General features: G+C 39.7%; 4 protein-coding genes across 10 annotated transcripts in view; 1 reads left to right on the top strand and 3 right to left on the bottom strand.

The window, feature by feature from the left end:
• oprd1a (opioid receptor, delta 1a) overlaps positions 1-1167 on the top strand; it is a 15460-nt gene extending 14293 nt beyond the window's left edge. For all 4 annotated transcript variants that reach the window (XM_034125043.1, XM_034125041.1, XM_034125042.1 and 1 more), the window contains one exon: positions 568-1167. In XM_034125043.1, the coding sequence (XP_033980934.1) occupies positions 568-1097 (530 nt within the window). In that variant the 3' untranslated portion in view covers positions 1098-1167. The remainder of the gene's footprint in view (positions 1-567) is intronic.
• Positions 1168-38916: 37749 nt separating this feature from the next.
• On the bottom strand, positions 38917-85434 carry phactr4a (phosphatase and actin regulator 4a). Of its 4 annotated transcripts, XM_034124643.1 has the most exons (16): positions 85106-85434; positions 78435-78524; positions 75060-75103; positions 61872-62042; positions 61531-61611; positions 60189-61274; positions 57491-57847; positions 52900-53010; positions 51293-51842; positions 49896-50128; positions 48176-48338; positions 47222-47277; positions 43093-43154; positions 42825-42962; positions 40700-40776; positions 38917-40571 (listed from the first exon to the last, which is right to left on the bottom strand). In XM_034124643.1, exons 3-16 carry the CDS (start codon positions 75070-75072, stop codon positions 40556-40558), a joined length of 3114 nt encoding a protein of 1037 aa, XP_033980534.1. In that variant the 5' UTR covers positions 75073-75103; positions 78435-78524; positions 85106-85434; the 3' UTR covers positions 38917-40555. The 4 variants fall into 4 exon arrangements, with proteins under 4 accessions (XP_033980534.1, XP_033980533.1, XP_033980532.1 ...); XM_034124642.1 differs by lacking the exons at positions 75060-75103; positions 78435-78524; positions 85106-85434 and adding an exon at positions 74228-74331; XM_034124641.1 differs by lacking the exons at positions 75060-75103; positions 78435-78524; positions 85106-85434 and adding an exon at positions 71909-72369.
• A 23284-nt stretch (positions 85435-108718) lies between these two features.
• edn2 (endothelin 2) lies at positions 108719-114241 on the bottom strand. Its single transcript, XM_034125416.1, is given in 6 exon segments — positions 108719-110315; positions 110949-111032; positions 112125-112141; positions 112143-112239; positions 112934-113054; positions 114041-114241. Coding segments are annotated over 6 exon segments (456 nt in total). The 5' UTR covers positions 114102-114241; the 3' UTR covers positions 108719-110239.
• A 6465-nt stretch (positions 114242-120706) lies between these two features.
• Positions 120707-142751, bottom strand: hivep3a (HIVEP zinc finger 3a). Its single transcript, XM_034124282.1, has 8 exons — positions 142707-142751; positions 131858-135958; positions 130796-130938; positions 127954-128102; positions 127448-127522; positions 125780-126198; positions 121168-121621; positions 120707-120817 (listed from the first exon to the last, which is right to left on the bottom strand). Exons 2-7 carry the CDS (start codon positions 135605-135607, stop codon positions 121214-121216), a joined length of 4944 nt encoding a protein of 1647 aa, XP_033980173.1. The 5' UTR covers positions 135608-135958; positions 142707-142751; the 3' UTR covers positions 120707-120817; positions 121168-121213.
• Positions 142752-144179: the final 1428 nt, after the last annotated feature.

Below are 144179 nucleotides of genomic sequence, written 5' to 3'. Positions count from 1 at the left end.
AAAAAGTAGTCCTTGAATTGGGAAAATGTAATTGTAAGTCCTCTTGGTAGGGCAAACAATGGTCTGATTATCAGACTGACTCAAAAATAGCATATTAAACATTTTTCATTTACAGCAAATCCCCAAATGAATAATTTCAATCAACTGTCAATGTTAAGTACCAATGCAGAAATGTTTGCCCTTTATCTGTTAAACACAAAAGGAGCCCCAATCTACACTGGATTGAAACACTAGAAGTGCACAAGGTTTCATTCTTGTGAAAGGTACAACTAAATAACATTATGCCGCTGCCCATCGTGATTTAAGAGGTTTGTCCAAATATGATATTATAGTTATTTTCCGTTTTAATGGTTGTCCGAAGCAATTGCAGAAACACCCGCAGAAATATATTCCTGATTTCTTTCAGCAGCCACAAACACAGTATTTTGGAGGTGTGGCATATATACAGCATATGAAGCGACGTTTCTTTGTTATCTTTTTAAATGCACAAACCAGTATCTATCAAAACCTGTGAGATACCATAACCTTACGTCAACACATTTATAATTATACCTGCACTTTTCCCAGGTAAAACCGTGTGCACGCTGAAGTTTCCTGACCCCACCTGGTACTGGGACACGGTGACAAAGATCTGCGTCTTCATCTTCGCCTTCGTTGTTCCCGTGCTGGTCATCACCATCTGTTACGGCCTCATGATCCTGCGTCTGAAGAGCGTCCGGCTGCTCTCCGGCTCCAAGGAAAAGGACCGGAACATGCGGCGAATCACCCGAATGGTCCTGGTGGTGGTTGCCGCCTTCATCATCTGCTGGACGCCCATCCACATCTTCATCATCGTGAAGACTATGGTGAAGATCGACAACAGGAACCCCTTCGTGATTGCCACCTGGCACCTTTGCATCGCCTTGGGATACACCAACAGCAGCCTCAACCCGGTCCTCTACGCCTTTCTGGATGAGAATTTCAAGCGGTGTTTCAGGGATTTCTGCCTCCCTTGTCGAACCCACGTGGAGCAGCACAGTCAGACCCGAGGACGCAACACTGCCAGGGAGCCGGTGTCCGTGTGCGCTCCGTCGAACACTGGGAAGAAGCCGGCATGACTAGGCATGGAGTGGGTCCCTCACAGCTCTCGCTCCAGGAGGATCCAGCAAGATCTGCAATCAGAAGTCACCCAGATCTCCACAACAGAGTTTTGAAAAGATCTTAAAGAGGAAGAAGTCTCAAAGAACTGAGTCGTGACGCTTGTTCTCCCCAATTTGGAAATTCAGCTCAAGAGAAAGAAAAAACAATTCGCTCTGATGTTACTGTTCCATTAAAGTTCTAAGAGAATATCCAAATGTAAAAAGGGAAGATTTTGAAACAGAACATCCCCAGCTCACGATTTGTCTGCCCAATGGACCGGAGAAATGACTTTTTTGATGATGGAAATATGACAAAGAACGCTGGTTTCTATCTCGGCGAGCAGAGAATGCATTTGTTAAATTGCATTGTTATAAACCAGACGGACTGTCAGGGTAAATAGAGCGCGACAAAAGAAAGGTGTGTGAAAACTTGGCTGTTCAGTTCAAACTTCATCATTTCTCCCGAAGGAACACTTACCTTCACGTTCACCGAACAAAAGACAGGTTGGTGATAAAGGAGTTTTGACGTTTTTCCGTTTGTTTCTTCGACATAAACCCGAAGCAAATGAGCCTTACAGAGCAACACGACTCCACTGACACCCACCGACAGCTGGATGATGAATTGCAGCACAGTTTGTGCACAACGATGCCGACCAATCTGTACATGGTAGAAGTAGGGGAGTCTTATTTGGTATTCTGTTTCTTTCTTTTTATTTATTTATGTTTTACAGCAAGACATGTGTGTTTCCCGTTAGACTATGCCACCATCAGCTGTGTTTAAAGATACATGCGGGGCACAATGTTCCATGGACTTGAAATGGATCTAATTCAATCTTAATGTTACACCACAATGCTTTTGACAAGAAAATATCAAAGAAAAAGGAAAGACAACGATCCAATGCTTGGAAATGGCTTTCTGCTCCGCTTACAGATGGAAGACAGACGATAAATATTCACTACTCTGTGCCGTGATACATTCCTGAATATTTTCTTACAACGCCAGTGATCGTTAAAGTGTACTGTATATACTCGCTTTGCTTTAACCAATTGCTCCAGGATATCTCTCCCCTGTCGTTATTTTTGCTAAGGGCGCAATGACAGAACTGTATATAGTTAGTTTTCCAACAACGTATGGTAAAATGACAGGAACTTGTGGGTTTCTTGGGGTCAAATGGGAAAAATCCACAACGGCCAAAACCAGTGAAGCTTGGATTTCTTCTGCTCACCCCTACTTTACTTTCATGAGCGTTGTCAAGCCTGCCGACAGCGTCTCAGTGGATCAGTAAAAGAATAGAGATGCTGCCTCTGAAAAACCTTGTTTGCAGTATTTCCTTCACCTCCTTGATTCACTGTTTGAAATGTGAAGCCGATGGACAGTTCGAAACACATACGGAGAGCCTCTTCATCACAGTGTACACGAAGAGGCCTAATCTCAAAGCTTCAAGGAGATTATTGATCGTGTTTTTAATTAGCATAAGACTATGTGTCACATGGAATATATGTGGCGCGTTAAGGACTTGTTGAAGGGGGATTTGTTCTCTGTGATTTATGTACTCCGATAGATCCTGACACCAATCAAACTGCAGGCATCGATCAATGGATGCCGTTGATGATGATTTCAGCGTTGCACATACCAGATGATGTGTGTCAGATGTGATAATGCAGAGATCATTCAAATGTTCTCTCATGTGGATATATTTCAAAAGCTGAATCTGTAATGACGAGTAAACATGTCAAAAAAATATGACAGAATTATGATTAATGTGGAAGAGATAAAACACCAAATTGAACATGAATAGAAGATGATGAGGGGGAAAGAAGCCCACTTATATATAAATAAAATGGACTGACGGATCGAAGGGGAAAAAAGTAAATAATTGTGAATTTGTAGATAATATAAGCTTTTTGGCTTCAGTCCCAGTTAAAATGAGGTGCGTCTGTGATTCTCTACACTTTTTCAATCTTGAGAAAATGCTTTGAAATGGCTTTCTGTTCCATTGCTACCAAATTCAGCAATTTATCTGTGAGTTGATCCGCAGAGACGGAGAGAAATATATTCTGTGGGAAGTAGAAGATTGCATTTGTTGTGCAGGATGCATATTTTCTAACAATTACAGTGGTGATTTAAAGTGAAATGTATAGTATTGCTTTGCTTTGTACCAATGCTGCAGTATATCTCTCAGCTTACATTGTTTTGCAAATTCAAGGGCACAAGGACACAAGAAATGTAAATAATTACAATAAAGAATAATGACGGTGTACAGGCTACTATATGTAATCAAATAAACACAAGCAAATTACTTTGAGTACATTTATGGAAGGAAAGGGATGTGCATTCAGGGTATGATCACATTTAGAAGAGTGAGTGCATTTTTTCTTTTATCATCCCATGAGAATTGCCAATTTACTAAATGTTTCCTGGTGTCATGTTTTCATCTCAATGTAATGTATGTGCAGAATTATCCTCGTTAAATATACCTTGTCATTCTCTGAGATTACAATTCTAAGTCACAGTTGAATTAAACATGTTTTTAATTGTATTTTTCTCTCTGTAGTTGTGTCGAAAATAAACAATCAGTAATATTTCACCACCTCGTAGCATTGAAACACATTAAGGTAGCAGAGGCATCGAGGCGTTACTAACCAATACAGGTCAATACATTTTGCATTCATGGTAACCGAGAATACTTAACCATGACCCCCGAACACCACTTGCCTTTTTACATCTGCTTACGGCAGGGGTGTCCAAACTTTTTTCACTGAGGGCCACACACAGAAAAATATATACAAAGGGCTGGGCCGTATTTTGACTCATAAGTTCGGTTAAGCTCTCCATAGGGTTTCATTTATTGTGTTACAGAAAGTGTTGGCAGCTCATTCCTTAAAACAAAAGCCTCAGATTGCTTATAATAAGTGGAAATATGAAGGGTATATATCAAGCTTGTTATGCAAATAAGTTATTGGGCTTTTTTTGTATCAACTAAGACTCGTTGGAAAATGTTTTCAACTTGAATTAACTGAATGTATTTGAAAATTGGGTTTCACATGATACTGTGTAAAATATTTCTAGATATATTTAAGAAGTACAATATAAGACAAGCACAAGTTTCACGTGTGGGCCATATTCAATTATACTTTTAGAATTCGCTGCGGGCCAATTAGAAATGGACCACGGGCCGCATTTGGCCCCCGGGCCGTAGTTTGGACACCCCTGGTTTACTGTAAAAACGAAAGGACAAACAGTAACAAGCTTAGCCAATTTACCAAATTATCCCATGACACCCCAAACACATGTTCTTGGTTAGATTGGTCCCCATGCGGAGGAACCCGTTTTGAATCCAACCAGGAACACTTGCTGTGTGTCATCGCCTCCGTCTGCCCCTTTCAACACTGTCAGTTCACTAAAGGCACTGGTAGACCAAAACAAATCTAAAAATCCATAAAAAAAAGAAAACTCATGGTCTTGGTGGCAGCTTTTCACCAACGTAATGAGCCTTAATTCAGTTTATTTTTACACTGTAGACAACTCTTTTGCTTATGTATTTTTTCAACATTACGCCACCAAGGGTTTAGCCCATCTATAGAAAATATTAGAGACAAAACAATACTGAAAGAAGGCTAAGAAAAAGTCGAAACTACAGATCTGTCGGTACTTGCCAGTGTTCGCTCCTAACAGAGATAGATTGGAGAAAATATACACCAACATTTTTCTTGTAAAAACTCCAATCTAGCCCTAAAACAGAAGTTATAAACATCACCCAATGTTATGAGTCACAGGCTTTTACATTTTTTGTTACAAGTTAATTTCCATTTGTATAGTCTATTTATTTTTTCAACTATCAATGGGATTTCTAGCAGAGGCAAATTGCAATCATTAACTGTTAAGGCAGGTTTTTCTGTTCAATTATAGATACAAGACACGAGTGAAAAATGGGTTGGAAAAAGTCGCCATTACAAATGTGTTTTCACCATTCATCTATACACGTCTCAGTAAGGCTATATTTCAGATCAATAGTGCCACAGATTTGTACAAACCTGGGTCAGATAAAGGATCGATGTGACGGGCAGAGTAGACTTACAAATTGAGCAAAACAATCCCTCTGCTGTTGGGGAATGTGGAGAGAGCAGGTTAACAAGGGAAAAGCATCATTTTGGTCAACGTGTAAACAAGAGGGATTGCAAACCCCCTCTCAAAATTGCGTTTTGTTCCTTCAGCAAAATCGCCCAAGACACAGAAACCCTCGTCAGAGATGTTCTGTTAGCAGGGTATAACTGAAGCTTGAACTATATTAAGGAATATTCACAGGTGAGGAAAAACTGTCTGTCTTACTCTGTTGATGTATCTGTCTCTGATCTTCTTTCCTTCTCTTTTTCTTTTCTTCACTTGGGATTATCAAAAAGTATTCAGTGTTGTGTTTTCTGATGGATGAAAACAAATGTTTGTTGTCTACAGCGGATGTTAAATCCACCAGATTTATTTCTGCTTTCTCTATAAACCTCCTGAGCAACAGTCTGTTCTCCTTAGCAACGGTCTGTTCTCCTTAGCAACGGTCTGTTAGCGAAAATTAACAACCTCTGGAATGTCCAAGCTGTTCAATAAACATACTTATTTTAACCCGAAACATGCCCTTATTTCTAAACTTAACCAAGTACGTTGTTGCCTTAACATTACCAAGTATTTCCTTTACACAACTCTAGAAAAAGTCAGGTATTTAATACTGCCACAGGGCGCTAGTTTAGCATTGTTAATAATATAAACATATAATGTTGTTTTTGGGAGTCATTGGAACACCTCCTATTGTAATGTTTAAGTATAAGGATGTTCCAAAATGCCAAGGTAGAAGTCAACAAAACAGAAAAAGACAACAGAGATGCTTCAGGTGAATGTGAGTGAATGTGCTAGCTTGTGAGCGGTTAGCTTACTAGTTGGCACATTTAACCCAAAATGTCACCAAGACACTAAAACCAAACAAATGAATTGCACTGCAGTTGCCAGGGCACTCCTACTAGAGATATTTTACGGCTTTTAATGTGAATTTACACCTAAAAGTGTCTTGTAAAAAACAAAAAGAAAACACTTAAATGGAGATTTCAGTTTTCTAGACGACCCAAGTTTCAATATTTACTGTAAATGTTGGTCACGAGTACATTTTGGGGCGCTCGTGTACTGTCAATTTAAATCACATTTAAATAATTGGTTTAAACGGCATAATAATAATGACGACCGTCCGTTCTGTGATTCTCCAGAACACACAGATGGCCAGTCCGCCCCTGTGTAGCATATTATTTTCGATGAGAGATGAGCAGATCGCCACTGGGCTTTCAACTAAAGACACAGTCACACTCCTTATGGGTACTGCAATTTGTGAAGTGCGGGCGCGCTCCGGCAGCACTTCACCCCTGATCGTTTCACCATGGAGGAAAGCAGCAGAAAGTCGACTGGAGTTAAAGAGAGCGGGGCTGCGTTGCGTGCATGGCTTCCTTCTGCAGGTAACGGGGAGATGCGCTCTGGCGGCGGTCTCGTTCAGGATCCAAAAATAAAATTGTAATATTTTGCACACTTATTCCACTTATTCCTAGTGTGCCACTGGTTACGGTGCCGCGTGCCAATGGTGGCACGCGTGCCAGGGTTTGCCGACCCCTGCTATATGACACAAGTCAACTTAACAGTGTAAAAGGATTACTGAGGTGCCTGTGTAAATATAAATAACTGAACATGTGTGTAAGATGCCAATTGCAGTACAGTCTTTACAGTATTTTCACTCTAAAATGTTTTCTTTTGCAGTTTTCATATGTTCTGGTGGATCTGTTGAATATTTCCAATGCAGCAGCTGTGTTTCAGACTAACTCCAAATGATCAAAATAAAATGAAGCTGGGAGAAAAATGCTCGAGTAGGATCTGATTTTGTTTACTGGAAACGAGGGAAATTGGATGGCATAATATTTATAATTATTGGGCACTTAATGGAATAATCCATCTTGCATGACCATGATTCAATTTGAATTGTGGAGAGTGCTTCAAAAAATCATCCTTCGTGACACCGGACTGCAAAGTGCATTTCCCTAACGGCTCTCAGATAAACAAACGAGAGATGAGTCTGCAGCGAGTCTCAGAGTGTGATATCCACCGCTATCAGAAAATTAAACACCCGACTGCATTGTGAATTTAGAACTGCATCTCGCAGTCTCCATGGAAACCTGCAGCAGCCGCACAGTGAAAGAGACGGCAAGTTTCAATTTAATTACAGAGCGTTCCTTCAATGGCGGCCACTTATCAATTATCCTGATTGCTCTCTGCACAACAACAAGAGAATCCTCCCTGCAGATTAACCAAGAGCCGGCCACTTGGAGAACCATGGGGCAAAGGCTTGTATCTGTGATATGATTAAATAAAAAGCAGTTTAGTAAATGCAAATGCTTTTCCTGCTGCTGTTGCAACTCCTGAAATCCTATCGAAAATCATGCCTTTTAGAAATGATGTATAATTGACAACAGCAATATGAGAAAATACATATCTAAGAGAAATCCACCCGTGCATTCATGCCATCATTAAAGTGTTCTATGGTTAAGGTCTGCAGCATTACTAGTCAGTGATGAGCAAATCATATATTCTCACAGTATCTATTCCATTTCCAGATAGTCAACACCTCCCTCAGCTCAGGACAGTTCCCAAAAGCACTAAAAACAGCAGCAATCAAGCCTCTTTTAAAAAAAACCTAGACAACTCAATCATGCAGAATTATAGGCCAGTGTCTTGCCCAGGGACACAATGACATGCTGACTGCAGCGGGGTTTGAACCTGTGCTTCCTTGATCCAAACACCAACGCTCTATCCACTGTGCCACACGCCTCCTTTCCTTTCCTTTCCTTACTTTATCTTTCCTTTCCTTTCCTTTCCTTTCCTTTCCTTTCCTTTCCTTTCCTTTCCTTTCCTTTCCTTTCCTTTCCTTTCCTTTCCTTTCCTTTCCTTTCCGTTCCGTTCCTTTCCTTTCCTTTCCTTTGATTTGATAAACGTTAAAGAAAACAATCCATCAAACTTTTGGAGTTGAATACTAAAGCAAGTGGAGAGAAAGCACACAGGGTTATAATGTTTTCCCTAAGATATATTTGGAAAACAAATCAATATACAGTATTTCAGTCAGACAACTGTTCTGTGATGTTTATTAGAAGCATTTCGTGTATTTTCCATTAAATCCTCATTTTGGCTACAAATGTGTTTTTATTTGCAAATATCTTTTTTTTCTCTTGGGTAAATTGGGATTTTCTCCAGGCAGACTCTACCAAAGAACAAAACACACAAGTCTTGTAAAAATACATTTTAAACAATAAATAAGACATTCTACAAAAGTTCATTGGTTATTGAGTGTCTTTAAACTATAAAGACTTCGAGCTGAGAAAAATACAAGAGCACACAGACGTGTTATGTTTTCATAAACATTTGTTCTCTTGAGTTAATTGGGCTTTCTCCAGGCCAACTCCATTAAAAAACACAAAAGTCTTCCATTTTTCAACTCATTGTTGAATTTTAAATAAGAAATTCTCCAATTACAATTGGGTATTGAATGTTTTCCACCCGTATGGACCTCTAGCTGAGTCCAATCACTCTGAGACAGCACACAGACGTGCTCCTTTAAAAACTAATTTGGCAAACCAAACAATGCAGCAAGTATCATTTCCATGATTTCCAAATGAGTCATTTAATGTGTTTTCTCTTGATTAATGAAATATTTTAACTTACCCGTGGGTTAATGATGCTACTCTCCAGGCAGACTTTCCTAAACACAAGTCTGTCTTTGGCTCTGACAAAATTCAATGTTGAATGTGAAATAACAAATTCACCAAATAATTATTAGATATTGAGTGTTTTTCGCCTGTAAGGACCTCCATACTTGTAAAACAGCACACCAACGTGATTTGATGTTTTCTGTAAATAAATATTCTCTTGGGTTAACTGGGCTGATCTCCAGGCAGGCCGCACTAAACAACAAAACACACAAGGCTCGTTCAACTCAATGCAGCATTTGAAATAACCAATTCTCCAAATAATAATTGGGTATTGAGTGTTTTTCACCTGTAAGGACCTCGAGCTGAGACATATTTTTGTAAAACATCATTACATGTCATTTGTTAGACGCTTTTATCCAAAGCGACTTACATACATTCGGTACTGTGGACAATCCCCACAGGAGCAATTTGGGGTGAAGTGACTTGCCCAGGGACACAACGACGACACTCGAACTTGCTACCCCCTGATTCGAAGTCCAGCACACTATCCACTGAGCCACAGCCTCCCACATCACACAGACATTGTTTTTCTGAAATCAGGCTGATGGGAAATAGGATGCAGCGAGGGTCTTTGAGTCTAAATGCCTTTCAGAGACGTTCATTAGCAACAGTACACACTTGTGTAAACAAGCGATCGATAACGTTCAGTATGGATGACATTACTCTATTCACTGAAGAGATTGTAAAGAATAGTGTTGTAGATGAAGGAGCAGAATGAGGAAAAAGTAATTGTGTTATAATGATAATAGAAGTAGAGGTGATGAATAATGTATGTGGAGAAAAGGAATACACTGATCACACACAAAGAGTTCTCTATATGGTACTTTACTATATGTAACAGCTACTTACAGGCCTGGAAATAGACATACGAAACATTTCAGTGCTTGTGGTGTTACTATTCATATCGGTTTATTTAGTAAAACTAACATTTTGATATTAGTCTGTTCACTTTTGACTACATTTCTCCTACATTTTAAATACAAATATTGTCATTTAAAGATTTTATTTGCAGAAAATGGCCAATATGTATTCCTCATCTCATCCTACAGTACGTTAAATCGTTTAAAAATGAATATATATATATAAAGCGCCTTTGTGCATTATTTGAGGTCTTGAACCACTGCATCTTTTTGGTTTTGTTAGACATCTTCATTTGACTATATTTCTCCCAAATTTGAAAAGAAAATATTTTTATTTAGAGATATTATTTACAAAAAGTGGCAAATATTGAGTCATAGTCTAATCCTAAATAAGACATGCCTAAAAACTGTAAAAACAGATTATCTTGCAGTGTTTGCATTTTAATGATGATTTAATGATGATTCAGGGAAACATGAACAGACAGAAAAGAACGATATGTAAAAAAAAGGATATACATTATTATCCCTGTTTGAAATTAGTTAGTTATTTACAGTTCTACAAAAGATAATAATCAAACATACAAAGTAGTAAAAGACATTCGCAGCAGGCACGTGCAAAAGGATTTTATATTTACAAATCATTGAAATTGTCTAACATAAAGCAAAAAGCAAACCAAACCCGTGTCTATACACATTATCTGAAGCATAGGTGTTGTATTTACAATTGTGTACCTTATTATGAAATGATATGTTAATTATATTGAGGTAATTTGTGGCCACATCTTCTTATTGCCCGTTATTTCTGAGGCATAATCTGAAAGCCTTTGCTGAGAAGGTGGTACACTCAATTTCTTTGCATGTAGCATTAATGAACTGTCGTGTAGCAGTGTTTGAATCATCATCGACCATAAAGGTCACCTATTATGCAAAATCCACTTGTTCACGTCTTTTATACATCAACATGTGTCCTGTAAGAAATTAAAATCAATGTTTAATGACGTAATTTAGTTTAAAGGACAGGTGTCATGCTTTTCCGGTTATTACCCGTCCCCTTGTGTGTTATGAAGGTTTTTATGCATGTAAACGGTCTGCAGAGTCAAAACCCTCAAAGTACACCCTGTAGCGAGTAAAACTCTAACACAGAAAATACCTCCCCAAAACGCCTCGTTGGAGATACGTCATTGTCCATTGTTTACTTTCTGGGTATCGCTACGTAGGGCTACCCAGTAGCCACGCCCAGAGCTATGACGCGATACGATCATGCGGTACCCGGAACCAAATGGACCAATCCGTGGAGCCATTACGTTACGTCTGCGGAGCCGTTACGTTAAGCCCCCGCTGATTGGTCCAAATTGACCAATCCACGGACTTCCTCACACACAGGCAGCTCTGCTGATTTCTCCTCCCTGGCTGCAGGCTGATAACAGACAGTTGGGATCGCGGCAAAATTCTCTCTGCAGACCCATTCTCACAGCGTTTATCAACCTTTTTATTACTCAATATCAAGCCACACTTATTGTTTTTACTTTGGCTGTGAGTTTGTGTGTGCTCAGGAGCTTAAAACTGTTTTATTGTGAAAACATTTCCGGTTAGCATTCGTCTGTGGCTAACGTTGATGCTAAAGTTTATTTTGAAAAGCTTTACCGGAAGAAGTCTCCGGATATCAACAGTGAGCTTAACTTCCGGTTTTGTGTTAACAACGATTGCAGCCGTTAAAATGCATTAAATAAAAAGTCATGAAAGAGAGTATGAGGAGAAGAGGCGTGTGGAGTTATACAATGAAGACACTACGTCTAAATCCTCTGTTTCACGCGATATCGGACATAGAAGATAGCGGAGGGAGGACCCCTGCACCAGCGGGAGCCATGAGAGGAGGAGCCAATGGAGGAGATATAGAGAGCGAGCGAGCGATGTGTTCGCTCTCTCTTGACCCCTGCACCGACAGGACACACAGCTGTTTTGTCCCACCACCTTCTGTTTGTTCCATTACCGCACTACTTAATTAAAGTAACCCATTTGAACCTTTTGAGAGACTCCATTAGTCTCCTTATTTAAAGCTTCTCTCCTGGACGCGAGAACAACAAACAGAAATCAACAGTCCCCTCTGTGTAAAGAGACTCTGAACGTTTCAGGAAAAAAGATTCTCTCTCTTTTTGTCCTGATCCATTTATATAAAAACCTGTCTGAAAATGAGCTGATCAGATTTTGGCCACTTTATGATGTCATAACGATGTTTCAGCTTGTGTAACCATTAGCCAATCAGCAACTAAGGTAACCCCCCCCCCACCTTATCACCTGAATCTCCTCCTAGAGCACCATTGTGTTCTTTTTAACCAAATATCTCTCAGAGGGGCGTGGGGAGGGGCTCCTTATTTTCATCTAAAGTAACAGACAGAGAATCAGCACTTTTGAAACAGGGCTGAAACAGAGGGGATTATGGGATGCTGCAATGATCTGTTTGGTGTTTGGAGCCAAACACTTCAGAGACATGTTTTGTATATATCTGAGACCTATAATATATTGATGAAAAACAGTATAATAGGGGACCTTTAAATACATCCATATCTCAACATCATCCAAATGTACAAACACATTTCATTACAAATCTTCCTGCATCTGATCTAGCTATCTAACTTTATGATAAATACACTGTTATCTAACTTGTATTCCATGTAACCTCCATTTAAGGCAACCGAGTGCACAGAGTTAATTAAACACTTGAAACCTCCAGTGAGCCACAAGCACAATCAGTTCTTGTCAACACTGTGTAATTGCAACCAAATAAATCTATAGTTATTAATCCTGGAACATTTGTTGTGTACACGTCCGGGTTTTGTGGAGTAGGGAGGAATTTGTGCCAGAGGAAAATAATAGAAGATGTAAACGGTACATGTGCTCCATTGTTTCCTCTGTTTTGATTAGAAAGTGATTATAGCTAGGGGTATGAAGTTTACTGATGACATGTGTCTCAATAACTAATAAAGCAGAAAGAAAAGAAGGAAATACAGAGTATACAAAGGAAAGGTTAAAGCTTTTAACTTAAGGGTTGATAGAAAAGCGTCAGGAATGCTCCTCAAGCCTTTAGCATAGCTTTGGCTATTTGGTGGCCCTGTATGACATGACTGCAGTATATTTGAATCATGGGTTGAATACTTTTATTTTCAATAGCCTAGATTAAGTGCACTACTGTGTCAAACTGCTTTATGAACAGGCATATTTCGGGTGAGAATAAACATGTAGAAAGCTACCAGTTGCATAAGTGTGGCAGGAATGCTTATCAATGCTAGTGCTGTTAGCCATTTTGGTGCTCAACTCAACAGTTTAGTGAATACGTGAAATGTTAGCATTTTTCCTGTGAGGCCCCTTAAATGCTAGCTGCTTTGCTTAGTTAGCACACAGTCATCAACACTATGACAACACCTGCCCTAAAGTCTGTTGTGCTACTAAATATCGTAACTGCTAACTGTAGCTAACACGCTGACAGAGGTGTTTTTCTACCTGTTGCCTTTAGCAAAAAAAGTATTACAACATTGACAATTTAGGGGTGTTTTAAGGAGTGCATACGCTATGTAGCTTGTAAACTGATGTGAGCAGTGAATGTATGGTTTTGCCACAAGATATATTCTAAGAAGGTATTTGCTAAGATGCTGATTTAAGGTGTTGTTGTGTAAGGTTCGACTAAAAGCATATTTCTCCATTCAAACATATTGGACACACCCTTGGTTATAGGTAATTTGTTTAGAAGAAATCAAGTATAAAATGCAGTTATTTTAGTTTAAATTCTGCTCAATTGATGCCAATTTCGAGAATAAAATATCTTCAAAGTTATTACAGTGTTAGGCCAAAAAGGTGCAAAAACAATCCAGAATTGCAGAAAAGAACCCATGCAATGCCATGTGTGTTGGACATTAACACACGTGGATTATGCAAATATATCTGACTAAAGAGACTGAATGTATGTAAATCTAAACTGGATTCAGATCCCATGCAGGCTGAGGCAAATTGCCGCCAAGTGCTGCAACAAAACCGTATCTAAACTTCAGATTTACTGCTCGAGTCTTCATCATGGCCAGAAATGCCTTGACTACCGGGCACTTTAATCCACGGAGCTAGCATCTGTGAGGGATTGAAATTTAAAAAAAAGGGCCTGATCGTTTACAGCAGACTGCCGGTGGACATCATGACGGGGCTTACCCTGCAGCTTACATTCAGGCGCCGCCTTATCAGCCTCACACAGGGTGATTCTGCGGAGTGTGTGTGGCTGCTGATGCTGATAGAGGAGGCTCACACACACACACACACACACACACACACACACTCTGCATGAGAGGCTGTGAGGACGCTGAGACAAAGAGAAGCTCAGCAGAGGAACGCCTGCCAGTTTTAACCATCTATTGCCTGTCCATCTCTGCATTGTTAGTGCAAACCTCAACACTTTAGTTTCATCCCAAAATCCCTCCTCTCTCCTCCTTCTCTTGGACTTCAAATCTCACTGCATATTTTACATTTATATATTCAGTTTAATATTTAATAGTTCATCTGTCACATATAGGGTTGCATATCGTTGACTTTTTTACGATACCGATACCACGGAACGATACCGATACTCAACCGATACATAACGTGATACTTTCATGTTGCATAAGGGAAACATGTAATCATCCTGCAATTACTCCCATGAAGCGCTTTATGATTACATTACATTACATTACATTTCACTTGTTAGACGCTTTTATCCAAAGCGACTTACATACTCAATACTGTGGGCAATCCCCACAGGAGCACTTTGGGGTGAAGTGTCTTGCCCAGGGACACAACGACATGCTGACTGCAGTGGGGTTTGAACCTGTGATCCACTGATCCCCCTGATCCGACCACCAACGCACTAACCAACTGCGCCACACGCCTCCTTAACTTATAACTTATGATATAGTTAACATGTCAAATGAATATTAAATTCAATTTTGACCTTTTAGTACAGAACAAACAACAAAAAACACGTTATCTATGAAGAAAACAGATTCTGCAATATCATTTATATCAACCATCAGGCGTGAATAGCACATCTTGTCAATGGAAAAATAAAATAGCACCAGTATAATCAATATTCAACCTGAGATTCGACCGACCAGAGAACACATAAAGGATCATGAGATCTCGGCATTGCACATAAAACAAATAGCATCATTAAAATTTGCCTGATGAAAGAAAACAAATCCCATCACAGTTCAGTTTTGTGCATTCATCTTCAAGAAGATGAGCATATCTGCTCTCTGGATCCAAACGGGCCCTTTCACAGCGTAGGATATCACCTGCTAAACTGAACACTCTCTCGCTTGGCACGCTGCTTCCCTGAACACAAAGGTACTTGGTTGGCATGCGAGACAGCATTGGTTTGAGGTTAGATGTGATTCCCAGAAATAAACTTCTTGCAGTGGTTACAGACCCCACCATTCAGACTGGCAGTCATATGCAAATCTAAAGTGACTCGTTTGCGGAGTTTCACGGCGAAATTGACATCGTAATTCTGACGGTTTGGGCGCGAGTTTAAGGGTATTACGCCTCAATTTTATAAAAAAATAAATAAAAAATGCACCCCTAGTCACATACTTATGTATATGTATAATACCTTGCTATATATCTTGTTATTGTTAATTTCTAAATTCAACATGTATATTTTCTACTTTCTTGTTTATTTCTTGTCTTAAATTTGTTATTGTACAATGCCGTGTCTTTTTATGCTGTTGCAACCCAAACATTTCCCAAATTGGGATCAATAAAGTACTATCTTATCTTATCTTATCTCTTGACCCTGAAATCAAACAAGACACGCCAATAGTGGTGCAGGAATCAGTCCTAAAACAGAGAGAAAAACGTATAGACTTATTTTACCACCTCTGGTTCCGTCGTCTCAAATATACTTTTTTTTCTTTTTACGTCTTTTTGGATGTTAGCCTGAAATAATGTCTGTAGTTAACAGAAGCTAAAGAGATGTTATCGTTTTGTTCTACAATATCAAATAGGTCAACCCCAATAACCCCAAAAATGTCCTATTGGACTAAAGCCCATTCATCTGACTGCACATATGTTTCAGTTGCCCTTTGCTACAGAAATATCATTATCCCTTGAAAGAAAAACATGGGTACATGGATAGTTGGGGCTCTATTTTTCCTTTTGTGTTTTTCCTTTCCTGTTCTATAGGTTTGTGTGCATGTAAATGGTCTGCAAAGACTAAAATCCCTGTGTTCCCTCCAGGGTGTTTTTCACCAAATAACTAAATCAGATTAGCTTTAAAAGTTGCCTACGACGGACAAAAATGCCATCAAACTCATCCGCCCAAAGTTCATACACATAAACATATTTCATTTATACGAGTCAGTAAAGCTGTCTCACACACAGACGCTATAAAAAAAACATGAACATTTTTGCAGCAGTCAGCGTTACACGTCAGATAGCAAAAAAAGCCACACACACACACACACACACACACACACACACACACACACACACACACACACACACACACACAGATTGACATAATTGTGATAATTTACAGCCATATGGTCAATTTGAAGTTTATGTTCTCTGCTCACCCTGCTTTTCCAATCTCTTTTCCACAGTGCATTATGTAATTCCAGTTGGTGAATATATCATTGATTTCCTCTAAAAGTATTCAGTCAGCCTGATTGTTGCAGTGTAAGCATTACCAGCAACTGCCAATTACAGGTACTCAGGGATAATGACACTTTTTTTCTCATTTCTCCAAAGGAGGGCTTTTACTCTTCGCTGCAGTGAATCCCCTCAGAGGTAGAATTAGTGACGCCTCCTCAGAGGAGACTTTTTATTCTCAGAGAAGAAGAGAGCGACAGACTTCATCTCTCATGCTGCCCAAAAGACGACTAATTGGAAGACACAGCTATCTTACATTTTTAAAACCTTGATATAAAAAAGATGGATACACATTGATTTTCCAACACATTTGAGCAAAGTCTCAACAGTAAAACCTCAAAGTATTTAATCAATCCACACTTACAAAGATGTTTGCTTAATGTTTTTGCTTTATCATCTACCGGTGTTCCTTTTCAAGTTCACATTTTATTCTGTGTTATCCAGTTAGCCGCCACACAAAAGCTGCCAATTGCCTGTTATATTAACGATGGGTTTTATGCAGAAGACAGACTCCTGTTATCAATCAATAATACTATTATATTTAAAAAGGTCCAGTATCACAAATTACACATTTGTCTCAGGGGGAATACCATCTGTCCTTAGGCTCTTGCAGCACAAAAGGAAAAATGTACCCTAAAAAAACCTTATCAAAGACAAAAGAAATTGGAAATGGAAGGATCAATCTATAAGGCGGACAGGCGTGCAATAGATGAAACATTACAAATTACAACATAGATAATGAAAATTACAAAAATGAAAATATGAACGTATTTAAAATCAAATCAAATCAAATCAAGTTTTATTTATATAGCACATTTAAAAGCGATTTTTGGTCGAGCCAAAGTGCTGTACATGTAATAAAAACACATTACTGCAATCACAATAAAAGACAATAAATTACAACAGATATATATAAAAAATTAAATTAAATAAAACACACAAAAGTCAGGAGTCGTGCTCCGCTCTAACTAGAAAGCCAGAGAGAAGAAGTGTGTTTTTAGTTTTGATTTAAAAACCCCTACGGTCTGGGCCGACCTCACATGGAGGGGCAGAGTGTTCCAGAGCCTAGGGCCAGCTGCTGCGAAGGCTCGGTGCCCTCTGGTTTTTAGCCTGGTCTTGGGCACTACCAGCAGCAGCTGGTCAGCAGATCTTAAAGCTCTTGTTGGGGTGTAGCGCTGGAGCAGTTCAGTTATATAGGCCGGAGCCAGCCCATTTAGGGCTTTAAAAACAAATAAAAGGATTTTAAAATCAATTCGGAACCAAATTGGAAGCCAGTGCAGTGAGGCCAGAATAGGGGTGATGTGGTCACGCTTTTTGTGGCCAGTCAGCAAACGTGCAGCTGCATTTTGGACTAGCTGCAGGCGTTTAATTGAGGCCTGGTCCATACCCACATACAGAGCGTTACAATAGTCCAGTCTCGAGGTTACAAAGGCGTTAATAACCCTTTCTAAGTCATTAAAAGATAAATACGACTTGGTTTTGGCCAATAGTCTTATTTAAAAAAAGCAGGATTTGACTACGGTGCTGACCTGCTTGTCGAATTTAAAAGTGCTAGTGAAGGTCACTCCAAGGTTCATGACCGAGGGGAGGATGTTTGAAGGATCCAGGAGGATTTCAAAAGTTTCCGGCAAAAATATTATGTGAAAATGCACACTTAATTAAAACTGAAAATGTTATGTCATAAGAAAGTCCCTCAAACATGTTTCAATGTGAATAATTGCCCAGTATGTTGCATGTTGTACATTAGAGTAGCTTTTCTTTCTGCATGTCGTACAATTTGACCTGGAGCCCTCAATAACAGCGCTGAAGAAGACTGTGGGATGTGGTCAAAAGCTTTTGGGCAAAGCAAGTGACATTTTTTTCTCAACAACTGAAGCTCGGTTCCAACCTTTAAGACAAGCAGAAAGCTGAAGACTTGACAAACCACCCATAACAACATTTGATATTAGAATTACATTACATCTCATTTGTTAGATGCTTTTATCCAAAGCGTCTTACATACATTCAGTACTGTGGACAATCCCCACAGGAGCAAGTGTCTTGCCCAGGGACACAACGACATGCTGACTGCAGTGGGACTTTAACTTGCTATCCCCTGATTCGAAGTACAGCACACTAGCCACTGAGCCACAGCCTCCCTACACTTATAAGACACATTTAACAGCCCTTAAAGTCAAGCAAAGAAACCCATTTCCTTATGTTCTTGTACCAAAACAACCAGGAACAGCAGCCATTGTTTGCACTGATTACATACAGTGACATTTCATGCCTAAAAAGGACAAAAACTCCTCAGATTTTAAAGATATTTTGGAGGGAAAGGCCTGTAAGTAGTGATGGCAGTTTGACACTGAAGCTTTGAACGGAGCTTCAACCCTGGACTTCTTATTCCATAGAAGCAGTGATTCGAAGCTTGCTTCAAATCACGTGACATGTGACGTCCGAACCAGCAACTGCTTCAAATCACGTGACATATGACGTCCGAAGCAGCAACTGCTTCATTTCCTGAATGAATCACTTGACTGGTTCGCGGTCCAATCACGCGATTCAATCACGCGATTCAATGCACTGCCTCGTCTCTATTCTGACAGGTGACAGGTTGAAACAGTTTCGAATTTGAGCGCTTCAACACTTATAACCGCTCTAAACAATGCGCAATGTGTGGGTAGTTTGCGTTGTTGCTGTTGAGTTGTTGTTGGTATTGCATTTTAATTGGATCATTATAGAGCAAGCCAGGAAGAAAGATAGGTCGTTCTGGCTCGGGAAACACTTCGAAATGTGGAGAAGTTGTGAACAAAAAGACAATTAACACGAATATAAAAAACATGTGTATAGCTTAACGTATAGATAGCCCAGTGGTTAGAGCCGGCGGCCCGAAGTGGCGATGACCTCTGCGCAGCTGGTTCGAAGCCCAGAACGGATGAACGTTCAATCATTCCTTTTCAACTTCAATACTTTATTAACTGATAAAAGGCCCTCTCCGCCCAAAAGAAATTCCAGCACTCTCTAGTCTCTTCTCAATAACCCAATACACACAATTATCAATCTTTAATTGCAAATAGAACATGATATTCAGTCTTAGTGTGTGTGTGTGCATCGAATATTTTTCAAGGCAAAGATACGTTAAACCCACTGCAGCCTTGCACTTCGCCAGGAGAGGTCGCTGTAACTGAAGCTTCGAGAAATGAACCTATTTCCGACACAATTGTCCAAGTGGTTCGATGCTTCATTCAAAGCTTCATTTTGCCATCACTACCTGTAAGCCTGTAAGAAACTGGAGCTGAGTGGATTTACAATAAAGCTAACAAACTCACCAGATGTAGAGATGGGAATTCAGTAATCCGGCTTTACGGCTTGATTTCCAGTCCTCTTCCCAAAAGTTAAACTCCCCAAATCCCACTTAACTGTGAATTCAACTAAATGTTGAAATGTTTTCCATCTCCACTGAAGGCTGCTCAGGATCCTGCATTAATCCAGAGTTTCCCTCCACAAACAAGTCTCTTCCTCATTGGTCCTTATAGGCCACGCCCCAATGCACCTGTGATCCTTGAGGAAACAGATCACCAGACCAGAATACTTAGTAAACCCATTTACGCCATTGAGATGAAAAAAAACATCCTTTGAGTCAGTCCAATTTGATTTAGTACCTCCTATATATACAGTATCTCATGATGAGACACTTTTTCATTAAGTTCTCATTATTTTTTACTTACTATCTAAATGTTTTAACAAGTATCTCAATAATTTTGACTTACTAAGTACTGACTTACTTATTTCTTAAATCAAGAGATCCTTTTGCGGCAGAAATTGTCTCCCATACAGCTATACAAAACTAAACTGGCAAAAAATAAATGAAAGACGGGGTGAAATGGTGGACGTATTGCATCAGAATTTTAACTTGGCTAGAGTTTTTATTATTACCTCATTGGTTGTATGTACATGTATATCCTTACCCATACTTTTACGGCACTGTCACGGGTTAGGTTTTGGTCTCAAGGAGAAAAAAAACAAAATAATCCAAAATATCACCTTATTTTGGCCGAACTACATTGACTGAAATGTTCAATATGACCTGATGACTAAAAAATACAAAAATGTCAACAGTTTTCTACTCAAACAATACAAAAAAAATAAGTTTTTCATTGTTTAAGATAACACTAAAATACACAGTCATCTTGACGAAAATGAACACAATGATGTCTACTCTAAAATAATTAAAAGGACATTTTAAACAGGACAAAATATAGCGGACAAACTTCGACTAAATAATGTGTGAGCATGAATCAGAGCGAAATCTAATATTTTAATCTGAATCACTTTTAAATTCAGCCTTTCACAATTAACAAGTGATGAAAAGCTGAAGATGATGATCAAAGATAATTCATTCAGTGACACTTTTCTCTTTTGTGTTCCCAAATGAACAGCTAATATGAATCCTGCACTTCATTAAAGATTAATAGATGCAAGTTAACTTCAAAGCTGTCTTGCCTGAAAGCTTTTCATTTTCCCAACATCATTTTAGACTTTGGCTATCCTGATTATTCTTTTATATTCCCAAAAAAGACAACTTAATGGATCCCTTTAAGGACTCACAAAAGGACCAGTTAATTAAATGCGTAGCCCCATTTGCATTTTAATATCTATCTTTTGCAAATGTTCCTTTTTTAGCTAGTTTCTCCATTGCGATTAATAACGATCACCAAGTGGATCTCACTCCTTTATGTCGCTCGCACATGAGAAAGGAAGATATTCAAAGTCACAGCATCTAAGGAAATAAATGATTTACACTTTTAAACTACATGTGAGGAGAAAAACATCCATTTTATTGAATAAGTAATCAATCAAAACACGAAAATCATACGAGCAGTTCCTCCAAAAGGAGAGCAAAGTCTCTTACAAGGTATGAAGTATAGTAACAATTATATTACATAGACACTCTTATTTGTAGAATTAGATGTTGTTTCTGAGGAGTCACCGGTTGTGTCCTTAATTGATTTTATTACATGTGTGTTTGCCAAGACAAACTAAGAACAACTTTCTTATAAAAGAAAGTCATAAAAGTAAACAATGTAGAGAGACGAAATGGAGCACATCTCCAAACTCCAACAAACAGCACAACTAGTTACCACGAGTCACACACACGGCACACACTGCACACACTGCACACACACTGCACACGACACACACGGCACACACTGCACACATTGCAAACACTGCACACACTGCACACGACACACACTGCACACACTGCACACACTGCACACACGGCACACACGGCACACACTGCACACAACACACCCGACACACCCGACACACCCGACACACACGACACACACGGCACACACTGCACACACTGCACACACTGCACACACTGCACACGACACACACTTTAATTAAGTCCTAAATCCAAAATGTTACTTAAAGTGGACCTATCATGCTATATTTGAATAATATAGTGTAGGACCATACCTATATAAGGCATATTTATACTTTTGTTTTTTCAAAATACCAAACAGATCATGCATTTTAGCCATGCCTCATTTCGCTCAATTTGAAAAATGCTAGCTCTGTTTTAGCAAGGGCTGATTCTGTGAGAACAGCACCATCTAGAGGCCTGGCATATGTACTACAGCGTCTCCAGCGCTTTCGAACGGCAATGGCCGTGGCTGTCTCCTCCTGATTGGTGGAGTTGGCCCAATAGCCGTAGCGCCGCTGTCCTGACGTCAGGACAGTGTTCAAATCTGGATCAGTTTTTATCAGATCCGTTGCAGCCCCTTTTTTAGAGATTTGGGTATGGAGGAAAATAGAGAGGGTTGTGTTTTCTGACACTTGGTGAGTTCCCTGGAACACCGGGGACACATATTCATGTATAAAAGACGTACAAAAGTGCATTTTGCATGATAGGTCCCCTTTAAGTAGAAGTATTATGTAAATGACCTCATGCAAGAGAGCAATTTTCACAGACTGATTGTTATGTATACTATAATATACTGGTTTCATCAACAACATGTAAAGGCATTTTAATGTTGTAGCTCGTCAATGTAGAGCCAATTTAAGATACTTTGCAAAATACTGGGTAGATTGGTATTGCATTATATCAATCCAGCACATCATTAGTCTTTATTTGTAAGATAAATACTTTTAAATTAGTGTTCAATACATATAGGAGAGTGAACAGTTCAACATTTTCCTCTGAGGTGTAGTGGAGATTAAGTATTGATAGCATAAAATGGAAATACTCCAGTATATTAAAGATCTTTGAGTAAAAAAGAAGGTCAACAGATATATTGTGACATTTGAAGGTTTTGTGTGCAGACAGGATTGTCCAGAGACTCTGGATTTACCTGCGTCTTGATTTATTCATGACCCACAACCTACACAATAAGAAGAGAATATAATATAGACATGAACAAACTAGAAACGTCCTAATTTCCAGCCTGGTATACCTTTTAGTTTCCTCCAAGGTATTCCATTAAACCTCTCATTAACCTGTTAGGCTAAAGGTGTTATTACCTTTGCAAAGTGAGATTTCCCTCCAGATGTGGACTTTAAACAGCTGATGGATGCAAATGACAAACAGATCAATGCATCGCCACAAGCCGGGTTAAAACATACTTACCTCAGCATATTGAAGAGGGCTGATGGGTAATCCTGAGAAGAAATTAAGTACAGTAGGTCACATGACCACAGACAGGCGTTAAGATGCAGCAGGTTGGAGGCTGGGAAATGGAAAGTGAGCGAAACCGGACTATATGTGTAGTTTTCTAGATAATTTACTTTAAATGTACACTTGACAGATGGGAAACATGCTTATAAAGTGTTCTGTCTTGTTCTTTGAAAAATGTGCATAGTTTTAGAGAAGAGAAATTCCAAAAGTCTTCAGCCATGCTCGTATCTCTGTAGGACTGAGGCTGTACTTGCTAGCTTACTGTAATGCTCAAGATAGCATGCTAGCACATTGCATCATGGAGACTTAAAGACGACTAAATACAGTTTTATCGTATCAAAAACAAACATATCCAGCTCTGAATTCAGCGGTTTCATGTAAAAAATATTGTTTTTTCTCATACTTTTTGGCTAACAAAGAGGGCTACAATCAGCGCTACCGCTAACGTTTGCTTAGCTTGTTTCTCTGACAGCTTTAGATCTGGACGTCTGCGGACTACATTTTTTGATATAGAGGAAAATACAATCAGGATCTAAGAAGTGCACGGACGCATGCTAAAAGGAGATGCGATGCATTACATGACATGAATGAAACACAGCGTTAACTTAAATAAAATAACTGACTTCTCTAGGTTTGAAAATTGCTGGGAACATTTATGATAGCAAAAAAGTTATATATTACACTTCTAAAATCCAATTCTGCAGGGAACAATGATGCAAGCAGATATAAAGAGCACCAGGGGGACTTGAGACTGATTTTTTTGTAAAGCCTGAGAGTTTATGAGAGCACGGCGGAGATTGATCATCAGACATGATGGCACTCGAGGAGTAATACCAGTCTCTGCTCAAACTAATCTCACACTGCTTCATTAGGTCTTTCTGGATCCTCCTGCCGCTTCAGACGAGGAGGAATCCCCCGTGGAAATAAACACTACCTTAATGAGTAATTGGACAGAAAGTAATTTCTCATGATTGCATTTTGCTAGTTTCTTCCTGGGTTGTATTTCTTCATCTTCAGTTCTTTCATAGCGAATAATGTAAGATGTTTCGGGCAGAGCAGCCTGACATTAAGCTTTGTATGCTCACTGCACTATGTAATTCAGGTTGAAGAAGTTATCCCTGTTTGTAGGTTTTTTTCTTCCTTACCCCTCGCTATGAGGAGACACTGCTGAGACACCTCCATCAGCTGCACTGTTGTATACTGTTTGAGTTTATTTTTCATCCAGGCGTTCTGTCTTTTCCTCCTATTCTCCAAGGAAATGCAATTTAGTATTGCACTGCCATAACGTTGTGGGAGTAGAATAATAAAATAAAAGCAGGAGAGGCCGAGATATCCTGATGTGAAGGCCCCTTTAAAGCTCCAAAAGAAAGCTGCATCCTACATTATGCAACTTTCTTTCATCAGAACCTTCCCAAGCATATTTACTCTTTTTGTTACACAGGTTTTTGTGCATGTAAATGGTCGGCAAAGGCTAAAATCACTTGGATAATAATATATTGTTATATGTATTTTACATGATTGAAAGCCATTATCAACCACTGGTGAGTTTACATTTAAATGATAATGCTGTAAATTAGAGATCGTAAGAACAATGTAAAACCAGCTTCAGATTTCACACATAATCAGACTCTTCACTGTGAATTTATCTTTATCATTTAGGAAAATAAATGAAAATAGACCTCAAAGCATTACAGACGCAGCTTCTGAGCCTCCACACCAACATGTGGTGCTTTGGGGGCTTTTAACCCTTGTGTTGTGTTCAAAAGCTGTTACCGTTCAAGGTTCAAGGTTCTTTATTGTCAATCTGACATAGCTACAGAGTAATTATGCAGTTGAAAATCTTATGTCACAGGCTTCTCCAACAATGCAACATAATAACATAACATAATAACAATAAGAGCAAGAGCAATACAATTCATGGTGTTCGCGGGTCAATTTTGACCCATGATTTATCTCAGTCCAAAACACACACAAAAAAGTCTAAAGTCAAAGATGAATCTTGATTGGGCCAAATTTGACCTCGAGTAGCCCAAAACAATTCTGCTGGGTCTCCCCAGACCCGAACACCAAATTATACACTTTTTTTTAGAGACCTTCAGACTTGGCAAAAATTGTCAAAATCTGTTTTGTAGTGTTTATATATCTGTTGTGGGGGATATCATGAAGCCTTGTTCCGATAGAAAAAACATACTTACCTCAGCATATTGAAGAGGGCTGATGGGTAATCCTGAGAAGAAATTAAGTACAGTAGGTCACATGACCACAGACAGGCGTTAAGATCCAGCAGGTTGGAGGCTGGGAAATGGAAAGTGAGCGAAACCGGACTATATGTGTGGTTTTCTAGGTAATTTACTTTAAATGTACACATGACAGATGGGAAACATGCTTAGAGAGCGTAGTTATTATATAATTTGAACTTGAAACGGGTCATGGGAGACCCGAACACAACGTAAGGGTTAAATACAGGAGTTCAGTAAATGTCTTGAATCACTGTGCACCAAGGCATGGACATTTTTACTTGGAAGCTCATTTTCTGAAAGCTAATTGGGTAAATCCAAAGCCTCTTCCTCTTAATGCCTCAGTGCTCCTGAAAAATAGGGATTTTTCTTTTCTTACTTGCCATCATTTAACACAAAAAAGACACAATTTTAGCTGGGAATTAAAGCAAAGCAGGCATAGACGATGAACAAGGGGGAAAGACGCGTTAAATTACATTTAATGCATCAACAACTTTTATACGGATTTAGTTGTTTATAAGACACAAAAAATGTACCAATCATTTTTGTGTGATTTGTTTGTTTAATCAGAATACTTGCATACTTGTATATCTATCTCTTTTATTCAGAACTTTTCATGTTCCTGGTTCACAAACCAACATTGGGGAAGAGCAAAGGTATAATAAAGGTGTTCTGACCTTTTGAAATACAGTACAGTGTGGAATTGAACTATAAAAGATAGTGATTTCCATTTTCCAGAAAACAGAACAAATATATATATAATATATATTCCTATACCAGATAAAAGGGCACTTTTCTCTCTGGTAGAAATGGCTTTAAATGACATTCCACTTCACTTTCACTCCGTGCTCTCAGTGGCTTTAAGATTGTAACGATTTCAGGTGAAGTGTACGAGGCTGCTGAATGTTAATGGGCACTTTGTAGATTACTTCATCGATGGTTCGAATATTTTTAAAGATGTGGGTTACAGGGCAAAAGTAATAAAACAGTTAATGGTTTATAATATGAGATACCAAGGGAAAAGTGTGCTGCCCCCTGCACTCTGGGTGGGAGGAGGCAATGTTCTCATTTCAGTTTTAATGCTTTTTACAGACAATTTACAATCTTCAATGGGAGACAGTGTTTTTTATCCTTTTTTGTATTAAAGGGGCCCTATTCTGCTCATTTTCAGGTTGATATTAGTGTTTAGTGTCTCTACTGGGACATGTCTCCATGCTTTAGTGTTCAAAAAGCTCTTTATTTTCCTGCCTGTGCTGCAGTTACTCCCTCTGGAGGGAACTTTGGTATCTTAGCCTTTGCAGACCATTTACATGCACCAACACCTTTATGTATATATATATTTATATAAAAATATATGCATGATGTCACCAGCAAAAGTAAGTGAAACGACAGGTGTTTGTCAAAAAGTAAATAAAGCAATAGGCAGGGGGCGGTGTTGGAACAATTACATTAACCCTTGTTACGGTTTCAACTTTGTTTTTGTTTCCCATACATACATGTTCCTTAATCTCAAACATATATATTTTGACTTTATTTTGGGCATCTTTGCAGATAAGCACTAATTGCAGGTGTGCCATACGCTAAATTGACATGTTATTACCTCTTTCATCAATATATCAGACATGTAATCTTAGAGACATTTCCTTTAAGTCAGATGAAAATCTAGCCTGTATTCAAAAACACTTTTAATCTTTAGCAATGCAGAGTCAACTTCTCTGATAAATAGCTTTGCAGTGATTTCGGAGCTGAGTCTCCTGATATGAACCTCTGCAGCTCATTTAGCTGTTCTGACAGACTTTGTTATCAGTGAGGAGCTGTCTTTCAGACTGTCTTTCAGGAACAGCTGTGATATTAGAGACACATACAGGTTGATAAAAACAACAATAGATACAAAAAAGTCAATTTCCTGAGGCAGACAGACACAGCTTTCTTATACACCGTTCCACAACAGCCGGTTTTTATTTTTCCATAAATGGGACGAAGCCTGCGAGCTAGTTCAGGCAGTCAACTCGAGCACTTATGCTGCATTCATACATAACGCCCCTTGCCACTCTACAACCAACCAAACAGAGTCTCCTTAATATGCCGCTCTATTGAACCTGCCAGATATCTCTTTATGCTTTGCTTGCTGCTGCTATTGCTGCAGCTACTTCCACGTTGCTGCTGCTTGCCTGCCCCACCACCACCCCAGCTTCCACCTGTAGGCTCGGGGGGTTAGTTATTTAATCATCGCTCATCGTGCTATGTATATCTGTGGAGTGATGAGGCCCGAGCCTAGACGCCAAACTCAACTATATGCTGCTTCTAATAAACATGTTAAAGAAACACGTGAGTTGTCTGACTGAACTTCATCCGTAAAGGTCTCTGTTGGGTTGCGTTATGAATATGAGAACACCTCTGCTTTAAAGAAACTGTGTGGTCTGTTTCACCCAACATAAATCTCAGTGGCGGCCAATGATAAGAGCTGGAGAAATGAATCCCTATCTTCTGTAGACTGGGAAACACATAATCATGTCAGAAAAAAAAAAAAAGCAAAGATCAGCTCCTTTGGTCCATACCTTTAAAACGTTTGAAATTGCTCGTATCATAGCCATTTTTATCATGTAAAGCACTTTGAAACGAGGTTCTGAAAGTGGCTTTATAAATATAGTTTATTAATAATATACTGTAACTACACCATGTCACATTGCACTGTTGCACAATAATAAGTTTGCTGCTTCACTTATGTCACATATTGTTGCAGCATGTGTTTGCAAATGCAAAAATGAACCTGCCTAAAATGTTATTTCATCTTCCTCTCTCAGGAGAAAAACCTCAAGACGTGGTCACGAGAGAGAAAGTGAATCAACAATATGTATTCATCTGTTCAGCCCTCGGTGAGAGTGGCATATTTTGTTAGCTCCACTCGGCGTCCTTGTGGATTGAAAACCCAGCTAAGCTTTGCTAATTAGCGCAGATTGCCAGGCGTGCGGTGATGGCATTCCTCTAATTGCTCCTCAGTTAGCATCACGCTTGTTGGCTCAGCTTCTCCCTGCAGATCCCACCGTGATTTAAAGCGTCAACACATACTAACACACACAACATTCTCTAACAGAAAGGTAATCAAGAAAATACGAGGCTTAAATTATAGGGTGCGTTATACATTTTAGCCTCGTATTTTGTCTGATTTCCTCCGAAGCAGAAGGAATGAATCGTTTTTCAATATTTTCAATTTGTGCTGTGGGGGACAGAGTGTTCCCCACCTAATAACAGAGCTGATAGGTTGCCATTGGAGATCCATTTGGTTTGGAAGCAGCACAGCCTCTGTAGAAACATTTCAGGACTACTTCATTTCTGGCTTCCCTGTGCTGTGTTCCCTCTTCCTGACCCCCATTGCTTTTGCCGTTCTCCTATTTTCTTTTATAACATGGTCATTTTATTACAAGGGCTCTCAGTGCAAAGGATGCAGGATGGATTTTCTAGAAAATGGAGGAGATAGGTTTGCAGGTTAGTTTAGCTAATTTTAAGCCTCACATGATTTCATATTTTACATTACATTTACATTACATTGCATTTAGCTGACGCTTTTATCCAAAGCGACTTACAATAAGTGCATTCGACCAAGAAGATACAAACTTGAAGAAAACAGAATCATATAAGTACATTACGTTTCATAGAGCCAAAACATTTCAAGTGCTACTCAACTGGCTTTAGATAAGCCAGTCCTTTATTAGTATATAAGTGCTTTGTTAGTAATTGTATTGCTCGAAGTGGAGTCGAAAGAGATGAGTTTTCAGTCTGCGCCGGAAGATGTGTAAGCTTTCTGCTGTCCTGATGTCAATGGGGAGCTCATTCCACCATTTTGGAGCCAGGATAGCAAACCCACGTGTTTTTGCTGATGGGAACTTGGGCCCCCCTCGCAGTGCGGGTGCAGCGAGCCGTTTGGCTGATGCAGAGCGGAGTTCACGTGCTGGGGTGTATGGTTTAACCATGTCCTGGATGTAGGAAGGGCCAGATCCATTCGCAGCATGGTACGCTAGTACCAGTGTCTTGAAGTGGATTCTAGCAGTTACTGGAAGCCAGTGAAGCGAGCGGAGGAGCGGTGTGGTGTGGGAACATTTAGGAAGGTTGAAGACCAGACGAGCCGCTGCATTCTGGATGAGCTGCAGAGGTCGGATGGCACATGCAGGTAGACCAGCCAGGAGGGAGTTGCAGTAGTCTAGGCGTGAGATGACGAGAGCCTGGACCAGAAGTTGCGTCGCTTTCTGGGTCAGGAGGGGACGTATCTAACGTATTTAAGGTTTTCGTAGAAATTGGCTTCATCTCATGTAGGATGCAATACAGTGGGGCAGTGAGGAAGTATTTTTGTAGGGAAACCCAGAAGTTAGCATTGCAATGGTTCCTCCGACAAAAAGATGATGGGATTTATTCATTGGTTTTTGGAATATTGAAGAAAAAAAGCTCTGTGATCAACACATGTGTTAGGATACTTACACTGTTTGTTCAGCAGGATATCCTCCACCATTTTAATGACTTTTGAAGTATAAGTACAGATGTATGGATGCACTTAATGCACTGAAAGACCAGAGAACATTGAAGCCCAAAGAAAAACGAGCAATTACCCGTCCAAAGAGGACATTTAGGGCAAAGAGTGACGCTCTGCTGGTGTTGTGTTTCTCTTTTTCTGGGTAATGAAGTAATTTGACCTTTTAAGAACAGAAAACAACAACAACATCAGCTATCAGGTTTCCTCCTGTGATTCATTTAAAAGACAAACATCGAGTAACCTTAGAAGCTAATTCTAGCTTACTAAGGTCCAGTGGTGGTGGAAAGTAACTAAGTACATTTACTCAAGTAATGTGCTTAGGTACCATTATAGGGTACTTGCAGATTGATATTTAAAAATATATTATTAGTATCTGATATATAAACCATTCATATACAGTAAATTAAAACACAGGAAAGTTTAAAAATATTAAAATAAGCTTTATTGCAGCTTTATTACAGCAACCGAAGAGGACATTTTTTACATTTATTAGAACAAGCTCCTTGACAGTGAGTCTCACACAACATGGTACAGATACAATATCATACTGTTATATACAAAAAAATATATATATAATATAATCAAAAAGTACATACAATAGTATTTATCAACAAAGCATAAGCAATATAAAAAATATAGACAATCCAGTTAGAGGTGTACAATATATTCACTTTGTCAAATACCTTACAACAGGTGACCATTTCTATAATACACTTCCATCTAGAGTTGTAGTTTCGCTGTTACATTTGTTACACAAGTCTTTGTGTCCATTGGTCCAAAGTAGGGGGGTGAGGTTCAAGCCAGTTTACAATAATCATTTTATGGGCTATTAATCCCAGAACTCTGAGCATATACATTTTGTCTTTTCCAATTCTTCTTGAAGGTACATTCCCTAAAATCAACCTGTGTGGTTCATATAATACGTTTAACTCGAAGATCTCTTCAATTTCCCTCATTAAAATATTCCAAAAAAATCGTATGAGAAGTCTCCGATTGATCAGAGTGAGTACTTTTAATGTAACGCTTATAGGTGGTAATGTGAAGTCATGTGACCGTACTGTAGTTCCTTTATAGCCCAACATAAGCCACCTTTAGCTTAGCGGTGGTGACGTGAAGTCATGTGACCATGCTGTAGTTCCTTTATAGCCCAACATTAGCCGCCTTTAGCTTAGCGGTGGTGACGTGAAGTCATGTGACCATGCTGTAGTTCCTTTATAGCCCAACATTAGCCGCCTTTAGCTTAGCGGTGGTGACGTGAAGTCATGTGACCATGCTGTAGTTCCTTTATAGCCCAACAATAGCCGCCTTTAGCTTAGCGGTGGTGACGTGAAGTCATGTGACCATGCTGTAGTTCCTTTATAGCCCAACAATAGCCGCCTTTAGCTTAGCGGTGGTGACGTGAAGTCATGTGACCGTGCTGTAGTTCCTTTATAGCCCAACATTAGCCACATTTAGCTTAGCGGTGATGACGTGAAGTCATGTGACCATGCTGTAGTTCCTTTATAGCCCAACATTAGCCGCCTTTAGCTTAGCGGTGGTGACGTGAAGTCATGTGACCGTGCTGTAGTTCCTTTATAGCCCAACATTAGCCACCTTTAGGTTAGCGGTGGTGACGTGAAGTCATGTGACCGTGCTGTAGTTCCTTTATAGCCCAACATTAGCCACCTTTAGCTTAGCGGTAGTGACGAGAAGTCATGTGAGCGTGCTGTAGTTCCTTTATAGCCCAACATTAGCCACCTTTAGCTTAGCGGTAGTGACGAGAAGTCATGTGACCGTGCTGTAGTTCCTTTATAGCCCAACATTAGCCACCTTTAGCTTAGCGGTGGTGACGAGAAGTCATGTGACCGTGCTGTAGTTCCTTTATAGCCCAACATTAGCCACATTTAGCTTAGCGGTGGTGACGTGAAGTCATGTGACCGTGCTGTAGTTCCTTTATAGCCCAACATTAGCCGCCTTTAGCTTAGCGGTGGTGACGTGAAGTCATGTGACCGTGCTGTAGTTCCTTTATAGCCCAACATTAGCCACCTTTAGCTTAGCGGTGGTGACGTGAAGTCATGTGACCGTGCTGTAGTTCCTTTATAGCCCAACATTAGCCACCTTTAGCTTAGCGGTAATGACGAGAAGTCATGTGATCGTGCTGTAGTTCCTTTATAGCCCAATATTAGCCACCTTTAGCTTAGCGGTGTTGACGTGAAGTCATGTGACCGTGCTGTAGTTCCTTTATAGCCCAACATTAGCCGCCTTTAGCTTAGCGGTGGTGATGTGAAGTCATGTGACCATGCTGTAATTCCTTTATAGCCCAACATTAGCCACCTTTAGCTTAGCGGTGGTGATCTACAAAGCGCTGTGGAAGCTTCCACATGAGCATCACAGCTCGAGGAATTCCCCGTCTCACCACCTTGGCGTCAGGCTTTGGTTCAGAAAATGTAATTACATCGCCCTGCTTCCCTTTACTATTTCCCTGAGGGGTTGGGGAGACTCCCAGGGGTCCCTAATGATGCAGTGATGACCCCCGCCTACACAGAGGCCCCCAGCCTCTTTACAATCCATCTCAGGCTCATTTCCTCTGGGCTTCTGTTAGTGGCAGCATTTTGTAGACTTCATCAGCAGAAGGCGGTCAGGTTAAAGCATTTGGTTTTACTCTAATAACCTGGAATTCAATTATTATAACCCTATGTTAATATAACATGAAAGATAATTAATCTCTCTTAGTTCCCAAACCTTGCATTGCATCATGGGTATTTGATAGTGATGTTGTTGGATAATGAATTCCCCCAAAGGATGTTATCTAAATGTATCCAGCTGCCACCAGCGCTCGATGCATCGATTAGTCCCCATAAAGACAAATTGAACATAGAATTTTCATCGCCCCGATGCAGTCATAAATATTCAATGCTCATACGAGATGAAGTACAGCTCATTATTTCTTATTTTCCTGCTAGAACATGATAACTCACCAATGAACAGTTGCTATCAGCATTTGGATTTATAGTTCATAATTCATTCATGAAGGGCTCTTTTTTTTGCAAGACGACACATGCTTTCTTTGGTTTTTCTTGCAGGGAGTTTTACTAATGCACATTTAAGTGACATTATTCAGCTTGTATTTGGTGATAGATCAATGCCTTAATAATATTGCATGATAATGTATTAAGTTGTGTCCTTGACTTGCCTTCCTGATCTAAATTAAGGATATAAATCATATCCACTGTCAGAGGAAATGTTACTTATTTATGAATTAATTGCTGTGGTTTTACAACAGAAAGGACCTTTATAGATGCTTGCAGGATATGCAGTACAGCTAAAGAAGGGGGGCAGTATTTGAAGGCATTAAAATTGAATTATTTTTATTAATGATGTTTGAGTATTGATTGATGAGCGAGATACTACTGTTTGAAAATAATCTAATAATTAATATATTTATCAAAGCAGTAAATATATTATGAGTTTATGAATGATTGTCAAAAATGAACAGGCAGTGGAACAGAGAAACAGCTTTTTGAAGCTTCCAGTTTTCTATCGATTTCCTCCGCTCAGTTTTAGTTTTACGGACAGCGACTGACTCTAAAAATATACCTGTTAAACACAACTAACAGTGCTTTCTTAAAAAAAAACATGATAAATGTCATTGCATCACAGCACTCGGTTGGAGTTGGGGACGGCGACTAAAGATTTGCAGGTTTTTGGTTTAATCCAAAGCACTGGAGACACTCAAATGTTGACCTGATGATGGCAGCAGAGGAACGTTTAGGGATCATCAAAGTTATAACTACTTATTCTGAAGGGGACATGATGACATCTAAAACTTAAAGGGGACTTATTATGCAAAATCCCCTTGTTCATGTCTCTTCTACATCAACATGTGTCCCCTCTGTGTTAAGAGACTCTGACAGTTTCAGGAAAAAAGATTCTCTCTCTTTTTGTCCTGATCCATTTCTATAAAAACCTGTCTGAAAATGAGCTGATCAGATTTTGGCCACTTTGTGATGTCATAACGATTGTTTGGCTTGTGGTAACCATTAGCCAATCACCAACCAAGGTAACCCCCCCCCCCCCAGCTCATCACCTGAATCTCCTCCTAGAGCACCATTGTGTTCTTTTTAACCAAATATCTCTCAGAGGGGCGTGGGGAGTGGCTCCTTATTTTCATCTAAAGTAACAGACAGAGAATCAGCACTTTTGAAACAGGGCTGAAACAGAGGGGATTATGGGATGCTGCAATGATCTGTTTGGTATTTCAGCCAAACACTTCAGAGACATGTTTTGTATATATCTGAGACCTATAATATATTGATGAAAAACAGTATGATCGGGGACCTTTAATTGAATTTCCTCAATAGTTGTGAGGACATTTAAAAATCAGCCACATGGTGGAGCTAGAGGAAAAATCCAAAGACATTGGGAGACACAATTTGGGCTTTCTCGAAACCCATTGGATATCTGACAAAGATCCAGCCTGTGATGCCACTATTTCAGGGGGTTTAAGTGCAGCCAGGAGATATCCAGGCCAAGACCTCCTTCTTCTTGCGCCACGTAGTGTTTAAAATTCGATCAGCAACCTAAAACGCAAGAATGGATTAAATTAGAAGCTAAATTATCTTACATTGAGGCTGATGCCTTCCGACTCTTGCTAGTCACAAAGCTAACCTGTATAAAACCAAAGCCATTTGCCGAATACAAACTAACAACTGAAACCAAAATGTTGTCCTGAATCTGCATTCATATATAGATATCTGTTATGATGTATGAATGTCTTAATCTAGTAGATTTTACAATGTGTATCAGGGAAGGTGACACTTTGACTAGATGGTGGCGCACCTTAAAGTTATTCAGTCATGTCAACACAATATAAATCCACTTTAAAATGCATAGATATCACGACAAATAAATACTAAACCTGCTAAAGATTGGTCACGAAAGTCATTAGGCTTCATCTTCTTGGACCATGAATAGTACTCACTAATGCCATTTTGCTACCGTGGCTGAAAACATAATAAAGACGGCTCTGGCTATTCTTCATCCCCTAGTGTCTTTGGCTTGTAGCCGAGGATTCAGCGATTATAATTAGTTTGACTTAATTGTGTTTACATGTGCAAACAGTCTGACAGAGTGATAACAGGCGAACCAATTTAGAAGTGTCTGACAACCTGATGATGAGGATCCACATGCTCAGAGTTAATGTGATTATAGGAGTAATTAAAGCCAAGCTGTGAAGGAGCTGAGACACCTTATCTTACCTTAGGTTGGAGTTTATCAGGCACACGGAGACATCTTCAATTTAAAGCAGCGATGACACCATCTCCATCTCTTAGATTCCATCATTTCAGCAGCAGCTTTTAAAAATGATTCTGTCATGAAGTGCTATATCAGCAGCAGACGAGGAAAAGAATGAAGCAAATGACGCCCCATGGATTTGCAGTCTATTTTACATTACAAATGATAACTGACAGTGAGATTAACTACGTGATCCAAGATGACAAGATTTATCACTCTGCTACCGATTCCTATTTTTAGAGTTGAGTTGCTGAAAGCATGTAAAGAGAGACATTGTATTTTGAATCGCTTATTGTTAGTAAAACATGATTACATTTGTTGTAGGTGGAGTTCGGCTAGAAGCTCAATAACTCAACGTTACACAGGCTAGCATGTTTTCGTACTATGGCTAAAGTAAGCAAGCTAATGTAACGTCATATTAATCTATTCCGTTTTTAACTGGGCACTGTACTATAGCCTACCACCCAAAGTTACATAAGACCCTAACATACATGAACATTAAACCTTTTTATCAACTACTGAGTCCTCAAAAGATTAAAAGAAATGACAACATCCACAACTCAGACGAGGAAGAAAATGGGAAGCTTATGAATTTGTATTTTTTCTTTTAACATTTATAACATTTAACATATCATATGATTTTTGGCTTAGACTTTGTAGCTTTAATAGACCTCTTTTCTGGTGTTTAAAACATGATAACATTTGTTGTGGATAGTGTGGCTTCAGGCAGAATTATTCTCTGAAAACATTAGCTAACACTAGCTAGCAGGATGTTTTTCATTGCATCTTTGGCTAACATAAGCTAGGTAGCTAACGTAACGTCATATTAAATCAATGTTTACCTGGGCACTGCACTATACCATCAAAAGTAAAATAAAAAAACATCTTAAACTCAGACGTGTAAGAAATTAAGCAAATGCGGCTTTATGGATGGATATTTTATATTTTGACATGATTACTAATAATAACTGACTGACTGATGATATTTAATATGTGCTACAAGATGGCAGGATTTCTCCCTTTGTGGGTGAAGCGTTACTAGCCAGTTTATTCTCTGAAAACATTAGCTAATGCTGGTTAGTAGGTTTAGTTTAATTGCAGCTTTTGTTAACATAAGCTAGCAAGCTCATATGAATTCAGTTTTTACCTGGGCGATGCACAATACTACTAAAAAATTAACCCTTTGCTGTCAGTAAAACGTTTTTTACATATTAGAGAACTTAAAACTGTAATCAAATTCTGTTTACAAAGTCAAGATACAACTCTGATAGTAATCTTTAAGGAGAAAGTGTCATCATTCAGAACTGTGAATGACGTGCACATAGCAGGTGAGGTCTTCTCCTGTTTGACACTTATTGACATGGATGTCATGGAAGTGCCAAAAGTGAGGAGGAACCGCAGTAAAGATAGCAACATTTTCCACACACTGCCAACAATGTAAACCTGTTCATCATGAACCACTTCTTTGCAAAATGGACTGTTGGACTGCATGTCCATGTTTCAATCTATTGTATGTATAAATAATTGATTATCCTGCACATGCATGGTTATCAAAAACTCAATAATGCGGAATCAGTATGCATGGACACGCACAATAAGCTGTTTATGTGATGAGGGAAGATAAGGGAGGGTATTGTAATTGTCAACACAGTGCTTTTGGCAGAACTGTATTTTATTATGGTCATGCCATTAAAGCTATTTCATTTGACTGTGAATTACCCGAGACAAGGATGAAGATGATATATATTATGTCTGCTGTCTCAGAGTCATGTCATGTTTAGATAATGAAGGAACATTTTGATGGTTTTGCTCCATCAGATCACTCAGAAGCAGTCCCGTGTGACAGTGGTTCATTCCTTCCTTGTTACAATGATAACAAGACAGTAATTGTTACGTTGGTCAGTGGGCTGAATAATCAATCAATGTGTAAATTGTGTACAAACGATGGTGTGTGTGACAGGTACCAAATGATACCTACCATCAGCATCCTTGATATATGGGCATGTATAGATTAAGGGCTGCTTTTATTATCCTTACAATACTATCTCTTAATTGTATTACAAAATCTATTACTACAATTGCTTACATGTCTCTAAAGTATTATCAGTTCATAAGCACATTGTTTTTTTTGCTGTTTTGCAGAACGCTTTCTTAATACTTAGTATATAAAAAAAGAAAACATATAGCTTGTTTTAATTTAAATGTTTCTAACTAACGTTCATTCATTTTCTTTTCACAGTTGTGATTTGGCAACACATATAGAGCATCGTGCCAATTAATTAATTTGAAAATTCAGTGACCAAAAAAAAAATCTATGATGAACAATTTAAATAACTGTAAAATAACAAAGAAAATAGTCAAAGTGCTTGGTTTAATCTATAATTGTTCATACTATCATCTCTATCTGAATTAGTTTGCTCTTTCTGGGCTGCATGACTAATGATGTCTTTAGACTCGCCCTTGAACATGTGATGAAAGAGCACATTTATTTCTTTATGGGAAATAAAAAGCAATAATGGACTTTCTGAACCTGGAAATGTGGTATTATCAGTAGACATAAAACACAGGAAGTTCAACATATCAGGTTAAAAGGTTCCTCTATATCAGCTCATTGTAATAATCATTTGACATTTAAAGGAGCTACTATCTGCTAATAAGTGTCATGGGGAAGGTTAAAGAGAAAAACACTACAGTACGTCAGTTACACAGGTCCAGTATCCGGTGATATCAGAAAGTATTTAAAGAGGACATATCCTGCTGATGTTCAGGTGTATATCAGTATGTAGTGTCTCTACTTTAAAGAGTCCTCTCCTGCTGATGTTCAGGTGTATATCAGTATGTAGTGTCTCTACTTTAAAGAGTCCTCTCCTGCTGATGTTCAGGTGTATATCAGTATGTACTAGTGTCTCTACTTTAAAGAGTCCTCTCCTGCTGATGTTCAGGTGTATATCAGTATGTAGTGCCTCTACATTAAAGAGTCCTCTCCTGCTGATGTTCAGGTGTATATCAGTATGTAGTGTCTCTACTTTAAAGAGTCCTCTCCTGCTGATGTTCAGGTGTATATCAGTATGTAGTGTCTCTACTTTAAAAAGTCCTCTCCTGCTGGTGTTCAGGTGTATATCAGTATGTAGTGTCTCTACTTTAAAGAGTCCTCTCCTCCTGATGTTCAGGTGTATGTAGTGTCTCTACTTTAAAGAGTCCTCTCCTCCTGATGTTCAGGTGTATATCAGTATGTAGTGTCTCTACTTTAAAGAGTCCTCTCCTGCTGATGTTCAGGTGTATATCAGTATGAGTCTCTACTGGAACATGTCTCCATGCTTTAATGTTCAAAAAGCTCTGTATTCTTCTCATACTGCCTGTGCTGCAGCACCTCTTTTCACCCTCTGTCTGAAACCAGAGCCCAGTCTGCTCTGATTGGTTAGCTGTCCGGCTCTGTTGTGATTGGTTAACCGCTTAGAGATGTCACGTACAATGTGTTGGAGCACTGGCCAATAGGAGCGAGAGTGTTACATAGTGATGTCAATATGTTCTGGAAGTAAACAAAAGGACTCCAATGAATGCGTTTCAGGCAGGGGAGTGTGTAGGAGAGAAACTCCCTCTAGAGACCATTTACATGCACCAAAACTTATATAACACACTACAGGAAAGGGGAAAAACCATAATAGGGCGTTCTTTTTTGTGAAGCCCGTTATTGGATTTATTCTGAATCCTGATCATATTATATAACACTGCCCTCATCTGGTCATTTCCAGAGTCCACTAACATAATGAATGATGAGAGCATATTGAAATGAAAATCACAGGTTATTTTAATGACTGAGTGGATTGTTCATTTATACAGTGTGCTTTGCAAAGAAAAAAAACATTTTAAAGATCTCTGTATCAAAAAAACAAAAAACATGTTGTACCATTACTACTTGGAAATAACATTAGAGAAATACTTTACAATTAAAACATGTCAGCATTACTGAGGATGTACAATATAATCACATCTACAGAGGTGATCTATACAATTGCAGCCTACAGGGGGACTTGCATATATAAAGTACCAATAAAACAGCCAGGAAAATAAAAATATGTACATTTTCCCGCTCGGATAATTCAATTATATAAACATCGATTTATAGACTTTTTTTTTCCTATACACCCAATTTAAGGAACATAAAGTGCCTTATTAGAAAAAGAAAAAAAAAACCTAGTGACATGTGCTCCATGAGAATCATTTAAATGACAAAAATACAGTAAAAAATGCACACATATTATTGTTAGGAATCAGCGCTCTGAGGGTCTACTCACACACATGTGGATTCAAAGAGTTTAAATAAGAAACACACTGCTGTCGTTCACATTACATGAGATCCTGTGAGGAGTAAGGCAGGTGTTTGTAGTACCAACACGCACTTATAGCCAGTTTAAAACACATTCGTTTAGTGGTACCATTAAGGGTGTTAAAGGAGTGATTCGCCCAGAAAATAATATCAATTAATTCCCCTTTAAACCTTGAATTCTTGTAGAAAACTGTTCCTTTTCATTCGCAGGGAAATATATCAATGTTGTATCTGTATTTTGTATTTTATAATATGTTGTAAATGTATTTGTATTGGTTTTGAATTGGCTGTATTATAAATGTATCACTGTTCGAGCTCTGGATTGTTTGCCTTTATCAACATCATTTATTCTTGTTCATCAAGAATCTTATAGTGAGGCAATTTCAGAGAAGCACCAATATCGATTATGGGATATTGAATCGAAGGAGAATTCTTGATAAATTGAAGTAAATTAAAGTGGTTTAACAACAGCTTAAATGTACGAAAACATCAATACAAAAAAAATAAACGAGACTTGGTTTGTACTGCAAACAATATGAATGAGAGTTTGGATGTTTTGGTATAATTTTAGTGTTGGGAAACCGTACATTTTTCATTGTCTTGATGTCTTCGCTCACCGTAAAGCATGTGATTTCTTCAATAACTTAAAGGTGAGTAATTCATAATCATTTTGTGGGTGAATGATTCCTTAAATAGGAGCTACAAAGATCTCTATGTGCATAGTCTTCCCTCAGAAGGAAGTAGAAGAAGGCAGGTGAAGGCGTGGGGAGGCGTTTCCCCGGAGGTGATCACCCTCCAGCGGTCAGTCTTTCTGGGGTGTGTTTCGGGAGGTGTGTGTGTGGGGGGTGTGTTCCCACTCTTTCATTTAGTGTTGGCACCAGGTACCTCCATCATGGACGCACCTACAAACTAACTCATCGAGTCCTGAACTCCACGGAGAACGTCTGAGGAGGGGAACCGATCTGAGGCTTCTTTAGCTTCAGATCAGCGACAGTAGTGTCTCCAGCTGTTAGCAGGTTAGCATGCAGTCAGTTATTTAACGGACCACAGGCTTTTTACTCCTCCATCTAAGTGCTTTACTGGCTAGCATTAGCAGCTAAGGCCGATGAAACCTGGAAGACAAAGAGGGGGAAAGGTTATTGTAGCTGCGAATGTCTTTCTAATAACCTTCCAAAGAGATCTGAGGATGATCTTCTGATGTTCAGGTGAATAACGGATGTATAGGAGGTAGGATTCTGACCGGGTGTAGATCCTGCTTTCTTCGTGAACCTCCATCTCGGAGCTCTTGAATTCGTTGAGCTCTTTACGGATGGCAGCCTGAGGGCAGACAGAGAGAAACGCCAATTCAGCTTTTATTCATTCACAACGAGGCACAGAGGAAGAGAGGCAGCGTGGGGATAACTGTACAAGAGAGCTATCAAGGTGTTTGACAGAAAGACACATTCATACCACCACTGTACCATCCTTGAAAAACACAATTTCTTGAGTTTGGAAAATGTTAAGTCTTTTAAAAGTATGTGTTTTTTTTATAAATGTTTACATGGACTGGCCCCCCCTCCCTCCCTGAGGGGAACTCATCCACAAAAAACACACTGGACGCTGCACTAGGTCAGAAACCAGAGGAGACTGAAGTCCACCGCAGACGGACCACTTTTGGACAAAATGTCCTCTCCCAACTGAGATACGGGATTGTCCCACTTTGAACAGTTTTAAAGGACAACTTAAAGTGGACCTATCATGCTATATTTGAATAATATAGTGTAGGACCATACCTATTTAAGGCATATTTATACTTTTTTCTTTTCAAAATACCAAACAGATCATGCATTTTAGCCATGCCTCATTTTGCTCAATTTGACAATTTCTAGCTCTGTTTTAGCAAGGGCAGATTCTGTGAGAACAGCACCACCTACAGGCCTGGCATATGTACTACAGCGTCTCCAGCGCTTTCGAACGGCAATGGCCGTGGCTGTCTCCTCCTGATTGGTGGAGTTGGCCCAATAGCCGTAGCGCCACCGTCCTGACGTCAGGACAGTGTTCAAATCTGGATCAGTTTTTATCAGATCCGTTGCAGCCCCTTTTTTAGAGATTTGGGTATGGAGGAAAATAGAGAGGGTTGTGTTTTCTGACACTTGGTGAGTTCCCTGGAACACCGGGGACACATATTCATGTAGAAAAGACGTACAAAAGTGCATTTTGCATGATAGGGCACTTTAGGTAGCTCTTGTATCTTCTCTTGCCCTTTATATACCATAGCTGCTACATTGTGCTGCCATGTGGTAAATGCTTATGCTGCTCATGCTCTTTCTGCATATCATGTATTTATTTTTGCTATGCATATAAATGTCATGTTCTTAAATGTTGTATGTGACGGGAATACGGATGGAAATTAGCTCAAAGCAAAAATCCGGCATATTTACATTTTGAAGCCTTAATTGTTAAAAATGTTCATCAATGTGCACTGTCCCTCTTCAAATAAACGATTCAATGAAAAAATAAAGCTGAAGATGTTTAGATCACTGCTGACTGTCACGTAATTATTTTTATTTTGTTATGTTTAATTATTTGAATATATATATTTTTGGATTCTTTTTTGTTTTATTCTTTTTTATTTTAAACATTATTTTACTATTTTAACTAGTATATTGATAAATAGAGAAAATGCGTTAATCTAGTGGAAAATAGTAAAAAGTTAAATTAAAAAGCCTCAAATTATAAAAAGAGTTGCTGCTATAATGGCAATAAGATAAAAAAAAATATGCTTTATGGTTTTCAATCGGGACATTTTAGTTCTTTTTAGTCCTTACTTTATTATATAGGGGAAGAGTTTGAACTTAATACATGAAAAAATAAAGCACAAAAAGCTTAGGCCATTTGCAAAAACAGCCAAAATGGTAACAAAATGAAACGGTAAAGAATATGTGCTTGAAGTAACTTCATATATAATCCCAGTTCCTTCATGTTTCCTGAGCCTTACAGAACCAGGTCATTCACTGGGTAAAACTCAGCTCAGACATTAAGCAGTGTGAACAACAAGTGTGTGTGTGTGTGTGTGTGTGTGTGTGTGTGTGTGTGTGTGTGTGTGTGTGTGTGTGTGTGTGTGTGTGTGTGTGTGTGTGTTTGTATTGCATTCCTGGGATTCCTCCTCGATACTGAATCTGCTTGGAATGCAAGTCCTCCATCGCTGGTAAAACCTCTCTTTCTGCAGGAGCTCTAAGCCTCAGTTAGTGTGTGGAGAGGATGGAGAGTGTGTGTGTGTGTGTGCGTGCGTGTGTGTGTATGTGTGTGTGTGGAGAGGACGGAGTGTGTGTGTGTGTGTGTGTGTGTGTGTGTGTGTGTGTGTGTGTGTGTGTGTGTGTTCCCACCTTGTCGGCAGGAGTGAGCTTGGTCCACGGTTTATCGGCTCTCCGGTCGTACTCGTGTGCGTGCGTGCTCTCCACGTTCTGATGGAAACGGAGGATCTTCCTCGCCTCGAGCTCGGCCACCGTGGGTCTCTGAGAGAGCTGAGGGCCGAGAAGAAGTGTTAAATTACATCTGTTGTATATATACATCTAAAAACATGAATAAAAGGATCAGTTTAAAGTGTGGTTATCTGGTCCACGTGTGTGATTCAGGTCTCGTGTTCATCCTGACCTTTCTGGTGAGCCTCCGTTTGATCTCACAGCGCTCTAATCGCCGGTCGTCTTCGTTCTTGGCTGCAGGAAGAAAAAACACATTCCATGAGGAGGAGGAAACACTGCAGGCAGTCAGCTGCTTCACCCGAGACGCCGTAACGGGAAGCTTTAATCACAGCGAGCTGCGGACAAAACGCTGCTTTGTGTGAGCGCCCGTACGAAGCGTGGCCACGCCGAGTCGTTTCAGGACAGAAGAGCGGCGCCGTGGAGGAAAACGAGATCAAAACGTGTCGACAGATCCTGAAGAATCACGATAACACTTCACGTTCTGGAGACAACTGTGAGAAGTGATGCTTCACGACAGCACATGTTTACTGCAATCACTGTTTTTAAACCAATTAAACCAGGGGTGTTCAAACTTTTTTAACTGAGGGCCACATACAGAAAGCTATAGAGAGGCGAAGTCCCTCCCTTTCCGGGGGACCTCCATGGGACCTTATTTCGGAAAAAGTATGTATTGAAGTCAATGGAGAGAGAAAGATTATCTTTCGATCCCGTTTGAATTGTGCCACGAATTACACATATGATGTTTGTCAATTTAAAAGATAATTTTGCAAGTCAAAAAAATAAAAATGTGTCGTAAAACTGTGAAGTAACACTTTTTTTGTGTGAAACCGCTCAATGAACTACATCTCCCGTCTCGCACCACACACCAAGACGGCCGTCACGTTGGCACATTTCACTTCTTTCTTTCAGAATGAGGAGAAAAGTATTAAAAGAGGTGAAAATCACTCCAAGTCTGGGCATGTTGAGAGCTGTACATACACACAAGGGGAGTTAGTCGGTTCCGTAAGAGCCAGCATGCGGGACCGGGATTCTGGGATTTGTAGTCTTTCTAGTTACGTATTTTTCATAGTCTTATATTTTAACAGTTTTACGACAAACTGTGACTTTTTTGACATGGAAATGATTTTTTAAAATTGACAAACATCATATGTGTAATTCGTGGCACAATTCAAACGGGATAAAAAGATAATCTTTCTCTCCCCATTGACTTCAATACATAATTTTTCCGAAATAAAGTCCCATGGGTCGGAAGTAGATGGGCGGGACTTCGCCTCTCTATACGAAGGGCTGGGCCACTCACTAGAGGTATTTTGCCTCATAAGATCAGTTATACTGTAAGTTAGCAAAATCAATCAAATGCAGATTGCTCATGATAAGAGGAAATATGAAGGGTATATTTCAAGCTTGTTTAGGAAATAAGTTATTGGGATTTTTTCTTATCAACTAAGATTTGTTAGAAATAGTTTGACTTGAATTGACTGAATGCATTTGAAAAGTGGTCTCATTAACACATGAATACTAGTGTGTAATATATTTGTACATTTATATTTAAGAAGTGCAATCTAAGACAAGCACAAGTTTCTTTTGTGGGCCATATTTCATTATACCTTTTGAATTTGCCGAGGGCCGATAAAAAATGGCCCACGGACCGCATTTGGCCCCCAGGCCGTAGTTTGGACACCCCTGATTTAAACATATTTCGATCTATCAAAACTTTACTCAGTTCTCTGTTTCTGTTTTCACCCAGGAGGCATGAGAGAAGATATTCAATAATTTGAACGAACACGGGGCAACAAATGGTTATTTTTCTGGGTGAAATATTCCTTTAACGATCTCGATGGTACCAGTAAACGGATGTGTGCTAAACGTGTTTTTGTATGTGGTCAATATGGCCAAAATCTTGTAAAACCGTATACTCATATTAAGGAAACAGTTTATATCCCTACACAGTATTGTTCTGTAGACTCAATTAAGTCATGTTTAAAATAACTATACTGCACTCTATCTTATTTGATTAATTTCCTCTTGAATTTGCCTCCCAAGAGACACCACTTGAGTTCAAAATGATAAACTAAAACCACAAAAAGATATACAAATGTAACCTTTAGGGTACCTGAGAACAATTATATTAGTGTTACAGGCTTTAAGGTTAATATGGACCAATAAATAGCACCCTGACATAAGTCGAGGCAATATTAGACCATATAAAAATCACAAAATGTATATATATATATGCATTTTAAAAGACAAAAAACCTCACCTCCTTGATATCTAACCAAATTCAGGCATACAGGGTTCTTAAATAACCATAATCACATACACACTTAGTGAAAGTAACCAATGATCAATGAAAGAATGCTTGATTGATTTGTATAATTAATTAGTTAATAATTCTCTCACTTGGTTTTCCATCTTCCTCATTCTCATATCACATTAAGAACAACGTGAAAATATGCATGAGGTCACCAAGACGTGACTGCAGCTTTCTTTATAAGGAGCAGTTCATGGTGGGGGTGGGGGGGGGGTTAGCATCTAGAATAACCTCTAAATCACCTTCAATATTCTACATAGTGCTGTGTTTAGTGCCCGTATGCCTGAGGCTTTCAGAGGAGGACGAAAACACATTAGCGGCTGGACGAGCGGCGTGTTCAGAATATCGATTTGAAGCGTTATGAGGAAAATTAAGTGAGAGAGAGTTGACCTTGTGGATGTACGGAGTGAAAACACACACACACCTGATGGAGTGTGTGATGCAGTGTGTGATGGAGGAGTGAGTGATGGAGTGAGTGGTGAGTGGAGTGTGTGAGTGATGAGTGTGTGAGTGGAGGAGTGTGTGATGGAGTGAGTGATGAGTGTGTGAGTGGAGGAGTGTGTGATGGAGTGAGTGATGAGTGTGTGAGTGGAGGAGTGTGTGATGGAGTGAGTGGTGAGTGTGTGAGTGGAGGAGTTTGTGAGTGGAGGAGTGTGTGACACAGTGTGTGATGGAAGAGTGTGTGGAGGAGTGTGTGATGGAGTGAGTGATGAGTGTGTGAGTGGAGGAGTGTGTGATGGAGTGAGTGGTGAGTGTGTGAGTGGAGGAGTGTGTGATGGAGTGAGTGATGAGTGTGTGAGTGGAGGAGTGTGTGATGGAGTGAGTGATGAGTGTGTGAGTGGAGGAGTGTGTGATGGAGGAGTGTGTGACGCAGGGTGTGATGGAGTGAGTGTGTGAGTGGAGGAGTGTGTGATGGAGGAGTGTGTGATGGAGGAGTGTGTGGCGGAGTGTGTGACGCCGTGTGTGATGGAGTAAGTGATGAGTGTGTGATGGAGGAGAGTGTGATGGAGTGAGTGGAGGAGTGTGTGATGGAGTGTATGACGCAGTGTGTGATGCAGTGTGTGATGCAGTGTGTGATGCAGTGTGTGATGCAGTGTGTGACGCAGTGTGTAATGCAGTGTGTGACGCAGTGTGTGATGCAGTGTGTGACGCAGTGTGTGATGCAGTGTGTGATGCAGTGTGTGATGCAGTGTGTGATGCAGTGTGTGACGCAGTGTGTAATGCAGTGTGTGACGCAGTGTGTAATGCAGTGTGTAATGCAGTGTGTGACGCAGTGTGTGATGCAGTGTGTAATGCAGTGTGTAATGCAGTGTGTGACGCAGTGTGTGACGCAGTGTGTGACGCAGTGTGTGATGCAGTGTGTAATGCAGTGTGTAATGCAGTGTGTGACGCAGTGTGTGACGCAGTGTGTGACGCAGTGTGTGATGCAGTGTGTGATGCAGTGTGTGATGCAGTGTGTGACGCAGTGTGTGACGCAGTGTGTGACGCAGTGTGTGACGCAGTGTGTGACGCAGTGTGTGATGCAGTGTGTAATGCAGTGTGTAATGCAGTGTGTGATGCAGTGTGTGACGCAGTGTGTGACGCAGTGTGTGACGCAGTGTGTGATGCAGTGTGTGATGCAGTGTGTGACGCAGTGTGTGACGCAGTGTGTGACGCAGTGTGTGACGCAGTGTGTGATGCAGTGTGTGATGCAGTGTGTGACGCAGTGTGTGATGCAGTGTGTAATGCAGTGTGTAATGCAGTGTGTGACGCAGTGTGTGACGCAGTGTGTGACGCAGTGTGTGACGCAGTGTGTGATGCAGTGTGTGACGCAGTGTGTGATGCAGTGTGTGATGCAGTGTGTGATGCAGTGTGTGATGCAGTGTGTGATGCAGTGTGTGACGCAGTGTGTGGCGCAGTGTGTGACGCAGTGTGTGACGCAGTGTGTGGCGCAGTGTGTGACGCAGTGTGTGATGCAGTGTGTGATGCAGTGTGTGATGCAGTGTGTTACCTTGAAGGATGTTCCTCTGCTCCAGCTCGTCGACTGACGGCCTCTGACTCAGCCGCCTGCATGAAGAAAACACAGTTGAGTCAGCGCTTTAAAAAGGCTCATATTGATCCTGTTAGAGGAGCATCATTCATCTGGAGCTGCATAACAAACTGTATGAGAGCGGAGAGCCTCTCAAACACATGATTTACAGCATGAAGGGCGGATGGAATCTGTCACTCTCAGGGGTGGAAGGTACATTTATTGAAGTACTGTAAGTGTGTATTCGAGGTACTTGTACTTCACTTTAATATTTTCTTTTCATGCCACTTTATACTTGTTATGCCACTACAATTTGAAATGGAAATAATCTACTTTAGTTAATTTATTGAACAGTTTTAGTTACTATAATAATTTAAACGTTTGATTAAAAAGAGCTGTTTCACTTGAACAATTTATATTTTTAGGGTAAAATATGATATTGATTTAACTTAGTTTTTGTAATGTTTTTATATATATTTGTAATAATACGTTTCTCTTAAATGTAATACTTAAGTTAATTATAATGACTTGTTTTCACTTAAAGGTAGGGTAGGTAAGAATGGAGAAACCAGCTTGAGTGCGCTAGAAATTGAAAGTACGCTGCCGAAAAAAATCTGCCCCTTCCTTCAGACTTCCTCACAGAGCCCCTCCTCCAACACACACGAACGCACACATGACCAATGAGGGCACGAGATAAGTTTGTGCACGAGATGGAAGGCTGACAGGCAGGTAGGCCATCCAATTATCTGCAGCGGGCCAAGGCAGACAATTGGACTTGCTTTTTACAGCGCCACGGCTTCCACAGATGAAATATTTGTATATATTTATTGTCAAAGCATTTAATGTATTCATTGCTTTCAGGATGTTAAGAGCATTCCATGGAATATAAAAAAAAGTGTTTCTGATATACATATTCTATATATATTATTTATTTACCGTGTCAGTGCGGTTCCGATCTTGTTCCTGACGGCCATCCACTGTTCTCGGCTCTGCCAGCTTATGTCCTGGTTCTCCTGGTTCTCCTGGTTCTCCTCTCGCTCCTGCCGCTCCAGCCTCAGCGCCAACGTGTCCTTCCTCTTCACACGACTCGCCAGACCACCTGGATCACATCACAGTTTATATACTACAAGTTATGTATACTACATAGTACTATACATTTTACAATCCAAACATTAAACGATAAGTTAAAATCCTGCATCACCTAACAAAGAATGTCAGTGTTCATGAGTATAGACAACAAACTAAGTATAAAACTTAAATGCTCTTAAAAGAGTGTAAGAGACCATGATCTGGCATTATTATTTACAATTATATATAAAAAAGACAACTACAAAAAGCTGCTTTGGGAAATGAGGCCCAGAATAATTTACATGTCTTCCATTGCTAGTGTCACACATTTTAAATCAAGCATCTCTTAAAAAAAGAACGGAAGTGTTCATGATAAAAGTATAGACTTAAACATTTGAATACAATTAAAAAATGAAGATGCTCTTAAAGGTCCCATGTCATGGCCATTTCTACTGATCATAATTACATTGTTGAGGTCTACTAGAATAGATTTACATTGTGCAATTTTCCAAACTCACATTGGTTTCTCATACAGCATCTCTGTATAGTATGTGTATTCACTCTCTGTCCTAAACGGCTTGTTGGAGCTCCTGCCCCCCCCCCCCCCGTCCCTGTGAGCCCAGTGGCCGTCTGCGAGACAGCGAGACACAGCGAAACCCAGCCCGAACACACACACCCGCAGCCTGGCTGGGAGTTTGTGTGTGTGCCGAGGCTGAGTTCCGCGGTGTCTCGCTGTCTCGCCGACCCCACACCAGTGAGCCGGCTCACAGTGTCCCGCTCCTCGCAGCAGCGAGCCTCGCAACGTCCCGCCGAGTGTGTGTGTGAGGAAGTCCGCGGATTGGTCCAAACGTAACGGCCTTCGCGGACGTAACGGCTCCGCGGACGTTATAGTTAAGTTACGTCTCTATACCCGAAATACGTCACTATACAAGTAGTAAACGATAAGAGAAATCTCCAACGAGGCGTTTTGGGGCAGCATCGACAGGTCTTTTCTGTGTTAAGAGTTTTACTCGCTACAGGGTGTACTTTGAGGGATTTGACTCTGCAGACCGTTTACATGCAGAAAAACCTTCATAACACAAGGGGACGGGTAATAACCAGAAAAGCATGACATGGGACCTTTAATGTCAAACAAGAGGGTAAGAGACCCTCATGAATCTACCATCAATTTCTAAGAGATTCAACACACTTTTAAGCCTTGTTATGCTTTCAGAAAAAGGACCCAAAACAATTACTATTTCAAAAAGATTAGTATAAAATCTTATCCTCCAAAATGTTGTTAGGGCCAAACCCTCAAAGATGATTCATCTCCTCTTAGTAAGACAAAGCAAAGCAGTGAGAGATCTTCAGATTCCACAAGCTGAAGGTTTATAAAAACTATCCGGTATTATAAAACTACTAAATGGTTGCATCAAACTTTTTCAGTCGCACATTAAGCGACTGAAAATACTTATTATGATCAGTTTTAAAGAACATAAAAAAGCAGTATATTTAAAGAACTGCTTTTTCAACTTCTTAAAAAGTCATTTCCAAGCATTTTTCACACTTGGGTTGATCTCCTATACTAGTATAAGAAAGTGAAACGTACTTGGAGGCCCTTCCTCATCGTCGTCGTCGTCCTCTTCGTCGTCTCGGTACAGGATGGGGCCGTCGGAGTCGCTCTCCTCCTCGCTGTCGCCCCCCACCCCCTCCTGGATCACACTGACCCTCAGGTCCACCAAGCCCCTCCGGCTGCGAGGCTCCAGCTCCGGCTGGCGGGGGGGGCGGGCGGGGTGCAGCTTCCTCATCTCTTCCTCCAGGTCGAAGTCATCGTCTTCTTGCCTGTGAACAACCACAGATTTATTAATAGTCTTTAATGTATAAAAACTCCCAAAAATATGATTTATTCCAGATTTATCGATGTAGGAACCAAGGCTAAAAGATGACTGGCTGTAAGGTTACAACTAACAATTATTTTAAATACTTATTATTCATATACATTTGTTTTCTTTTGATCGATACATTTTTATTTGGCGTCTAAAATCTCATAAAATTGTAAAAAAGGCAATTTTCAAGAACACAAGGGAATGCCATCAAATGTCTTCTTTTTCTCAAATAAATGACGAGAACCCAAATACATTTATTAGCTTTTATGGAAGGCAAATAAAAATAGCTAATGGTCACATTTGTTGGGCTGTACACAATTCACTTTTTAAGCAAGGCGTTTTTCTAATTCATCAAGATTTGTTTCTGTTTTTTGGGAAGCATTGGAGAAAAACTCTCTTTAGGAATTCAAGGTCACACAAGAAATGTCATTGATATGAAATGTGGTGGGGTTGAAGAAGTACTCCTTCGACCAAATCAAAACTTCTTCTTAAAAACGACATATTCTGCTAATTGTATGGCAGGGATTTTAAGCTTTGCAGACCATTGACATGCAGACAAACCTATAGAACACACTACAGGAAAGGGAAAACCCCATGCAGCACAACAGGGCCTTTTTAATGACTAAACAATCCTCATCCTCAGCGTTCAAAGCAACAATACGCTGTTATTTGTTCAGTCTGTGGCTATAAGTATGGTTTTATTGTCTCGTGCTTTTACATTAGTTTCTTTTTGTCCTATCCGTTTTGTCTAAATGTATTTATGCTGCTTTTTTATATATATTTATTGATGTACAGCACTTTGGTCAACTCTGTTGTTTTTAAATGTGCTATATAAATAAAGTTGGATTGGATTGTACAACAATATTTTGTATTACTGCCGATTTTTGTTCCATATTTTATTCCTTCTTATTCCATTCCACTGCAATGTAAATACTGCTATATCTTACTATATTTTTTATAATTTTTTATATTTTTCTAGTTCTCTACCTGTGTTTTTAATTCTTGTTTTTATGCACCACGACACCAAGTCAAATTCCTCATACATGTAAACCTACCTGGTAATAAACCTGTTTCTGATTTGTTATATAATCGTGAAATCTACAGTTTGTGTTACACTTACAGCCTGAGGGGCTCGATGGTGATGGGCAGGGAGTTCCTGGTGGGCCCCTCCTCCAAGAGGAAGTCTGGCGGGGACTCAAACAGCAGGGAGTGGGCCCTCTGGGACCCCTCAGGGTGGGGCTGAGACAGGCCGGGGCTGTTAAGCGCTCTCTGGATCAGGATGTGCAGGGGGATGGCTGGAGGCTGGCTGGGGGGCTTCGTGGTAGGGCTGGGGGGGTCAGTCTGCACCGTGGGAACGGTGGAGGTGGGGGGCTGAAGGGACTGAACCCTGGGGGGGGATGGAGGGATGTGAGCGGGCGGGGCAGGCAGAGTTTCAGAGGGGCTGAGGGGAGTGTTTGAGACCTCCTCTGTGTGTTCTCCTCTATGGACAGCAGGGGGCGGCGGTGCAGCGGCTGGGTCAGCGACGGGGGGAGAGGGGTCCTTATCGGGGGCCGAGGGGTCCACAGAATGGCGCTTTGTGACGGGGGTCATCCTCTTTGGCGGCGTCGGGGGCGAGCGCTTAGCGGGGGCTGGCACTGTGATGAAAGCACTACCAGGCTGCGAGTGCTCGGCTGGTAGAAGACAGAAAAACAGCAGGAGTTAATACAAGTGAGAAAGAATAATTCACATTAAATATAATGTACAGGCAGGCAGAGCATGAGGATGCACGTCGGTCTGGATTGAAATGAAGTTAGTGCCATGAACAAAAACAAGCAAATTGTCAATAACTATAGATTAAGAGGGGTAGAAAAGATGACGTTAGTGTTACTGGTGATCTGGAGTCAGTGGAGGGTGATAACATCCATTGGTTGAACATCCATTGTTATCAAGAAACACATTCAACGCACAGCAGCACATCTAGACGTCCATGCATTGTTTCTTGTCTGCATGGAGAGTTAAGTTGGTTAAGATGAAAGTGAACCGTGTGAAAGGGTTATGTGGGTAAAGAAAGGAATAACATAAGCGACGGAGGGGGGTAATATTCTGAGAAATAAATATGAGATTCCAAAATTCAACTTCAGAGAAATGATAAAAAACTGTGAAGAAAAAAAGAAATAAACCCTTAAATTAAAGAAATATGAAATCACACAATTTCACTAAAGAAAGTTAAATATTCTCTGATGTAAAAAAGTTAGGGTTTGAAGTAAAACATTTAAAAGGAAAAACAGGGAAATACAGTGTTGTTTTTAAATGTAATATTTCTATTATAATATTAATAAAAAGACAATATTTCAACATTTGTGTGTGTGTATGTTTTACTTAAATCTCATCAAATGTTGTTCTCCTACATTTTGAGTTTTAAGTGTGAGATTTGTGTTTCTATTCTCCTCAAATGCACCACTGAAACTCAGAGAATACAAGGGTATACTTTTTCATAAATGCCTGTTTTTAAATCTTGGAAATCCTGATTCTTTTCTCAGAATATAATGCCCCTCCCCTCCGCTCTGTATCTTTCATTCTCTTCCCCTACATTGGCCCCATTACATCTCTATTGTAAACAACTCCTGTAGCTGCAGAACACATGCAATGGCGATTACATGAGGGGAGGATTTGCATGTGCAATGAGGCGTTGACTCCAGTCTGCAGACTCTGTTAGGATGCATGGAGGGGCGCCCCCCCGCTGGGTACCTGAGCAGGTGTGAGCCCCTCTGTGTCTCAGGTAGACGGGCAGCGAGAGGTAGAGGCTGCTCCAGGATCTGCAGGAGGGATCAGCCTGGCAGACTGTGCTCAGGGTCGAGGCTGCACACAACCAGCGAGAGGCAGGGAGACAGTTTACATTCCAGTATGAGAGGGGGGGGGGGGGGGGGGGGGGGATACAAGAGGAGGGGGGGCTGATAACGATTTTCTGGGTTTGACAGTGTCCAGAAGCAGAGCGAACATCCACCGTTTAAAAACAAACCGCTGTGGAGGAATAACTCTGAACACAAGATGAGACTTGGGGTCTACGATGCTGTCAGCTTTGTAATACCCTCTTAAAAGGTTTCGGGTACCTACTTACTGTATATCGTGTATGTCTTTACTTTATTGTAACAAGTATTATAAGTATGAGATTTGGGATATTTATCGTTGGCTCATAGTTTTGTTTTAACTGTTTTTTCACTTTCTTTGTTTCTCGTAAAATAGTTCCTCCAGGGGATGAATCACAGAGAAACCCATCTGCACTCGTCTGATCTTGTCAATCCCTCTTAGAGCTAAACCTATAAATCATCTGAAGTCAGATTATTGCATATATTTCGTATCAGTTTATATGAACTTGCAGAATAGAAATGAAACACTCAGTTTAAATTGTTTGAATTGCCTCCACCCAGAAAACCAACCGCTGTGGACGAATAACTCCGAGCACAAGATGAGTTTGGTTGATTTACAGGGTATATGCAGGAATCCTGAAGTAAAATGTAAGACCCTTTAAGACCTTTTTTAAGACCCTTTCCATACATTTTAAGACCTAATCGCCACTTTGAGTTTTAACCGGTTACCTTGGCGACACACTTTACCTCACATTTACTATATACAGTATTGATTGTCCTTCCTCCTTATCTTCCAACCATTTGGACGCAGACTTGCATTTCCCCATAACGATGTTGTTTAACAACCGGCGTAAACGGACCTTCGCGCTATCAAGCAGTGAGCGTGCGATGTCCTGTTCAGATGACGTCCAATCCAACGGGATGCCATCAATAAACTACACAGAATCACACTACACACCTACGCAATGATTACATTCAGGCAGACTGTAGAATACAACCTCTTTGGACAATTGATATACTTATTGAAAACAAGCTACAGAATGTAATACCTTGGAAAATGCAGTTTAATACTTTTTAATAGCCATCATTTTCGCTAAATTGATTTATCAACTTTTAATACTTTTTAAGACCCGGCAGACACCCTAATTTGGGATATTTATTTCATTATTTCCAGTAAAATAGTTCCTCCAGTGAATGAATCTTAGGAAAACTCATCTGCATGTGTTTCCTTTCCCTTGGAGCTACAACAGTAAATCCAGAATCTGATTATTGTAGATATTTAGAAACCCATTTATACATCAGTAAGTTACATCATTCTCAGTTCTGTATATAAATGCAAAATTGTCACTTTTACAGCATTTTGACACCGAGAAGCACTCAAAAAGTCTCCTCTAATTTCAGCTTTAATCTAAAATTGTAAAGGAACATTTTCAGTTTTTTCCGTTTACAAATTAAGGAAATAATTCATTTAATTAATGTATTAAATCAGTTATGTTAGTGTAGGCCTTTGGGTAGAAAAGACAAGATAACATGTGCATTTATTTATGTATTATGTTTATAATATGTCAATAAACCATCTGTTTTCTATATATCATATTTAGCATCGTGTGTTGACACGTGTTTTTAATATTAACATTTTTATTTAAAAAAGGAAAGGATATTAACGTTGTTGCTTATTTCTCAGCAATTTGTGCATTTTTTTGTATTTGCGCAACATCTTGTAACGAATGTCCTATTTATGAGATATTAAATGAAAGTATATCAACTTAAAAGTACCAGTGTTTGCCTCAGATATGGATAGGCTCTAATCCCTGTGATGTTTATGAAAACCTTTTAGTGAGAAAGGATAACTGGCAATATGTCATAATCAAGAAGTGAAAAAAAAGAGAGAAAAATAGAAAAACATAAGATGTATCCAAAGTGGATTTCAATGCACTTAAGGTGTGTATCTGCAGGTCAATACACTGAAACAGACACTTTAACGACACAATCCATGTAATCCGATAATGTAGCACCTAGAGAAACCTGGCTGACGGACAGCGGAGGAATGTGTCACAGAGACTCAGTTTCAGAGAGACAGCACCGGGCTGTAAACAATAGCAGCTGAGGCATGCTGGGACAAATCACTGAGATACTAAGAGCGGTTTCTATCAAACCTCCAGAGAACGGCTGGCTCAGCAGAAATCTGCGGAGATAATCCGCTGCGTGTCCGCTCCCAGGAGACGCAATAGCAACGCACAGGAAAACACCTAGAGCAACGCACAGGAAAACACCTAGAGCAACGCACAGGAAAACACCTAGAGCAACGCACAGGAAAACACCTAGAGCAACGCACAGGAAAACACCTAGAGCAACGCACAGGAAAACACCTAGAGCAACGCACAGGAAAACACCTACAGGACGAGCAGCTCTACCAGACTCATTTGGGAAGTACTCAAGGTACCGTAAATACTTGTAAAAAAGAGCCTTGGACATTTGAGAAGGAGCATATTAACTTTTAGTCTACTAGAAAACTATTTCTAAGACAACATATAGCTGTAATAAATATATTATTACCTAGTACTTATTACTTAGTTTTATACCCCTTTTATCTAGGCCCTTTTTGTCGCACGATAAAATAATTAGTGGCGTACATTTATTTTTGCGTTAACGCGTTAACTTGACAGCCTAGTATCAGTGGCGTAACAAGGTTGTGATTGGCCCCGGTGCAAATATTGTTTTCGTCACGCAGGGTATCACATGACATGAAAGGGAGCAAGGTCATTGGACAGACAAATTACAAATTAATTTAGGTTGCTTGGTTACTTTGAAGACTGCGTGAACCGGTCAATGCCATTGGAGCCCCAAAAAGAAAATATGAAATATATATATATATAAAATCTACACACAAACAACTGATGATAAAACATGTCAACAAGCAAAGAAAGAAACAACAAAACCATCAAAAAGTAACATCTGCATCTAAAAATACATGTGAGAACTATTTTTTTTAATTTGACTTTTAACCTAGGCTAATTCTACTGATATCATGTTTTATTGTAATGTGATTGTTACATATTTTAACATCAATGCTTTTTCTACATGTTCTGGTAAGCACTTTGGGCGGCGTCCTTGCATGAAAGGTGCTCTACAAATAAAGTTATTATTATTATCTGCATCTTTGAAATAGGTGTGGGTGAACAAAAAGATCTGTAATATATATTCTAATTAAGAATATAAGAGTATCACAGGCAGAACAAAATGACTCCTGTAATAATAAGTGATGCAAAATGTTAAACGCCTGCAGACGCCCGAGTGTAAATTAAACCCTGATGACTTTGTTGTAAATAGTTAGTTGATAAAACACGTTGTTGAGCAGCACCATATCTACTTAATTAAAACATTAATTTAGATGTTATTAAAAGAGATGCAATACAAATAAGAGTTATGGAATAACTGTATGTCACACATGAATGGAGCTAATTTATTTTTGATTAATCTGCATGGTTAAATCAGATATATAAGGCGTTTGGATTAAATAGATAATATAACAGATGTGCAATCTTTATTAATGAATTGAACCGAGGATCAGTGTTTCCGCCAGACCAGGGCTGAGAGGGCGTCCACCCCGAGAGCGAGGGGGGGTGTGACGTCACGTCGTGTCACGTGACTTCAATTTTGAATTGAGCCGTCCCTTTATAGATACTATCTCTTTACGTATTTGTGATGGGAATTCCGGCTCTTTTTAGTGAGCCGGATCATTTGGCTCGGCTCACTAAGAAGAGCCGGTTCTTTCGGCTCCTAAACGACTCTTCATGTTACCACAGTTTACCACGGAGCCTCAGTTTCGCCGCTGCGAGGCTCCGGCACTCGCAGTTCACATGCGTGCTCCACTAGCACCCCCCGTCTAGTCTCGCCGGCAGTACACTTTCCGTCACAGGAACACGCTTTGCTGGCGGCGAAAAGAATCCCACCAGACTCCTTTGCCCCTCCAACAGAGGGATGTCCTTGTCCTTTTTCCTTTTCATCATTTCAAGCTATAAAAACTCTCGATTTTTTGTCAAATGATGGCAAGACGCCCCCTTGGCGGAAACGCTGCAGAGGATAATTGAACAGTAATCCAGCTACACTAAAGCAAAACTGGGAAATACGTCAATGCTCAATGCGATGTTTGCGTCCCCTGTTTGTTTCACATGGGTGTAACTAAGTCAGTGTGTTCTTTAATGTAAACAGATGCAGTCTGTCAACACAAATGTGTTCCCTGTGTAAATATTGAAGTCAAACTCTTTTATCGTTAGTCTTGTGAGGTCCAACTTGTTTTTACTAGCTCAATTTGTACCATTTACTACTTAAACTCAAAGATTGTATTCCCAGGAGCTAATTAAAAGTATTTTTGGAGGTAATTTGATTAAAAGAAGAAAGACAGATAAACTAAGACCAGATGTTTTTTTTTTATAGAAAGACATCCCATAAAACAGAGTTGATGAACTCACCGAGCAGGGTGCTGTTACGGTTGGTGGGTTTGGGTGGAGGGACGGGCGGCTGTTTGGCGTGGGGGGGGATGGGGGGCGGAGTCTCGGAGTCAGGAAGTCTCGGAGGATCTTCAATCATCAGGGAGACGGTCCTCGGGGGCTTGGCCACCGCTACAGCAGCAGAGGAAATGGAAGAGGTGGAGGAGGAGGATGATGAAGAGGAGGAAGGTGTTGGACTCCTGCCCGAGTCTGTGAGGAACTTCGGGGGAAGAAGAGCCTGTCGGGTCGGGGGAGGGTCCGGGTGAGAGTCTGGGTGAGGGTCTGCTACTGGACGAGGTTCTGGACGAGGTTCTGAGGCGAAGCGGACACCAGCGGACTCTGAAGGAAGGAAACACACAAACAGATGTTAAAAGAACACAAAAACAGTTCCTACGTTTGAAAACTCAACACAAGGAAAAACTGAAAAATTGACAATAAAATAACTTGTTTTTTCTTCATTTGGAGCTTTTATTTGAGCTTTTTGCATGAAGATTTGATTTTCTGTCGCTATATTTTAATAAAGTCATCACGCTAAAAAGTTATTAAAAAGTAACTTACATAATTCTCAATTTAAATAGACATTTTTAAATAATATAACTCTTCAGTGCGTGCCCCCCCCCCCCTCCCCTCGTACAGCAAGCGGGAGATCAAAGTGTGTTTCAAGCACGGTGAAAAGGTGTTTTTTGGAAAGTTTAAACGCCAACAAATATGATTTTAAGCAATAAATTAAATAAAACAATAAATTAGAAAACATGAATCTTTTCCCAATAAAATTAGATGGAAATAATGATATCTCACGTGTCAGAAATAATCCTAAACAGCCACCAATCAAAGGGAAGCCAATTCTACTAATAGTACGATACTAATAATGTTGGTTTAGCCTAATCTTTATGTGCAATTGTGCAGAAATACCTGCTAAATGAATGAATTAAGCAATGTACTATTCTGTACAGCGATTTCACGTACAGTAAAAGACTGAAAGATACTATCTAGACATGTTTTAGGAAATTAGAAAACTCTACTTTAAAAAACGAGATGTTAATGATCTAAAGATAATGTAGAAAACCCCAAAACGGCCTCATGCTTTGTTCCTTCTCTCTTCTCATGTTCTCCTTAATCTATCAAATCAAAGCTTGACGGTCACTGTTTCACTTTGAGGAAGCTTTCAGACGGAGCTTGTTGGCTTCATAACTCGGTCAGAATTACGGTTAAATCATTTACAGTACCATCAGGAGACTTTAGTCTGCAAACACTGTAGGTATTTAATCATCAGCAAAACATTTACTAGCCCACTATCTACTAGGAAATGGCTGGCAGAGCTGAAGAAACAGGACGTCTGCATGTTAGCTCACATGTCAACCTGACATAACGAAGGCACGTGCAAACATGTTGGACATAATTAGTTTGTTCACGGCTGAATCATATTAAAATCTCAAACTCCAGGCTAAGGTTATTTTGTATGAACAAGTATGGCGTACATAAAGGAAATGTCCGAAAAGAAGATTTTGAAACATTAAACAGTAAGCAAACTAACTATTAGTTTTAGTAAAACGTCTTGTAATCTGGATATACCCACACGTAGTTATTACTTCAGTGTCAAAGCCTCTGCCACAGTGAGACAGGCTTTGCAATTTGATCAGATAAGCTCCCTTTTAGATATACACATCAGATCTTGCTTTCAAATTGTGAGATTTGAGATAAACAAAACAGTTTGCAATCTGCATCACTGCTCAATCTTACCAAGATGTCCTATACTGTATGGAGAGTTTCTGTGCGTCATCCAGTTGCAATCTACTTTCAAAAAGGGTTCTTTCTGGATTTCGTTTGGGAAAACCTTGACTGTCAACTTTCCTTCTAGTTATTTAATTGACACTACATTTCACAAGATGGGTAAATGCACACATTTTCAGACTTTGATACCACATTTATATTCCCTAGAACAGGGCTATTCAATTAGTTTGGAATGGGGGCCGGTAAAAAGATGGCTTGAAATAAGAACAATCATATTAAGAGCTTTGGATACAGTAAATACGACAACAGCATAGTGGAGTGGATATATTGTGTTTAATTCAATCAAACAACATAGCCCCAAGGCCTTTATAGATCTAAATGGCAAGTTCAGAACTCAGTAGGCCTACATGTGAAGCTGATTTAACCATCAACATCATTTCATTTAATTTAGGTGAAATGATCTAATCATTCACGCAGAGATTCAATAAATGACAGGAGTTGTCACTACAGTAGCTAGTAGGTGGGTTCGAAACCCGAGCCCGCCGAAGTTTTCAGGCAATGTCTTCCCCTCTATCTCTGAATGCAACACCCTCTCTGGAATAAAGGCACTCTGGCCCAAAACAAAAATCGTAAAAAAAAACAACAAGTAGATTACTTTTTAACATTATACTCGAAGGGCCAGTAAATATCACCCCGGGGCTGGATTTGGCCCGCGGGCCGCCAATTGAATAGCCCTGCTCGAGACTCTTATATTTCAATATGGATTTGTCAAGTTCACCGTCAATAACAAAATGTTTTGGTTTCAAACTAGATTTAAAAATAAGAAGCACCTGGCTTCGACAAAAAACATGACTTAAAAATCCCCCAAGTAACTTTGGATGCGGGTGTCTAAAGTATAAAAACACACGCTAGGTAAGCCAGTTTTCTCCAACACAAGGGAAGATCTTACCTGAGCGTTCCCTGAACTCTGCAGCCGGTGAGTATCTGGGCAGAGTGATCCTCTTATCGGCCTCCGAGGCGGAGCGGATCTTCTTGTTTTCCTCCGAGGAACTTTTCTGCAGAGGAGGCCGCAAGTCCATCTCAGAGAAGGGCTTGGCGATGGGCCGAGGGTCGTCCACCGAGCGCTGAGGCTCCGGCTTTTCCCTCTTATCCCGCTCGTCCCTTCGCTCTCTATCGTTCCTCTTGGCCCAGTCGTCCCTTTTGTCCCGATCCTCCCGCCTCTCTCGGTTCTCCGTCCTATCCCTATCGTCTCTTTCTCTCAAGTCTTTCCTCTCCTTGTCGTCTCGTTCTCTGTCGTCTTTTCTGTCGTCTTTTCTGTCGTCTCTATGTTCTCTCTTTTCCCTCTCAGGCCGCCGATCCCTATCCTTATCCCGCTCGTCCCTCCCGTCCCGGTCTTTCCGTTCTCTTTCATCCCGGTCTTTCTTTTCTCTTTCGTCCTTGTCTTTCCTTTCCCTCTCGTCGCGATCTCTGCGTTCTTTCTCGTCCCGATCTCTGCGTTCTTTCTCGTCACGATCCCGGCGCTCCCGCTCATCCCTATCCTTTCTTTCCTTCTCCTCGCGATCTTTCCTTTCCCTATTGTCTCTTTCTGTCCGGTCATCCCGCCAATCCCGCCTATCCCTCCGGTCGACTCCACCGTCTCTTTCCTTTTCATCTCGCCAATCCCTTCTTTCTACGTCTTCGCGGTTCTTCCTCCCTCTGTCTTCCCGGTCGTCTTTCCCATCCCTCCTCTCTTCTCTACGGTACCTATCGTCCTGTGGAGGTCCTCGGGGTAACGATCCTCCTCTCTTATCAACATCGGATGGGAGTCGGCTTCTCCTGTCTGGCTCCACAGGAAGTCGAGCGTGAGAGTCCACGTCCAGAGGTGCTCTGTTACTCCGGGAGGCGTCGGACGGCGCTCTGCCTCGACGTTCCTCGGCTTGAGGAACCCGGAGGGAATTCAACTTGGCGTCGGATTCCCCTCGAGACATCTTGTCCACGTCCACAGGGTGTCCGTTTTTGACTGGTGGACCTTTGGAGTGGTTGACATCATTGTTTTCTGAAGACACAATCAGTGAAATACAGTCAAAAGGGAACCGAATCATCAAAATCAGTAGGGTTACACATACAAGGAATTTGGTGTAAATGGTGCATACAGAGACACACAAAGACATTTTTGTATTAGCAAAGAATAGTTCTATTATAAAAGCTATTTAAAAACTATTGTAACAAATGAAAAATAAAGCCAATATTTACACAAAAATATAAATATGAATATGCATGCATAGAATATCCTCAGAAAAGGCTCGACCTACCACTTTCTGGAATATCCTTTAAAACCCCTCTGGCAATCAGCTCTTGGCGGCTTTTTCGGACAGAAATCCTTCTTTCCAAGACTGAAAATAGAAAATATACAAAAGGGAAAACTATGAAAGAATTCTCACTGTGCACAAAATGGATGAATTCCCCAACACTCAGAGTAGATTCCCTAACACAGACTGTCATATTTAAATGTAGATTCTTCAAGTTTGTTGCCAATATCAAAAGATTTTATAGTTTTTCTAAGTAATAACTAAGAAAAGTAACGTTTGTGTCCAATGAAAGTGTAGAGTGATGCACACAACAAGTCATTACAACACCTTTAAACCAAACATACCTATTGATGTTTCAGTAAACTTGTCACTCGGCTTCTTCTTTCTCCATTTCCAGGGTTTGAAGATCCGTCCCATCTTGGAGAACTTTCCTTTGCGTTTGGTTTGTGGCGATCCCCCACTGGAGCTTCCTTCTTCGCTTCCTTTATTGCCTTGTTGCAGGTCGACCTCATCGTCTGCATGAACAGGAAAAACGGTAAATGAATCTTTAATATATTTAAAGATATTTAAAAGTCACCTATTATGCAAAATCCACTTCTTCATGTCTCTTCTACATCAACATGTGTCCCCTCTGTGTAAAGAGATTCTGAAAGTTTCAGGAAAAAAGATTCTCTCTTTTTGTCCTGATCCATTTATATAAAAACCTGTCTGAAAATGAGCTGATCAGATTTTGGCCACTTTATGATGTCATAACGATGTTTTGGCTTGTGTAACCATTAGCCAATCACCAACCAAGGTAACCCCCCCCCCACCTTATCACCTGAATCTCCTCCTAGAGCACCATTGTGTTCTTTATAACCAAATATCTCTCAGAGGGGCGTGGGGAGTGGCTCCTTATTTTCATCTAAAGTAACAGACAGAGAATCAGCACTTTTGAAACAGGGCTGAAACAGAGGGGATTATGGGTAATGCTGCAATGATCTGTTTGGTGTTTGGAGCCAAACACTTCAGAGACATGTTTTGTATATATCTGAGACCTATAATATATTGATGAAAAACAGTATAATAGGGGACCTTTAAAATAGTTCTACTAACTAGGCCTTGTTTTGCCAGGGGGAATTTATAGCCATGATCAAAAGAAGGCCAACGCAATCAATGTAAACAAAGAAAAACATAAATAGATCAATCACACGTAGAACAGTTCATTGTGCTTTTGTGTCGATGTCAAGTCCCTGCTATGTTGTCATTTAAAAACCTAGATATTATTAAGGTTTCACAAAATTCTTGGCATGCATCCTTTACAAAATTGGGCACATTGGAATTTTATCTTCACTCCCGCTAAATGCTCACATCCGGATAACAACTGCTGTGTTCTTTGAGGACAGCAAACACTACAGATCAGGAAATGTTCTGTTTCCGTGCCCAAATTACTGAACAAATTGTCATGATGGCCAAGAAAGGGGTAAATAAGGACAACATCTCAAATAAAAACCATAATTGCTTAACCTGTTAACCCCTGAGCCTGTTTTTCAGGTCTCAGGCTCGAAAATGACATTCCCAGAACAAATTACTATATCTTCACTTCTAAAAGGGGGTTAATTAATAATCTTTTTTCTCAAAGCAATGATAAACCTGTGAGTTGGATGTAGAAAAGTCAGAATCAATATACATTTATTTTTATTTTAAAGTAAATTCAGATTGAACATAGTAAAAAACATTAAATTATAGTGTCCGTCCAAAAAAAAAACATTACTTATAATGAAAACCACCCTTGAATGATGGGATCGGAGACTAAAAGCTTTAGGAATCCAAACTATAACATATAATAAGTACCCTGTATCAAGATTGATGCAAAACAAGTGACATTTGACCTTTTTAGAGAGTTTTGGAGAAAAAAAACACTTCTGGGGTCATTTGGGTGCATTTTCCATATGTCAGGCCCCCCTCTGTCGATTTTGATGATTGACACCTCTTTTGAACCGTTAGAGCCAATAGAATCGAGGGGCAGTTCTTAAAATTCATCTAAACATTACCCATTGGTGAATGAGTGATGCGTAGCCAGAATGCCCAAAACCGGAAGCTGGGTTATAGCTCTAATAGCAGCTAATATGAAATCTCAGTTTTTGACAAAAATGGAAGGATGGATTATCAGTAATCATTTCAAAGTGACACAGACACATTGGATTAACCTTCAGCAGCGTTTTTATCGTTTAAATGCCATTGAACACGACTTTTGATCAGAAACACAGCAAAGGTAAGACTATTTTCCGTGTTTGCTCCGTAAAGCTACGTCGTGTGATGTCTGGGTTTGCTTCCCCTGCCTTGATCGCTCAGTGATGATACTTATATTTCTAGAATCTGTGGAATCTCAGCTTGCTAGCTGATATCTTGTTTGTGCAGATCCGATAAGTAATAAAGTATTTCTACCGTGAGTTCTGTGCTAAGTGCGTTAGCATCTTTTCGCTCAGGGCTCATTTAGACGCTTCTTGTTAGACTTGTGTTTTGTTTCGGTAAAAATGGTTCATATCTTCAGTTAGCTGAGTTTCTTCCCGTTAAGTGGGTATGACACATTAATAGGTTTTTAAATGTTAAGAAGCCCTGAGACACAGTTTCGTGAAAAAAAGCGAGCAGCCCAGGTTAAAGGATTTCTATAGAATACAATTAAGCATGCCTGTATTATAGGATATAAACAAACTAGATTATGTCCAAAACATCAGATGTTATACTTGCCAATATAAACCTGATGTATGAGGAATGCAATTTAAAAAGTGCATTCCTAATTGCATTTCCACAAAAATCATCTAAAAACAAAACAAAACTGTCCCTCTTTTCTGGAGGCAACAGATCAGATTTCTCGGCTTTAAAGGTGGGGTAGGTAATTTTGGACAAACCAGCTCGAGTGCGCTAGAATTTGAAAATACGCAGCCGGAAAAAATCTGCCACTTCCTTACAGAGCCCCTCCTCCAACACACACAAACGCGCACATGACCAATGAGGGCACGAGATAAGTTTGTGCACAGATGGAAGGCTGACAGGCAGGTAGGCCATCCAGTTATTTTAGCCGGGCCGGCTCAAATGATTGGTCGTGCTTTTTACAGCGCCACGGCTTCCACAGATGACATTTTTGTATGGATTTTTTGTCAAAGCACTTAAGATATTCATTGCTATTGGGATGTTAAGAGCATTCCATGGAATATAACAAAAAGTGTATCTCGAGCCGGTTTCTCAAACTTACCTACCCCACCTTTAAGTTTCAATTTTCTTATATAATAAAACTTTAAACAAAAAACTATCCAAATGTTTTCTCACTGCCTTAGCTGTCATATGAGAGCCAGAGAGTGAAATATGGCCACAGCTTCTTCTGGTACTACTTACACTGTGGTGTGAATTCATGTGATTTATGCCATAGTACAGAACATTATCTGCAGGTGTCAGGTTCACCATCAATAAAACCAAAGTAATAATGAAACAAAGTAAAAAAACTTGTTATAGAGTTATTATTAAAAACCTTGGCTTTTAATGTGGGTTAACTTTCAATTCACTTTGTTTTGTGCATGAAAGGTGCTATATAAATAAAGTGTATTATTATTATTACAGAAACCGTGACTCAAAGTTTCCATGAAACAGCATTAAGGGAGTGTGAAACCACCATAATAATTCTTCAGTGATGAGTCTCACGGCAGCCGTTACACAACACTACAGCATTGAATGTAAAGGTGAGCTCATTCTCTCAGAGCGCTTACATTGAGCAATATTTGACAATGTGATGGTGGCATGCATGATGACAACTTGGGCATGTTGAGCCATGGTTTCCGTCACAGCTGTGTATTTGTTTAGTTTTACTGCGCTTAATTATTACTCTGGTTTAAAACAAAAATAGCAATTTTCTGATATTGATGGTGACACAAGCAGAGGATGTTCTATGATGAAAAAGGAATGTGTGCAATCGAGTAACATGAGTAACAGAGTGAAGTATTTTTATAATATTGGTGGTCTGTGACTCACTCAAGGTCATATGGAGCGGAGCCACTGTGCATTTCAGAAGGAGGAAATCTCAAAAGAAAAATGAGGGTAAAATAAATTAAACACACGCATCGTTGATAAAACGTGAGTACGTGTCCATAATAAGTGACTGATCCGATATTGGTGACACATTCCTTAAACATTTCTCAGAAACAAACTCCATGTGAGTGCTGTTGCAATGGAAAGGTAAGCTATAATCACTGACTTGTAACTAAATGATCTGTTTTTCAATATCATTCAGCTATAATTATACATGTATGTAAACTGTGCAATTCAGAATCAATATCTTATTAATGCTAATACAACACTGTATATATTGTAATATCCATAATGAAATATACCTGTAATAATTGATACTACATGTCACCGGTACAATATGCACAGTTTTACTTCAACTTCATATGTTTTTATAAATATTTGTATTCTATGTTATATGAACTTCTATTCTTACATTACTGAATGAAACAGAGTTCGATACATTTTAGTAAAAACGATGTATAAAGAATAAAATAATATAAATCATTGTGGACAGCCAATATGAACCGGGGAGAAATGTTGTGTTTGGAGCGGACATGAGAAACAATGGAAAGCAATGATAAAAAAAGGGACGTTGGGTTTCTTTTCAGCAACACTATGACTGACTGATTTCACCTGAATAAAATCCGACAGCTGGGATTTACCTGCCTTACCAAACACATTAAAGGCTTCAGGTGTGTCCCACATATGTTAAGGCCCGGACACACCAGCCCGATTTTGGGAGTCAGAGGCCGTCAGAGGCCGTCAGAGGCAGTCGGGCATTCGCGGCACCCTACTCAGGTTGGTGTGTCCCGCACCGTCGTCTCTTTCCGGCACCTTTTCACACCTCCCGACGCCTCCCGCGGCCGATTCAACATGTTGAATCGGCCGCGGGAGGTCAGAGAAAGTCGGGACAAGCAATCACTCTGATTGGCTGTTCACACTACCGCTGCCTGCTGGTAAGGACAGTTATTGCCACTCGTCGACTGAAGTATTTGCGGTGTGTTCGTAGGCGGGCGGCGTAGCTGACGCAGGCGACGTAGCTGACGTAAAAGTCGGGAAAAGTCGGGACGCCTTCGGTACACGTTCTTTGGTCTCAGGTGGGTGTGTAGCGGCCTTTAGACTGAGGGATTAAAGTGGATTGCTACCTTTAATAATCACTATAAACCCTGCCGATGAGTTTTCTAAGGTCACACAATGAGGACATTATTGCATTTTGAATGGAGGCGTTGATGATTAATGCATTATGTATTTTTCCATAACTAGAATTTGATCAGTCAGGAATATAAGAGCAGGGTTAGGGTTAGCGTATTTGTGTCTTTGTGTTCTTGTTGCTGGCAGTTTCCAAACAGTTAAGATAAATGTGCTTAATGTTTGGTGGTTAACCTTAATCTCACCACATCCTGTGGACACAACCGTGTGGTGGTCAAAACGTCTGATAGTCATGTCGTGTAGTTCTCCTATTACCATTACACAATTGCTCCACACAATCTCCAACCAAGATATGCTTTAGTTTTTAAAAAGAAAATACAAAGTCTGAGCATGATTCATGTAGGTCTCTTCCAGAAATGATTCTTCATGTATTGCTAACAATGGGAACACCAAAAATGAAAGGGTACATATTTCCAGATTTTAACTATTCAAATAAAAACATGTGTTGACAAGACTTATTTTGCAGTTTGCCTTAATTGATAGCCTACATTTAGTACAAAAGCACTGAATATCTACCCATAGAATAGTCTAATATTGAGGTCCAACACTGAAATATCCGCAATAACATTTGGACAAGACAGATGTTTTGGTTCAGCTTGATCCAGTTAAACCCCACGGCCACGCGGGCAGGGCCAAAACACAACATCTTGCAAGAAACAGCGTCTGAGGGCTTCTTAACATTTAACAAACTATGGCTGTGTCATACTCACTTAACGGGAAGAAACTCAGCTATAACAATATTAACCATTTTTAGCTAAACGAAACAAAAGGGTAATAACAAAGGCTCTGAATTAGCCCTGAGCAAAGAAATGCTAACGCACTTAGCACAGAACTCAAGGTAAAATACCCTTATTACTTATCGGATCTGCACAAACAAGATATTGATTAGAAAACTGAGATTCCACACTGAGCGATCAGAACTCGCGACATGGGAAGCAAAACCAGACATCACACCACGTAGCTTTACGGAGCAAACATTGCCAATTTGTCTTACCTTTTGCTGTTTCTGATCAAAGGTTGTGTTCAATGGCATTAAAACAATAAAATCGCTGCTGAAGGTTAATCCAATGGTTAATCCAATGTGTCCGTGTCACTTTGAAATTATTACTGATAATCCATCCTTCAATTTTTATGTCAATAACGGAGATTTTATATTAGCTGCTACGAGAGCTACCAGAGTGTATGACAGCTTCCGGTTCCGAGGCATTCTGGCTACGCATCACTCATTCACCAATGGGTAATGTTTAGATGGATTTTAGGAACTCCCCCTCGATTCTATTGGCTCTAACGGTTAAACAATCATCAAAATCGACAGAGGGGGGCCAGACATATGGAAAATGCACCCAAATTACCCCAGAAGTGGTTGTTTTTTTCTAAATCTCTCTAAAAAGGTCAAATGTCACTTGTTTTGAATCAATCTTGATACAGGGTACTTATATGTTATAGTTTGGATTCCTAAAGCCATTAGTCTACTATCCCATCATTCAAGGGTAGTTTTCACTATAAGTAATGTTTTTGTTTTTGGACGGACACTATAATTTACATTTTTTCAATGTTCAATCTGAATTTACTATAAAAAAATTCTATATTGATTCTGACTTTTCTACATCCAACTCACAGGTTTATCATTGCTTTGAGAAAAAAGATTATTAATTTACCCCTTTTAGAAGTGAAGATAGTCATTTGTTCTGGGAATGTCATATAAAAACAGGCTCAGGGTCACTGGTTAAGTGACATAACCAATTTAGAAATCCCCCGTCAGTATAGTAGTATAGGATGCCTAAATGTGTGAGAGCATACTGCTGACCAATCCAAAACATCCGTACTGTCCCTGACACTGTAAACATCATCACTTCGGCAATAGAGGCATCCCTCGAGAGCTCAACACATCAATAAACTGGCGGATAAATTACTACTCGAGGTACAAACCTGACATGAGACATTTCCAAACGATTGCACTGCTACAGTGAGACATATATCACAAGAAAGATGTTTACTCTTCAGCCTTGACCTTTTTATTATTGTCTTTACACTACTGGGAGACGATAAAATGTCACAGCTTCACAAAGTAAGGTTTAAATTAGGCTGTGTGTCTGTAGGCTTTATTTTATGACATCCATTTCTCTATGAGCAGCCCTGTTTGTAATCTTTTATGTGGGATAACTGTTTTTTCTGGGTTTAGTTTTTATTTAGTTTGCATGCATTGCATTAATGCTAATGAGCTGAGGCTGTTTAGCTACACATGTCAAACATATTGCTGATTGTTTTTACCAAGACACCCACAGTTTAGTCACAGAAATATCTAAGTGCTTGATTAATGCTATTTAGTTGCAACTACTAACGTTAAAAAAACTATACTGTATAGTCTACTGATCGTACTTGTTAACTGTTAGCAGCTAGACGGCAACACAATCCTTCTTAGGTAAATAACAAAGCTAACAGCTAATGCTTAAGGTGATTGCATTGTTTTACATAAATGGTACGTTCAAGCTTTATTCAGTTAAAAAATATTATTGGTCATTTATAATCATGATGTACATAAAAAAATAACATAAATAAAAAAAATTATCAAGATCTTTACATAAACAAAGGAAATTCAAAATGTCATTTTTGGCGGGAAACTTGAAGAAAATACAGTTAGCTGAAGAAATTGCTTTCACAGCAATATGCATATTAAAGAGGGAATATGACCTGTTCAACTTGCTAAAAATAACAAGTTTGCAAATGGTGCAAAAGGAGGGAATTTTGAGTTGTTTGAACTTAGGTCTCAAGATTCATGTAACTTAATTTCAAATGGAATCAACTACTACATTTCCATTTCCATTACGACATCCCTCTGTAAAATGCTAACATGCTTTGGTATCAACCCAGTGTAAGAAACAATGCAGCCTGTTGCATGTATGTGTGAAACCCCATGCTGAAATGGAGGCAAACAGAGGTCAGTGAACTTTCAGCTATTCCTGACACATAACCCAGTGGGTGTTAAACTGGGAGGAGTGATGGCAGTGAACTGGGAGAACACTACAGAAGCAGAGTGTGATGTGGTGACGTTGTACAGTAGAGCATGACAACCTGAGATGGTTGTTTTTCACAGAACCAACAAGAGAATTCAAAGGCACCGACCCGTGATGGAGCTAAAAGATAGTCAAGAGCGGAAAAGTCTTACAAAGCTTAAACCAAACACCAACACTGAGGCCGCAGGTATGCATTTATAAAGAGACTCCAAACAGCAACGCTTGTTTCAACAGAAGTGAAGCAAGACCGTAGCAACAACATAGGCTTGAACCATTCTTTGTTAACTGCCGTGTCTGTTTATTGAACTGTATCTACCAATGTAAAGCTGATCAAATATATAATTTGGAATAATTTAGTAGTTATTGATAGATTAGTCCTGTTTTTAGGGTGTTTGGTTAGCGTTTTCAAGGGTTGTCAGGGGTTTAGTTAGCATGGGGTTTCTGTATAATTTTGTTCTGTATATCTCCAATTCTAGATGTGTTAGTAAGATATATTAGTGTCAGTCCCCTATTCTCAAGCTTCAGATAGCTTATTGAGGTGTCCAATTCCACATATCTGCATTGTGTCTTGTGATTTTACCCGTTTTTTCAACCGTTTGTGAATAAAATGAATTGTTCCGGTAAATGTCGAGCCATTTCAACTCTAAGGACTATTAAAAGCATGAAACCTGCACTGATGTAACTCCAAGCAGCCCAGTCCATATGACTTACCCAATCACAGGACAATTTAACACCAACGCCACAGAATAGCACACCAGAGACAAAAATACAGTTTGCATAGAGTGCCAATATGCAACGAAGAGGATGTCATCGTCTTTCATTAAGGCACGTGTGTCGAGAAGTGTTTCAACCCTTCAGTAACTAACAGAGCAAATATTGACCGAAAAAAAGTTCCTTTAAACTAACGGCACGGCAGAAAAGCGGTGACAGACATGCGACATAGATGCAGGATTCCTTAAGCTGCATGCTGTGTTATTAGGGGGGAATCGAGCAGGTGTGCAAAGCTGAGAGAGGACCCTCCTTTTGACAGCAAAAACAGGTTCTTAAAGTTTGCACTGTTATTAGCTTAGCCAGCGAGACATTAGGTGGAGTTAAGTATGACTAGAAAGGCGTTTTAGTAGGAAAACAGAGTGATACACATGGGCAGAGCTGGTGTCAGTCGGTGCCTTGTACCCCCAAATCTCTGGCGGAAGGAGCGTTAAGTGCAGAAAAAAGGGTTGCATAAGTATTCTTAATGCTATTGAAATCACAATATGGACTAGGGCTGTAACCACATTGTAGTAAGAGCAATATTTGGTAGAATCAGAATCAGAATTCCTTTTATTAGTCCCACAGCAGGGAATGTTACAGCGTCTCAGCAAAGGTGACATGGCAGAAGAAAGGCAAGCAATGAAAGAAGGCAACATGTTGAATATATAGAGTAAAGCTGCACATATCTTTCTGAATGAGTGCCAGCCTACAAACAGCATCTTTGTTTGTACTTTAAAAAAGTTTTCAATCACAATGTGACTTATGTTTCAAAAACGATCGATCAATACTGGAATCATGTCGCAATTGTAAAATCAGCCAATATGATCTCAACTTTGTTATTTTTCTCGAATCGTGCAGCCGTGTTTCAGACAGAGAGAAGTTTGTTTCAACATTTCACAATCACCACATTCCATCTGCTTGCATACTTCTACACCTGTCTGTGCCTGCCGCCTCTCTCTCAAAAACACCTGGAGACACTCGCCCCTTGTTGGGTTTACCTTCCTTCGAAAACATTCAAGACTCAAGCTATTTTACCGTCATATATACAGTGAAACAGGCAGTTGCACAGTACAATGAAGTCCTTATGTTTCCACTCTCCATACCTAAATATTAACAAGCATATGAGATGAAAACTAGCATAATATAAACTGTCATACATGAAAAGATTCCTGTCCCAAAAGATGTGCTGCACGATAAAACAAAAAATAAGATATTTAAACAGCAGGGTAGAGTATAGTGTTTGAATGTATAAACAAGCATAAGAATTGATAGATGAATCTGTGCACAACAATAACCCCTCTTGTTAAAAAAAACAACAACTTTGCATCTTGAATTGAATCCACGGCAAACAGAGCGTCTAAACTCACCGGTGTTGTGTGTAGCTTGTTGCTGGGCCACTGTCTCACTGCTAGCACTGTGTCCCATGCTATGGCTCCCGTCCCCACTGGCCTGCCGGGCCCTTCCTCCCCCGAGGTCGGCGGCAGGTCCTAAAACTTAAAGCCACCTCGCTCGTCTAAAACCAGACATATCGGAGCTCCGGTAACTGAACACTGCGTGGTTTACTCTCCTGTCTCTCTAAAAGTCTACTCCCTCTCTCCCTTCAGCCTGTGTTCTCTCACTCCCTTTTCCTCCCCTCCTTCTTCTTCTTCTTCTTACACTTTAAAACACAAACACTCCCCTCCCCTTCCTTCCTTCCTTCTTGGAGCTCTGACTTCATAAATAAGGTACGCCGATATGGTAATCCGGCCACATGCCTGTCATTCCTGAGAGCACATTTTTCAGGGGCAAAGTTCACGGAGAGCTTTGAGGTTTGGCCACCAGTCCATCAAGGGATCGAGGGATTTTGGATGCAGTGCTTCCTCCCCCCCCCCCCCCCCCCACACACACACACACACACCCACAAACACACACCCACAGACTGACTCAACAGTAGGGCGGGGGGGGGAGGGCCCTGCAGGGGGGAGGTAACCGGAGAAGTGGAAGGTGAGCCGAGCCAAGGTGGAGCTCAAAGCCAGAGAGCAGGAAGTGACTCAGAGTCCAGTGACTCTGCAGGGTTTGTCCTTTTAAACTATATGACATGTGAACTGATAACACCTTTATTAGATCATAGCAACTGTGTTTTACAGCTACACCTGATCCCTTTCACTATATGGGCATGAATTAAGGCTGGGAGGTTATTTAATATTCAGTGTCTAGTTTTAAATTAGACTTTTCAAGGTGCTGAGCTTTAGGAAGCATGCAGTTTAAATATGAGTACGGTATTTAGGCCTGGGTGATTTTATAATTTATTTAATGATATATATTTATCGAGATATCATGCTAAATGGATTTAAAAAAAGGAAATAACTTCATTTTTAAGGCAATGTGTTGAAATATTTGGAGGGAATTTCTTTTAGATTTGACTTAAAACTGTTCATATTGCATAAAAGTACAAAAATAAAAACCTTTTTGTCATGTATTATAAAAGGAAATGTGGTAGTTCTAGGAAGAAAGTCAGAATTTGGGGGAAATAATGTGTTTTTCTCAAAAATCTTACTTTTTTTCTTCAAAGAAATCTTACTTTTTTTTCTTAAATCTTACATTTTTCCTTTAAAAATCGGACTCTTTTTTTCTCTAACAATTAAGCATTTTTTTCCCCACAAAATTCTGACTTTTTTTCTTTAAATTCAGACTTTTTGTCCTAAAATTAAGAAGTTAGTATTAAGTGAAAGAGGAGCTATGAATGTGTTTAGTCTATCGTGAAACTGCTAACTCTTTAAAACATGCCACATCACTGTTGCTCCCTCTGCAGCCTCATTACAGCATGAAGGGAAACTGACAGAGGAACGTCGGGAATGCAAAACCGTAATCCAGCATATTTGGAAACAGGACGGCAAATCGGCCAATAATCCAAGAAATCTCAGGTAAACAAAAAGGGATAACACCCAAAATATAAATCTGTTTCCAAAAAGCAGCACCAGATGGAGACAAACACATTGTTCATCCACATGAGAACATGAATCCCAGCTGAACAAAAACATGACTCACACAAATACCAGCACACGGTGTCATAAATGACAACCCAAAAAAAACATTCAAATGTGACACGAGTAAACACACTGGGTGACTTTGCCAAATCTGGTCAAAACACAACAAGTCGAGTTCTTAAATTGCCATGTCTTCTTGTCTGAAAACACATCAGTTTTTTTTAGAGGATAGGGCAAAGAGGAAGTCTGGTTTATTTTGGTCCAGATAGGGAAGAGTAGATCAAGCTTCCCTAATCTGTTCCTGCAGTGACCTGAAAGGCTGTAAAGGGATCTAAAGCCATGCGCTATCCTGCGTTGGCTTTTTAAATACAGCAGAGCAATGAGTGATCACTTGCTTTCAATACGGTCTCAATCAAATTATAACTATTCAACACATTGTACTCATGAACAGATACAAATACCAAAGCACGATAATTAGGGCTCAGACACTAAATATAAAAGATTTCAAATATATCTAACTAACGTGTAGAATTGGAAAGAGTTCATGTATTAAAACAGACTAAGCTAAAAACACCTACAAATTAAATGTAACTAACCTTAAATACTAAACACAGCTTTGTCAGATTTAAAACCCAACCACAGCTATTTTGTCAGTCAAAAATGTAAACACGTAACTGAAAATAGAGATATTAACTGAAATATAAAAGCAGCTTTACTCACGAATATATTCAGAGTGAACAGCCATCCAAGATATTTTCGTAATGTCACTACACAGTTGAGTCTGGGTTTAATAATCCTCTGGTGTTTAGTGCAGTTTGTCTGTCAATGATACTGAAGGTAGTGACAGCGAGAGAAACTGCTAACCTACAGGTGTGTCCTCTGGGCGAGAGCCAATCAGATCGTGTCACAGGGACGCCCTTTTAACGGACAGATTCATAACCACACACTTTGTTTGTTGACTCACCACTTTCTGTCATCACGATACTACGGCTCAGATAAGAGCAGTCTCACTGCAGCCTACACTGGGTTTATAAGAGATTTCATAATGTTTGTTTTATTTCAGAATGTATTTTTACACCTCTGATGCAATGGTATGTACAAAGAATATACGAAAAATGTAAAAATAATGACAAAATATATGAATTAAACCCGATACAATTTTGATGGTATGACATCAAATTAAATACAACATATATTATATTTGATTTAAATCATTGATGAATTGATTTATATAAACAAATACAAATAAAAAGGTAGGGTTTTTTATTTTTTTAAACCTAATGATATAAAGATTTGTTTAAATTTGGTTAATATATTTTATTTTTATAATTTTCTATTGGCAAAACGACATTTTAGATTGACATTATTTATTATAATCATATCAACCTCAAATCACATTAATGTTTTTTATGCAATGGTTTACAGATAGAGATCAAATGTATGGATACAACATTCAGATTAAATGCTATCAACCTCAGATTTAGGTCTTCAATAGATTTGCTTATAACTTTTATGCAACAAGCGAAATGGAAGAAGTATGAAAGCGTCTTACCAGGATTTTCCATCACGTGTCCAAAACTCAGCAGTCAGCAGCTCCTGAAACAAATTAACCAACGGGATCATTAAGACATTTATTTATTAAAATACATTTAAATAACCATAATAACACAGCGTATTACTCCATTATAATAAGTCTATTTAACATTTGATTGTGAGCATATAATGTCACTTTCTCATTATGTTTTATTGGGCTTGTTTCAAATACTATTGTAATACAAACATTTGAATAGATGGAATATTTTTGACTGAATTTAAAGGTCACCTATCATGCTATTTTTAGGCAATAGCATAGGTCTCAGATATATAAAAAATATATAAAAAACATGTCTATGAAGTGTTTTGGTCAACAACAAAAAAACGGATCACCCATTCTAGCCATGCCTCATATCCCTCTATTTCACTTCCTGTTTCAAAAGTGCTGATTCTGGGTATAAACAGGTCTCTCTTGAGAATGAGACGCTGGGTGTTTCTCAATGTCGAGGAAGGCTGCTCTCTCTCTCGGTCGTCCTCAGACGAGCCCTCCATCGTCGCTTCCAGTCATCCCGGTTCTCCATACATCTCGCCAGTTCACCATCCGCTGCGATGTTCCTGCGGACTCCCGCCGCTGGAAGTATAGCATTTGGGATGACTTTGTTCTTCATGGTTGGCTTTACTATGCTGATTAAGGACTGGGGAGCGCAACTCCTCTCAGTCCTGGTTTTTAGTTCAGAGTGTCCTTCTCCTAGATGGGTTGCCTTCCATGGCTATGAGCCCCATCTGCCCCTGCTATTTGCCCATAGCTGGGGAGCAGTTTTAGGGAACGGTGCCTTGCTCAGGGACACCTCGGTAGCACTTGGTCCTTCCGGGACTTGAACTGGTGACAAGTTGCCAAGCCAAGTCCCTATGGACTTTGCCACCACCGCTCCAGAGCCACTATTTCAAGGATACTACGTCATCGAGTCCCGCCGAAGGACTGTTCCAATGTCCAGGTTCCTTGGAATTCTACCGAGGCAGGCGTACTTCGTTGCGGGAAATTTCGAGGCTGCACATGTGTAGACTCCGCGGTCTTGAAATCCCCACAATGCTTTGCGCACGGACCAATTTCCAAATCTTTGGCGGAAATCGCGCTCCATTTAACACACCTGTTAGCCTGTTCCACAATTCTTCGTTTTCCGAGGCTAGGAAGGATTCTTGCCTCGCTTCTGAAGCAACTGACTTGGAGGTACATGTGCTACCAAGCAAGCCTCCTCGATATTGAGAAACACCCACCGTGTCTCAATGAGATTTTCACCTGTATAAAAATAAGAGGGGGCGGAGCCAACGTCGGCTCATGCGGGACCTGGCAGATACTGGCTAAAATGCTGCAGTGATGAAACAAGGATTATTAGATCAAGGATTATTTCTGAAACAGTATGGAGCTAAAAGGCTTTCTCTCTTGCCGGTTATACCACAAGGTGAGTTCCTTCTTATTTCCTGCTTCTTCACACACATGCTCTCCAGTACAGGTTAGCTCTGAGTGTTAGCGATGCTAATGTAAACACCGACCATATTACATCCAAAACAGTCAGGCATTGTTTCTGATAGCAACGTTTCTGATAGGGCCGTGGGTCCACATTTCCGATATTACGTCATATCGGACGCAAATCTGGATCAGCTCCGTTGTACCACAGTTTTTAGAGATTTGGGTACGGAGGAAAAGAGAGAGGGTTTTATTTTCTGACGCTGCGTGAGTTCCCCGACACACCGGGGACACATATTTATGTATAAAAGACATCAAAAAGTGCATTTTGCATGATAGGTCCCCTTTAAAGATGAATTGTAAATAATCAAATTAATCACATTTGTCTAGAATCCTCATGTTTTACAGAAAGCTTGATCTATAATCATGTTTTTGTTTATGGGTTTATTTGTGATACAAGATCTAAAATTACAAACAAAAAATCACCAAACATTTAAAGTCCGGTCACAACTTGAGCATGTGAATAATGCAAATGTCCTCAAGATGTCAGCAGCAGTGAAGTTACTGTTGAAACATTTGAACAAGTTGAATCACAAATGCAGCAGAGCAGCCTCCCTGATGTGTTGTTGCTGAACATCGAGGGACAATCGACACTTCTGACAAATCACCCCAGTTTGTTTTAGCACCAAATCAATCCCACACAATCCAATGAATAACAAAACACACTCAGTAGTTCACAGTGTGACGAGGCTGAGATGAATTGAGGCCAACTCTGCACAAAGCTGCAGAAATAGTAGCAAAATATGATGACAATAATCAGAATACTTTATATATCCAGGGGCGAATCGTGTCTTAGAATGAAATAAAATAAAATATGAATAAATCAAAGATATAATGAAAATATTACACATCGCAAAATGTCCAATAGAAAAAGTTAAATGAAAATAATACTAAAAAATATGCTATACACATGAAGTTGAAGTAAAAAAAGCACATACTTAAAAAATGTTTAGCAGAAAATCTGATGAGTTTTTTAAGGATATATTACATTTTGATTCAGCATCAAGTCATCATTCAACACTACCTCGCAGCCAAAGTCACCCTTAATATCATATTTTCCTTATTTAAATTAATATAACTATGCTTTACATTTGGTTATTTCACATAGATAAATGCTGTGCTGCGATTTACTGTTTATCGTTATGTCCATATTTTAATAATTCCTGCAATTAAAATGCACACTTTGATACTTAAATATGTACTACGCATTCCTGTCTAAATTGTTGTGTTCCTAACTATGTGCCTTCAAACAGGAAATAAAGATGTCAAAGCACAGGAAAGGAGGAAGTGATGAATACAACAACACTATTTAAACGTCCTGTACACTTCAGGGCAGAGCAGCCGGGCAGGGGAGGATCAATAGTGTCAATATCAGGATCACCAGCACAGATAAGAGTCTGGCATCGACCAACATAACGACCGTCTGTATTCAAATCACAGCCCGGCCTGTGATTGGTCAACATTAGCAGGTGTGGCTACATGCTAACGCTAACAGGGGAGGGTCCTTCAGCGGTATCAGGCTGACCTTTGGAATGTCAAAAGTCCTCTGACAACAAACTGTGTGTGACACCGTGAGTGTGAATTTGTATGTGTATATGTGTATGTGTATATATGTGTATATGTGTATGTGTGTATGTGTGTGTGTGTGTGTGTGTGTGTGTGTGTGTGTGTGTGTGTGTGTGTGAGAAAGGACAGAGTGGAATGCAACTATTTGACCTCCTTACCAGGTGGACTAGGCCTTGTTCAGATGGACAGATAAAGCACCGTTTCTCTGGGGAATTCCGCTCTAAAATGTATGTGTGTTTAAAGAAAAGGGCAATACGTGACTTTATTCAGTTAAAAAAATGTTGTGTTGTTTCACAAACTTACTTTTGTTTGAGATCATTGATCGTAGATTCGAAATGCTGTCCTTGAAATCTGTCTGCAGTGGGACAACGTAGCAGCAAAATTAGGAAACTCCTGTAAGGTAAACAAACAAAGATTATTAATCATGATAATTATAATAATATGAATAATACATTTTATTTATATAGAAGCATTCGAACAGTTTCAAAGTGCTTTCACATAAGAACTAAATATTTTATACAAACAAACAAAGAAATCAAATATACTTAAAGACAGCAACTAAACAAACACACAGAAATTAAACAAATAGAAAGCAATGAAACCTAATAAGAATCACAAAGAAATATAAAAGTGGGTTTTAAAAGTGACCTGACAGAGGTCTATCATACTAACAAGAGGAAATAAATTAATAAGTGCAATAAATAATTCATTAGAATTCATAAAAATATACCACCAAGTTGTTTTTAAAAATAATGATCTTGCTAACTTCAGACACCCCTCTGTCTGGTCCGCTTTGGTTCAGTCCAACCGGTCTGACAAGTGTTGCTGTAATGTACACAGCACATGTCCAACAGCTGTAGGCGGGGACACATGTCTGCACTGTAAACTCATGCAAAGGGTTCTTTAAAAAGACAATGTCCACTGCTCTAATGTGCATTACGTCCATCAGGTTGTCCACGATATGTCCACAGAAATACTCTAATAAAGAGCGATTTAAAGCTCATCCTGCAAGATTGATCTACTTTAAAACTTAGATAATGTAACTGCTCACAGCAGGAAATATTTAATAAAGTGGGGTTAAATCAGAAACGTGACTCTTATCAGGTAACTGAGCTCTTACTGGTACGATCAAATCATTCATTTCCAATAAATACACACTAGGGGTAAATGGTATCGTGGCATGCCAGAGTATTAAAGTTGATGGTTATCATACTGTGTACATGTGTTTATCTTCAGTATTGAAAAATACTTACATAAGTAAAAATAGGAGCACCTAAAGTATATTTGAATTATTAATAATCATAGCGCATTATTTTGAAAGCTGACCAAATAGTTTAGTAGTTAATGTAACATGCTAAAGTGCTGCTAACGTGTAAACAAACATGCTTCAGTTTTGAACAAATTATGGTTACAAGCCAGTTTTTTTTATTAGGTTTCTAATTCTGTTCTTTTTTTTTTTAGGGGTCATTGTTACTGACAGAACAAATGATAATAATAGAGTGACGCAGTGGGCTGTGCGTTTGATCATCAGATCATCAGATCAAGGGGGTGTTCGGGAACTCCAGTTCAAAACCCGCCTCCGGCGCCACTGCGTCAGGCCGTTGTGTCCTTGGCCAAGACACTTCACCCGAATTTGCTCCTGTGGGTACTGTCCACAGTACATGTATGATATCAATGTGTACTTGTAAAGCGCCTTGATGACTTTGAGGTGTGAAGATGGGCGGTGTGGCGCAGTGCGCTGTGCATTGATTATCAGATCAAGGGGGCGAAACCCGCTGCCGCTGCGTCTGTAAAGCCGTTGTGTCCTTGGGCAAGACACTTCACCTGCATTTGCTCCTGTGGGTATTGTCCACAGTACATGACCATTACATGTATGTATGATATGTATGTGTAATGTGTATTTGAAAGGAGCGCTTTGAGAGTCATTGAAAAAGCGCCATAATAAATATAAGGATTATTATTAATAATAGTGTATTAACCCGATACAAATCTCATAACAACCCTGACACATCCATGTATTGTCAACATGGCACAAGTAAAAGAAAAATGTATGGAACATAGTTTTTTTTTTGCCTGAAAATCAATCCAATAAAATAGCTGAGCTTATATTAAAATAACAACGAATTTGACTTCTCACCATTCAAAAAAAGCTACTTTATCCATGCATTATTCACTCCCTCCGACCTGCCCATAAGGAGAGAAGTTGATCCGCACTTCAACGCACAAATAATTGACGAGATAAAGTCTGGTCTCAAGTATCCTCCACAGCACTCCAGCTCGAAATAAAACAACTACAGGAGCCGGCGAAAAGCAAACAGGTGAGTTAATGTTCAGCCAAACTAATCCACTATGTCCCTGCATTGTAATGTGGAGAACACCACGTCACACACACACACCCAGTCCTCTCATCATTTCACATACAATCCAAAGGTTGAGTTTCCTCATGTCCGGTTTCAAGTCTTTGTTGTCTCTGTGACAATTATCTCCACATTCACCGAGTACAATTTAAACCACTGTAAGCAAATCGGCAGCCAGATTTACAGGTTTTGTAACAAGATCCATCCGCGGTATTTTAGTATTTTCACACGAGTGCAAGTGTGAACGCCTTATTCTGTTGTTTAATAGAGTCGAGCTCCGAGGCCTCTTACGCATTATTCAAAAAGCCTGCAATCATTTAAAGACTAACCCTAACCCTTTAAATCGACGTAAAAGAACGGTTGGTATTGCAATATGAATAAAGTCTACAAAAAATGTCAATATAATGCAATGTGTCAAATAAACAGGGCGACTGTGGCTGCGAGGGAGTGCGGTCGTCTTTCAACCAGAAGGTTGTGGGTTCGATCCCAGCCCATGCAGTCAACATGTAAGGAGGCATGTGGCGCAGTGGGTTGTTCGTTGGTGTTCGAATCAGTCACAGGTTCAAACCCCACTGCAGTCAGCATGTCGTTGTGTCCCTGAGACACTTCACCCCAAATTGCTCCTGTGGGGATTGCCCAAAGTATTGAGTATGTAAGTCGCTTTGGATAAAAGCGTCTAACAAGTAAAATGTAATGTCATGTCGATGTATCCTTGGGCAAGATACTTAACCCTGAGTTGCTCCCGATGGCATGGCCAACAGTGTGTGAATGTGTGTGAATGTTAGGTCCTAGAGTAAGGTACACTGCTCTGTATGAATGGGTGTGAATGGGTGAATGACATGTAGTATGTAAAGCGCTTTGAGGGGTCTTAAAGACTGGATAAAGCGCTATATAAGTACAGTTCATTTACAGTCCAGTCCATATGTGTGTTTGATAGTGAGCAATCGGCTTACAATTAGAGGTGCATGATTAGTCTATAGTCAGAAAAATAATCAGCAGAAACTCTTTTAATAATCGATAAGTTAGGTTTCAGTCGCTAAAGAATGGAGAGTTCCTTCTTTTCTCTATTTCATATCATGATAAAGTGAATATCTTTGGGTTTTTTTAAATGACAAAACAAGACATTTAAAGACATAAGCTTGGACTGCTATGAATAGTTTTCTCTATTTTCTCACATTTTAAACAGCAAAAGATGAATTGATTCATCTAGAAAATGCTTCTAGAGAAAGGTTACTGTATGTCTTTCATTGTTTGCATAATAACTGCCATGCAGGCAATAAACTAATACTTGGTCAAAGATAACCAAATACTGTTTATATGAACTGTACTGGGCAAGAAGCAAAACAATACAATTTAGATTCTACATTTTTCTAAGACACTTTCCATTGTAATAATATTCGCAATCTAAACTGTTAACAAACCTTAATAATGTAGATTGTACTCAAGGCCAAAAGGAACTAAATAACTCCAATGATTGACTGTAGGAAATGCCCGAGGTAGTTCATACTCTAGTTGACATAATATTCCTTTCACAAAGTTAACGTTTAAAATCAGCTGTTCTTTGTTTGCTCTGAAAGTTCATGCATTCCACACAATCCTGTTTGTTCACAATAAGCTCCTAATTAGCTCGTTAGGAACTGGCAGTCCTCTGGATGAAAGGCTGAGAGGGTTTCATCAGCTTCAGGCTCATTCTGCACACTTGGCTCAGACTGAATGAAGAACCAGGAGGCTGTTTGTTTGGGAACGATACATGCATCTCAAAGAGGCCTCTGTCAGCCGCTATGGCTGATAACAAACATCCCACACAGACAACCACAACATTCAAATACTCAAGCAACTCCATTCTGAACACATCTCTATTCTATTCATGACAATTCAAACTAGCTTGTTTTAGCAACTTTGACATTTTATTTACAATGCAAAATTGCCTAGAAATCAGAGCATTCATCTGCAGGAGCGTCTGTTATAAGCTTTAGTTTAACAAAGACAAGCTTTAGGAATATCTTGGTTCAGAACATATGTGGCAGATAGTGTTCCTTGGTGTGTAGAAGTACAGGAAAAACTAGCAGAAACTAGAATGTTGAGTAAGCATATTCCTAGAAATGCACCAAAAACGAGTTCCTCTGCAAAGTTTGAACAGGAATCTGAAAATTCTTGTTGGATGTTGTTGACATATCAGAGTCAAAGGTATTTAGCGAGGTGATTTCTGATATCTCTTTGTATTACTTAACAAATCAGATGTAGTTAAAAGCCATAAAAAAACATGTTTGGTGGGTTTTTAAGTTATTTGAATCAGGCTATGAATGATGTAAGAAAAAAAAGGCTCAGTAAAAGCAAACTTCAGAATACAGATGACTTGAAAATTCATTAAAAAAGACCAGGAAGGTATGTATGGTCAATCTCCACACATTTTGAAAGATACTACAAGAGTAAAACCAAGTAACCATGGAAAATGTACTAATATCATGAAATATCTCGAGTTAATTACTTACCTTAAGTCAAATTATTTTAAGTGTTACATGTTAAAAACTACAAGTAGCATTATCTAACGCTCACTTGTTGTCAGTTAGGGATAAATCTACAGATGTAAATAGACCACACTAGTGAGCACCTCAATGTGTATTTTGGACATTTCTTTTCCAACTAGCATTTCAACAAACTGACCAGAAAAAAGTATGTTTTGTTGTGCCACTCCGTAAAAATGTTTCAAGTTCTTGAGACTTTGAAAGTTGGATAGCTGCAATAGAAGGTGTTATTTGTGAAAAAGACTACAGTTTAAGCCATGAAGGGTGGCCAATTCTCACCACTCGAATCCTCTGAGAAATCAATACCAATCCCCTGCAACATGCCACATCACCACCAACGTGAAACACTACCTGCTTTTACATAACTCAGATTGAAAATGAAATGTACCATCATGTCTTCAGTTCCATGGATGCCAAGCTGAATCTCTGTCAGATGCGACGACCCACTATCTGAATACAAAGCCCAATAACACGACCGACCTGATTACAATGCGGCCTATCTAGAACAAATAGCTGCAGTTCCCTTTGTCTTTCCTCTTTTAAAGAGTCTGTGATGTCCTATAGGGCGTATTAGTGCTTTCAGTCAGTACTAAAGAAATGTCTGCTTGTTGGAACATGTAGACGGGCCTGTGAAAGGAATGCAGTGAATGCTAAAGAGACAGGCACTTTTTTTGCTTAACCTGCAAGCTAAATATATTTAATACTGAACAAGAGACTCACAATAAAAGACGCGAAGTTGTTGCATTTGGTTGAATCAGAAGTCCTCTTAGCAATTATAGTTTAGTCTTAGTAATAACACTCAATTATTGAGTATGATAACAGTGACCTTGTTAATCCCTATGAGGAATTTCCAAATGTTTACTGTATTTTCTAACTCCTGTACAATGTCTGCTGCTGTAACATAGCTTTAACTACCGTTACATGTACATGTAAGTTACCCAACCACCTAACAGTGGTGTAAAGTAACTAAGTACATTTACTCAAGTACTGTACTTAACTACAATTTTCAGATACATGTACTTTACTTGATTGTTGTTGTTTTGCTATTTTGTAAATGGCGTACTTTTACTCCACTACATGTATTTAATACCTTTAGTTAATTTACAGATTTGGATTAATGATGGGAAATATAATCATATTATTCTGAAATGGACCAATCTGCAGAATGACTACTTTTACCTTAAGTATATTTTGATGCTCATACTTTTCTATTTTTACTTGAGTAACATTTTGAAAGCAGGACTTTTACTTGTAACACAGTATTCCAACACTCTGGTACTTCTACTTTTACTTAATTCCAACATCTGATTACTTCTTCCACCTCTGCAAGCTTATACAATACAGGTAAAGGTAGCAGGTACTTGTAAAGACAAGTTATCTATTACCAAAGTCTGAATCCAGTCATTTTCCTTCTCTGTTTTCTCTTCTCCTTACTAATGTGACACACTAGATCTAGGTGTGAGAGCTAAAGATAGAGACGCACTGCCATAATGCTAATCCTCAGCTAGCCTGGGTAAATTAGAGCAGCAACAGGTAGCTGATGGATGTATAAAGAGAGAGAGAGAGAGAGAGGCGGGGCCCCATTCATTTCTATGAGAGTTACTCAGTGGCGCATGAAGCCAGAAATAGAGCGACTGTAGATCAAGAAAGTACCCGGATGTGGGCCCACAGAGCATGCGCAGTAGAGGTTTCCCTTATCTCCTCTCCGACCTTTAGACGATAATGATTTAAATAAGGGCTATTAAAGTGTTCAAAATGGGTATTTAAAATGTCTTACACGCTGATTTATATACGTTAATTCTGTATTATTCTGTATATTTTATAAGGTTTACATACGTATTGTTTACTGAGAATATTGTTTATTTTTTCTCTCTGTCTATTCTAAATCAATGGGGAAGAGTCTTTTTGACCTAAAACGACGTCACGTAAGTTGTAGTACCGTCGTTTGGCCAATACGTCCATTCATAAAAACCGGCTTCAACGGCTGTTCCAGTACTTTAGCAATTAGCTTAGTTAGCTAACACAAATTAGCTCACATTTGCCGTTGGATCTCAACAAAACGTATGCATTATGGTCCACAGAAGTTACTCACCTTTTCTTATAGTCGGCTATCCTGTGTTGGAGTGTATCCAAAAGGTAAGTGTCGTGTTTTTATCCTCCTTTGTCGTTGTTTATCCCGTACCTGATTACTTTTGACACTTGTCGCTGCTGTCCATCACAAGGCGGAAGTAGCTTCACTAACTACCGAATAAAGTCACAAAACTAACAAGAAAAAACAACCAACGCATTCAGGTATCGTCTAAGTTGTTCCCCAATTGGAGTAACAGCCGTTAAATGTTGTTGTTTTAAAAAAAATGTTTGTTAGAACTTTGCTGTCAGAAAAGGTGTTGCATGGTTAACTCGGTAGGCAGATTAAGTACGGCTGCGCATGCGCACTTCGCAGCAGGGTGACTGCTCCCCCATCTAGTGAACTGTAAACACCGCGAGATCACGTGACCAGCTGAGCTCCCTGGATGCTGTGCTGGCAAATTACATTTTTGGTAAAGATTGTAACCATAACAAAATAAATACAAAAAAGTTACGGTGAATAACTAACACTTTAGTTATAGGGACAAGGAAGGGTTTGGTTTCCCCCCCTAATTTAACATATTTCCAATTTGCAAGCACAATATACTACTACAAAAAAAGTTAATCTGACATCTTTATTTAATACTTTAAAAATTAAGCTTTTTTCACACAGAACATATGAAGAGTTTGACAATAAGATCATCTCTTTTGGGGGTCATTACAGTAATGTTACAGTAAAGAAAAGAATAACATATATACATAATAAAGAAAAACATTAACATTTTCCAAACTCTTACATTTATTTTATCATTTCCTGATTTACAAACCAAACAATGGATTCTTTTAAAAACAATAATCAAATGATGTACGCTTTTATTCATTTAGTAAATTGTAAGTATATTTCTCTCATTAATTCTAAATAAAGCAATTTGTTTCATCACTTTGATTTCCAAACAGATTGAAACATTTCCCAAGCGTAAATGTAAGGACATAAAATATGTCTATTTCAATCTGGGAGGAAATAAAATAGCATTATATTACATGTATATATAATTGTTTTCAAAGAAATAGCTTGTTGAGACATTTCCAGCTTATTTCTGCTATCTACATTTTGAGTTTCATTCAACTCCTTAAACCTCAGTAAAATCCACATCCCTGTTTCTACAGAAGGAACAGCAGTCAAAAAGTTTGAACATTGTGACCTCTCCTGGTCGTTTGTTGAACTGCATGTTGTGAGCACATTGCACGTTTTGGTGGCACTTACACCATCGTTTAAAAGATGTGTCTGCCATCTACTGGCTGGTAAAGACTATGCCACAGAGTGTAAAAGCTGCAGGAGGAGAAAGAAAAACTACTCAATAATCACCTGTAAAATGCATCACTTTTTGCAGAGGTGGCAAAAAGTACAAAACCACAATGAAAGTATAATACACAAGTACAAGTCCTGCATTTAACCCTCCTGTTGTCTTCGGGTCAAATCTGACCGATTTACTACTTTCATCAATCATAACTTTTTTGTTTTACATTCGATTGCATTAAGGCTTTATGATATCCTTCACAGTAGACATTTGAACATATAATTGCTGATCACCACTTTCATAGAATTTTGGATGATTTAGTCAACTTTGTAACACCCATGGTGTTCCCGGTCAAAAATGACCGCCATAAAGAAAAGGAATTAGTAACCATCCGGATCAGATAAAACACACACATAAACACCCACCCACACACACACAAACACACACACACACACACATACTCTAGATGTGTTCCCCCCCTTATGTGCCCAATCCCCCCATGTGAATCACACCTGGCACACACAAACACACACACACACACACAGAACAATTTGACACATTTCCCGCTCTTATGTGCCCATCCCCCCACATGGATCACACCTGGCACACGCAATACATGTTCAGTGTCTATTCTTTGTATAATTACTGCAGTTTTTCATGTATACCAGTAGTCTGATACAATATGTACAGTTTGAAAGGGTGTTAAATGAAATTTGGTGATGATTAATGTTTTTTGTGTTAATGTAATAGCAGTTAAAACAGGACCGGTCAAATTTGACCCAGAACACCAAAGTAAGGGGGGGAAAACGAAGACAATAGGAGGGATAACTATCTATACTTGTTCTGCCTGTAACAATGTCAAATGGCCTTCTGTCGGACGAATAAAGGTTTTGTGGTTCTTATATCGGCTAAAGATATTCAGTCGTCAGATAAAAAGTATAATATGTCGTAGCTCAGTCAGTATAAGAGTAGTTTTGGCTCTATGAAACCTGGTGTACTTATATGATTCTGTTTTCTTCAAGTTTGTATCTTCTTGGTCGAATGCACTTATTGTAAGTCGCTTTGGATAAAAGCGTCAGCTAAATGCAATGTAATGTAAAGTAGAAAGTAGCATAAAGTGGAAATCCTAATACCTCAAATTTGTAATTAAGTAATTGTACTTACACCACTGCCTTTTTGTTGTTACATTAAAACGTCTTCATCAAACTAAATAATAATTAAGCTTTATAGCACTTTTCATACAACACATGCAGCTCAAAGTGCTTTACAAAATGACACATCACAAGTTAAAAACAAGCAACAAGAAATTCCCCTCAGATTATTTGTTAAGAACTTTAAAAGGTACATGCAGCAACACATAACATTTTATCAGGTTATTGGACACAAGGAGGTAAAAGGTATGATAATACAAATTAATTTAAATAAATAATCGTTTCTCTCTGACAGGTAAGACACAAGACAACTGAGTCGATGCAACAATATAAAATATAAAACCCTATAAAATCTCTATATGAAAGAATAAACACGAAAAATGTAACTTTTAGAATCAGAATCTGCTTTATTACCAAGTTTATATATGAGGAATTTGTTTTGGTATAAGTCACATGTGTCAAACTCAAGGCCCGGGGGCCGTGGTGGATTTAATTTCTGCCCGCAGGATAATTTTTAATTACTATTAGATCTGGCCCGCCGGTATATTGCACGCACACCTTCACCTTTCCTCAGCTGACCCCAAACATTGATGAACTTGCACCCAAGTCGAGATGCCAAGTATCTGGCTTGAACTAGCATCACAGAGCAGCACACTGAGTTTCAATGGATGTTTCCTTCTGCACTTTCTTTCTTGCGACAACAGGGCATGTTTGGTTTTCTCTTTGATGGAAATAGTTTTTTTGAAGCTGTTGTTGGCCTGTGGAAAAATGTAATCATAAGAAATGACTCGGGAAAAGCTGCAGATAGAGCCATAAGAAATGAATGCAACTGATTATTTAATGTTTAATGTTGTTTTTATAGGCAATAATTTAAGCTTTGTTAGTTCCAGATGTAATATGTGCTATAAGTTCATTTCAATAAGTTTTGCAATAAACATTGAACCAGTCCGGCCCTCGACTAGTACCCATTTTTAAATTTTGGCCCACTGTGTATTTGAGTTTGACACCCCTGGTATAAGTGGTGCAGACAGAGAATACCAACCAGAAAATAATCCAAAAAATAATACAATTATAAAAGCTAAGGCTATTGCAAGAAATAAAAAATGAAGACAATATTTACACAACATATAGTTCCTCAAATATTTGCAGGCATCGAAGAACAAGGCGTCGATGCCAGCGCTGATACTGCAGCGGTGCTTTTCATGTAAATGTGTGTGCCCTTTGTCAGCCTGGTATTAGAAAGTAAACAGTGTTTCTGCTGTGAGAATAGCGGCCGCAGACATTCCCAGTCTGGAGTTGTTTTTCTGCTGAATTCTCGACATCTAGAGGAACTGTTGGGTCTGAAGGACACAAAGAGAGCCTGCTGCTGACCTTTACTCTGACCCGGTGTATTCCCACTGCCCCAGACAGGGTCTCCACTATTTTTAATTATAAGAACTCTTTTTTTAGGAGTGGTACAATACTGTATGATAGATTTAGTGGAATGTTATGTACACAAAAGGCAGGAGACAACCTATACACATAATTATATTTAAAATGATGTATATGTCAAATACAAGGAAAGCAAGTCTATTTATTTCAAGGCAATTCAGAGTGCTTTAAAAAATGTAAAAACCATAAGAGCATATAGGAGAAATACACATATAAAATAACATTTAAATACATTAACAACAAAAAAGTTAAGAGTTAGGAAGTATTGAATTGGATTTTGCTCCATTAGAATCAAATTAAACAAACATATGTACATAAACATTAGAAGTGAAAGTAAATAATATGCAAAAAACCATAAAATAAAATAGAAATTCACTGTTTATATAAGAAAGTGTTATAACTATAAATAAAATAGTATTACATATATTAAAAATGTACATTGGAATAATAAGTAATACAGTATTTTCTCTCAGCAGTCAGTGTCCCATGTGAATCCAGAACTGAACACAATTAGTTATTTTAAAGGGGACCTATCATGCAAAATGCACTTTTTGATGTCTGTTATACATAAATATATAAAATAAATATGTGTGTCAGGGAACTCACGCAGCGTCAGAAAATAAAACCCTCTCTCTTTTCCTCCGTACTCAAATCTCTAAAAACGGGGCTACAACGGAGCTGATCCAGATTTGCGTCCGATATGACGTAATATCTGAAATGTAGGCTGGCTTTACACCCACGGCCCTATCAGAAACGTTGCTATCAGAAACAATGCCCGACTGTTTTGGACGTAATATGGTCGGTGCATGTTTACATTAGACATGTTTTTTTATATTTGTATATATCTGAGACCTATGCTATTGCCTAAAAATAGCATGATATGTGACCTTTAAGTAACGTGCATACAGTAATTACATTAGGCTTACTCAGTAACCACATAATGTAAGTATCATATTTACTACTTGTATGTATTTTAACCCAAACCATGTCACAATACTTCAGACGGACCTTCCAGTAATATTTCCTGTGGATAAGGTAACAGAAACATGATGTTCTTGAACATGTTGTCGTGCTTTTCTTGTGTTTTTCCATGAGGCAGACTCACTTTTCATCATGTTTTACATTTAATTATGTATATTTTCCCTCCTAAAACAGTTCAACAGAGGATTTAAAATCAATGCTGAATGTGCACTCTGTTTCCCGACTTACATTTATCATTTCTAGTATATTTATGATACACTTTGGCAGTGGTTTCCTGTAGGATTTGGCAAAAGGAACTCAGATGCAAACGGGAATAAGGCGGGGAGACTGAGGGATGTGCTAGCTGGTTCATTCTTGTCTCATTTGTGAACTGAAAATCATTACATTCATCAAATAATGTACTTTATAACACAACCGCAATACTTCCTGACTGACAGTGGCTCAGTCAGTAGGGGCTTGGACTGGGAGCTGTAGGGTCACCGGTTCAAGTCCCCGACCAGACCTAAAATATGGAGTGTGGACTGCTACTTGGAGAGGTCCCAGTTCACCTCCTGCCCTGCCGTGGTGCCCTTGAGCAAGGCACCGGACACCTCCCTTCCCCCCTCACTCCCATTGCTCCCTGGGCGCTCTACAATAGCTGCCCACTGCTCCTAGTACTTCTGCTTCTAAAACAGTCATATTCCCTGTAGCCACAGAAACATGCTGTTCTTGAACATATTGTCCTTTTCTTTCTTGGGTTTTTCCACCAAGCAGACACAGTTTTCACCACGTATCACATGCCATTATGGGTATTTTCCAGCTAAAAGAGTTATTTGCCAATCGGCGTTGTGATCTTTCTTGAAGCCTCCTCATATTGAGCTCAGAAACAGTGAAACAAACAGAGGAAACCGGCATCACTGAACCCTGAAAAGGCTAACTATAAATATGTTTGAATCTGCACAATGCATGTGCCGTTTGATTAGCTACACCCACGTTTGCAAATCTATTATTAGTCAGCAGAATTATAAATAATACTTTTGTTGTGTCTCTATTTAAGATGCTAATTTCCTGAGGCAAATTTGATCTGAACATAATTTCTTTGGGTTAATAAGTCGGAAAATGTGCTGATATGTATCTGTTTAACTTCAGACCTTTACAGAATAATACAAATCTGATAAGAGTTGATGCTGCTGTGTGTGTGTGTGTGTGTGTGTGTGTGTGTGTGTGTGTGTGTGTGTGTGTGTGTGTGTGTGTGTGTGTGTGTGTGTGTGTGTGTGTGTGTGTGTGTGTGTGTGTGTGTGTGTGTGTGTGTGTGTGTGTGTGTGTGTGTGTGTGTGTGTGTGTGTGTGTGTGTGTGTGTGTGTGTGTGTGTGTTCACAGTTGTTGTAATGTGCTCTGACGGGGCAAAAAGTGTCAAATAATTAGTTACAAGTAAAAGTCATGCCTTCAAAATCTTAATTAAGTAAAAGTACACAAGTATTAGCATCAACATTTACTCAAAGTATCAAAAGTACTCATCAAGCAGAATGGCTCATTTTAAGAATAATACATATTATATTAATGTGTTAAAATATAAATGCATTAATGTGTTCTTCACTTTGATGTCGCAGGTGATAAAGAGGTGATTTTAGTTATTTTACATACTGCTTGGTAACATTGATATATGATGATTAATTTGTAGATTTATGTTTTGAATCATACTGTATTAGTATCCTAGATGTAATGGAGTATAAAATAGCATTAATTGTAATTAAGTACAGTATCTGTTTTCCTAAAGTGACCCACCTTTAATTTATTATTAGCTTATAGCAGATAAGTACTTGCCATCAGTATAAAGTGCATACTGTAATACATTAGGGTGGAGTTAATTATACCCCAATCGACTTCTTATGTTTGTATCATATTTTATTTTATCTTTATTGGACCTATTACCATAATTTAGTATGTTTATGTATTTTATTTAATCTTTTATTGCACATTTTTACTTACTAATCTTCTTCGATTTTTACTACTTGGATTATTAAAGTATTACTGAAACTTGACATGCGCCTGGTATTCCTTATTTACAAGAGTCTATTTTTACAGAATAACCATCCCCTCTTAACCCAAATAAAACGGTGGAAAAAGTGAATCAGCAAAAGCAAAAAAATGCAGGTTATATTTGGAAGCAAGGGTGAAGCCACTGTCCTGATAAAAGAGCCGCCTACACTTTCCTTTTGTCACCATGCAGGAAACAGACAGGAAAACAAAGCGATCATCACCGTGCACACAGAGGCCGATTAAACACTCCCTATTACGGTTTTACTCAAACATTAGATAAGCCAATGCCAAGCAATCCTGAAAAACAGATTATGTGTGATTCATGATTATAACCCTCTTTACTGACCTTTAGAAAACCTGCACGGCAACATGTCGATCACTCTCCACTTTACAATTAGTCCTAAGCGTACAAATCTATTAATTATTTCAGTGCAAATTAAACCTTGCTATATTCCTAATGTCACTGCCTTAATGGGATGTTCGGTCAAATACCTTTTAAAAAACCTGAAATTCATAATATGAATCAAAGCTTGAATTTTCCCTACAGCATAATTAGGTTTTTGCTGCAGTTTTTTCGGAAGAAATTGGGATGATCTTGTAAAATATGATGCATTTCTATGGATTGACAGTAAATAAGTTATCGTTAGCCCAACATTGATCTACTACACAGGTCTGTGGCTTAAGTGTTATACCTAATAAAGTAATTTAAATGTATGCAATTCAACTTAAAGGTGGGGTAGGTAAGTTTGAGAAACCGGCTCGAGATACACTTTTTGTTATATTCCATGTAATGCTCTTAACATCCCGATAGCAATGAACATCTTAAGTGCTTTGACAAAAAATACATAAAAAAATGTCATCTGTGGAAGCCGTAGTACTGTAAAAAGTACGACCAATCATTTTAGCCGGCCCGGCTAAAATAACTGGATGGCCTACCTGCCTGTCAGCCTTCCATCTGTGCACAAACTTATCTCGTGCCCTCATTGGTCATGTGCGCGTTCGTGTGTGTTGGAGGAGGGGCTCTGTAAGGAAGTGGCAGATTTTCAAATTCTAGCGATCTCGAGCCGGTTTCTCAAACTTACCTACCCCACCTTTAAGTAACTATAATGAACTTTTACATTGTTATGAAATGCTCCCAGTTTAATACGAATGTCTCTATATGACGTGACGTACATGAGCTAACAACATTTTGATTAGCTATTTTGAGTTGAGAACTAATGCCTATTCCTGCAAAATTAGAGACAAAACATTACAGAGGCTTTGTTTAACCTTTTTAAAATAAGTTAGTCAGTTAGAAGAAAGGACAAGGAACACTTTCCTTGGAACAAATTCGTTTTTAACTATATTGTTGTCAGCTAGCTTACTCTTCTCTCACATGTGGTCTGATTAACAATAAATGCATGAAGTCAGTGCCACAAATTGCTGTTTTTCAGAGCTACCATAGCCGTCATATTTCTTGGCCACTGCTGCATAATGCTAAGACTGATCTATGAATTTATGACGGTGGCTAAATCAAAGCTAGCTAATGATTTGGCTCACGGTTGTCGAGTGTAGCTAACGTTAGCTGTATTTAACTAGCAAAGCGTTCTGCAATTGTGATAGAGATGACCAACATACACCAGGCAATCAACAGTAGTTTGTATAAAGTTAAAGGTGGGGTAGGTAAGTTTGAGAAACCGGCTCGAGATACACTTTTTGTTATATTCCATGGAATGCTCTTAACATCCCGATAGCAATGAATATCTTAAGTGTTTTGACAAAAAATCCATAAAAAAATGTAATCTGTGGAAGCCGTAGCGCTGTAAAAAGCACGACCAATCATTTTAGCCGGCCCGGCTAAAATAACTGGATGGCCTACCTGCCTGTCAGCCTTCCATCTGTGCACAAAATTATCTCGTGCCCTCATTGGTCATGTGCGCGTTCGTGTGTGTTGGAGGAGGGGCTCTGTGAGGAAGTGGCAGATTTTTTCCGGCTGTGTATTTTCAAATTCTAGCGATCTCGAGCTGGTTTCTCCAAAATTACCTACCCCACCTTTAAGAGACCTATTTATGATTATAAGGTGTGTCTTTGTGACAAACCGAAACACCCTGAAGAGCTCCGATAAGATGCAGCTTAAAAAATGATGTTTGAAAAGACAAGAAGATAAAAAGCACTGTCTTAGTTTTGAAGTTTGAAAGGCTGGTGTTTAAATCTTTAAAAAATCAAACGAAGGATGCAATCTCACCCAAAATGTGATTCATCTCCCGGTTACTCTCAATTTGATCTGTTATCTAGTTAGAAGATAGTCACAGTTAAATGGTTGTTTGACAGTGATTGACAATGTTGTGACTGACAGGATCATTTGGAAACCATAGAAGTATTTTTTTATCAAGAGGAGTATCTGATGATTAAAAGCAATGATTAAAACCTCGGAGCACTCTCCTAAATATCACGTTTCCATACAACGAAACTGCTTTGCCAATTACCTTTCAAAGGTAGAAGTATTTAATCCCTGAGTACATGTTTGACATACCACAATTGTGTTTTCTTAGACTAGATGTTTAAGCATTGGTTTTAAAGGTCACCTATTATGCAAAATCCACTTGTCCATGTCGTTTCTACATCAACATGTGTCCCCTCTGTGTAAAGAGACTCTGAAAGTTTCAGGAAAAAAGATTCTCCCTCTTTTTGTCCTGATCCATTTATATAAAAACCTGTCTGAAAATGAGCTGATCAGATTTTGGCCACTTTATGATGTCATAATGATTTTTTGGCTTGTGTAACCATTAGCCAATCACCAACCAAGGTAACCCCCCCCCCCCCCCCCCCCCCTACCTTATCACCTGAATCTCCTCCTAGAGCACCATTGTGTTCTTTGTAACCAAATATCTCTCAGAGGGGCGTGGGGAGGGGCTCCTTATTTTCATCTAAAGTAACAGACAGAGAATCAGCACTTTGGAAACAGGGCTGAAACAGAGGGGATTATGGGATGCTGCAATGATCTGATTGGTATTTCGAGCCAAACACTTCAGAGACAGGTTCTGTATATATCTGAGACCTATAATAAAGTAATGAAAAACAGTATAATAGGGGACCTTTAAAATGTAAGGCCAAGGGTTCGGCACCCATGTTTTTCTCGGGCTAAATGAGTGTATTTATACCCAGTGTCTCAGTGTCTACTTATATTTTTGAGGTATAAAATGAGGCCAGCAAGCATGAACGGTCCTCCATCGGTTACTTGTTACGTCAAACAGCAGACAGTAAGGAAATGTACAAAGTAAATAATACTTTTGACAAAAAGTTCCATTACTTGTTAACGGGTTAAGGAAAAGTATAAAAGTGTTATCTGGAGAAATTTAACAGACATGTCACATCTAACAGACAAGGTCTTCTGTCGGTCTGTGATGACACATCGTCTTTACATGAAGTTAAACACACGAGAGGCAGACATGTCACTGTAGAGAACAAACACAGTTTTATGAAGGGCAGACAGACAGACCATAAGTCATAGGGAGCATTACAGTGTTAGTCATAATATTTAAGACTTTGCTTAGTCCCTCTGAAGATGATATGGCTGCTACTTTCGTGCACTTGAGGCAAAAAAGACCAAGAAAAGCCACTGCAAACACTTTTATTCCAAATTAAAAGTGGAACAACAAAGTCACTTGAATTTAAGTGTTTTACCCCGGGTGTAAATAAACACTTGTTGCAAATAGCATGTGCCTTTAACGAACCAGACTTTACAGCAGCTTGATATAAATCACCAAAATGTTTATCGATTGACTGTTTTTATATCTAATATCTGTTCAAATACAAAGCAAAACATATAACCTCAATATTGTAAAAGAGATTTTAAGACAAACAGTGCAGCTACAACTCCAACAACTAATACCAGTAACATGTTATGGTTCTCATGTTGATCTCATATTTGGCATCTAGGTTTAATCCGTGTGTTCTGGTTGAAAAAGCTGGCGAAGTTATTGGTTGAAAACAGATGAAACTTAATAGACTGTATAATTAAAGGCCACATTTAGCTGTACACAGACTCATACTAAAGGCCTGGTCATGGCATCGAGAGTAGATCTGCAAGAACTTTTTTGTTGGTTAAACTCTGGGTGAACTTTGAACTGAAGAATTGAATAATAGCCAGCAGTATTGACGGTGCTGACTGTTGAGGAAGGTATTGTAACTTATTAGCTTGCATTATTAACTTGAATTTAACCCTGTATTAACTTGACATTTACATTGGAATAGTTTGGAGACAGTTATGAGACATTAGTCAGTGGCAACTTATTGTTCTGGAAACTTTATTTTCCCTGTTCAATTGAACGAAATGGTGCACAATTGTGAACTTAAAGTGGACCTATTATGCTATATTTGAATAATATAGTGTAGGACCATACCTATATAAGGCATATTTATACTTTTTTTTTTTCAAAATACCAAACAGATCATGCATTTTAGCCATGCCTCATTTCACTCAATTTGACAATTTTTAGCTCTGTTTTTGCAAGGGCAGATTCAGTGAGAACAGCACCATCTACAGGCCTGGCATATGTACTACAGCGTCTCCAGCGCTTTCGAATGGCAATGGCCGTGGCTGTCTCCTCCTGATTGGTGGAGTTGGCCCAATAGCCGTAGCGCCACCGTCCTGACGTCAGGACAGTGTTCAAATCTGGATCAGTTTTCATCAGATCCGTTGCAGCCCCTTTTTTAGAGATTTGGGTATGGAGGAAAATAGAGAGGGTTGTGTTTTCTGACACTTGGTGAGTTCCCTGGAACACCGGGGACACATATTCATGTATAAAAGACGTACAAAAGTGCATTTTGCATGATAGGTCCCCTTTAATGCAGCGATGCAATTGAAGTAACGAAGTACACATTTAAAGTACCTTCTACTACTTCTATTCCATTACATTTTTGTGTATCTATACACACAAACACCGGATCAAATAAATGAAACCAGCACTCACGCTTTGGAAAAACATGTTTACTTTGTTTTAGTTTATTTATCAGTACCTCCATTTGCTGAAGCTCTTCTTCTTGCGGTATTTTTTTGTTTGCATTCATCCAATGCTTCGGCATGTGCCAGAACATTTGCACACGGAAGGTCTCTTATGCTGTGTCTCAATTCGGATACTTCCCTTAGAGCACACTGCCATGTCTCTCATTATGAACACTTGCTGCAATGTGTGAATTTCGACCGTGTAGCACTGTCGGAAGATATGATAGCCACTGTAAGCTAGCTCCCTAAATCATCACATATTTCTCAGTTAAGCATAGAGATACCTGTATTAAATATAGAAAAAATACGTTTAATTTGTATGTGAAGGGTTTACCGGTTATGTAGCCAAGATGGCGGTCTTTGAGTGTGAGAAGTGTCCCACGTTCGACAACCAACTTTTTGAACGTTGCATCATCCCATTACACAATTCATTTTTGCCATTTTACACATTCGGACACAGTGATGCACTCAAAATAGCAAAGGTATCTACAAAAGTACGCAAATTAAGGCAGAGCCATGGTGTTTATGTGACGTCACCTATGCTAATAATAAACAAAATCAACCATAGCCACCAATTTATGATCAAGTATGGTTTTATTATATAGCACACATGCAGGGTAAGAGCAGATTTGGATGGTGCATCTAAATGAGACATTTCTTATTTCATCTCTTAACAGAAAACTAAGAGGAAACATAGGAAACATTTCAGACATTGTTGCTGCTTGAGGCCCATTGTGTGGCACAGTGATTGTCATCCCATCCCCATGTCTCCCCCTCTCCTGTCACCACGAATAAAGACAACGTTGGGCGTCCCCGCTGATAAAAGCTAAGAATGGGAATACACCCAGGGGAGAGGGAGCATCACGGAAACTTGATAAAAAAGGTTTGCATGAGGAAAGGTTCTTTGTTTTTAAAGGGAGATTCCTCTGACTATAATTAGTTACCGAAAGATCTGCAGAGTGTCAGATATATTTAGGCTAGAAAATAAAACAAAGGTGTCCGAAGTGAAGGAATTTGTGAGCGCGCCGTAGATTGATAAGATCGAGGTTTGGAGCGAGTGTCTGCCGTGTTTATAAGAGGATAAACATTCCCCATTGGATCAGTTTTTCCCCCACATGTACAATAATGACATGTTAGTGTCTCGTACTGAGGTGGAATTTACCCACATTCCTTCGTGAACATTGTTAATGGTCTTACCTCCCACATTACTGGATCAACAACACGTCGAACCAGAAAAAAAGAAAGAATGCCGGACACATTAGAACATGTTTGGGTAGAAACTTGAATGTTAAATGATTAGCTGCTTAATTGTGTTCACTGTGGTTTGGTTCCACAAAAGAAAGGTGTCGATAAACCTCAAATCACGCCCACCCGATGCGCCACAGCACGTAGGCTTAAACACGGCGGCCTGAGGCAGACGTGATGGTTTTGGTTAGTTGAGTTTTGATATGGTTCACGGTGTCCTGCAACAAAAATAGGTGTGGTTTATGGGAAAACAAGCCGTAGATCAAAGAAGAGGAATTATTAACCTTTTTTAATCCAGTAAAAATGAATGCCTGGTTCACATTAAGGGAGTTTGCTTGGTGAATGTGCAGCTAAATTAACCAGAAAAGGGGTTGCTAAGTTTTTAGTTTAAAGGTCACCTATCATGCTATTTTTAGGCAATAGCATAGGTCTCAGATATATACAAATATATAAAAAACATGTCTATGAAGTGTTTTGCTCAAAATACCAAACAGATCACCCGTTCCAGCCATGCCTCATATCCCTCTATTTCACTTCCTGTTTCAAAAGTGCTGATTTGGGGTATAAAGCTTTAAAAAAAAAAAGAAACAGTATGGAGCTCCAAGGCTTTCTCTCTTGCCGGTTATACCACAAGGTGAGTTCCTTTTTATTTCCTGCTTCTTCACACACATGCTCTCCAGTACAGGTTAGCTCTGAGTGTTAGCGATGCTAATGTAAACACCGACCATATTACGTCCAAAACAGTCGGGCATTGTTTCTGATAGCAACGTTTCTGATAGGGCCGTGGGTCCACATTTCAGATATTACGTCATATCGGACGCAATTCTGGATCAGCTCCGTTGTACCCCCGTTTTTAGAGATTTGGGTACGGAGGAAAAGAGAGAGGGTTTTATTTTCAGACGTTGCGTGAGTTCCCTGACACACCGGGGCGGGGACACATTTTTATGTATAAAAGACATAAAAAAGTGCATTTTGCATGATAGGGCCCCTTTAAATAAGATCAATAGCATGTTTTTGTGGTACTGAGCTAAAGTCAGGACGTGTTTAGTTTAGCTTAGCAGAGGTGGTTAGCTTAGACTACCTCTAAAGTAAAATAAGAGCACATCTAAAGCTGTTGTATGCATTTTTATTAGACCTTTTTGTTGTTTGTTGCAAACATAAAATGAAATCTGTAAGTTAAACTAAAAACGTACTTTCAGGTGCTAACAGTAGGCCATATTTAGCCTTTTGGGGTTTTCCCTTTCCTTTAATGTGTTCTATAGGTTTTAGTGCATGTAAATGGTCGGCAAAGGCTAAAATCCCAAAGTTCCCTCCTGAAGGGGTTTCACTCCTTAACACTCACACTTCAATTAGCTAGCGCTCCAACACACGTGATAAGCTAAGGGGCGGGACATCTCTAAGCTGGTTGACCAATCACAACAGAGCCGGCCAGCTAACCAATCAGAGCAGACTGGGCTCTGGTTTCAGACAGAGGGTGAAAAGAGGTGCTGCAGCACAGGCAGTATGAGAAAAATAAAGGGCTTTTTGAACATTAAAGCATGGAAACACGTCACAGTAGAGACAAAAAATACAAATATGAACCTAAAAAAATTGCAAAATGTCCTCTTTAAATAACTCCAATAGACTTTATGAGAGCAGACATGTTGACAGGCCTTCAGCAGGGGAAGCCCAGGTGTGTCTGATAACAGTAACGATGGCTGCATGCCTTTCAGCTGAGCCAGTTCCAGGGAGCTGTTGCTGCGCTGCTGATTAACCTCATTAATTACACCTGCTCATTCACTGCTATCACAGGAAGTCAAATTGTGTGCCGAGATAAAGGACTCTAATCCTCATTAAGATGAAAAAAGTATTCTTTTGAAGAGATCATAAAAAAAATCATAAAGAAGTCGAGTAAACATCCTTCCTCTTTGCCAAAGAATCTCAAAAGTTCCTCCTTTTTTGGTTCATCTGCTAAAAAGCACAAGTCACACATAGTGGTGATAAGTGGCAGGTATGACAAACACAGAAAGTTATATTTTTACCCCCTAAGGACGATATGAATCAAGATGCAAAACAGTTTACCAGAAATAGAAACAATTCCCGTCAAAGCGTCCATGACAGTCTCGTCTCTTTGACCTCATAAGAAGGTAACACTCTGTACTTCAGTATTCGATGACAAAGAGCATATTTTATCAGGAATGGAGAGGTTTTATCTATTCCACTAATCAAACAAACGCTGCTTTGTTAGATGAGGTGTGAGGCTATGGTTCATATCTGCAGAAAATCAAACAACCACTGCATGCCCTGTTTCAGAGTGATTCATGATCGGATGTGAAGGATGTCATTGATCGAAACTCTCTGAGGCTGTGGGAGGGGGGAGGGGGAGATTTACTGCCTCAATAGGTGAAGAAGCACTTAATAAACAACTGAGTGGAGACCCCACGTGGAGAGGAGGGAGGGTTGACATTCTTGTTGCATGACTTCCGCGTGTTACTCAGCATGTGCAGGTAGAAATGCAAAACAAATAATTTCCTTTTTTGGTCATTCTCTGTGAAGATGACATTACCAATTCAAGGAATGTCCTTTTGTTGTGACACAAATGCATGACCAGGGTATATGCAGGAATCCTGAAGTCAAATGTAAGACCTTTTAAGACCTTTTTTAAGACTCTTTCCATATATTTTAAGACCTCATTGCCACTTGGAGTTTTAACCGGTTACATTGGCGACACACTTTACCTCACATTTACTATATACAGTATTGATTGTCCTTCCTCCTTATCTTCCAACCATTTGGACGCAGACTTGCATTTCCCCATAACGATGTTGTTTAACAACCGGCGTAAACGGAGCTTCGCGTGATATCAAGCAGTGAGCGTGCGATGTCCTGTTCAGACGACGTCAAATCCAACGGGATGCCATAAATAAACTACACAGAATCACACTACACACCTACGCAATGATTACATTCAGGCAGACTGTAGAATACAACCTCTTTGGACAATTTATATACTTATTGAAAACAAGCTACAAAATGTAATACCTTGGAAAATGCCGTTTAATACTTTTTAATACTTTTTAATACTTTTTAATAGCCTTAAAGGTAGGGTAGGTAATTTTGGAGAAACCGGCTCGAGATCGCTAGAATTTGAAAGTACACAGCCGGAGAAAATCTGCCACTTCCTTACAGAGCCCCTCCTCCAACACACACGAACGCGCACATGACCAATGAGGGCACGAGATAAGTTTGTGCACAGATGGAAGGCTGACAGGCAGGTAGGCCATCCAATCATTTTAGCCAGGCCGGCTAAAATGATTGGTCGTGCTTTTTACAGTACCACGGCTTCCACAGATGACATTTTTTTATGGATCTTTTGTCAAAGCACTTAAGATATTCATTGCTATCGGGATGTTAAGAGCATTCCATGGAATATAACAAAAAGTGTATCTCGAGCCGGTTTCTCAAACTTACCTACCCCACCTTTAATTTTCGCTAAATTGATTTATCAACTTTTAATACTTTTAAGACCCTGCGGAGACCCTGATGACGTTGCTGTTGTGGCGTATTAAATATTCATCCTTCCGGTATCCAGTTCCAGTCCCACATTCAGAGATGTCCCGTCTCTCCTTTGGTCTACTGAGAAGTGTTTAAACAATGTTTAAATAGACAGCTGTGACCTTGTGTGACTGTGAACAGTGTTTAGTTTTTATTCACATTGTGTTTCTGGCTGACTTTATCATAAAGGCTCGGGAAGCTGCAAATCAGTTTGCTCTGTTAAGATAAGATGAGATAATTTGGGAAATGTTTGTGTTGCAGCAGCATAAAAAGACACGGCATTGTACAATACCAAATTTAAGACAAGAAATAAACAAGAAAGTAGAAAATATACATGTTGAATTCACAAAATAACAATAACAAGATATTAAGCAAGCTTTCCAAAAACTCATGTACGCTCAGTCGTGCATGAAATAGGTGTTTGGCAAAGGGAATTGTTATTACACTCACGGTGCTGTTATTGCACCATGACTGGCATCTTCACATGTTCTACTATTTAAAAAGAAAAGTAGAATACATTTGTATTTATTTATATTTGTTCAACTCAACACCTTGCTGTACTTTAATTACTTGGCACATGTCCATCAACACACACTCAAAAACTGTGCAGATTAATTATCCATATTGACATATAATTCATTTTTTCAAGAAAAACAATACATCCAAAGCGGATGTGCCAGAAAACAAACAAAGGGGCAACATTTTATAGAAGTCTATGAGAAATGACCTTACTTCTCACTTGATTTATAACCTCAGTAAACATTTTCCTAATTAGTTTATGCACTTAATCGCTACTTTCAAGTCTTTTTTCAATACTTCATTGTGTTCAATTAAGAGTAAAATACACAATATAGAGCAGTGGGATTCATAGTGTGGCTCCTTTGTGATTAACGAGTCACTATCTAGGTGTTCTTCAGCAGTCAGTTGTTCTAAATGACCAATTTTCTGGTCATTTCACTATCAACAAAGCTGGTTTTAGCTCGCAAAGTTTGCATCTCAAAATCTCAGTTAACTTGAATTACGGAAGCAAAGTGTGAACCAAGCTAGCATTAGCATTAGCTGCTAATGGCACCAAGACGTCACTCTTTCCCAGCTCGTCAGAACTCAAGGCTTGAAAAAGGTGGTCCACATACAGTAGCTAAAGTTAAGGTAAAAAAAATGCAAGTATTCTTGTTTTACTAGGATTGCACGTGCTGTCCTACAACCACGATGAGTTCATGCTAACACTGATCTACTCACTATTTGTCCGTGTGGTCCCAGTGGACGTGCACAACAACCCTGTCCCTCTGCACCCTATGTTCAGCCACGTTTCATCCCGTATTCACCTGCTTTACCTGTCTGATAAAAGATGGACATCATGGTGGGTCTGAATGGCATAATTAAGATTTTGATCATCGGTGTCACACAGAGGACGGCGACTGTTTACTCAGGTTGTTTATACTGTTGCAACGTACGCCTGATGTATGGAGGTGATAGTCGCTCACATTATGTGAGCGACTATCACCTCCATACATCAGGCGTACGTGTGCCCACACACAGGGGAATGTGATGATAATCTGGACTATAATGTGAAGAATGCCCTCCAGTGCAGACATGCCGCTGAGGTGAGGTGTCTTTTGAAATATATTTTATTCAGATTTTGGATTTTATTACAAAACAATACACTAAGAGTTTCTCCCTCTCTATAACCATGAACGTTTTGCACAACAGCTACTTATCGCGGTTTTAAGCAGGAGGAGGAATGTCTGGCAGTCTGTGACCATTACGGCAAGAAAAATGACAAACATGTCATGTGTGTTTCTCCGTAATGAGTCTCACCTTTGAGTCGCTGAGGAAGCATCCAGGAATGCCTGCTATTCAAAACATCTCCGTCACTGTTTATACATGACACTTGCTTGGAAAGTTACCCATTAATGCAGACAGCGTCTCAGAGCGAGCCTGCTTCCTTCCTGCTGGATCTCGCTTAGACTAGACTTTGTGTTTTGGTATCAGCGGGCATGTTTCGGGCCGGCGGTGCTGATAGGCCGGTCTGTCCCCGAGCCACTGTGGTCCCAGCAAACAAAACCAGGAAGTGCAGGAATGTACCGACGGGGACTTTTACTGTAATCGCAGAACAGCAAGCGAAAACACAAAAACATTTGAAGTTTGGTAGTGTGTAGATGAAGTCGTAACACATATCCCAATACATCTTTCAGGTTATTTGCACATGAAATTCATATTTTAGCATGCCCTTGGAGGTTTTTATGAAACACATGAAATAAATAGTTGTTAATGATGGGATTCTGGGTTGCACAATTTTGTTAAATGCAGCAGACAACAGTCCTGTCACAGTTTCAGGGATTCATTTCTCCCATCAGACGAGGACTTTACCAGAGTCAGGGAGTTCCTTCACTTTCTTTTGCATCTTAACGAAACGTAAAAAAAGAATTTGAATATCATAAAGTTGCCCAGTATTACAATTTAGGTGAAGCCTTTCGTTATATTTACCATCAATTTGGACATTGTTTATTCCTCTTCTAAGGATGATGAAGTTGGTTAGTTAACCACTTGTTATTTTATTACCTCCAAATGACTTCTTCGTTTCCATAGGTTTCAATTATCCCCCAATTTTTTCAGGTCATAATTGATATGACCTTTAGTGTGGTTTCTGTGACTAAAGACATATCAATCAGCCTCGGCTGTACATTGTGTTCAGACTTTCAACAGACCTTGTGTTAGTACACTGGAAGGGTAGAGTCTGTTTAAAGTCCAGTCAGAATAATTGGGATAATTTAGTCTAGATCACATGTGTCAAACTCAAGGCCCGGGGGCCAAATCAGGCCCGTGGTGGATTTAATTTCGGCCCTTAGGATAATTTCTAATTACTATTAGATCTGGCCCGCCGGTATATTGCACGCACACCTTCACTCCATCCTGAGGATTTCCTCAGCTCAGAGCCTGAGCCGAAACATTGATGAACTTGCACCCAAGATGAGATGCCAAGTATCTGGCTTGAACTAGCATCACAGAGCAGCACACTGAGTTTCAATGGATGTTTCCTTCTGCACTTTCTTTCTCACGACAACAGGGCATGTTTGGTTTGTTCTTTGAGGGAAATTGTTTTTTTGAAGCTGTTGTTGGCCTGTGGGAAAATGTAATCATAAGAAATGACTCGGGAAAAGCTGCAGATAGAGCCATAAGAAATGAATGCAACTGATTATTTAATGTTCAATGTTGTTTTTATAGGCAATAATTCAATCTTTGTTAGTTCCAGGTTTAATATGTGCAATAAGTTCATTTCAATAAGTTTTGCAATAAACATTGAACCAGTCCGGCCCTCGACTAGTACCCATTTTATTATTTTGGCCCACTGTGTATTTGAGTTTGACACCCCTGGTCTAGATCATGGGTATTCAAAGCCTTGGAAAGTGTTCCTGGATGCTTATTGGATCATGATTATGCTGTTTGATCTTTGGATCGACTCCAAATTTGGAAACCTGTGCTCTAGATAATTTCAGGGATGTATTGGGTAAGTTATTCATATGGTGGAATATGTTTGCTCTGTATCAGGTATCTCTTGAAAAAGACTACCTGCCCGGATAAAGTTCATGCAGTTTGAGATCTTATCCCTCTCCTCAGCCCAGTATTTTTTTTTCATGCAGTTCCTAAATCGGCTACTGTAAATTCACAACAAGCACAATGTCCTAACCTGAAATGTTTCCAAGCAAAAACAACACTCCTGATCCCAGTGAGACTTTCACAAACAATCACAGCAACACAATCGTGATTTACCATCAGCCCGCACATCGGGGAAAAGAAAAGAAATTAGGGCCACATCATCGAACGAGGACTAAAACAAAAGCAAACAATGCCAGGAGTGTTTTGACAACAGCGTGATTAAGGTTGTAATCTCACTCCTCCATCCAGCCCATATCAGTTCCCTGAGCAAACAGCAGACGTGCTCCTGCTTTTCCTTTGTTTCTTTTTCCTCCCGGTTTTCTCCTGCGCTAAAGGAATTCGGTAGGAATGCAGAAAAAGCATCCTGTTTTCATTCCTCGCTCTTAGTCAGCTTTTCACACTCTGTATTCACTATGGAAATCATACTGACGTCAGGCTAAATGACGAACATGTCACTATGGTAATAGGGACGCAGGTGCACATTATCAAGGTGTGTTTCTGCATCATTCTCCTCATTTTCTTTCCCCAACAAAAGTTTTCAATGCACACAAAAAAACACATATTAACCTGTGTTTGACTTTGAATGTTGCTAATGCCTCATTTACTGGACCTGGAAGTCCTGCAGATAATCAGAAGTCTCCGACATCCTCTATAGTAAACACGTCGCTCTCGGAGGACAGCCTATCTAAAGTAAACATCAGTGCACGGAGCGACAAGGGGACAAACTCAACACTTCTGCAGGCTACATTATACTGTACACAAATACATGCTGTGTGCAGAAACTAAATACAGCAGGTTCACTGTGGGCCTGTTCTGTAGTTAAATATTGAGTAGACTACTAAATACATTCACCTGATCAGTCTAGAATCTTGATTATGTGGGTCAATAGTTGATATCACGATTATTAAAAACGATTATCCATTTACTTTGAAAACATCAATTTATTGAGAAAAAAAAGGTGTAGAATGTTTTTAACAGTTGATTACCCTGAACTTTAAAGGTGGGGTAGGTAAGTTTGAGAAACCGACTCGAGATACACTTTTTGTTATATTCCATGGAATGCTCTTAACATCCCGATAGCAATGAATATCTTAAGTGCTTTGACAAAAAATCCATAAAAAAATGTCATCTGTGGAAGCCGTAATACTGTAAAAAGCACGACCAATCATTTCAGCCGACTAAAATAACTGGATGGCCTACCTGCCTGTCAGCCTTCCATCTGTGCACAAACTTATCTCGTGCCCTCATTGGTCATGTGCGCGTTCGTGTGTGTTGGTGGAGGGGCTCTGTAAGGAAGTGGCAGATTTCTTCCGGCTGTGTATTTTCAAATTCTAGCGATCTCGAGCTGGTTTCTCCAAAATTACCTACCCCACCTTTAAGTATAATTCAATTGAAAAACCAATAAAAAAAATAATATATATATATTTTTTTAAATAAATAATTATAAAAAGAAAATAATAATAATCGTTTTATTTCGATTATGTTGTTTTCATAATCGTTGCAAGCTAAAATCGTAATTGCGATTAAAATACGATGAATTGAGCAGCCCTAACAGGTATTCAAATGTTAAATGGTAATGTTGGAGAGAAGTTGAGGCTATAATTCCCAATGTTTTGCAGCTTAACTAGGTCAACGTTGAAAGTTATCTAACGTTAACTAACACCAACACGGGTGCTGTCACAACCACAAAGCCAACTTCTCTTTACCTCGGATTGAACAATGTGCAAAAATGCAAAGTTCAGGCACTTTTTTTGAAGACTGTTCCACTCTTTGCACTCAGAGTTCCCCAAAATCTCCATTACTCTCCTATGTAGCCTTTTTGCCTCTTGTATCTGTATGTTTTGAGGATTCAGAAAGCCCCGGGATACGTGCATGCGTTTCGCTCAAGTTGAAACAGTCATACAATCACAGAGGCATGTCTTTGGGATAATCCGCGTTCCCCCCCGGTTTACATAGAAAGGACTGATTACGAGCATTATTAGTGCAAAATAACCACACGCTATAATGAAAAACAGGTAGAGACAGGAGGAGAAAGTGTTTTGTAGCCAAATGAAACAGGAATGTTACTGCTTGCTATCCATATTGATTGTGATGGACTTAATGAACTGCCTTAATGTGATGACATGTGCATTTTATGTGCATTAAATATATGCTTCATAGCTTGTAAAGGTTTCGTATCTTAAGATGGGTTCCTGAAAGATTTATGACCAATAGTATATCAATATAACAGCTTTCAAATTCATGCTCAAATCACATTTCTGCTATTACAAAACCCTGTAGTTTAATTTACAAAACAAGTTAGATATCAATCTTTTATAATGGGAAGCTTTTTTTGTATTAAATTAGACTCGCAGGAATAATGGACATCATTTTAATTAACCTTTAATCATTGATCAAATGTAGACGGATCTGAGCCGTTTCTATTAAATAGATATATACTATCAAAAAAAGAAAATCAAATGTCTTCAACTTAATGACATTTTCTAAACGTCTCAACTGGTCAGATTATTAGATCATTGATTGTTTGTTTTAAAAGATTCAATGAAATGATAAAAAAGTTATAATTTATACACTGAAATCTCTGCAGCATGTCTATTTGCCCTTTTAAAGTCCACTCTTTTGTTTGCTTAATGTATTAGTAAAATGTCTGGTGTTACACCCAAAGACTACAGTTAATTATTTGTTTAAGTCTAGCAAACTATAGTTTCTTAACAATAAGCGTCCATATCGATTAAACAAATGAGACTACATTTGCGGAAATCCATTGTGTAAAGTGAAAGTATCCATGTCCCTTGACATAGAGTACATGTATGGATTATTTCCTCCAAAAAGAAAGGGAAAGTTAACAGTAGATCCAGTGGTGAACTTGTGCTTGTGCTTACTGCCATGTCAGTATTAGTATTAGCTGTAGGGTCGCCGGTTCAAGTCCCCGACCAGACCTAAAATATGGAGTGTGGACTGCTACTTGGAGAGTTCCCAGTTCACCTCCTGCCCTGCCGTGGTGCCCTTGAGCAAGGCACCAGACACCCCCCTTCCCCCCTCACTCCCATTGCTCCCCGGGCGCTGTACAATAGCTTCCCACTGCTCCTAGTACTAGACTCCTGGTACTAGGATGGGTTAAATGCAGAGAACACATTTCACTGTGTGTGCTGCGTGCTCTGCATGTGTGACCATTAAAAGAGGGTTTCATCCCTCCCATTCTATTCAATTCTAATTCTATTCTATTTAAAATGATTACAAGTGTTTGCATTGTGTTGCTGGAGAAACAGTGGGAAACAGAAATGTCATTCAAATACAAAAAGTCAAATAAATAACCATTTTGGTACGAGAAGTTTTCTTGCAAATGTTCTTTTCTTTATTTTCTCATACACAATCCAATGCGTCATTCATACAAATATAAATACATCTCTGAATAAGTTAGAGAATAAATAAATAGTTCTATATACAACAAAGCATTTAACAGTAAACTTCTAAGCTGGCAAACTATCCATCGTTTGCAGCATTGAGATATTTGAGGATGAAGGTTTATATTTCCATGTGACAACGGATCTGTGTCACGGAAAAAGTGCATTCCTAACATGGTTAACTTTTGCAGTGCATAAACTCAAGTCATCATTTCCCAGTGGGTAATAACGGAGGAATTAAGTTAGCATTTGTCAGGAGAGGAAAAAACAATTGGTGCATTCTTTGGCAAGCCGCTCGTCATTGAAACTGTTTGGCTTATCTTCAATCAAAACATTAAACAGGAGCCATGCAATAAACACTTGAGCCAACACAATGGACCCACTGTTGTTGTTATGCTAGCAGAAAGCAGACTGCTGTATAGGAGCTGACAATGGGCCTTATGTAGAGCTGTTTATGAGATAAACCCCAAAGAGATGACCTTCATTTCCCTGGGCTATGAGTGAATATTTTTCAAGTACTGCCTGATAATTAAAAAAGCAATTTGCCTTAAACTCAGGCAGGACAGCAGATCGCCGCTCTGATACAGAGGAACATGAAACTGAACCAAAGGTCAGCAATGACTTGGACATTTTAGTAAACATTGACAAACAATTCTCGGCTATGATCGTCATTGTAGGTGAGCTTTAGATGTAAAACAACCACTGATTAGCAACTGATTTTAACAACAGCAGTGGATAAGGTAGTATTAAGATTATTTCTTAAGTAAAATACCCAGAATCCCACTGAAAAGTACTCGGTAAAAATTATGAAGATGCCAATTATCCAAAGGCCAAATTGATAACTTCACAATGTTGTATGAGAGTAACGGTCCGAATCAAAAAATGTGCTAGACCAGTAAGACCTGTACATTTTACATTTGAGAAGTTTGAACCATGACATTTTTTTGTATGAATGATTACCTATTGTACAGGTAATCTGTGCGAAAATCTTAATTTGTAAAGTAGTAGTAGTATTCAGCTGTCAGCTAAATGTAGTGAAGTCAATAACATTTCCTTTTGAATTGTAGAATAGGAGAAGTACTTTGTTATATTCCTCCTCTGAACAATAGTAATCTCTTGATTGTTGTTTCTTGGTAGTTCCCCAAAGGGCCAGACACCAGTTTCCATGTCCTTGGCTTTAATGGATCCTTTCTTGGCATCTGTTGTTCAAAAGTTCAAAGAGAGTTCAATAAGCGACTCTAAACGTCTCCACCCAGCTTTGTTTCCTGGTGCCAGTCCTCCGAGGCTTGGTTTTTGTTGATCAAGTTCTCGATCCACTGCCTCTTGTTCCTTTTACCATTCCCCCTCTACATCCCAAGAGTTGGTAAGACTCTTGATGATTTCTCGAACCGAGGGGTCTCCGGCCCATTGAGGTTGAACTTCTTCTGGTCCTCTACCTCTCTGTTGTTCTGCTCCTCAGCCAGTTTTTACTCCTCTGGGTTTCATAGACAGAAAGTATTTGGCGATCACAGTGTTGGTCTCGACTCTAGATCTGCAAGAAGAACAAAAGAAAAAACATAGGTTAGCTTTGATCGCCTTAGAAATGACCGTCAAACACAGCACTAGGGATGCAACGAAAACCGATGATCGTGTGCAAAGTTAATGCCAAATTTTCTAAAACATGACCATATTTGAGTACCGGAGATACCGTAGAACCATCAAGGCCTTAAACGGATTTCACAGGACTATAGAAAATTGGTTTTGAAACTTTGTAAGTTCGCTATCTACACAATAAATAAATGTCCATGATAATGCTACAAGAGGCAAGCTAGTTTGAGTTAGCCATAAGCAGCAGGATGAGACAAGTTGCATCTATTCAGCAAAAAATGTGTATTGTGTGACTTTTTAGTGATAAACTATATACACAGTTGTTGAAGATGTTTTCAGAGCAATTCAGAATAGATATTAAAGTAGGAATTATGACCTGTTTAACTTCCTAACAAGAACTAGTTTTGCCTACGGTAATGAACAACTCTATGTCGAAGTACACGGGATGTTGTGTTATTGGTGTCAAGAAACGTGGATTTTCACTTGTTTTAGTATTGACCCCTTTATTCCTGATATCATGACATCCCTACACAGCACAGTATGTATTTAAATCAACCTTAAATGATCTGTAATGTACCTGAAAGATGCCAGCAGTTTGTTGCTGTTTGTACTTGTAGAATCCACCAATGGTCCAACGATATTCCTCCTTGGTTTCTCTGAGCTGCGGACAGAAAACACAACAGCATTAAAAATCCCTGCCAATGACTTCTTGGAATTAGAGGATTATTGTCTGGCATTATCACGCTAATAGTTTCTTGATCTAGTAAGCAATTTCCTTGGAATTTCAGACGAATGTATCCGTAGATACCCAGGAATGCAGGGGTGTGCTTTGTAAACATCACCTCGGATAACATCTAGAGACAGTGACTAATCTGTAATGGTGGCTTCACGACCGCAATAACTCGGAGACGCAACAAACATTTCCTTGAGTGAAAGCAGAAATTCAAGGACTATCCAGAAATAGCAGCATTTCCACTAATCCCTGGTGGTTTTCTTTCAAGGCCTTCAAAGAAATGCGGGCTATTCTCGATATTACTACTACCCCTATGTGACTTTATCACATGTTGATCATACTTCAGACTTGTTGAAGAACACACATCATCTTCTTTGATCATCTAAAAAAACATGTACGTGATGGTGCTTTGATGTAGGTCTAGGTCAGGGGTGTCCAAACTACGGCCCGGGGGCCAAATGCGGCCCACGAGCCATTTTGAATCGGCCCTCAGCAAATTAAAAAAATATAATGCAGTATGGCCCTCAAATGAAACTTGTGCTTGTCTTTTACTTCTTAAATATAGATGAAAACAGACATTACACAGTGTTCATGTGTTAAGAAGCCCACTTTTCAAACCAATTCAGTCAGTTAAAGTTGAACATTTTTTCTATCAAATCTAAGTTGATAAGAAAAAAGCCCAATAACTTATTTTCATAACAACCTTGAAATATACCCTTCCTATATCCTCTTATTATAGGCAATCTGAGGCTTCTGTTGTAAGGAATGAGCTATCAACAAAATAAATGAAACCCCACGGAGAGCTGTGATGGAGACTGTTGTTTTTCTTAAAGCATATTCAAGTATTAATCATTTATCTACATTTGATTGATTTTTCTAACTTATAACTTATGAGGCAATATACCTCTAGTGAGTGGCCCAGCCCTTCGTCTATTTTTCTGTATGTGGCCCTCGGGGAAAAAAGTTTGGACACCCTTGGTCTAGATGAATGGAAGAAGAAGAAAAGGGAAGGGCGCTTACCTTTTTTGGCAGAAACCCGGAACAGATTTTATCGGCCGAGTTGAGACATTCGCAACGCTCGGCTGAACGGCGGCGACGCGACAGGGGACTTCCAAGACCATAAGGAAGGAGTTTACTGGAAACAGAAGAAGAGATATTTTAGGAAGGTGTGTTCGGGAATCTGAGAAGGTTTTTATTCAACCATTACTGATGTTTAAAGTTAAGGTTTTCCTTCACTCTATCTGTGATTATGAGTAGTCTACGGTATTGAATACTCAGTGGTGGTTCATGTAAGAGGACATCATATTTTCACCTTCTGAAATGTGAATATTTTTCTGAATTGATTACTTCCACTTTATAACAATATTTTACACCTACATAATTTTACTTGGGTAACATTTAAATGCAGGACTTACTTTTAAAATAGTTAAAGTTCATACTATAACAGTTCAATAGTTTAAAGTGTGGTATTAGTCCTTAAGTAACACTGTATATTAGTCGTTTATTATAAATCAAGAAGACAAGCTTGTATGGAATTAATATTTATACTTCGGATTACTACTTTTACTCAAGTAACAGATCTGAATATTTCCTGACCTACTGATTGATAACATACCTCAATAATTTAGTAATTAAATGTGTTTGTTTGCAAAAATCTGTGACTTAAGCTGTTAAATACATATCATGGAGTGACAAAGAGCATCCGTTCCCTTTGGAATTGAAGTAGAGGGGAAGTAGAAAGTAGCAAGACTAGAAAACACTAGTCATGTTATATTTTTTAATTAATTGCAGTAATAAATGTTGTACTAGATTCCTGTGTGCAGCCTCACCTGGGCGTGTTGACCCAGATAATGTCCAGATGGCAGAAGTAGATGCACTCTTTATCGTCCCAGCTGTTGCAGGAGCAGCGTTTGGTCCTGACATGATGCTCTGATAACGGGAGTCCACAACCTGGAACACACACAAAGGAGCCCGAGATTAAAAAAGTGCAGACTAATACTCTGCAGGGTGACTGTGCACTTTCTTTAAACACTTATTTGGTTTGTCCCACACATAACACAATAACAGGATACAATACAGAGTACACATGCAGGTGCTATATACAAAAGAAATTATGACAAAACAATTATGATAGAACAATTATGATAATAACATAAAAGACCATTACAGCAATAGCAATGACAAAAATAAGACTGTGCACTTTAACACAAAGAAATCCAACAAGCCGGTTAACACCCACTGTTGCAGATAAACAAATGGGATTGTGATTAATGGAGGAACATATTTATTATGTTATTAATCAATACCCAGGTCAAACAATCATGCAACGAGTGGTTTAAATCAATAAAGATGTTTGTTTTTCAATAAAAAGGTGGGTTAATGTTCTCTGGAAGGTAAAACCCAGATCTTAGAGGGTTAGGGTTAGGGGTTAACCCTAACCCTAAGTAGGAAGCGTTTTTGTTTTTGTAGCATGGTCTTATACACCATAAAAATGATATCTAGTATTTTAAAATAAATTCTAAGAAATTATGATTAAGTATTATAGAGCCTTTATCTTAACCAGCCAAGAAAGAACTGATGATTTGTTAACCAAAAATAATGAATCACAAGATTTAAAAATCAAGAATTCTAACAAAATTATTTGTTTTTTTTAAACTAAGATTTGAGTCTATCATTAAGTATAAAACAAACATCAACTGATTCGTTAAGTAGTGCTAAAAGAAATACATTTCAAATAAATTATGAAGTATCAAAGAAGAACTATTATCCAAATAAATTATCAAATATTAAAAAGATATATTGCAAAAAATAATTATCTAGTATTACAATTAAAATTCCCCAAAAGTATTAAGTCATAAAAAACACTTCCATGATATTTGGAGTAAAAAAAACTCAAATTAAGTAACATTATTATATTTAAAAGAAAAGTTCCTCACCGTCTTGCAGAGCCATGCAGATGATGAGTAAAGTCAGAGTCCTGCACATGAAGGAAGCCATCCTTATCAGTGTGTGATGTCCTGATGCGAAAAACTGCAGCAACTAAACTCTTTAAAGTCTTAAAAGTCTCTGAAGTATATAAACTTCTTTAAGTTTTCAGAGTCTTTAGAGTTAGTTGAGTCCGGAGAGCAGGTGCTTTGTGTTCAGGCTCCTCCAGATCATCTACTTATACTAATCACTGCAGCACCTCCTACTGCACTGTGCTCGTCACAACACATCTGTTACACAACACACACACCTGCCCTGCTCACATTCCTGCAGTGACCTGAACATGCAGTATTGTCAGCGCCCCCTACAGGCCAAGAAGGGTGAAGGAGCACATGGAGAGGATCAGCTGATTCAGAGACATTTACTGATGGTGTTCAGTAGGTTTTATGTGGATTGGAACTAGATTTTCACATTCTAAAGAATACTAAATAATGGTAAAATACAAATATTTAGGGTTTACACCGATAGAACAATACATTACATGTAATTTGTTAGACGCTTTTATCCAAAGCGACTTACATACATTCAGTACTGTGGCCAATCCCCACAGGAGCAATTTGGGGTGAATTGTCTTGCCCAGGGACACAACGACATGCTGACTGCAGTGGGACTCGAAATTGTTACCCCCTGATTCTAAGTCCAGCACACTATCCACTGAGCCACAGCTCACACACAGTTGTGTATTTTCAAATTCTAGCGATCTCGAGCCGGTTTCTCAAACTTACCTACCCTACCTTTAATATGTTACAAGAGGAATTCAAAAAACAACAACTACATTATAATGAACACCATTACCCAATAGAGAGGCGAAGTCCCTCCCCTTCCGGTGGGACTCATGGGACCTTATTTCGGAAAAGGTTTGTATTGAAGTCAATGGAGAGAGAAAGATTATCTTTCGATCCCGTTTGAATTGTGCCACGAATTACACATATGATGTTTGTCCATCTTAAATAATAATTTCCATGTCAAAAAGTCACAGTTTGTCGTAAAACTGTTGAAATATAAGACTATGAAAAATACGCAACTAGAAAGACTACAAATCTCAGAATCCCGGTCCTGCATGCTGGCTCTTACGGAACCGACTAACTCCCCTTGTGTGTATGTACAGCTCTCAACATGCCCCAGACTTGGAGTGATTTTCACCTCTTTTAATACTTTCCGCCTCATTCTGAAAGAAAGAAGTGAAATGTGCCAACGTGACGGCCGTCTTGGTGTGTGGTGCGAGACGGGAGATGTAGTTCATTGAGCGGTTTCACACAAAAAAAGTGTTACTTCACATTTTTACGACACATTTTAATTTTTTTGACTTGCAAAATTATCTTTTAAATTGACAAACATCATATGTGTAATTCGTGGCACAATTCAAACGGGATCGAAAGATAATCTTTCTCTCTCCATTGACTTCAATGCATAACCTTTCCGAAATAAGGTCCCATGGAGGTCCACCGGAAAGGGAGGGACTTCGCCTCTCTATTGCATCATGCTAACCATTTATTCACTGTTTACTTTGTAATGCTGCTACTGATCATAGTTGTATGCTTGCATCTTTGTTTAATATGTTTATTTTTCATAAAAATGTCCCCGCTGTGGGACGACAAAAGGATTTCTGAGTGAGAAATGTAAAGAAATCCCCAAACTGGGTTTTTTGTTTAATAAAACAATTAGTTGCAACTGCAGTCTTTGGTGCAAGTATTAGTAATAACTAAACACATATGTAAAATACCTCAGTATTGTGACAGAGACAGGAGGTTGTGTGAGGTGACGTGCTTCATGTTTTTCTTTCTGTGTTTATCCAGAGGCGCTGCAGGATGAGCGGCAGAAACAGAGCGAGGCCTGCATGTGCCGCTGATATGAGGAGGATGAAGTTGGGGTAAGCTGTCAGCACACACACACACACACGCACACACACACACACACACACACACACACACACACACACACCCCTGCAGGAAAGTGAGGTCATGGCACCGTCTTCACTGTCACACAAACAGAATCTCTGCGTGTAACATGCTCTGACCTTCATAAAGAGATACGCAGCCAGCTGCCACATCAGCTCTCTGTTACACACACACACACACACACACACACACACACACACACACACCCACACACACACACACACACACACACACACACACACACACACACACACACACACACACACACACACACACACACACACACACACACACACACACACACACACACACACACACACTCACTGACATCCTGAATTTGACCACAGCCTGGCCTCCAACACAGTCATAAGTGTAGTAGCATCTGTCATGCAACGTATTCCTCGCTCTTATCTGCTATTTAAGTTATAAGGTTATATGAATCAAATCCACAGATACAGATACAAATTAGAATAAATATAATTATAAAAAATAAGATAAAGACACGTTCATTTAAAAGATTTAAAATTCAGTTTTATTGATTTATTTTAGATTGACTGATTTAAAAGCTTCATATCACAGCAATCAGCCATCAAATGCCATTAAGTTAAATATTAGAAATTATCATAAATAAATAGATAGAAATGGCTATAAAATAAATAAATAATAACTTAATAAATATAGAAATAAATAAATAAGCCTATAAAATAAACAAACAAATATATAAATACACAAATGTAAATATATAAATTTGTCAATTTAATAAAAATAAAAATAAATTGGTTTCATCCTAAAAAGGAGGTTTTTCAAAGATCATCTGCGATTTTTTTAAATAATGAATAGAAGATGAATATATATATATATATATGTATTTTTTTACCATAAATGGTAAAACGGAAACTCTCGCAATGGTTGAGGAATTTTTCATCAGAACTCCAGCAGGAATGTAGAAAATGGAAAGAAACACCAACAGCAAAAGGAAATAACAAAACTGACAACATTAAGTGTGTGTGAGTGTGTGGGGTTAAGTGCTGGGGGAAATGCCCGAAGGATGTAACAACGCAGGATGGTGGCATTGCACCAACTATCTATCAAAGAGGGAAAAACTAATCTAAAGCAAATATTTGTGTATAAGGAAACCCATTGACCTCCAGCTTTCTCCAGATTAGGCATCGAAGGAGGACTTTGCCGCCGTGATGCAAAGGAACTTTTATCTGTTTCCACTTCCTGCTGAGGGCGACAGGAATGTGAGGCTGCAGCGCGATGATGATCAACACAAAGAGGAACCATTGAGTCCTCTGTTGTTCCTCTGGGCTGAGGTTAGATGTGACACACAATCACACATTCTGGAAACAGTGGAAACAAAGGGTGCTGAGGTCAATGAGAACAAATGATAGCATGAAACAGCAAATGTATTGATTTTTTTTATTTTATGTTTCTTGAAATTCTATAACCTATACCTCAAAGATATTGAAGTGAAGTGACTGTTATGTTGTATATATTGATTGTATATATTGATTGTTGTGTTTTTATTTATGTTTTAATGTGTGCATATGTATACATGTGTCTGTTGGTTGTGTATATAGTAGGTATATACATATTTGCATACATATTTTTATATATATTTGTTTTTAAATTCGGGATTGTGGGAAATGGTATTTCGATATATCCCTGCTGTACACACATAATACATTTTAAATAGCATACAATTGGTTATTTCAGATCTATCAGATATCAATCGGATGTTTTTCGACATACTATGACTTCTTTGACATACCATAGTATCATTTATTTTCGACATTCTAGTAAATTCGTAGTATATTTCTATATTTGCATTTGTTTTACAACGTATTTGTTGCCATGAAACAGTTGTCTCCTTCTGGCTTCCTTCAGTGACGGGAATCCTGTTCTAATAGATGTTTTATCTAGAAAACATACCATAAAAGTGTATTTGTCTTTTGGGCTCTCCTCTTCTAGGGAACCTTATCAAAGTTTGCCTCTTTTGTTAATGTGTCATTATATTTATATGGTGTTGTGTTGTTCCTGTTGCTGTGGAGCGTCTCCCAAACAGAGCGACAGTTTATTGATAAAAGGAGGAATAATCAAAGTGAATAAGTGAATCACACCCAGTGCCAGGAGAACTAATCCAAAGACCTCATCACATCCCCTCTTCATCCCATCTCCTCATCAAATCCAGATCTTCAGCATCATCACCAGTGTCTAGACCCCGGGGGGGTTCCCTATGCTCACGGCTGCATTTCCCCCTTACAGTATATACGATTTCAGGATCGGGGTCTAATGGCCAAAGACTTAACACTTATCATATGGTATGTGTCAATACATGTTCTTAAAAGGGGACCTATCATGCAAAATGCACTTTTTTATGTCTTTTAAACATAAATACGTGTCCCCGGTGTGTCGGGGAACTCACGCAACGTCAGAAAATAAAACCCTCTCTCTTTTCCTCCGTACCCAAATCTCTAAAAACGGGGCTACAACGGAGCTGATCCAGATTTGCGTCCGATATAAAGTAATATCGGAAATGTAGTCTGGCCTGGCAAAATGAAGTCTCCCCTGATTGAAATATCGACATACACCATCCCATGGTTTCTATCACTTCTGACTTTCAGAATAAAACACCCTCTCTCTGAAGTCTCCTGACCTGTGTGTGTGTTATCTCCCGGACCCGGATGTTATATTTTAGGAGAAAGTTGCAGCGTGAGCTAAAGTGGACTTTAAGTGGATTTCTCCTGCCACCCAGTGGTTACATGTAGAAGCTTCAGGAGAGGAGGAAAAGGACACATATTACACATCTAAAAAAAAACAATAAAAAAATTGAAGGCAGGTAATTAAAGTATAACGATGTTAAAATGAATGCTTTCTATGAAGTAGAATTTCTACATCAAATACAAATGTTACCATTGCCCAATGCTGGAGAGTACCTGATAACAATTACTCAAATGATACTATGATATTTTTTAACATGCCTACTATCATTTAATTTTTTCTAACAAACTATACTATGACTTTTTTTCAACAAACTATAACGCAACGAAAATACTTGAAGTATTTGAATGGACTTTTACTTGATTTACTTATCGTGATTCTTTATGTATTCATTGGATTTAAAAGTCATTTTTTAACGCTTTGAGCAACATAAAGAAAATGCCATTAATTAAAAAAATAAAAAAGGAGGGGGCTGAGCTCATGCGGGACCCGGCATGCTACTGTCTAAACTAAATACTGCCGATGATGAAACACCATATCATGGATTATCAAGGATTAGTTTCTGAAACAGTATGGAGCTCAAAGGCTTTCTCTCTTGCCGGTTATACCACAAGGTGAGTTCCTTTTTATTTCCTGCTTCTTCACACACATGCTCTCCAGTACAGGTTAGCTCTGAGTGTTAGCGATGCTAATGTAAACACCGACCATATTACGTCCAAAACAGTCGGGCATTGTTTCTGATAGCAACGTTTCTGATAGGCCGTGGGTGTAAAGCCAGCCTACATTTCAGATATTACGTCATATCGGACGCAAATCTGGATCAGCTCCGTTGTAGCCCCGTTTTTAGAGATTTAGGTACGGAGGAAAAGAGAGAGGGTTTTATTTTCTGACGCTGCGTGAGTTCCCCTGACACACCGGGGACACATATTTATGTATAAAAGACATCAAAAAGTGCATTTTGCATGATAGGTCCCCTTTAAAACTGTTTAAAGATGGCTAAATATGTTTTTCCTACCTTTCAAGGAACCATTCATTTTAAAAACATTACAGCACATTTGGCTGAGGCTTTTATCCAAAGCGACTTACAATAAGTGCAAAAACCATAAAGATTCAATCTCCGAACAACAAGGAAAGTGCAGATATATTCACTTCATTAAAAACCTTATCGCAAAACTGAAGAACCACACACACGTAACCCAGTTTTCATATAAATCTGTAAAAATGAGAAGTTTAATGGAAAACATGAAAATGACGGAGTGATTGCATCGTTTATAAAAGCAACAACACAAAAATACATGTAATCTGTTTATGAAAAGAAACTGCACCGTAGCTACCATGTACGTGAAAACAGGTTTTCCTTTTGGATATCAAATTATTTTTCAGTGCTTGATCTGATCTGACGTTAGAAAAGGAGGTGATTGTAAACCCTGCTTCTTCAAAACACAAACAAAGACAACAACAAACAAATAAAAACTGACAAATAATAATAATAATAATAATCACAGCCTTTAAGAATGACGTTTCAAACCACAATCTCGACATAAATTGCACTTCAAAATACTGGTCGGGTGGATAAATATTTGTAGTACCTTCTTATATCCATTTTGGTAATACAGTACATTTACACAGCAATAATATATCAGAGCTGTTATAAGGGGTTAATAAGAAAAAACAGATTAAAACTTCTATTTTCATTCCAGCTGCTTTTGCATATAGTACAGAGTTTGCATAATAGCCTTTAAATAAATTAACACCGATGACATCAAACCAGAGGGTAAAAAAAGATTTACAAAACGTACTGCATATCTAACGTAGTGTCTATATATATTATTCATATAATTACATAACAGCGTCATTCAGAAGCGGTGCTGAAGTGCTTTTTTGTCATGTTTTTTTACACCAGACTCTGGTTTTTAGTCTTTTTGCACTGTCCCTTTAAGACTCCGTCTCCTATAAGAGTTGTGTCTCGGAGGAAGGAGTCTCTTTTTGGCCTTTGGGGGTCTCGGGGTAAACGGGTCTTTCTGCCACATGTTTGTCCACATCCGGATCTTCGTCTTTGACCCGGGTCTCGCTGCTGGCCGACGTCTCTTTAAGAGTTTCCCGAGGCTGCAGGTGAGAAAATGGCATTATTAGTAGCAGTAATATAAAGAAAAGCAATACAAATGTACCTTGGTTGCTGATTGGCTAATGGTTACACAAGCCAAACAATTGTTATGACATCATAAAGTGGCCAAAATCTGATCAGCTCATTTTCAGACAGGTTTTTATATAAATGGATCAGGACAAAAAGTGAGAGAATCTTTTTTCCTGAAACTTTCAGAGTCTCTTTACACAGAGGGGACACATGTTGATGTAGAAAAGACATGAACAAGTGGATTTTGCATAATAGGTGACCTTTAACTAAGCAAGTCTGATTGTATAGAGGTCTATGAGAAACTTCTAACTTGATTTATTACCTCAGTAAACATTTTCCTGATGAATTTAAGCCCTCAATCGGTCGTTTCAAGTCTTCTTCAACACAGCACGTCTTTCCGTATCGATACCCGGATGTCTTGCCTCTTCCCCGGGACTCGACGGTTGTTGAACACCTCCTCTGGTGTTTCTCTGTATTCCCACTAACACCTCTGGGTCTCGCTGCGTTTCTTCCAGAGTTTCGTGGCGCTGCAGCGGAGGAAACCCCCCCAGCCTCCAGGACGCCCCCGACCCCCCCGCTGAGGGTCTGCTCTCCAGGCTGTAGAGGGGCATGGTGGAGCGGGGCATGATCATGTGGATCCCCCCGATGGGGATCAGGGGGGTGGGGGGCCGGCCGGGCTGCTGGGAGTGCAGGGGGAGGTGACTCAGGAGGTTATAGTTCCCCCGGGGTCGAGGGGGATGTGGGGGGGTGCGGGTCAGACCAACCTCATCCACATACTGCAACAAAACAAGAGGAAAATTAATCACCTATTATACAAAATCCACTTTTTCATGTCTTTTCTACATCAACATGTGTCCCCTCTTCTTCATGTCTCTTCTACATCAACATGTGTCCCCTCTTCATGTCTTTTCTACATCAACATGTGTCCCCTCTTCTTCATGTCTCTTCTACATCAACATGTGTCCCCTCTTCTTCATGTCTCTTCTACATCAACACGTGTCCCCCTCTTCTTCATGTCTCTTCTACATCAACATGTGTCCCCTCTTCTTCATGTCTTTTCTACATCAACATGTGTCCCCTCTTTTTCATGTCTCTTCTACATCAACATGTGTCCCCTCTTCTTCATGTCTTTTCTACATCAACATGTGTCCCCTCTTTTTCATGTCTCTTCTACATCAACATGTGTCCCCTCTTCTTCATGTCTCTTCTACATCAACATGTGTCCCCTCTGTGTAAAGAGACTCTGAAAGTTTCAGGAAAAAAGATTCTCTCACTTTTTATCCTGATCCATTTATATAAAAACCTGTCTGAAAATGAGCTGATCAGATTTTGGCCACTTTATGATGTCATAACGATTCTTTGGCTTGTGTAACCATTAGCCAATCACCAACCAAGGTAACCCCCCCCCCCCCCTCCTTATCATCTGAATCTCCTCCTAGAGCACCATTGTGTTCTTTTTAACCAAATCTCTCTCAGAGGGGCGTGGGGAGGGGCTCCTTATTTTCATCTAAAGTAACAGACAGAGAATCAGCACTTTTGAAACAGGGCTGAAACAGAGGGGATTATGGGTAATGCTGCAATGAAAACCCACCTGGGCTTTTCTGTTTTTTTGAAATAATGGCAGAAAATATAAAGGCTGTTCATCATTTTGAGAGATTAGGATATTGATTTATCTACCGTGATTTTAAAGTAACTGACTGTGAGTAGCAGCATTGAACTAAAACTATTTATTTATTATTTAAACTAACAATTTCAACCTTTTATTTGTTCATTTAAGCCTAGAATTCCACTACTACGTTTGACAGAAAGTGAACAACCTGTTCGTCATCATTTAAATATAATTCAAAGGTTTTATTTTTCATATGCACAATAAGCACACCGTCATTTTGGGAATTAAGATCTCAGCATCCTCCAACAATGCAAAATACAATATACTTAAAGGTCACCTATCATGCTATGTTTAGGCAATAGCATAGGTCTCAGATATATACAAATATATAAAAAACATGTCTATGAAGTTTTTTGCTGAAAATACCAAACAGATCACCCATTCTAGCCATGCCTCATATCCCTCTATTTCTCTTCCTGTTTCAAAAGTGCTGATTTGGGGTATAAAGCTTTACAAAAAAAAAAATTATAAAAAAAGAAGTAGGGGTCTGAGCTCATGCGGGACCCGGCAGCTACCGTCTAAACTAAATACTGCCGTGATGAAACGCCATATCATGGATTATCAAGGATTATTTCTGAAACAGTATGGAGCTCAAAGGCTTTCTCTCTTGCCGGTTATACCACAAGGTGAGTTCCTTTTTATTTCCTGCTTCTTCAACACATGCTCTCCAGTACAAGTTAGCTGTGAGTGTTAGCGATGCTAATGTAAACACCGACCATATTACGTCCAAAACAGTCGGGCATTGATTCTGATAGCAACGTTTCTGATAGGGCCGTGGGTGTAAAGCCAGCCTACATTTCAGATATGACGTCATATCGGACGCAAATCTGGATCAGCTCCGTTGTAGCCCCGTTTTTAGAGATTTGAGTACGGAGGAAAAGAGAGAGGGTTTTATTTTCTGACGCTGCGTGAGTTCCCCGACACACCGGGGAAACATATTGAAACAGTGCATCAGACATAATGGTGAAAGTAAGTTTTAGGAAGAAGAAAATGATATCCATACAAAATATATAGATGAATAAATGTCCAGTAGAAAAAATACTGTATACTTTGATAATATATAAATATGTGGATATGTGGAATAAACAGATTATGCAAGGTATAAGCATTAAATGACAAACAACAGATGGAAAAGGACGAAAATGCAACCACATCTTCTGCAGCATTTTCATCAGATTACAACATAAAATCTGCATTTAATGATTGTTTTTCATTTATTCTGAATCTGTTTTAGTCGTGTGTATAATTAACACTTGGTCAGAGCGTGGCTTTTGTTCAAACCGCCGTCTTTTCACTCACCTGCGACTGTGTTAGTTTAGCCGACAGTTTTTAAACACAGCAGCTTTGGGCTCACAAAGATAATCTTGTGTGGCTCAGTGAGTCAACACCTAGAACAAATATAGATAGGCTGGTACATACGAGGGTTATTTTAAAAGCTGCACATTTATTGCAAAAGGAAGGAAAAGGCAAATCTCTTCTTGTTTTATATCGCTCAAACCCAGCCTGCAGCTCCTTTAAATAAAGCGCAGAGCTTCCAAATAGACGCAACATGTTTTCCCTGGGCAGCCGCTGATAAAACGAGAAGCAGGCCATCGTTAAAAACCAAAGATGGGAACCACATGTCAAACAACCAGGGAGAATATCTCACTTCTCCCTAATATAATAATAAAAAACTACTCTAAAAGTGTGGTTATGTTTCGGTGTAACCTCACCACTTCCTCTCACACTGATATAGGTCTCAGAGGAGGAGAGGCTTATTCTCTGCAGGGTGTTTTTCACATCTGCAAACATTTCTACACCTGTTAACTGGGTTTTTGTGGTAAGGGGAGACATTTTGATACACCTAAATATTTGATGGGTACATATATGTGCATACAGTATATGTTATATATATCTTTTTTTTTTTCAAAAGAAATTGTGGAAAAGTGTTGTGGCACCTTTGGTCAAAAAGGTTGCAGACCCCTGCCATAGAGCCTCAACCTGAAAGTTTGCAATAGTCATAAGGACCATTAAAAATGTAGCACAAGCCTTTAAAAAGGCATAACCTTTTTAAAGGCTTGTACTACATGTTTCCTGTCGTTGCTTAGCGTCTGCGTCGGACCACTCTCTTGCGTCTGCGAGCAGCCAGGGACTTCTTCTGAGGTCTCCTGCGTCTGCGCACGGGGCGAGCGGCTTGTCTGCGTTTGCTTGGCATCGTCAAAAAACTTAAACTCTGTGGAGGAACGGGGGGTCTATTTGCAAACTTTCAGGAGAGGCTCTATGATGTCACCGATGATGTCATCACATTCTGCATCGGTGATGTCATTTTAAAAGCTTAAAATAATGGGATGTCGTTATCAGCCATGATGTCATGCGGAATGTGATGACATCATCGGTGACATCATAGAGCCTCTCCTGAAAGTTTGCAAATAGACCCCCCGTTCCTCCACAGAGTTTACTCACAGCTGACAGCCCCGCTCCTGCCGCCCGCTGACCACACTGCCACGCTCACCGGGAGACCCGGACTGGCCATCGGGAGGACCGGGAGTGTGGCACATACGTGTGGCGCTACTCGCGTGGTCTACACACACACACACACACACACACACACACCCACACCCACACCCACACCCACACCCACACCCACACCCACACACACAATAACACACACACACACACACACACACACTGTATTATTGTATGAGAGAGGTTCTAGGTTGAATTGAGGTGAATATTTGTAATGTTCAGAGGTTGTTGTGTTTAATATTCATGAGAATATTTGTCATTGTTCAAATGATAAAACAAACATATAAAGCATATTTGTCCACTCATATGTTGATAAGAGTATTAAAAACTTGAAAGATATCCCTCTAAGGTACATTTAGAACAGATAAAAAATGTGCGATTAATTTGCGATTAATCGCGATTAAATATTTTAATCGACTGACAGCCCTAGTTTAAATATGAACCAGATTTCTTAATAACCTTTCAAATATATATTTTAATGCACATGTCTTTATGGACTGTTTGCTGTTGAAAAACAAGGGTTACCTTGGTTGGTGATTGGCTAATGGTTACACAAGCCAAACAATCGTTATGACATCATAAAGTGGCCAAAATCTGATCAGCTTATTTTCAGACAGGTTTTTATATAAATGGATCAGGACAAAAAGAGAGAGAATCTTTTTTCCTGAAACTTTCAGAGTCTCTACACAGAGGGGACACATGTTTATAAAAGACATGAAAACGTGGATTTTGCATAATAGGTGACCTTTAAGTGACTCACCTGTCTCGCTGTAGTCGGTCTGTCTCTCGGGGGGAGACGGGTGTGACACTGCACTGTTAGAGGAGTTAGGGTGGAGATGGAGACATGACAACTGGATGTGGAGGGGGAGGAGGGGGGAGGAGAAAGGCTCTGAGGGGGAGACGTCTCTTTAATTCGTGCAGATTCTCCGGAGGACGTTGATGCGTCTAATCGTCTGCGGGCGAAGGCGGCCCTCATGGCGGAGGCTGAGCTCCTCCGAGGGGATTCTTTCTGTTCGAGTTTCATCTCCTGACCTCCTGGGTGAGGTTTATCTCCCTCAGAGGAGGCAGGGTGAGGGATTTCAGGTGCTTTGGAGCTGGTGTCTTCATCACGACGGCCATCCTTGCTATCCTCATTATGTTGACTTGTATCTGGGGGAAGAGGACGTTCTTCACAGTCTCCTGGGGCAAGAAAAAACAAGTCATATCTAACACAATTTGTTTTAATTCCTCTCCATTTTTCTTGCACTTACCATCTCTTATTCTTTAGGGAAAAACTGAAACGTTGACTTTAATTAAATGTATTATATCAACAGATTTCACATAAATGTGTTAGGTTAGTTGAAAGCAATAATATTAAGTTTAAAGGGGACCTATCATGCAAAATGCACTTTTGTACGTCTTTTATACATGAATATGTGTCCCCGGTGTTCCAGGGAACTCACCAAGTGTCAGAAAACACAACCCTCTCTATTTTCCTCCATACCCAAATCTCTAAAAAAGGGGCTGCAACGGATCTGATAAAAACTGATCCAGATTTGAACACTGTCCTGACGTCAGGACGGTGGCGCTACGGCTATTGGGCCAACTCCACCAATCAGGAGGAGACAGCCACGGCCATTGCCGTTCGAAAGCGCTGGAGACGTTGTAGTACATATGCCAGGCCTCTAGATGGTGCTGTTGCTCACAGAATCAACCCTTGCTAAAACAGATCTAAAAAATGTCAAATTGAGCAAAATGAGGCATGATCTGTTTGGTATTTAAAAAAAAAAAAAGTATAAATATGCCTTATATAGGTATGGTCCTACACTATATTATTCAAATATAGCATGATAGGTCCAAATAAAAAAGATTGGGGTCAATTTATTATTATTGCTTTCAACTAAGCCAATACATTTATGTAAAATCTGTTGATATAATACATTTAATTAAAGTCAACGCTTCTGGTTTTTCAGAGTGAAGCTGATTTTGGATAACTGCTCTGATTCCTATGGTACTTTTACACTAAACAGGGGATCAGAAAAAGGGTAATAGTAGATCAATTAATTTGAAAACATGTGCATATAAATACAAACAAACCTGAACACAATTGGTTAGGGGTTAGGGTTAGGGTTAGGGTTGAGCGAATATCTTTGGCCGTCAAGCAGGGAAATTAAAACCTCAAAGTAATGGCTGAATGTTTTAGATAGTCAGCTAAGTAACAGAGAGATCATGGTGGTTAAAATAACAAAATTAGTAACAGGTTGAAAAAGCTTAATTGAATGGATAAAGTGAAATGCATAATTCCTGGAGACTCAAGGTATATCTTTTTTTCCCGCCTCTACAGAAGTCAACCAGATGAATTTCAATAAAGGGAATTAACAAAAAAGGTGCCTCGTTTAGAGTGAAAACAGCATTAGAAGTATGAAAAACAACCTCGTAAAAATGATACCTTTATTTGTGCCGTCCGGGTAGCAAACGGTTTCTTCTCCACGTGCTTCAGATCTCAGGTGTTCGACGCTGCTTCCTGCAACAACAACAACAACAACAACAACAACAAACAAGCTTATCATTTCATTTCATTTCATTTGTATTTGTTCCGTTCACGGTATGTACAACTTAATGTATAACAATTGTTAACAAAACATGTCTCTGTAAACACACCATTGAGCGAAAAAGGAGCAGGGAGAAGAAAATAATCTTATATGACCCGCCCCTTTCTAAAATATGTACTTATTCACAGCCAAACATAACAGTATCGTAGGATAATAAGAGAAACACAAAAACTTACTACAAAAAATACTTAGTTCCCACTTGACAGTTAACGGAAAGAAACAAAAAAAAAACATCACATGTGCAAGGAAAAGTGTGACACCCTCATCTGAGTCCTACTGGAGAAGAATGGATAATGGATGCACAGGAAATGGAAATCACAAACTAATAAATAATAACTCTTACCTTTGTCTTTGAGACAGGTGTTCGATGGGGATTGTGTGACGCCGTGGCTGCATGTTGGCAGGTTGGATCCACTGTCCTCACTTGGGCATTTCTTCCCTCCACCATCACCATCACCATCACCATGCACGAGTGGATGCTTCTCATTTGATCTGCAGGTGTAAAGAGAGGTTTCCCTGTCAGATGTGTATTGATGCTGCTCCACTCAATCAATAGGAGTAACAGGAGCTGACAGGCACCTGTAAGCAGCGTTTCACCGCCTCTGTTTATCCAGCGTAAGTACGTTATCTACACACTGAGCTCCCACACATGTACACTGAAGGGGCTCCCACTTCACTGCAACAGAGGGGCTTTCATACGCCAAAACCAGCACAACCCCCCCCCCACCCATCACAGCTCACACCAGTCCAAACAGCCTGGCCCAAGGTTTCAGGGCCTTTTAGCTGCAAGGAAGCCAACACAAACAGTCGGGAGAGGGAGGGAAACCCTGGCCGAGACCAGCTGCTGCTGCAAATAAGCGTGAAAAAACACCCAAAATAAAAACACATTCCTTCGACAAACAATCCTTCTGATTATCATCGGCTGTTTTTGCTTCTATTTTCGGCGCAGGGTGGCTTTTACGGTCTTAATGAAAGAGAAACATTTCATTTAGGGGCGCTTATAGTTCCACTTCATATCCAGGCTTGGGGAGTAATGGATTACATGTAACGGGATAATTAGGGGCGGAGTGGCGCAGTGGGTAAAGCCGTTTGATCATCAGATCAAGGGGGCGTTGGGGAACTCCAGTTCGAAACCCCTCCGTTGTGTCCTTGGACAAGACACTTCACCTGCATTTGCTCCTGTGGGTATTGTCCACAGTACATGACCGTGTAATGTGTATTTGTAAGGAGCGCTTTGAGAGTCATTGAAAAAGCGCTATAATAAATATAAGAATTATTTATTATAATCAGGACACAAAAAAGACTGTATCCATTAAAGTTACATAAAAAAATCTGATTACTTTTACATTTCTATATGACATCATTCCATATATATGCCAGGCCTGTAGGTGGTGCTGTTCTCACTGAATCTGCCCTTGCAGAGCAGAGCTAAAAAAAAGTGCAAATTGAGCGAAATGAGGCATGGCTAAAATGCATGATCTGTTTGGTATTTTGAAAACAGAAACGTATAAATATACCTTATATAGGTATGGCCCTACAATATATCATTTAAATATACCATGATAGGTCCACTTTAAGTAAAACATTGATATGTATAGTCTATTGTATTTATTTGCATTGCATTTGATATTGAGGTAATCCAAAAGTAACAGAAAGTAATCAGGTTACTTTACTTTTATATTGTGATACTCAGATTAGGTTACTGATTACATATTTCTACAGATAACTAGTCATTGTAATGGAATACATTTTTTAAGTAACCCTCCCAACATCATCAGCCTTTCATGAAGCACCTTTTCCCACCTGAGATTTGAGTCTAGTTGCCCCCTGCTTTTTCCCTTTCCCCAAACAACTACTGTACCTCTCTGCCTCTGGTTGCTCTCTCCTCCTCAGACAGAGTGAGGAGGAGAGAGCGAGGATGACTCACTCCTTGAGGAAGGCAGCGAGGAGCGTCAACATGAGTCCCAACAGGGATTTGTTCACAGACTCCCAAAGCCAGAAGAGAGTCACAGATGGCAGCGCTCTGCGTCGCAGCGTGTGTATCTCAGCCTGTCTGCTTTAACCTTGCTGAACATGTATGTGAGAAAAACTGAAAAAAATAACAGAACAGTGTGCAGATAAACACCCTTTATGTTTACATGCTGAATTGTATTATTATTATATTCATAGTCAGAGGTGGGAAGTAGTGGAGTACAAATACTGCGTTACTATACTTAAGTACATTTTTCTAGTATCAGTACTTTACTCCACTACTTATTTTTCTAACGACTTTTTACTTTGACTTCTTACATTTTGAACCCAAATACCTGTACTTTCTACTTCTTACATGTTGAACACAAATACCTGTACTTTCTACTTCTTACATGTTGAACACAAATACCTGTACTTTCTACTTCTTACATGTTGAACACAAATACCTGTACTTTCTACTTCTTACATGTTGAACACAATACCTGTACTTTCTACTTCTTACATGTTGAACACAAATACCTGTACTTTCTACTTCTTACATGTTGAACACAAATACCTGTACTTTCTACTTCTTACATTTTCCAAACAGGCTGGTTCCTTTAGTTTGAATGTGTGTTTGGTGGCGTGGTCATTATTATTTAGAGTCATTGCGTGCCTATTGATTTGAACACGATCCGTGTATCCATCATTTCCTGGTCTTCTCTAAAGAAGAGGGACCAATGAAAACGTTGTCATGTTGCCGTTGTTCAGCATGGAATATATATGGCCCCCTTGACTAATGCTATGATTTGTCTATTTAAGATGTATATATACCATTGACCACAGTATCAACTATTCCTCCTGGTGTCCACTTAGTCCAGAAAGTCCAGAAATTGAAACATCACTCTCTTGATAATCAACAACTATTAGGCAGTATGGAATTTCAAAGTACAGCCCCTCCATGTGAGTGGCTGGGATGTTTGGTGTAAATTATTCTCTGCAGGCGAAGAGGAAGCGATGTTGTTTTCTGGCTTCAGCCCCTCAACAGACGGCTCTATTGGTGCAGACAGCCAACCCTTCGGCCTGTCCAACATGGTGGACAGACAACCGTTTCCACAACAAACCACAATACGTGACGCAATCCCACAACACTGTTAGTAACGAGGGATTTAATGCTGTAAATACAGACCATATGTCACCGGCAAACCTGAAGCTTCTCATGAGCTCACACTCACCCTCTCTCAGATTTCCAGACGTCAGGAGGTTGTTGACTTCTGGAGCATGACTGTACTTCCTCCTCCTCCTCCTTCTCATCATTCTTCTTCTCCTGCTGCCTCGTTTCCTCTCGGTCTCTGCAGAACGACTGGCTGTTGTACACCTACACCCGAAAGAGACATGGGCAAATTCACCAACTCTGCTCCAGCATGCCCAGGGAGAAAGAAATTGGGAATTCTCATTGAACGTTTTTTTTCAAAACAAACAAAATAATAGTTCTGGATCACTAAGCAAAGTTTATTTAATGCCTTTTGAGGATACCTTTTGGAAAAGGGAAGTTGCTGGTCAATTTCTGTCTCTATTGGTTAGATAGTTTGTGTTATGATGTGACTTTTGTGAATCAGAACTCTCCGTTTAAAACAGTAAAGTCACAAAATGACAAATGAACCAACCGATGATGGCAGTTGTAGGACAGCAACTCCTGTGGTTGGCTAGGTCAAATTACAGTTTTTGTCAATGGAGTTTGGTAGATTTTGAGACAGAAAAAAAAGGGCTTAAAAATGTTTGACAGTGGTTGATGTACAGACAGTATTGCAATCAGTGATTAGCAGTGATGTAAAGTAACTAAGTACTGTGGTTCTTATACTCTATTATAGTATTATAATGTTCTGCTACTTTGTATTCCACCCGACTACAATTCAGAGGTAACTATTCTACTTTTACTCCACTACATGTATTACCTTACCCTAAGTAACTTCATAGACATGGATACGGATAACAAATATAATTAACACTTACTTTAGACTTTAGTTACACCTTTACCAACTGTGATAATTAATACATAAATACTATATTTATAATCAAAACATATAATATATATTATTCTGAAATGGGCCAATCTGTAGAATGAGTACTTTTACTTTTGATAAAGTATATTTAGTTGCCAATACTTGTTTTTCTTAGCTTGAGAAACATTTGCAAGGCAGAGTAACAGAGTTTTCTTACACTATGGTATATCTACTCTTACTTAAGTTCAAGTTCTGAGTACTTCTTCCACCTCTGGTGATTAGTGATGAAATTACCTCAGTTGAGCATGGTCTTCTGTTGTCCTCTTGCTCCATTGACTCTGTTGTCCTGACTGTCATGGGGGAGAAGGTGTAGATGGAGGGACTGAGCCTCTGCTTGCACTGCAGCAGAGAGAGCGCTGTCTTGCTGGAGAGGCCAGGTGGGTTGGGGTCATAGCCGCCCGTGGACCAGGATGAATACACTGAGGGCCTCTGTTCATCCAGAGGGGAAGGGTTTGGTTTAATGTAGTTCAAATAGCACCAGCTATTACAGGTGCCGGACTGCAGACTGGAGTATGATGTTCCCACATGTGTGATGGGAGTGTACACACTGGATGTCTGATGTTTTAGTTCCTGATTGCACGTGTCCACTGATGCCTTGTCAACCCTTCCCACCTCCTTCCCCTCTTCTTCTTCTTTCACTCTTTTCTGCTGCTGCTTAGACTCAGGGGGGAGCTCCATGCTATTTGAAGGCGAAAGCATGCGTTTGTTCCCCCCTGACCCCGATCCCCTCAGGCCATCGCCAGGCCACAGCTGAACGTCCGTACTTGCATACCTGTGGTTTCTATATTCAGCTGTAGGGATGCCTATATTGTGTGAATCAAAAGCATCTGGTGGTCTTGGGGGGCTGGGTTGAGAATATGTTGTGTATATGGCACATGCAAGGGTGAGGGTGTCTGTTTGGAGACGAACTGCTACTGCTGGAGATGTGACCCGCCTAACTAATTCTAGACTGGAAGATATAAGAGGGATGGATGGAGTAACTCTAACCTCTGAGTACTCCTCGTGTAGAAGGGGAATCTCTAGCTTCAGTCCTGTAGACATGGGGAGGTATCGAGCTCTTGCTGCACCTGATGCTGTATGTGAAGGGTACGGTTGTGGTGCTGGAGGCGTGGGTTGCTCTGTTTGGATGTTCAAGACCTCCTCTTTCACAGGATCTACAGATGTGAGCTCTGTGCCGCCGGTTAACTGAATATTTTGACTTAGTTTCCACTGGGAGAAGATCTCTTTGCATTGTAACCTCACTGGATTACGCAGGACTGGATCACCTAATGACGGGGAAGCAGGAGACCTGTACGTAGAAGTTGGACTTGCTTTAGAAGTTGTTGTAGAGCTGAGGCATTCAGGACTACGGTTCTGCATTGTGCACCGCTCTTCCTCCTCCTCATCTGGATCTCTAATAGCAGTGTGTCTCATAAGGAGGCATTTCCTTCTTTCCCTCCAGCCCACTGCAGAGCGTTCAGGCGACAGGCAACTGTAGTCAAAGGACTTACTGCGAGTCTCAGACATGAGGACACTCAGTTGGGGGTCATGAGGCGCCTGCTCTGAAGCTGAACGCCTCATCTCTCGGTGCTGATGCACCCCGGGCACCATCAACATTTGAGCAGCTCTTGATCTCCTCAGAGGGGTTGATCCTGCTAACTCCATGTCTGGTCTATTCGACTCTTCAAAGGACGTGGACCGACTGGATGCGTAGGATGCACTACTGTCCTGACTCGGGCTGCGAGGCAAGGATATAGAGTCGAAACTGGATTCCCCCGAGGATTGGGCGATCTCGGCTAGACGTAAGCGCTTCTTCTTTGGAGGGAGCTTTTCAATGGGGAGCTGGGCCAGAGAGGGGCTTCTCTGCGGCCACTGAAACTCCTCAGGTTTCTCTGAATGTTTTGCTATGGATGAGGTCTCTGTTGAGGACGCTGTGCTCATGTTTGAATCCTCTGTGACCAGTATTTCTGGGACCAGCACACTGTGTTGGCGGACCAGCTTTCGAGTTGCTGGTTTTGTCAACGGTTCTTTCTGAGGCACCAGTTGATATTCTTCATGAGGGTCTTGATTCTCATTGCACAAAGACTCCTGTTTTTCAAATGAACTTGTATGTTGGATTACTGAACAGGTTTGTAGTGTAGGTCTTCTTGGACTCTCATAAGCTAAACTGCTTTCATCTTTACACTTCCCCGACAAGAGCGCAGGAGAGGGTAATGACGGCGAAGAGGGATCATCCAATTCAAAACTCTCTTCTTTCCTTCTCTTTCGCATTGCTGAAGCTCCTGCTCTGACTGCATGGTTAGTTAGCTGGGAGCATCCCATTTGACTAATCACCACCTCGTTTCTGGGATGATGTGCTAGGCATAGGCTTTGTTTGTGTTTCTTATAACCGTCCCAGTCTTTGCAGCCGGTGCCGCAGGCCTCACACTCATACGGCTGCGGTTGGCTTAGCTTGTGGTCAGGCACAGTGGTAACGCTGTCAGGGAAAAGGGAATGAGAAACCTCACGTTCCTCTTTGGCTCCAATAGGGATTTCAATAGCTGGCTGCCGTCTTAGCATCCCATAACGACGGGACACCGGCTGTCGTTCGTCAAAAGACTGACTTAGGCGGAATTTACTGAGTCCACCACTGGAGGCGTCAAACGAACTAGCTGCAGTTGGCATTGAGTTGCTTCTCAACAAAGGAGCGGTAGATGTTTGACCAGCTGGTTGCTCCACTTTTAGGGTCGGATGATGAAATTTCTCACATGGAACTCCCATGGTTATGGAGCCACCTTTGTAGCCCAGATCTACAGCTTTAGGACTTTGAACAAGTGTTTCTTTCAGAGCTGAACTCTTTTTTGTGTCTGAACTATTCTTCCTGGAGAGTGAGAATCTCCTTGGTTTTACACTGTCAATTTTACTGGTGTCCACCACCGCCTCGTTGATAGTGATAAGTTTGGTGATATGGTCAATGACCTGCTTCTTGGGCACTGTGAATGGGATGCTTTTGTCCTCCTGACCAGAGGGCTGCTGGTTATGGTGCCGAGACATCCTCTGAAGGTGTCCGAGACGTCCATACTTGCCGAGGATGATCTCTGCATAGCTTTTGGCACTTGTGTTAGGTGGACTGTCTTGTGTCTGCTCAGTACTTTCAGAGCGAGAGAAATATCCTGACTCTGTACTACCTTTGCTCCCTAAAACTAGAGATGAGGTCTTTTCATCAGATGAGTCTCTTTGACCATGCTTTCCTCTACTTAGACGCAGAGCCAGTCTCTTCTTCACTGCGAAGGAGTCATCGCTTCCTCCTGTGCAATCTTTGGCCCCGTCTGTTTCATGACTCTTGATTGAGGCTACGCTGTCTCGTCTTTCTAAAAGGGTTGATGCTGATGATAAGTGCCTGGTTTCATCTTCTGATTCAGTCACCTGCTCCTCTAAAGATCTCGGCTCCCCAAGGGTCAGACCTGCCTTCACCCTGTGGGTGTGCGATTTACGGTGTTTGTACAAGTTACTCTTGGTCTTAAAAGAGAAGCCACATGGGGCGCAGGGATAGGGTCTTTCACCTGTGTGGGAACGAATATGTTTCTGTAGCACACTTGGCTTTGCACATGCACGCCCACAGTACGAACAGACATATTTGCCCGGTCTCTGAGGCTTGCGCTCTCGTTTCTGTTTTGGGGTGCCCTCCTGGCTGTCTGGTTTGGACTCGCTGGGTCCTCCTGCTGAGGAAGGCGAGCCCGGTGATGGACTAGAAGCTGTGGTTGTTTTTGTAGCCTCATGTTTGTGTTCTGGCGCCGTATCTGAGTCGACGCTCTGCCGCTGGTGCTTGAGACGTTTGCGTCCAGGATGCTGTCGTCTGGACTGTTTGGGTTGCGGTAGCGTGCCATGGGGCTTCGGAGAGCCAGTTTGCTGTTGTCGACAAGTCTGGGGGGGAGACTTATTCTGAGGGGGAGGAGACTCTGGTTGACAATGTTCTTGACCTCCGGACTGCTCCCCAGTCGTCAGGCGACTATGCAAGGCCTCCATAAAACGGACGGCCTCAGGTAGACACGTGGGAAGCGTCTGCCTGCGCCAGCTTACAGAATTCAAGCCAAATCATTAACTGGATAATGGGTTTAAAGTGTGAATTCTATCAATTTACATCCACTTTAGCTGACTTCATCACTTGTTTGCTTAAACTTTATTGCAGAAAGATGCCATTAGTTGCAGAAAGGCGGCATCAAGAAATGCAGCCTTGATATATCATGCGTGGAGGAAGTCCTCTGCAGTGATGACCTAAAGTTTCCCATCATGAAGCACTAAGCCTGTCTTCTCCGCCACACAGTCTCAGTTGACTCAGCTGAATGAATTATCCTTCTGTCTTCTCAACAGGAAGATCTGTGAAAACAAACAACTCATTATATAAAATAGTGGATGCAATTTTGAGACACAGAAAACCTTCTGACGCTCTGCTTTCCAAATATAGATATTTATATTTCATGTGTTACATAATCCCTTTATGTGTCATGACGTTCAGCTTTGGCTTTCCGGCGGCAGCTGAATTCTTTTAAATTAGAATAAGCTTATGTAATATTTGTGTATGAAAATACATCAGCACGTAAGCAAATAAAAATGATTATTCTGCCAACATTCAAAGAGAGAGGCACTATGTCCAATGACTGTGACAGGAACATTTCAATAACAGCATAACGTGACATTGTCAAGGTCTTCAATGATTTGTACTCAACCGTGTATTACTCATCCAAAAAAAGAAAACAGTGGAACAAAATGCTTTTCTGTCAGACAGCCTTACATCAAACTCACTTTAATAAAATCAATAAATGCTCCAAAACTGATTTTTTTAAAAGATAAGAGTTTTTCATTTTAACAAGGGAATAATTACGTTTATTAATACGAACAGTGTCTCAACATGCTCTAATTATTGCTGCCCGTTTGATATGTTGCGTTTTCTAGCATCAGATCTACTTTCTTCAAAATAACGATCATTAGACAGTGCTCCAGAACAGTACTGTCACATTAGATCAGATGTGGATGGCAGCATAATTTCCTCATAGCGTGTTAATCATTTTATCTATGATTTTTTAATGATTTTCCAAGTAATGGAGAGGGATTGCTTTCGGCTGTGAGTGCATTATACAAGGTGACTGAGTTGAGATACTGAAGAGATCCCCCAATGCTTTTTAGTGGCAGCAAACTGAAACGGTAAACAAGGCATCCCACGCACTGACCAGCTGGTTTCTACTCCCACGTGCAGGTGGACGCTGCTGGATTATCTCCAAATGACTGATAACAGGTTGATAACCATCTTTGCTTTTACTTGTGGGGAGAGAATACATTGTAGTATTGGCCGAATATTAAACCAAAAAGCAATCTGTACTTTGTAAAAGACCATTCAGATGTCATAAAACTCTTGCAGTGAGACTAAATGTAGGTCCAACAGGAGTTGTAAATGGATTTAGAGCTTATGGAGGAGAGGCAGGGACTCAGTCATCCCACAGAATTTGTTTGCCTCAGAGTTCAGACTGTGGGATTTTCAGAGCCCCCGCACTTGCAGTCACAAAACTAGCACCTAAAACATCATGCAATGCATCACATTTACAGAAGCGTGTCACACTTCCAGAGTTAATTAAAGACTGCCAATTTGCACCTCTCATTGTGCAAATGGACAGGAACTTTTTTTCTCTTCAACTCTTCTCTCCACACGAATCCTGTTTTCATCCGTCTTTGGAAAGCAGCCGCTGTGATGTTAAGACTTTGCATCAACAGTAAATGCAAAGATACTATGCCATTCTAGGCCGATTGGTATCTTGTAAAGTGAATTGATTGATTTCTCCCTCTTCAGGCAGCTATTGGTTACACTTACAGAACGTTATTGAAATCAGCTTGAAGTTAGTTAAACATGCTACAGATAGTTAATCCATGACAGTAAACATTTAGTCATTACATTTCCCTGTATCATGAAAGCATGAAATCTGCTTGTAACAACTGTTACAGTTTGCTTTAGCAGGGTACTTTAGTGGCCTGTCTTGTTGACTGGTCTTTTCTTTCTAATGGCGCATTTCCACTGCAGGGCCTCGCACGGCTTAGTACGGTATAGTTAGGCCTTATTAGGCCAGGGTCACTTTATGCTGCGTTTTCATTACAGTTTAGTAGCTGGGGTAGTAACTATAGTAACGCCATGTAGGCGGAGCCGTGACGTCCTCTTCAATGCGAACCACAAAACCAACATCAGCCGTTAGCTGTTAGCACTCAGAGCTCACAGCTCCTCATATCTGTTCAGAAACTAGACAAAAGTTAAACAAGTACAAACCACAGACTGTCTGTGTCATGGCGAGTACAGTCGCTGCTTTATTTATGTCTGTATAGGCCGTTGTTGTGAGTGTGGACGGTCGGAGCATATACAACGTTAGCTTAGCCGATCTCCATTCAGAAAACAAGCATTTTAAAAGGTTTTTCGTCTGCCGTCTGTCTGCAGACTTGTCAAAGCATTAATTCATGGTTTTTACTAACCGGTATCAGTATGTTGTTACTTCGGCATCATTTTGAAACGTGTATTACAATTAAATCACGGTCAAATATGTTCATTTTGTTGTAGTTGTAGCCCCCTTGCCAGCGATTCTCTCTGACCATTCAGCAGTCGAGAGTGTTTACGTCACTAGTTTAGCATATTCAGCCCGGTTGTTGGCCCAGTAAGAACCTCGATTTTGGAGGGCCTGAAAAAAGGTGAAAAAGTAGCCCTGAGCCGGAACTACCCCTAGTGGAAAAGCAAAAAAAACCGGGCCGGGTTTGGCACGGCACGCTTAAACCGTGCTACGTGCTGCAGTGGAAAAGCGCCATAAGTGACGCTGGAGAGTGACTTCACTTGGAACGGAAAACCAGTCAAAAATAATGCGTAATTTCAGTGACTTGCTTTTGTACCACTCTATGTCAGTTCATACTGATGTAGTTCTTCTTTAACTAATGTGTTGTAGTATAAATGAAGGCAGTATAACTAATTGTCTGCAATATTTAATTATTCTGTTTGTTTGGTCCACAGATAAATGACGAATTCAAGAGAATAACCAGCCTTGAATCAACTTGTATGGCCAAACTTGACCATTGCACTCCAAAACTGATGGACATAGTTTCATCAAGGGGAGGAGCTACAGGAGTGAGAATCAGGCAGATCAAGGACATGCTTCTTGAGGTAGGATCATTATTTAGAGTTGTCATTGAAATGCAAGTTGTTGTTCTAAGGAAACTATTGCAAGCTGCTTTTTTAAGCACTGTAGAAACGTTCATGTATGTTATAGAATTATTGCGGTTGATCTATTTACAGTTTTCCATAATGCCATACCAACAATGGTCAACCTGACAATAAAACCAATGCAGAACTAATCTGCATTCTTTCTAGTAATGCTTGGGGCCACTCATAGTAAAACAAATGTTATAGAAGTCTATGAAAATGACCCTTCTTCTTACTTGATTCATTATCTCATTAAACCTTTTCCCGATGAGTTTATGGTCCTAATTGTTAGTTTCAAATCTTCCTCAATACATTTTAATGTTCAATTTAAAATGTATTGTCCTATTTAGGGTAAAATGGATGATAAAGAGGGTACGTATTAGGGCGGGGCTACATTGGGCTTGACAACCGCTTCCACGACGTTGTTCGTATTTCTGTCTTACCTAAACTTAAACTCTTTTACAGTATTTTCTTATTTCATGAAAGTAAATTGTAACACGATTTTGCCTAAAAATATATTGTCTAGCGTTCGGTCGTACTTTTCTCCACCGTCTCGTTTTATAGCTGGGAGGGAGGCTGTGGCTCAGTGGAAAGTGTGCTGGACTTCGAATCAGGGGGTAACAAGTTCGAGTCCCACTGCAGTCAACATGTCGTTGTGTCCGTGGGCAAGACACTTCACCCCAAATTGCTCCTGGGGGGATTTTCCACAGTACTGAATGTATGAAAGTCGCTTTGGATAAAAGCGTCTAACAAATGACATGTAATGTAATATTTCAGAAAAACCTGAAATGCCAAACTAAAGGCTTTTAAACGGTAGTCTAGAAAACCAATGGGTGATGTCACGCTAACTGAATCCAATCCTTATATACAGCCTATGAATACAAATTAATCAGAGGTTCATAGAACTAGCACACCTCACATTAACATCAATTCCTGCTAAAGACATTAGGACATCACCAGCCTTTAGTAAGGAACGTATGATAAGTGAAAAAATATGCCCGTTATATGATCAATATGTCAGTATATAAATGTATAGTGTATTCAGTGAACATCCACAAATCTGTAGGGGCTGCTATAGTATATAATAGCACAGAATAAAGTAATGTTCTGATGTCGTTGCAGTGTGGGCATCAGTTCAAATCTGCAGAGTGAACAGGTACTGAAACCTCAAGTTGAGTAAAAAACTCTCTTATATAAATGCTTTATCCATTCACACACCGCCACGCGGAAAGAGAATATTGTATAAATGGCTTTTTAAAAATCTTGTCAATTTCCTCCTCTCACACTAATGGGCACCCAGCGGTGGTTCCTATGGTAACGGCCCTAAACCATGTGGTAGCAGATGGAAGGAAAGCTGGAGGCTAAATTTATCTCCCAGCATCCTCACCCACTACAGAGGGAGGCAGGCAGGCGAAGGTGCCTCCCTCCTCGAAGCTACAGCTTTTTTTGGAGAGGAAATCAATACTTTGGGAGTCTTGAATCCGTTCCACACCGATACTCCTCCACTCTTTTTCAAGAGGAAACTAGAAAGGGAAGTGCATACACGGAGGATGACAAAGAAAACTGGACCATTCTCCATTTTTCATGCAAGAGGAAGCTATCATTTTTATACAAATCCAGCACATTTTAAACCCTTCGTTCCTCTTTTGGCTTGTATTAAACTAGACCTACAATGGCAATAATTTATAATAATGAAGATTGTACCGTTATCTAAAATATGGTTTGGCATTTTTTCCCATTTGTAATAGATATAGTGATATCAGACTAATTATATAAAAAAATGTGTTTTTCTAATATTAAAATGTGGCATAAGTGTTCCTGGTTTAAAGGCTGCATTTGGGTAAAAATATGTCAATCTCAACAGAGCCGGCCAGCTAACCAATCAGAGCAGACTGGGCTCTGGTTTCAGACAGAGGGTGAAAAGAGGTGCTGCAGCACAGGCAGTATGAGAAAAATAAAGAGCTTTTTGAACATTAAAGCATGGAGACATGAAGTAGAGACACTACATACTGATATACACCTGAACATCAGCAGGAGAGGACTCTTTAAAGTAGAGACACTACATACTGATATACACCTGAACATCAGCAGGAGAGGACTCTTTAAAGTAGAGACACTACATACTGATATACACCTGAACATCAGCAGGAGAGGACTCTTTAAAGTAGAGACACTACATACTGATATACACCTGAACATTAGCAGGAGAGGACTCTTTAAAGTAGAGACACTACATACTGATATACACCTGAACATCAGCAGGAGAGGACTCTTTAAAGTAGAGACACTACATACTGATATACACCTGGACATCAGCAGGAGAGGACTCTTTAAAGTAGAGACACTACATACTAATATACACCTGAACATCAGCAGGAGAGGACTCTTTAAAGTAGAGATACTACATACTGATATACACCTGAACATCAGCAGGAGAGGACTCTTTAAAGTAGAGACACTACATACTGATATACACCTGAACATCAGCAGGAGAGGACTCTTTGAAGTAGAGACACTACATACTGATATACACCTGAACATCAGCAGGAGAGGACTCTTTAAAGTAGAGACACTACATACTGATATACACCTGAACATCAGCAGGAGAGGACTCTTTAAAGTAGAGACACTACATACTGATATACACCTGAACATCAGCAGGAGAGGACTCTTTAAAGTAGAGACACTACATACTGATATACACCTGAACATCAGCAGGAGAGGACTCTTTAAAGTAGAGACACTACATACTGATATACACCTGAACATCAGCAGGAGAGGACTCTTTAAAGTAGAGACACTACATACTGATATACACCTGAACATCAGCAGGAGAGGACTCTTTAAAGTAGAGACACTACATACTGATATACACCTGAACATCAGCAGGAGAGGACTCTTTAAAGTAGAGACACTACATACTGATATACACCTGAACATCAGCAGGAGAGGACTCTTTAAAGTAGAGACACTACATACTGATATGAACCTGTAAATTAGCATAACTCTTTACAAATGTAAAATATAAGCTTCTTAACAATTGATTTCTAAAAATATCTCCCAACTTCAACAATGACATTCATACCTAAGGATGTTGATGCAAAAAAAGAAGGAATTTCATTAATAATTTCATGATGAAACACAATGAAAACATGCTGATCTGAACTTTTTGTTCCGCCTCGTAGACTCGTTTGAACCGAGCAACAAATGCCCTCATCTGCTGTTTTGTTTCCAGCACAATAAACGTTATAAAATCAGCAGCTTCGTCTGCAGCCTGATCGCGGCGCTCTCCGGGGACAGAGGAGAGCCCTCGGGGAGTGTGTGTGCGTGTGTGTGTGTGTGTGTGTGTGTGTGTGTGTGTGTGTTAGTATGTGTGTGTGTGTGTGTGTGTGTGTGTGTGTGTGTGTGTGTGTGTGTGTACATGCTCCCCGGTCCACAACATGCTAAGCATAGGACGTTTGATGCACAACATAGGGAGCTCATTCACTACCAATCTGAGCTTTAATACACGCACAGCCCACGGACAACTCACTATACGCATCCTTCATTCACACACACACACACACACACACACACACACACACACACACACACACACACACACACACACACACACACACACACACACACACACACACACACACACACACACACACACACACACACACACACACACACACACACACACACACACACACACACACACCACACACCACACACACACACACTGCAGCTGCAAAAATATTCCAAACGTCTCCTCAAATGATTCATTTCTCCACCATTCACAGGATACACGATTGTAGCAGCAACAACAAAGAGAAAATCCCCTCAAATCACGTCACTCACACACACACACACCGTAATCACTGCAGATGACAGAAGGAATATGGTTTTTGTTACCTGGTAGCAGGTGGTGGTGTTTTGTCCTCCGATTGTGAATGACTGGATTCGGGAAAGAGAGAGAGAAAAGGATGAATGAGAGTGACGAGGGGTAATGGAGTCTCTACGTGCACTGGGCTGATAAACAGGTATCTGAGTATATTATACGTATGAATGAACGGAGGAGGAGGAGGGGACTCTTTCTCCCTGTTTATCTCCACCTTTTACTATCTCTCTTTCAGGTCAGAGTGAAGTAGCAGCTCCTTATTTGGAGGGTGACGTCAGCGTTGTGTTTCTTTTGGCAGCGGTGTCGGGCTGCACAGCTGGCAGAGCAGGGAGAGGTGGAGGGGCTTTCTCTTTTTTATATTTGACCGGGCAAAGAGGGCGGAGGGCGGAGGGCGGAGGAATTACTTCATATTTTTTTTTAAACACAGCTTCCCCATTCAGGGCTCACTTCCAAGCAAAGGTGGAGAGCTAGTGCAGAAGATGCATTTTGGTAAAAGAAAAAGTCAAGGGTCCGGCGTTGGAAGTGGTGCAATGGATCATTAAACAAAACAATACATTTTTTTAACTGATTCAATATTATTACAGACAATTGGTGACAAGGTGCATAAAACTAAATTAGTTAAAATAATTGAAATATATTATATACTAATCTCCACATATTTACGCCACTTTGACAAAAGAACATAAAGAAATACAAATATTTAAAGGAAATCCAGTTTCATTTTGTGCTGCTTTGTTTTTTTCCACTTAGTTTTGGAAGTCATTTGTACCTGTACTAAATGTATCCGAAAGTACTTTACAGATTCAAAGTATACATCAGCTAATAATTAAACATTGAACTATAACTATAGGTAAAGATATCCAGCAGCGGTTTATAAAGTTATTAAAATTAGCTTCACCTTTACCAGCTGTGATGAACACATGAATGCATCAATAATCCTGTCATTTCATATTTCTGAAATGGGGCATTATCCACAAAAAGTCATTTTACTTTGGGTACATTTTCACGCCAAATAATGCAACATTTGCCAATACTTTTTGTAGTTTTTGTAAGATGTTGAATGCATGACTTATAACATAGTATTTCTTTGGTGATTTGGGGGAAAAAGTCAGAAGGATTTACTCTGTGTTTAAGAGCAGCTCTGGAAAATGTCCACACAGCGCGGCGTTCATGTTCCTGCCAGAGCTCTGTGTGTGTGTGGTGTGTGTGTGTGTGTGTGTGTGTGTGCGTGCGTGCGTGCGTGCGTGCGTGCGTGCGTGCGTGCGTGCGTGCGTGCGTGCGTGCGTGTGTCCTCCCTACACACTCCTACATCCCCCAACTGACCCTCTCTCAGCAGACATGTGGAGCATTGAGGGAATACCGGCCACTAGGATGAAGTTCATCTGGAGAAAAAAGAGTCTCTGCCTTGTGTTTAAAGAGCTCTGAAATTAAAGAATTGTACATGGAGGCCACATTAGATACTGACCTTCGGATTAAAGCTGAATTTG

The sequence above is a fragment of the Trematomus bernacchii genome, unplaced genomic scaffold (assembly GCF_902827165.1).
Source record: "Trematomus bernacchii unplaced genomic scaffold, fTreBer1.1, whole genome shotgun sequence".
NCBI classification, from domain to species: domain Eukaryota; kingdom Metazoa; phylum Chordata; class Actinopteri; order Perciformes; family Nototheniidae; genus Trematomus; species Trematomus bernacchii.
This window is presented reverse-complemented; position numbering and strand designations above follow the sequence as displayed.

Excerpts from the sequence above, each read along its gene's own strand:
- phactr4a (XM_034124641.1), bottom strand. The coding sequence starts at position 71,966 with ATGGGACACAGTGCTAGCAGTGAGACAGTGGCCCAGCAACAAGCTACA. Across the intron at positions 61,275-61,530 it reads AAAGGATATTCCAGAAAGTG|AAAACAATGATGTCAACCAC; the intron begins GTAGGTCGAGCC and ends TTGTGTCTTCAG. Across the intron at positions 48,339-49,895 it reads CGATGAGGAAGGGCCTCCAA|GTGGTCTGGCGAGTCGTGTG; the intron begins GTACGTTTCACT and ends GATGTGATCCAG.
- hivep3a (XM_034124282.1), bottom strand. The coding sequence starts at position 135,607 with ATGGAGGCCTTGCATAGTCGCCTGACGACTGGGGAGCAGTCCGGAGGT. Across the intron at positions 130,939-131,857 it reads GAAGACCATGCTCAACTGAG|GTGTACAACAGCCAGTCGTT; the intron begins GTAATTTCATCA and ends TTTCGGGTGTAG. Across the intron at positions 126,199-127,447 it reads CCCGGACGGCACAAATAAAG|GAGACTGTGAAGAACGTCCT; the intron begins GTATCATTTTTA and ends TTCTTGCCCCAG.